This window comes from Amblyomma maculatum, chromosome 4 (assembly GCF_055883805.1).
Source record: "Amblyomma maculatum isolate TAMU_Amacu chromosome 4, ASM5588380v1, whole genome shotgun sequence".
Classification (NCBI taxonomy): domain Eukaryota; kingdom Metazoa; phylum Arthropoda; class Arachnida; order Ixodida; family Ixodidae; genus Amblyomma; species Amblyomma maculatum.
In genome coordinates, this window is record NC_139347.1 from 39,425,916 (window position 1) to 39,551,482 (window position 125,567).

Consider the following 125,567-nt stretch of genomic DNA (forward strand, 5'->3'; position numbering starts at 1 on the left):
AGCTGTTAGAAAACTTATCCAGCTACAGAGCACTACATGAGTTGTTCTAATGGTGCTGCTGTGAAAGCCAATACACATTTCACCTTTAAGCCTCTTTGTTAATAACAAGCATGTCAAGCCTATAAAACCTATACTGGAAGTGTTATGGGGGTGATGCTATGAGGGTGCTAATTGCGAGAAATTTTCTCTAGAGTCACAGTTCGAAAGCCATACAGAGCCTGTCACCAGTGTGTTGAAATTACAGAAGCCTCAGTGTGCTCAAGCGGAAACATGAGGTGCCACTGGCAGAAGCCCATACAGTAAAGAAATTAAAACTGGAAAATGCTTGCCATCATTGCCATTTATTGTGTCTGAAGGCTCAGGAATTTATATCAGCATAGGTTTAGGATCAAAAAAGATGTGCACTACGTCTAGGGCAGAAATGTGCTACTCAGTGATGTGAACTCCAATCTAATGGCGGGGCTTGAGCGCATCAAAGTGGGAGGATCCTTATTCATATCAAGTCAAAATATTCAAAAGTATACCAAAAGCAAGCACTTCATTAGTGTTAATCTGTTCCAAATTGTTTCTCAGGTCAGTTGTGCTTTTTAAGCATCTGTATTTACATTTCCTTGGCAGTCTGCTCTGTGTTGTCAGAGGTGTGTGCATAGTCAGCAAGCATTGTGCGTTGAATCAAATGGAACCAAATTGGGTATTTTTGGTGTGCCAGGAACAAGGCTCGCACTTATTAGAAGTGATTGACCCTAGAAACGTGCTCCACAACATAATTCGAATGCTCCAAAATGCTCAAGCCTGCTTCCACCCCTGAATCTAGTTCGCCATCAAAATTGAAAATCTACCCTAGGAGCTGTTTCCTGAGAGCTAAGTAATAAGTCCAACTTGACGCTGCTGAGTGAGCTTCAGACTCATTAATCCTTTGAGGGCCGAATTTTTTGAAAAAAAAAAAAAAAAAAAAACGTTCCCAGATGGTCAAATTACTTTATTTCGGATTTTTAAAGTTCAATATGAGTAAAGTCAAGGAAAAGTTGTAGAAAAATATTAGGAACCCTATTTTGGAGTCAAGGTTGCTCCACACTACAAACTCAGGAACCTCAGGAAGCCACAAGGAGAGCAGGAATACCTTGTGAGGGTTGATGATAAACAAGCTAACAGCAGCCCCAATAAAGATGGAAATCTGTTTCTGTGGCCCCTGCACCAGGAGTAGCCATAAAGATAAAAATCAAGTTTTGTGCCCCTTCATTGCGATCATGGGGAGGGGTGGCAACAGAAACCATGCAAGGGCCTTGCAGCAGACAGCCACAAGTAGCAGCTAGGAATCAGTTCTGTTTATCTGTTCACTGAAGGGCCCATGAAGATAGAAATCAGGTTTCAGCTGCAAAAATAAAATGCTTGCCACAGACAGGGCAACACACCCTGCAGCACAGAATCACTTCTGTTTATCTTGGCAAGAAGGCAGCCCAATAAATTGTAAGGGCTTCTTGTAAGCCCTAGGAGGTGGCAGCACCTCCCAGTGAGCATGCATCAGCTGTTTTCCTCCTGTATGGCAAAAAAAGTTCTGCAGTAGCCACCTCATGTGCCTGAACTTTGCTTGTTGCTGAAACCCAAGTGTAGGTTTCTGGCACCCTTGCAAATAGAAATAAAGCAGCAGGTATGCAAAGTGAGGACACAAAGTTGCTCAAGAGCGAGCTAAAGTTGAATGTACACTTTCATTGGGCCCCTGGTTATAGTTTCGGGCCGATATTTGCCTAATTTATCATCTGAGCTAAAATGTCAGCCCACAGAGCCTTCGGACTACATGCTACTGCGGTCATCAAAAAACGTCTGTGGTGTAATAATAATAATAAATAGGTACCAGGTTCGATCCCTGGTGCCACCAGGTACCCACCAGTTTTTCAATGGGTGCAAGATTTCCCCTGGCTTGGTGCTTCACTCTTCTGGGGTGAAAGGCTTGGGAAAGGGGCCATGGACCAAAAAGTTGTGCCAAAGGGCCACATATGGGCTTCTGCTGCACGAGGCGGACTTGTGGTTTTCCGATGGCGGAATGAATCACTCACCCATAGGTACAACTTGTGCAGATTGCCGAATTCGTAGTACGTCTTGGCGCGAGCTTGGCGCCTTTTTTGTTGAAATTTGAGATCACTCCTCTCTCAGCAATTATTTCTTTTTAATCGTCTCCTGGCAAAAAAAAAGTGAACTATACAGAAACCAAGACTGCAATTGTCATAATATCTTCCTAATTTAACTGTGCATTTCATCACATGGAAATTTGCATTTGGCAGTGCATCGAAAGCCATCGGTCGATTTCTTAAGGGGGAGATTCGAAATAGTATGCAGTCCCCAAGGTCAGCCTTCAGCAACAGCACCGGCACCCAAGCAGGCAAACCATGATGGTTAAAATTCTCGCTGTAGCTGCTACCGTAGACTCGGTGCCAGAATTGCCACCTGTGCTTACCGGCTTGGAAGCTTCATGGAATTAACTGAGGTGACACCCTGTCTTGTTTTGCAGCCAAAGCAAACTCTGAAAGTGCTGCTGCAGGTTCTGACAGCACGAATGACAGTGGCTTTGTTTTTAAAAAGCCAGAAGGAAGTGCAGTATCTCAGGGTGTCTCACGAGTGCCGGGAAAATTTGTGTTTGCGGCATCAGATCTCTGTTCTGCAACTGTGCACAAGGACACAAAGGGTACGCTTGAATGTTCAGGAACCTGAACATGCGTCTTGCTGGCGTAGCTTTGTTGAACTAGCAGTTGTACTGCTCGTTCACAACAAGAACAGAACGGATAACGCTAGCCGCTCAGGAAAGGGAGGCTGGTGACAGAGCTTTTGGATCATACCATTTGGGAAACTCCACTTCAAAAAGTGACCGGATTTAGTACGCATTTTTCGGGTGTCTATGAATTGTCATGCCATCTAGAAGCAGCCAATAAAAGCCTTCTGCTGTTGCCATCATTGATTTCTGGAAATCGTTCTTTTTCTTTCTTATTTTGCAGCTTAATTTCCCGTAGAGCTGTTATATCTTAAGAATTTTTGCTACTGCAACTCTTGAACATATTTTTATTGTCCTGGTGATAGTGCATTTATCAACAATCTGAAAGTTTGCAATTTAGACACAGTTTCCTTTAATGGCCGCAGGCGCCGCCACTATTCGTAAACACCCGAATTTTGACGAATCAAAGCCACCATTCTGTAATTCGTGGGCCTTATGGGAGGTTTCGCTACTGGTAATATTAAAAAGCTCTGGGCTGGTGAGGGGAAATTTGTCACTTTCTAGTAAAACTGGTCTAGGAATTTTGGGAGGACCATCGTTTTTCACAAGGAACATTTTGAAGCAGAGTTAAGAAGAAAAACGAAAAGTTTTTAAAATACTGTATTTTTCTCAGTGTTGCAGCCATCAAAGCACTTTGGTATAGAAGTCAGCAACGCGTTTCCTGCCTTTGATGCGTCTAGCTTATGTGGGAGATGAAATGAGGCAGGGATTAGAATGATGCATTAAAAATCGAATTATTTTGAGAAGGGTATTTGAAACTTTGCTAAAATGTGGGTTCGTAATGTTGAGCTTAGTGCTGAGGAAAGTGACCGACCTACAGTTGCGTAAGCAACACAGTCTAGCAGCCTGCCCAGCCGTGGTGGTTCAGCAGTTAAGGCGCTCGACAGCTGATCCTGAGGATGCTTTTGCATAATATATGCAACTTTTTGCATAATATGAAACTTTGCACAGCGTTGCTTTGGCATGTGAACCTTCCTCTTTTTTCTTCCTCATTAACCTGACAATAACGTTTCTGTTGCAGTGTGCATTTTCGAGTATGTTTCGTTAGTTAATGGCTATTTAAAGCTGTTCATCGAAATGGAGCCCTTCCTAGAAGTGTTTTCCCTGTCGAAGCTTGTATTCACACAGTGGGAATTGTTTTAAAGATTTCTTTTCACTCACTCTGTTTTAAAACTTCTATTTGAGTTTTAGTTAATGTTCTAGAGGTTATGTTTCATTGTGAGCTTATTTTGTGTTGTTTTTCATTTATTCAGGCTCGGATGAGGAGGAGTATGTACCACCAAAGGAGGAGATTACCCCAGTTGAAGAAAATGATGCGGTCTACACCAAAAGGTGTGTTGCAGTTTTTAATAGCCTTTATTTTCAGAATGCCTTTGAATTTCACTGCTTTCTTTCCCGCCAGGGTGTACAGCACTTTTTAGGCCAGTATGTACCAGAACATAATGCAATGATAATACTACACAAGGGTTGCTTTTGCCAGTGATAAACAGAAAAAAATTATTTTATGATTCGTTAATATTGAGTCGGTAATAGCGCAGGAAGTGGCATCATTTCACTCATGTTACCGGCAGTAAAGAAAAATTTTCATTGCTGTTGTATGGAAGCACTGTGCAGTGAAAGCTTGATTAGGCATTTTCTGTGGGAATGCAAGAAAGCTATGCGCAAAGTGGCAGTATGCTAGCTTAAATATATTCGCTGACCAGGTAAAGGATAATGCCTAATGTGTTTCGTTAAAGATGACACATGCAGAAGCATTTATTTATGTAGGATCACGTTACCTCGTGGCTACTAGCAAAGCCATACAAGCAGATTGCATCTGCACGGCGGATCTCATATACTTTATCAGGCCCATATTTTGGGCAAACAGGCTGATAGCACGTCTACAAAGTGTGAGCAGTTTAAAGGTTCTGCTTGGGCTACTTCAGCTTCCTTGTTGGCATTGCTTGCATTGGGTTAACTCAAACTAGCAGTGCGATTCCAGCTGACACCCATGTAAGTCCATGGTTTCAGACGATGGTTAATTTGGACATGGGCAGGCTCACTCCAATTAATTCTTGATGATGGGCTCTTCTAGCGCCTACGCATATATCCCTTGAGGGCGTCCACTTGCTACTCCCAGTACTGTGAAACTGCACAATTTCAGCGCACTGCGTGTTCTCCGCAACACATCAACATGTGGCTTTTGCGGTGAGGCATCCTCGAAACACTATGGAACCGTTTTGTAAAGAGGCACGACTGTTACTGCATCATGCTGCGAAAAGGGTAGCGGAGGATTTTAAGATTTTGGGGAACTGCTTCAACATTCCTCACAGTGTGCGCAACGCATACCACTTGACGAAACTGGGAAAAACCATCGTTCTCATTTGGGTTTCATCTCAGCTGCAAAGAACCATCATGCTGGTGTTCATCAGATAAAATAATCCTAATGCAAATGGTTTCAACATATTGATCTTCTTCGCAACAATATTTTTAGGCCCATTGGATAGTTTGAACATTTCCTCCAGTCCCTTGAGGCCAAATTAAAGTTTACAATATTTTCTCCTTTAAGTAGCAGTCAATCGTTATGAAGAGTCGGGTAACGAAACATGGGAATGAATCACGAGAATTGCAAGTTTTGCTACACTTTCTGCATTAAGCGTATTCTGCTTTTGTTGTCTGCTTGCAGCGTGTGCGTATATGGTTGGAAAAGAGTATAAATAGATTCTGTCTACTCATCGAACACTGAAAACACACCAAAGTTTTAAAAAGCATTTCGAATGACATTGCATGTTTGTCACATGGTTGGAAAAGAGAGTACAAATAGATTCTGTGTACGTATCAGACAGTGAAAGAATATACAAAGTCGTAAAAAGCACTACAGTCTAGGGATGCCACATTAATTTTAGGAGTGAAGTAATTTTTGTCAATAAACCGACATTTTTCTAGTCTCTTGAAGTTGCTGTGGGGGAATGAGGCTACACAACATGCGTCATTTATGGCGAGTGAACCTGCTAAATACGCGGGAAGAATGGAAAGTTAACTCCGAACGTTTTTTGCTCCGCCATATTGGCTTAGTGGTTAGGGCACTCGTCTGCTAATCACAAGGACATGTGTTTGATCCCAGCCGTGGCAACTGCTTTTTTTATGGAAACAAAACGCAAGGTACCTGCATGCTGTACAATGTCAGTGCACATTAATGAATCCCAGATTATTTGAACTTCCAGAGCTTTTCACTGCAGTGTTTTTCATAGCCAATGTTGCTTTGAGGTGTTAATACTACGGGTTTGCGAATATTGAAATTTTCGAATGCGAATATGAGCGGAAAATGCTTTCGAGCACCATATATCTGATCAGTGAAAAGGAACAGAAAATTTAAATTAACAAACATTGCTTGTCTTGCTTATTTCAAATTCACGTGGTACCTGAAAATAAAACTACAGTTGTACAGAAGCATATGCCCTACTGAAAATTCCAGTATACATTGTGTACATGATTCTGTATGCCGGTGTTTTTTGTAGACCTGTGTGAAACCGGGTGGAGCTATCATATTGGTGCTGAATATAGTGAACTCTCATTAATTTGGCCTTCAAGCAACCAGAAAAAAATGTCCACATTAACTGAAAGCTCGATTTATTGAATGGGCCTGAAAAAGTACTGATAACCATTTGCATCACAGTAATCTTATCTGATGAACACCTGCACAACGGGTGCAGGGAAGCTATGGTGAATTCGAAAATTCCGAATGCCAATTTTTCGATTATCAATACGAATTGAAGGGCCATTTTTTTAACCTACACCAGCTACACTAGTGTAGCAAAACACCTTTGCAGGTATCTGAGTTTTGCTACACTGGTTTGGCTTTAAAAAATCGCCCTTGATTGACAACCATTTCGAGTTTTATTCGAAATTCGCACGCCCCTAGTTAAAATATATAGATGAGCCAAAGTGAACCTTTCCTTTTTTTTTTTTTTTTTTGTTTGTTTTCTCTAAATTGTTGTGGAATTCCTCTTCAGGTGTAAGCTGTTCCAAAAGAAGGATGATAGCTACGCTGATTGAGGAGTTGGTATCCTTTACATCAAGCCTCAAAAGGATAAACACCAGCTGCTGATCAGGGCTGATACCAGACTTGGTGAGTACACAAGTGGCACAGAATCTGCTGTTGTTTCATATTGAATCACAGTCACCACCGTGTGCAGTACTGCTATACCCTTGCAGGCTCAAACTTGTACAGAGCCCTAATGCAGTGGAGTTACTTGTTCGGTTCAATTATGCGAATTGAGAATAAAGAACATGATATTTGATGGGAGATGCGTCACCCTTGGAATGCTTCAGAACGTACCTCGCATTTTATACAGAGCAGTGGTACCGTATACGGTAATTGACTGTTTTCTCCAAACTCTTCAAGACTGTTAAATGCTTTCCCCACAAGGCTTGTGTTGTGAGCTGCTATGCTCTAGGACAGTTTTTCTTGCCGTTGAACGGAAGGCTGCAGAGACAGAGCATTCTTAACTCTGGCATTCCACCAGATATTTCAGGTGCTTGATCCAGTCATCCCGGCCACCCGGCACATTACTCCATCCACAATACATTCATTCCATCATTAAAGCAGTCGATGCCATCCATGGAAGCTTCTTGCATAACCGCAAGTGCCTAGTAAATTCATTGTGATCAAGAAAATACCTCTTTTATTAAATATTGATATTAAAAGTCTGTAGTTATGTTACTAGATTTATGCCTTAAATAACAAGTATTAACAATATACTGCTATTGCAATATATGTGGTGTCGATATTAAATTAGTAACTGCAAGCGGGGAATGTCTTGTTCCATAGGTTCTGCACTATTGCTGGAAAAAGATTTCCCTGAGTACAGGAGATCTTGGTGTGTTGTAATGATCTTGGGGTCAAGCGCGCAGCATTCAAGTACAAAGAAGGTGGCTGTCGATGTGGAAAGAAAATGGTACAGGTTGTCTAGGGAGACAAGACACAAAGAATTGAGTGGAGTAGGGGAAAGCAAAGAAGGGCAAGCAGATGCAGGGCTGGGAAGCATTAAACGACCGGTAGCGACAGACATCTACTGCTATCATTTCAATTATCATTTACCATTTCAGTCAAGAAATGCTTTTTCTTTAAATTGTCCCCCTTATCTCCGGAATCAATTTGTTAGTTTTGAATAAAAAATTGTAATGTTTAATTTTTTTGCGGGCACATACAAAGCTTCTTAGGCCTTTCAGTAGGGTTACAAACTGTGATAACATTAGTATTTATGAAGTTAACTTGACAGGCACCATAAAATCATTCTGAATTTTAAAGATGTGCTTGATGCGGGCGGGCTCACTGTTTGTGAAATATTCATTTCACTCACTGGTTGTCATGGAAGAGCAGCCTACTTTTCTTAGGTGAAGGATGGTAAATTTGTCAAAAATGAAGAAATCAGTAGCCAAATTAAGGAAAGAAAAAAAAGTGCTAGTTCGTAACGTACACAGTTGTGTGCAGAATTTTAAAAGCTTAACTGAATTTGATGGACTCGAGTGAGGAGTGTGTTATGCTTGACCATGTGTCGACGTTTGTGTGTCTTGGTTAAGGGGGAGCTTTATATTTGTGTCAGGTCATATTTTGATTGAATGTGCTAGCTTAGGACTGTGTGCTGAATGGTGTGTTTAAGATCACTGAGGCACAGATCAAGGGATCAGTGATAAACGAGCATTAAAGTGCATGTATACAAACGAGGATCCGCGAAAGGATCCACAGGTGGGAGCCATTAACACTATTGTGTCATGCCTTTAAAGGCTGGGGTTAAGTGTCGTCTACACAAAGATATAGATTATATATCTGTCATATATCGGGTGCTATGCGAGGAGTTGCGCATGGGAGCCGTTAACACTGCTGCATCATACCCGTAACACTTTCACTGCCACTCCCCAAGGTAACTCGTGAGACCACACACGCACACAACCTGCGACTCCTGATATTACTCAGGTAAAAAGAAATATTAGAGGTATCTCACGCCGTTTATAGAGAGGCGACATGAACATATAGAACTTGATGGGTAAATTGCGAACAACAAATTGAGTGGATGAGTGGTCCGCGTCATCATTATCATCATCACCACACCATTTCGTTCTCATCTCGGCAGTGCAGCCATGGTCTAGAGCGCTGTAGCCGCGGCGAGTAAATATGCCAGGTGCGTCTGCGCCTTGACAGTTGACTGGCTCACATGCATGTGACAAAGATTAGGCAGCTCAGCTAAATAACTAGTCCAAATTAACTTGCTCCACCCTGCTTCAAAACTGCACCAGATCAGGTGCATCGACATTCTGTCATCAAATTTATCAGATCAAGGAGTTTTGGCGCATACTGGGTTATTAATAATATTGCCTGCAGGAGGAGGGGGGGGGGGGGGGGGGGGGGAATATGATCCAGTAAATTTGGTTAAAGTGAACATGAGAAGCACAGGAGGGCAGTGAGTGACATGCTATAAATAATGTGCACACGTAACAGGGCCTGCCAGAATCATAACGATGGCAGCATATCGGTGGTAGAATTATAATTCATCTCACACTGGGCCTAATACATATAACATTTTCATGAACTAGAGAAGCATAGAGCATAATCAATGTTTGTTTGCAAATAAAATTTAAAACAAGCCACTTGTGATTGGAGGGAATTAACAGTGAAAAAATATTTTGTGCACTTGTTGTAGACTCTTCTATCAGCCTTTTGAATTACTGGTGGTGAGAGAAGTGAGAGCAGCAAGTGAAAGCAGTCACCACAGACTATCTCGTGTCGTTAGGAAACTTGTCCAGCAGCAAAGAACTACATTGGTTCTTCTAATGGTTGTGCTGTGAAAACAAGCTTGTGCTTCACCATCGAGCCTCTTTGTTAATAAGAAGTGTGTTAAGCCTACGCAAGACAAGAGTAGAGCATTATGCATTACTTGAAGCATTATGGGGGTACTGCCACTGCTGTGCCAATCACTTGAAATGTTCTTAATAGTGCTGTATAGCCATGCGGGGTAAATCGCTAACATATTGAAGTGGAAGCCTAAGCTTCACTTAACCAACAACATTGAGGCGCCTCTGGCAGAAGCCTGTGAAGTGAAGAGTCTGAAGGAGGAAAAGGCTACCCTTGAGCGCTGTTTGTTCTCCCTTAAGGCACTAATGACCAGTGCCCAGGAGTTTATCAGCACAGGCATAGGATCAGAAAGGATACGCATAAGAGTGTGGAAATGTGCTGCTCATTACTCCAAGCTAGTGGTGGTGCTTGAGCGCACTAAAGTGGTAGACCACATTTGAGTTGGTCAAGTTAGAATAGTTGAAAGCTTTTATTCAAATTTAACACTCAGTTATGAAATTTATAAGCAAGCATTTTGCTTTCTACTTGTCCGTTTCAAATTGTTGCTCAGGTCACTTCTGTATGCATTACATGTTTTGGCTTCTTGTCTTGTGTCAGAGATGCAGTCATTAAAGCATCGAATGTCTAATGGAAAGACATTAAATGGGATATTTTGGCATGACAGGAATAGAAGAGTGCATTATTAAAGGCGTTTCACCGTAAAAACATGCTCCAAAACTCCCGTTTTATTGCTTGAAAGCTGTGACGAAATGGCCTTATTACTGTTTCCTGAGCTGCTCCAAAATGGTCGAGCTTGCTTCCACTTTTGAACTTGAAATCCACTGTAGTGCTACACATGGCCCAAGCATATACCATATACTTGTGGTTTTAAAAGTGTGCCTCACCTCATCTCTTCTACCCTCCCCTTTTAATCCCCCCATTCCCCTTTCCCAGTGCAGGGTAGCCAACCGGAATTATTTCTGGTTAACATCCCGGCCTTCCGCCCTCCCTTTCTCCTCCTCCCTTGGTAATCTTCAGCTTCATTTCTTGTAACTATTCGTAGTGATGACTTCCGTGTTTTGAGGCTTCAGCAACACCACCAGAAATTACAACAAAATACACCCCCCCCCCCCCCCCCCTCCCCCCCACACTTCATGTGACCTGTGGCACCTTGTCTCTGTTTGCTTACAGGTAACATCCTATTGAACATAATGCTGGCTCCCACACTACCAGTATCTCGTCTGGGCAAGAACAATGTGGCTCTGGTGTGCATACCAAACCCGCCTGTTAATTCTGAAGGGGACGCTTCAAGCCCAACCACAATGCTGCTTCGGGTGCGTACCGCAGAAGATGCGGATGAACTCAAGAGTGCCCTGGATCGTTACAAAGGCCAGGCGGCAAGCTGAGTGCAGCAGACCGAGTAGAACATTTTTTTTTAGACATACTGTTTCACCGGATATGGACAAAAATTCATGCCAGGTGGCTATCTGCCTGGTCCGTTACCTCACCATCGAAAGTATGTGCAGATGGCAAGTGCACTGTTGACTGCCATGCAAATAGCAAGTGCACCGTTCACTGGCTAATAAAGAAGGCCTGTGAAATTTGATAGGTGTGCTCAATGTGTCCGTTATTTATTTATTTTTACAACAGCACAGTTGTGACAGGTCTGAACACAATGTGCATACCTGCCAACTCTCCTGATTTGTCCAGGAGTCTCCCGAATTTGATTACATCTCCCGATTTAAGGACGCTACCTCAGATCTCCTGAAAAGTGGCTGCCACAGCCCAACATTTGTTTTTCTGATATTTTTTTGCACGCTATAGTTGTAATCCCATAACATCCTATAATATAACCATGCCGGAAAACAGCGCAGGAGCAGTTAGTCACCAGCATGCACCTTGAATCTAGGTAGCGGCCGCCAGCACCACCATGAATGTGAGCGACTGACGGGAGCTGGATTTTCCGTATTGGCTCGTCTCTGGCTGGCTCATGCATCTAGCAATCCAGTCGTTATATGATCTCAGGCGTGCTAGTACAGTGGCTGGAAAACTGTGGCGCCAGCAATGCGCTAGGCTTCAGTTGGCTTTCTGAGGTCGTTGAGTGATGAACGCCGAACTATTCTGCGTTTCCCATAGTTGGAATGATTGATGGCATTATCAAAAGCCACAAAGAATTTCGTTGTAAAAAAAAAAGTACTCGCAAGTATACTTGGAAGATTTTCTGACGATGCAACAACACAGAAATCAGTTCAAAATAAGCTACTAGGCCGCCACTCTCACTTCTTTCAGATGTCAGCCTCAATAATTTCCAAATTGCTGAATTAAAAGATGTGCCCCCCACCCCCGGCAGTCTCCCGAATGTTCATGTTACTAGGTTGGCAGGTATGAATGTAGGACCCGAAATTAAAATTTCTGTACCTAACACATTGATCACATTATGGTGCAACTGAGTGAAATGTGCTTCATCAGGAAACATGAGAGACATATATACAAGCCACACGTGGAGTTTATGATAATGGCCGAGAATTAATCGCTGCAGACATTGCATTTATGTCTCATGCCTCTCACATCATTACATTCGCAAAAGCAAGATCCCTTTTCACAGTTGCGCTTGCATGATTCGAGGGTCTTACCGATGCAAGGCATTGTAGGAAATTTCCTCGTGGTTCAAGTCTAGAAATTGATTGGTTGATTTGTGGGGTTTAACGTCCCAAAGCGACTCCAAGTCTAGAGATTGCTACTGATGTAGACACCAGCTGAGATCAGATTGTAAGTGCTGGCTAAGTTACATTTCAGCAGAGGCAGAATGCAAGGGTGCAGTTTATGCAATTGTTTGCAGTTGTTCTCATTACCATATTTGGAGACTTTAAGTTTCCATAATGCATTTAATTCCAAACTCCTGCTAGCACTCTCGCAGTTGGCCCGGAAAGCTAGCTCGTTCGTCAGCAGAATGGGCTTTTAATTTCTGCAAGTTAATCATGCAAGGTGAAATGTTTAGCGCAAGAGTTCCAAGCCAGAGCACTCGGGTTTTTTCAGACATAGTTACGTGTACTGGTAGCACCACCAAACCAGTAACCATAAAATGTAGCACTAGCACAAAGTCGGTTTTTTGAGGCCACCTTTACCTACATTGCAAAAGGTGAGCAACAATAAGCCTTTTCGTGTCCAAATGTGGTTGCCAATGCTTTCTTGATTAGTCTTGCAATGTGCCTACAACTTACCAGCTAACAGGTTCAGCTCCCAGTCACCGTTCACAAACCAGTGATTCTGCTTCCATATTTTTTCATTCTTGTCCCTGCACAGCTAAACTATCACTTGTCATAAAATAGAGCACAGAATTTTAATAAGCTCTTCAAGGTATGGTCTCATCACGGCACCTATGTGCCCCCATCTGCCCATTGTTTAGGATTCCACCAGAAGTCTTCCTTTCCCAGCTTGCTTGTGGTCACTATTTCCTCGCTGCTCTGCCACTTTGTGAAAAGCCTAAAAAGAAAAGAACCTGCCAGAGAGTACCATGAAGTTACGCATGCGTAACACATGCCAACTATGTTGCAACCGAACTGTAGGCACAGTGGGGTTACCAAACAAAAACTCTCAACTCTCTCTTTCAGCTATTTATTGTTGCATGGTAGAAAGGGCCAATCACATATGATGGCACAACGAGTGCAGGCCCTTCACCAACAAGCAGACTGCGGCGTGCATCTGCGTAAGGAGCCTCTTGAACTGGCCGAGGCTAGTCGCTCAGGGTCTCCTTGTCAAACATGTACTCTCCCAGACCAGGGCCAACACGCTTCAAGTTGGTCACATAGTCTGAGAGCTCCTTGATTGCCTTCACTTGTTCAGCCAGGTACTCGCTTTCCAGGAAGTCGCACAGCTGCACAACAGGAAATACAAGGGGGGCATTAAATGCGAGGTCCTCCACTGTTCATGTTCGCAACAAATTGATACATTTGCTGACAAGGCAGCTATGGTGGTTTTATTATAAGCAAAATTAAGGTGCCTGTTCCTCCACCAGTTAGACAAAACTCCACTGACTCCATCAAAACAATACTTCAAGATGTCTTAACTCAGAAGATGTGCACACAACACTTAGCTTTTTGATCCACATTTAAAAATGGATACATGTGCCACAAATCTAGCTTCAATGCCACGAAGTTGAAAATTCCTGCAATTGGGAAAGCTGTCATCTAACACTACTATCCGTAAGAGTGTAAGCACGTGTTATTTCTTGAAGCTGCAGCAAATGAAAACAATTTTACCCTTTTCCTGTCCAACACAGTGTCTAGCTCTTTACACAAATTTGAGGACAAGTTTATGCCAGATGGATGAATGCAGCAAAAGGGGATTTTTGAAACAGCATACCATCTAGTGCTGTTCAATGCACAATTAACTTGCCATATGTGCAATCATATTTTTCTTCCACTACATAGTTTATGTCAAGACTGAACCCAACAGAGTTGGTCTGCAGACATCCTTAGACTAGGTGAAAGCTCACCAGCCTAATTCTCGTACCAAAATTATTTTGATAAAAAAAAATACATATATATCTTTAGGTTCAGTTAATGAACACCAATCTAAGGTCAGCCTATAAAGTCATACTATTTCAAACATACTGCTTGGGTCTAGCCTTCTTGCCACCGTCACAAGCGTGACGCACCGCCCTGTGACACAACACAGATGCCACGACTCACCTGACCATCGTCGTGGTCAGTAGCCAGCTTGTGCAGGTCAAGCAGCGACTGGTTTACAGTCTTCTCCAGCTCCAGAGCAGCCTGCATGGCCTCAAGGCCAGTGCCCCACTCGTCCTGCGAAGGCTTCTGGATTGGCTGAAGCACAACGCGACCTCCACGCATGTTCTGGTACTTCATCAGCTTATCAGCATGCTCGCGCTCCTCCTCGCTGCTCTTCTTGAAGAACTTGTGAAATCCCGGCAGGGCCACATCGTCACGGTCGAAGTAGTAGGCCTAGGGAACAACACGAAGAAGTGAGACAAGCAAGATACGGCTTCACAGTAGCAAAAGCGCTATTGCACAGGGTAGACGTCAGCCTCTGCTAAGTGCCTTATTACAGTGTAGAGGGTGGCACAGCTGGCACTGTTTTGTCCACTTTAGCTGAGGTCATAAGCAGGTGCAGGTGAAAAGCTTGCATCACCTGCACTTTATTATTCGTTTTGCCAAAGAAGCTGCCAATGCCACGTGCCTTGTCAACATACCCTTAACAATTGAGTGCACAAAATAACAGATCTTGATAATGACAAGTGCATCAACCAAAATTAAATATGTTCAGTTGATAAGAGCTTCTTCGAACAAAACGTTTGATTCCAGAAACATGCGCACACTAATTTTATATTACTGGCCCTCTTCTTCATACAGAGAATAAAAGCTGTTTATCATGACAGATAATAGAGGATTGAGGGTCACCGGAGAAGGGGTAGGCAGCGAACGCGATGGTTAGATGGCATCCTCGAGGCGCTGCAGATGAAGTTATGCGATGTTAGGAAGATAGTGAGAGACCGGAAAGCGTGGCGTGATATGGTCCATAGGGTCACGAAGAGTCGGACACGACTGAACTGAATTGAATGGAGGGTGTTGAGCAATATTCCGACAATTGTTTTACAGCATAAACCATAGCAATACACAGTTCCATTGATTTGGGAAAGCCTACAAACAAGAAGAGTTTATACGCAAATTTCTGAGAGCCGTTTCCTACATAAATTAACCACAGCAAATTATTGCTACTTCGTACAGCCTTGTGTTCGACCACCAATAAATGAACTGACCTGAAGCAATCAGGCATACACTCAAACAGCTCTAAAAAACATATTTTATTAGTTATCCCAAAATGACTAGTTTGCCAAGCACTGGCGTTAGCCAAGCCGCACAATAGCCGTTCGGTAAACAAGTTTCACATGCGCTTACAAGCGAATAAACAGCCGTTCCAAAATTAATGAACGCGGTCAGCTACCCTATGGTCAGAATACAAAACTCGCGTAATAAAGCGGCAACGAAAGTATTGCCGCTTTCAATAAACACACGTTTCATGAACTTCACACTGTCAGTTTCGTGTTTGTCCCATATTTTATGGTTACGTACCAACTCGGCCATTTACAGGGACATAGCAGACGACACGGAACAAGATAACCAAGAAACCGATTGCTCACGAGTTGGGCAACGCTGCTAACGAATTTACTGCGCCGCGTGTGTTGACAAGCCGAGACTAGTCCGAATGATGGAGACTTTATTCCGAATCGAGGGTGATAAGCAAGGGGAACTAGAGGAGATTTCTACAAAGTAATCTGCGCCGTCTCTGGTTAACGGGGGGCGTTGACGCAGGCGCGAGCACATTTGATGCACGAGTTACCCAAGAACTGATGAGCGCATGTGACACTCGCGAGCAGTACACCATCCATGTCACGTGTACTGTACAAATTAAAAAGGTTACCTAAGTACAGCGAAGATGCGAGCATAAGTAAAACGCATACGCGTAAGCACCTGCATCCGTACCGCACGCCTGGCACCAAGCGAGAATGCACGAAAAGCTTAATCACCGATTTCTCAGCAAGTCGTGACGCAATCCGTACTTCACAACAGACGTTGAGGAGCGGAGCTCGCAAACAAAGAGGCGTTGGAATGTGCAGATGAGTTAAATGCTAGAGGAAAAATTTAGGCCGCGTTGCTTTACCATTGAAGTGTAGACGTAGCTCGCATAGAGTTCCATGTTGATCTGCTTGTTGATGCGGGCCTCGCAATCGATGTGGTAGTTTTGGCGGGGCTGAGTGGCGGCCATCTTCGTCGTCTTGTTCCCGTTCGGAATCTCAAACTTAATTGGTCTTCAAGAAAGATATAGGAAGGAGAGTTTGGAGAAGAGAGAAACAGTTTGGCGATGCTCGTTCAATCACTGTTGAAGCATAACATCGACCAAAACATGGCGGAAATGGCGGGGCGAGTGCTTTTATACCGTCTTGCCGCTGTTCTAGGAGCCGCTTGTCCCCCCTACTTTATTCTTAAAAAGTTTGCAGTGCTTGGTCTAAGACTAATTTTTGTAACTTTAGTGATTGTTGTTAGTAACAATAAACTTTATTTGCACAAGTTTAACGTGTTTTGACTTAGTATAACTGGTCACGTGATGATATTGCCATCCGTTCAGCTGGCCACAATGGATGTTGTGGTCATTTTTTCTCGTATTTTGTTTCTTTGCTACTGCACGTCAATAGTAGAACGCACTTCAGTATTCTGAGCGCCCTTCATGCAGTTTGGCTAACATTATATAGCAGATCAGTTTTCTAGCATCAGCTTTTACCTAAAATGAAAAACAACCCTTGTGGTAGTGTTTATTGAACAGTTTGCTGGCATTGCACGTGGCCTTTTCTATCAGTGGCACTAGATAGCCCATTGCACCGAGATTTTCATGTGTGGATAGGTACCTACAAGAACCGTCAAATAGCCCCCCCAACTGCCCACATCTAATGTCGTCACGTAAACCCAAAAATGGCGCAACCGCGCTGAGCAGCCATGCTTGTTCTGACACCACCATTTTATAATGCCCCGGTAGCCAAATATGTTTATGTATCATTGGGAGTCTCTTTGGGCTCCTTTGTCTTATTGAAGCCATTTAAATTCAACCGGAAAAATATAGATGTGAGAAGCTCACACACATCGATGCAAACGAAGCAGGCGTTTAGATGAGAAGGGGGCCAGGCTTACAGGTTTTTCTTTTTATTGTTCTGCACATATCATCCGCACAACCACAGCCTCCTGTAATATAGGAGGCTATGGCACAATCGACCTTCACAGTTAAAAATAGCCAGTCGATCGAGTGAACGGATACTTTACTTGCACTGAGTGTTTGTTAATGAACGAGAGCTGTGCGACCAAACAGAAAGAATCAGCTGATTCTTTCTGTTTGGTCGCAGAGCTCGTACGACCCTGGCGTGTATACAGAATGCCCCTAATGAAATGGAGTGATCGGCACAGTGTTAGGACTTGGCAAACGCCAGTTAAACCTTTCCTAGTTCGACGTTCCCTTGTTTGCCTGAGGGATAAGGAAGGGTAGCGGATGACGCAAAGTTTTTCCACTTCTTGCGCGACAAAACCCGCTGTCTCACCATTTAAGGGCATTTGGGATGGGTCTGAAACGTTCGCCTCAAGTCATTTAATTCTGACCGTACCAGAAGATATTTAAGGGTCGCGAGAGGGCTTTACACGAGGCGACCCCCCATAAGATTTTTTCGATAGAACCTCTCCCCCCGAGAGTGGTCCTGAGCCCCCCCCCCCCCCCCCCCCCCCCTTTTTTTTTTTTTTTCAACACACAGACACGCTTCCTTCCAGCCGCCCCTCCAAGAGTTCCCGTGAATCTACCTGGAAACCCCCCACTTTGAAGAGCGCGACGGCGACCGCATGGCAACGTGCGAGACGTATACGTATACGCCGGGTCCGGAAGTTCACGTTTCAGGCTACAAAACTACGCAGCTGCGTACGCAGCTGCAAATGCATTAGCGTGCCAATACGTGTATGCCAGCTAATGCTGGCAGGGGTCACGTGATTTCTGCAGAGGTGACTGCGTGCGAAATTAGCAAGGTGGTGTCCGCCACCCAGGAATTTTGCGGGACTAAAATTTATTTTGCCGAGCTTTTCCTTCAAACGTTTTCACCACCACCACCACCTTACGTAGCGTGCCTACCCAAAACCTAGTACCACCGCCCCACCCCCCCCCCCCTCCCTTCTCCCATTTCTATTATTACCCTGGTGCCGTCCCCGCCGATCTGACTTCTGGCCAATTAAATTATTATGCTATCACGGCCTTGTACGGACAGCGGCACAGCTTTTCCTGCCGCGATTCCTTATCTCGGGGGAGAGGGCAAAAAATTAGGCAGCTTCCTTATGGTATTGTTTCTGTATTGTTAACTACTATGCTATCGCAGCGCTACAGCTACATCAGATCTCTGTTGAGTTAGTTGTTGGGCTAGGTGGTATTCTAGATTTAAGGACATAGTTTTCAGCGCAAAGGCACGCGTCTGGTTGTATATAACTCGTGTGTGTCGGAAAATAAACAGTTGTTGGTTTGGTTGGTTGGTTAGTTGGGTTTAACGTCCCAAAGCAACTCAGGCTATGAGAGACGCCGTAGTGGAGGACTCCGGAAATTTCGACTACCTGGGGTTCTTTAACGTGCGCTGACATCGCACAGCACACGGGCGCCTTGCTTTTCGCCTCCATCGAAAAGCTGCCGCCGAGGCTGGGATTCGATCCCGCATCCTTGGGAACAGTGGTCGAGCGCCGTAACCACTGCGCCACCCCGGCGGGGGAATAAACAGTTGTGAGTCACGCTGTGTTCGTCTCTATAGTCTTCCTTCTTCTTCTTTCCTTTGGCCGCGTGCCTTTGCGCTGAAAACTCGGATCTCTGTACTATCCTGGCTTCAATGGGACGCATTCCTACAAGTCAGTATAGTCAAGCGCTGAATGTTAGTTGATGCAGGTTCATTCCACAGGAGTTCCGCCATTGCAGTTATCGGAAAACAGCGCGTGATGGCTGCCGTTCGAGCCAAATGTGTGACTCAGACGGCGCGAATGCACGTGTCGCGTGTCTCCGCCGAGACGCAACCACGCGGCAACAGCGCATCCTACTTGCCCGAAAAGCCCCTCAACGATCTTGCACGAGTTTGCAGCGCTCACGCGCACACTGTTGGGATCCGGACGACGCTGGGCCGTCAGCATTTTCTTTCCCACTTATGAAACGAGATCAGCGAAATTCTTACCATTATGAGCAACATTTGTCGACTACTTTACATGTCATCGAAATGAGCTAAATAGCATGCGTAACTTGATATGATTTTGAGAGAGAAAAAAAAAAGTTGCGCTCACTGACACACGACAGAAGGAACAAGACGGGACAACTGAGGGTCATACAGATCGACAGATTGGCTCTTCATTATTTTCGCTGCGCGTTCCCTGTAAGTTCAATCGAATAATGTGATTACATGAGCGAGTAAGCGATACAATGCGTTCAGCGTTGCTGGTCAGTCTTTATATATTCGAGGAGACGAAGACCTCTACTTGCAGCGGACACGAATGATGGATCGGGCGCTTATCCTGCGGATAAAGACAGGCTCAGCGAAAAGCACGCGCACATACCTCTTTATCTTTGTTGCTGCATGGTACTTCAGGCTCCACCCTGCAGGCGAGTGGATAAAAAAGAAAAAGAAATAAGAAGGAAGCCCTAAAACGCCGACTTAGGAAGCAATCAAGCGTCGAGGCAATTTAGGACGGCCGTAGTCGCTGCCGTCTCAACTTTCTTCTTTGTGTGTCAAATTTTCTCAAGTCGGGTGCGAAAATGCGACACAAAAGAAGAATGGGCATGTTTAGTGAATGTGAAGTCCAGGGCGCTAAATTTGTTCGGCACGAATGAAATTAGTTATGCGACAACAGCAGGTTGCTGCCGATGTAAACAACCGTGTGGTCGATTATCAGCGTAGTGAATTGTGAAGATTGTGCTGCCCGTAGTGCTTAAAATACGAATCCTCCGGGTTGAACTCTCGCAATGGCTGTCCTGAGAAATATATGTGAAGGAAATGCTTTCATTGCGGCCATGCCTCTTAAAAAATCACTCTACGCGTCAGTGATCAAGTCTCCCTATAGTGCACTGGGGGAAGCCCACGTAGTGCAAGAGTACAAATATGAAAGTCAGGGCAAGACGGTTCTTCTAAACCTATATACCGTCAGCCATGCAGCGCAGAGTGCCAGCACACGCGTATAACTCTCATCGTTCTGCGCCGATATATAGAACCTCACAGGTAAGCTGTCTATAACGGCTTCAACACGCAACACTCTTTACAAAGGAGGTGGTATCTCAGTATACGAAGCCGACATAATGTCATCAGAGAGAACTTATTTCGCGTGTCTTGTTTGGAATAACATGCTCGTTGCGGCTGCTCCAGTGTTTCTGAGCAGCCAACTCGACAGCATTGCAAACGGCAAGTTTAACCTTTCACAATGCCGATCGGGTTTAATTCATCTCTTGCGGTACTCTGTTAACTTGCAGTGCATATCTGAAAGAGACTGCATTTCCGTGTAGAACGGCAGTGTCATGTTGAATATTATTATAGTGTTCTGTAATATTATGTTCCATTCCTCGGCTGACTCAGTGTTGCCAAACGCATATAAATATTCGCTCAAGTGAACCCAGCGTACAGTACCCGGATATTTCTGTTTTTCTTTGTACTTTGTAAAATGTTCCGCTCATAGGTATGTAGAAACCTGAAGATACTTAAACTTGTTGAATATAATTAGTAGAACAATTAAGTCCCCAACTAATAATATATACTTATATCTATTAAGTTTATATTTTATTTAAATATACGTGTTTATCAAGTAGCAATAAAGTGGTAGCGTGCCTGTCCTGGGATCCAAGAATCGCGGGTTCGACTCCCATCTCAAATGAGCTGCTTGAGTTTGCAGCCCCTGCCAACTCATACATGCCACGTGGTCTCGTGACGTCATGCAATCCGTCGACCAATCACTGCTAGGCCATATGTCACCTGGCAACTATACTATACCACATGCCAGAGGCATGCCGTAGTGATTTCTCGCTCACAGTGCTAACGCTGGATTTTCTACAAAACGGGACCTTTGACACAACAGCATGCTGCTTCGTTACTGTGTTCTGTTAGCTTTAAAACGCCGCTCAAGTGCTCTTCATTGGAGCTAAAGGACACATAAGTATGTGTGGCGTGATGAAAAGTGCGTAGACCAACTCATTGTTGTGCTGCGACAGACACGATAACGACGTCGACTTCCGTCTCGGCATGTGACACCTCCCGTTGCAAGCAGTTCGCGCAAAACGAGCCCCGATAAGAGACTGAACGGTTACCTGCTGTCATGAAAGGCCGGCTCTTTGGCACAAACGGGTCAGAGTAGAACATAGGACTGTTTTGCAGCACGCTGATATCTAACCAGTTCCAGCGCACAATGAGGTTTGCCGTAGTGCGTCTGAGCGATAATGTTACCACCGAGTGTCTATATGAGGTTAAGTCTAGTCATCTTCGTTGCTCAGGTTCGAACTCATCTTTTTTTTTTTTTTTTCCCAAGCCGATGTCGCAATGTACGAGCAATAATTAACACCCTATTAAAGCGAACCTCTCTCTGTAAGTCAAGTGCAGTTGGCTTTATAGTATTTTCTTTTCCTTAACTGATAAATTGTTATTGACTCAGTGACATTGCGTTCTTGTGTTGAAACAGCTCATGACATCAAATATGCGCGGACACACTGTGCCTCTATTGTCAACCAGAAAATTATTTTATTGCTCACATTATGTGCTGCTGAAAAACAGAATGAGATCAGGCAATCCTTCTGGTTTATACCCTGCCGCCATTCGGCAGCCACAGATAAACACAAAATGTTTATCGTCACTTGCTGCAGCAGGGGATAAATGTTTAGGTAATTATGCCTTCATCAACTCCTGACTTTGCAAAGAGTACTGAGCATGCCTCGAAAGCTGGACGCGTGAAACAGATCTGGCAATGCATGAAAATGCAGCATATATATTTTCCCGGCAGTATCATAAAATACAATTCTCCATTGGAAAACGCATGGTGACCTTCATGGATGCTATGACTTGCACAACATGATGCAGCGGTATAGTTTCCTTATTTGGAAAGCCGATCGATTGATGGGTTGAAGAACTGAATGATCGACTTAGATTGGTTTATTGATTCATTTGTTTCCCTGAAAGAAGAGTTCCAACGCTGTCCTACTAGTCTATTCTTGCCACGCCGCAGTCTCTGAATCATTTCGATTTCAACTGATGGGTGCTGCAACCTTGAAAACGTTGAGCTACATTTAAAACCTCTTCCGTTGATATTCCTCCCAACGGTAAGGGATACTTTCGAATATCGAATCGAATAAATTTTTATTCTATTCGTTGAACAAATTAATGGAGCGTATTCAAATAATTCGGAACGAGACGAATCCGTTTGACAAGCTTTCTAAACGTTTTTGAATGGCTGGCTCGAAGATTTAATAGGTTATTTAGAACATTTTTCCGTACTGCTCCAACGCAGCGTAGCCTGCATACATGATGTTGCGATCGCTCTGAGCAGGAGCGCTGGCTGGCGTCCCGACGCTGTCCATTCGTGGGGCGCCATTATAATACCTTTATGTATGATCTTCAAGAGCGTGCGAAGCGACAAGGCTCAGCCAGGCCTAGCGAAACCTGCATTCATGCCCAAAATACAAGGCCATGCCTCAAACACTCGTTGCTGTCACGGACCCAGATTTGGCTTTGCAGTTTGTTCGTAGCCATTGTTTCTGTCATGGGGTTAATGTAGTAGAGTATTCGTGTCCCTAGAGGAGATCAGTGCTGCAATTTTATACAACTTCAACTCAATGGCTTAAATCGCCGCCGCTAGCTGTAGCACTTCACTGTTCCGAATAAATATTCGCTCTGTAAAGGTATTCACACAGCTAAAGAATGGTCTCACAAATATTCGATTCGTTTTCGATTCGGTTCTTTCTTTGTTCGATTTGTATTCGATTCGGTCATTAGCTACGTCATTTGCAATATATTTGGCTTCGAAAAAGTAAACACAGTCTTTACAATGGACAACCAGGCAGCCACAACACCGTATGCATTCACGTTTTCACGTGCCTTTAACATAGACGACCGATTGTTGTCCCTGCCTGATTAGATAAGCCGTTATAGCCGGAAGTCATTCGTATAGAGAGAACCCTCCTGTCATGCAGTGCTCGAAGATAGTATGTAAGTAGGTTGGGGGTTTCAACGTCACGTGTGTCGAAGAGAACTTTGTCGTTATAGCTGTCTAGCTCGCTGGACAGAACAATGGTGCTTACAAAGATATGTGTAGGGACCTGCGCTTGGCGACAGCTCAACCTTTATTTTTTCGAAAATATTCTACAAGGTCATAGTAAGGGAACAGACCTTGGGTTCATTCGTAGAAGCGCGGTTGTTCCACCCGCATGACAACCAGATGGCAACGCGTGACCGCCGGATGGCTGGATGCCAGTCTAAACGGGAAGTGGATGCTAAATAGGTTGACGCAGAAGCAGTTCAGCCTAATTAAGTTTACAACAGTCATAGCAACATGTTCATGCAGACGGAATTCAACGAGAGAAATGGGGTCATTATGTTACCACATCGCTATAATGTACTTTTTTAGATATCCCCAGTTGAATTCTGTATTCACTATATGTATACCAGCCGGGGTAATACGTATGTACAGGCTTTGTCAAAAGTATAGAGCGCGTTCTCTTATGACCGATGTAGTAGGGCCCCTTTAGATGCTGGAAGCATGGACGATTGCTGTTTTATGACGTCAGGAGCGCAATATAGTGAACTCACCTGGCATTCTTTTCTGCTGCTTTCTGTCGTCAGCTTGAGTGTGTGGACTTTTCTTTACTGTTCAGTAGTGAGAGTTGAATAAGATTAGAATAACAGAGCTTGTGCTATAAAGATGTCTTAGTATAGATATGGTTATTTAGCGTACTCAGTAGAACCGGAAACAAAAATAACCGATGGCGTGCATTCTTCTCATCTGTATCGATCGAGCTTGGCTTCAAACTCTTTGCTTTTCTGTTTTAATTCGCTGGCATTGCTGGTTGCGGTGTGCAATTTAAGCGATATCCCTTTGTGGTCTTCATGCGTGAAATATGCCGATACCCCCCCCCCCCCCTCTCCACACACACACACACACATACACGTACAAGCCTGAAAACTCCGTCTAAGCTGGCTCGAACCCATGGATTTCTTGTGGCCGTGTTACTTGAAGTATAGCGTTGAACCTATAGCTTGTGTGTTTTAGCGAGTGATACAAAGGCTTTATCACGTGATATGAAGGTGATATAAAAAGTGATTACGACGAGTATGCAGATAGTGATAAAGTGATATAAGAAGATTATGATATGAGGAGGTAATAGAGGAATTGTGAGTTGCCATGGCAGCGAAATATGCCTGATGAGATAGAGACATTACAAGCCAAGGTGAACGCGAATTAAAGCAACAAACGAAGAATAAGAATGCGGTGTAGCTGAGACAGTGGCGTGCGCTGGTGGTCAACAGTAGTTAATCGCAATGGCCTAGAAGATGTGTTTGCAATATGGTTTTAAAAAGAAGCCAAGCATTTGTTAGTGTGGTCAAATGATCGCTAGCGCATTCAAACCTTGCTCTTGGAGAGCATGACCTGACATCTTTTGTCTGATTTTTCTTTCCTTTATTTTGTTTTACCCCGTAGCCTTGTATTTATTGCGGCCGCGGAGTTCTTTCACTTTCTGCGTCGTGCAGGTGTGCTCTTCAAGTCTAGTGCCCTGCCAACAAGATGAAGCGTTACTCGCCTCTACTCTGAGGCCGATTCAATTTTTATACGCTGCTCTATATCTGGCTTGCGTGCCTTACGGTTTATAACCCTGCAGGCCATTTGTGTTCCATTCTTCGATCCCCATTCTTCGATCACCAATTAAGCGACTCTTCCGTGTGCCTTTGTCCTCGCTTTCTCCACGTATTCGCTAATGAGCCGCTCAAACCAGACCTCCTGCGATACACTTCACAGCTGTGATAGCCACGAGGAAACCGCGAGTTCTCGCTTGGTTAGCCGTCCTGTAGAGTGCTTACCCACCTGCAGCGGGGACGTCGACAGTAGGACACATGTCCCAAGCAAGGCCCATGAGACGAAGTATTATATTATTTTGCAACTTAACGGCGTATTTCACATTAGACCTGTTCAAGAAGCCCTATCAAGGCAAAAAGAGACAGGAAAGAAAAAAAAAAAAAGCCGATGACTTGCAGCGCAGATTGGTAGACTCGAGATCCGCATTCGCATACTTCTTCTTCCTCTTTTATTTGGCTCATGCTGGTCAGCGCTACACGAAATGAAAAAAAAAAATAATAATGAGCAGGCCTGAAGCAGCGGAGATAGATGAAATACTGAAGTGACGGCTGCACAATTCTATCTCTTCACGCATACACCCATCGACCTCGACCGTGTGCACCGCACCGCTTTCAGTCTATTCAGCTCGTACAAGTAGGAAGTCTAAGCGGCATAAGTCATTATAAGAGCTAGCGCAGCAATCGCTTTACTACACGCCGTTTGGCAATGACAGCTTGCACGGGAGAAAAAATGCAGTGGTCTTTATGCTGCGTTGAACGCGCTACACGATCTATTAAATCAGGCCTGTACTTCAGTCCAATATAAGATCAACTGTATTGAAAACGATTAGGCCGATGAGCAAAATCAGCCTTTAAAAATGCGCCTTTGCAGTGGTTAAATGCATTCATGTCTTAAAGTAGGACTATGCGCCTCGAGAAATTGTTGCTGTATTTCTACACTACACTTCTACAACGCCTTCAGAAAGAATTAACAGGTGGAAATAATTGGAAATAAGGTGGAAGGTGGAATAACAGGTGGAGATAATTATAAATGCGCTTCACTCAATGTCAATTCCCACAGCCTTCACAACTTTCAACGACAGACGGACAGCTAGTGCTTACACGTACTCCTCGTTCAATCGCTTCCTTCAGCGCACTACAATCTCTTTCTCTATGGCACTACTTCACCTCTCCCCTCTCCCCCCAAAGAAAAAAACAAGAGAGGCCGACTCTTCTTGCGCAACTTGGGCAAGCATATTGCCGTCGGAGTGGAGAACTGGAAGCAAGCAGGTCGATGGGAACGACCTTTAACGCGTGTGCGGCAGACCGGCGTGGCCACCGACGAGAAGCGTATTCTTGGCAGGATTGGCTGTTAACAACGCTGCGGTTGCGACAAGAATGCTGTTTGGAGAGAGCTTGCCGCGGTGGACGCCGTTCAAGGCGTGCTAGCTACATACCACAGCGCTCGCAGCTGCCTGTTGTGCGTAACGATGCCAGCGCTGTACAGCACTATAGCTGTACTGAGGGCCCGCCCGCGGCGAGCGACGCGTGGGAGCCCAGCTGTCTTTCTTTGCCTCGCGTCTGCGCACTTTGTGACCCCTGGTCCTGGTACCATCGAATGCGCATTTTATAGTCCATATCCGGAGCACCATGACACGAATGCAGGCTTACTGTTTTCCGTGCGCCATGCAGGTATATAGGCTGCGGGGTCACCTTTAACTTGTGATCAAGATTAAAATATATTCGGACTTTACAATGTGACAAAGAGACTTCAGGTTTTGTGAGGTTTGTCTAGGCTGAATGAGTTCGATGGTTGGATTGTGAGTAGTTAACATCAGCTACATCAATTCCCTAGAGTTACGCCCGACGTGTCCAAGTTAAATCATTAGAGATATGGACATCTAAGTATTCGCAGGAGTCAGAAAGGATAACATGGTTATTGTTAACGAGATAAGTATATAGAACCGCATAGTTATGCTAGCAGGGTAATGATAGCTGGAAAGTCTTACTCACATAGAGTGTCGTGAGTCATATGCCCCACCTTTCTAGTACTTTGCTAAGATAATCTTTGCAGGGTGGAAGCTCCTACGTGATTAGTTATTGGCGCGATATATGACGCAATCATAAGCGAAGAGGCGAACTTCATACGGAGTGCTATAAGGTAGGTCGTTAATATATATTAGGAAGAGAAGAGGACCAAGCACATTTCATTGCGGTAGCCCGGAGAGAAAGAGAGACGTCAAAAAGGAACTTGAGTTCGCGTAAACAAATTATTGGCAGTAAAACACGTTGTTGGGCTAGTTGGTGCATTGCATGAAGTAAGATTAACCGGCCAAGAAGACGCACACAGGAAAAATCGACACAGAAAGAAAGAGGCTGGAGAAAGAAAGAACCAGCCTCCTTCTTCCTGTGTCGATTTTTCCTGTGTGCGTCTTCTTGGCCGGTTAATCTTACTTCATGAAATTATTGGCAGTTACTGGCAGTTACTCAGGAATCATCGGACCTGTTCCAACACGAGTGTGTGGAAAATAAAAGAATAAAGTTAAGTATTAAGCGCTTATGGGAGACCTTATCAAATGCTTTTGCGTAGTCTAAAAACATGGTGTTACCAGGAATGTTCTGGTCGATGAAAGGATGAAAGTCTTGTAGGAAAAGAGCGAGCTTAGTGTTACATATGAACGCACTTTGCGAAAAGCATGTTTAATAGGATGGAAAAAATTAACCGATATAGGATTGAAAAAATTAACCGATAGAAAATTATCAACGCAGCATCAGCGACGCTCGATTGAGAAACATGTTACTCGATTTTGGAGCAGATGGAAGTGATGATAATAGGTCGATAACTGTTTAGAGATGTTCTGTTGCTTTTCTTAAATACAGGAATTGTTCTGCCAATCTTCCTTTCTGCTGGAACAAATTCAATGATAAGGTATTGTTGAAGTATGAGTGATAAGATTAACTGCATATGTGTTCAGTATTTTTATGAAACTTTGACATTAATACCGTCAACGCCAGCAGATTATGCATTTTATAATGAGTTAATAATGTTAACGATACCGCTGGGATTGAAGATTATTTCTGTATTGTGACAAGGTGCACCGGGAAGATTATGAAGAGGCTCATGGGTGAACATGGACCAAAATGCAGTGTTTAATGCATTAGTGACTCCAGAATCAGAAAGCCGCCGAGATCACAATAAGGTACATTATGATCTTGGAGGCTTGAGACAAATGCATTTCCGAAAGTAATTGGGGTATTTATGTACCATGGAAAGTAAGGTAACAGAATAAAACTTTCGATTTTCGAATAATACACCGGGGTCGTAGCTAGGCATTAGCGGCTAATTAGGATTTGTACCAGGTGAGCTAAAATTTAATAAGGCTAACACGGTGGGAAAGGCGCTTCTTGATATATTATTTAGTATTAAACTGATACGATTACACGTGTTCAGTTAGTGAAATTGTTGGAATGTTTAGCGTAGTTAGCCGGTGCGTCTACGATTTAAAAAAGAGCCAGTTAGATTCGGTCGAGCGAGACTGATAATTTGAAGCGAAGCTCTCAGAAATTGGATTATCCTTCAGTTATGGTGGAGTAACCGCCTCGATCATCTAATACTTCTTTTTTACTTTCTTATACGTTACCTATTAGTCGTTACATTAGCGAGACAGCAGCCAGCTGGCTCAACGTAAACCAACATGACGCTTCCAAACATGTGTCAGAATTGATCCACATGGTGGGGGTTGTGGATGTCGTTTACTAAAAATATAGGTGCCGCAATGAAGGCTTTGTCCGCTGCAGAAGCCGAGCAGTTCTGACCCACAGCCATGGTGTATAAGAGAGAGAAATAGCGAGTGAGTGAGAGAGTGAGAGATGAAGAGAATTGACGAAGGAAGCTTTATATGGGGATCGGCCTGATGTACGGCGGCCGATAGATATATATTGGTGATGGACGATAAAGTGGTTTATTTCACAAGGCGAATAAAAGCTTCATGCGAAGTCCATATTGCAAAACACAACACGTGAAGCTGCGCTGACGTGCAACTCATCCGCTGAATAAACAGAGGCGATTAGCTAACTATTTGTAATGATTCATATAATGCAATATTGTAACGGAGTTGGAGAATCCCCATGCAGGACAAGGAAGATGAGGCAAGGAGGTAGAAGAGAGAAAGAGAGAATTAACTTTTATGAAACATAATTGATACGAAAGAGTCCAGATTGTCTCTGGTCAGGGCCGCCTCCACTGCTCACGTATCGGGTGTGACATTAAACTTTCCGGTTTGTCCCAATTAAGACGTAACGTTGGGCTAGCTCCGCACAATGGACTTAAGTATATTTTGTAGGACTAAGTTTGTTTAAAATGTGGAGATTAGGAAGTGTGTTATGTGTTCCGCTCTGGTCCATAGCGTCCTATGAGTACAGTTGTTTGTGTGCCGGTGAGAAATGTCTTATTCCTAGCCAAATGCGTTCTATCCTATTACTATACGGTTCAATGAGAGGGTGGCGTATAGCAGGGGCATGCGCCCAATTTGTGAGCTTGCACTAGGCCATTCGCCACCTCATTTCCGTCAAGGCCCTCATGTCCCATGCATGTTATGCTGTGTGAGAATATTTAATAGTGTGCTTGCCCTTCCGCAAGGTCTTCCAGCAAGGCAGTCCTTGCAGACTTGTTGAGATCGAGTCCATCACTGCGTTCGATGACTCGATCCCTTCCTTTGGTCTTGAGTTTTGATGGTGATGGCTATGGCTAGTGACTCTGATTCCGAAGGAGTTCCTTAGCACATAGGTCGAAGCCCTCATAAATTGGCCTCTTCTGGTTGTGGCCGCAGCTGCCGTGAACCTTCGACCGACTGGCAGCGCCCGTGTTGCTTCTAGCTGGCTGTGCTTCTTTCACCTGCAGGCAACCAGGATGCAACCGTATTAATGTTTCTTGAAATGCTAAAAACGTAGCTTTTTGATGAAAACAATACATCTGAACTAAACATCAGTTGCTTTTGTTGGGCATGTGTTTCTTTGCTTGCTGCCTGTTCGGTACCGTAGGTGGCCCTGTGCCGGTCAGACGCAGTCAAAAGGCAAACATATTTCTCCAGAATGCCTTTTGCAGTTGAGGGCGCGTGTAATACTGCCGAAGAACCCCTTGCCGCCCAGCGCGCCACCCAGTTCAATAGTCTGGAAGCTGCCCGCATGTGCCAGACGATTCTCATGGACATTAACCTATCTAGCCTTCAAGGTCTCGTACTAAAAGCAAGCTACACCTTCTGGGTGGTCAAATTCATTCACAACCAATTTCCCACCCCGCAATATGCATCCTCCGTTCCATAAGCTAGGCCGCCGGCAGGCGCAAGCCAAATACAGCCGGGAGAAATGTGTCCAGTACCCTGGGGCCTAGTACGCAGACGCAGCAGTCATAGGCCATATATATGCGCTGGCGGCTGTGACCCACCAGCAAATGTATGATGGCCTCACCTCCTCGAAGACAATACGGAAACAGCGATAGAGGTGGGTGGCCGTTGCTTTGGCTGCCAACGCATGCCACCTGAGTATATTTAATCCCGGATTCCATGACGGACTATATCGCAGTTATAATTAAAAAACGACCACCACTGCCTGCTAGAATACCGCAAATGCCAGAATGCTTCGTAACTGCTGCACGATGTGGTTCATGAAAATTCACTTTAAGTGAATGCGGTGTTGCCTTAGAAACGTGCCGTAGAACGTTATACTGCGGTGTATATCGGTAATTATGAGCATGTTACTTACAGAAGTCGCAGTTACGCGGGTAGCGAAGTACGTTTCCGCTACATTTCTTCTGCGCTCTGCGCACATGCAGAGCCATCTTGCGGCAAGCACAGAAGAACCCCTCCTCGCAATGCTGCCCCGACACGTGGCGCGCCACTCGCCCCTGTTTCGTCGTGCACCCTCACGGGTTGTAGAATCAAGCGTCTTTCCTTTCTTTAGATCACTATCTTCGCTCAGCCGCTTCTCCCCTTCGGGCCGCGCGGGTACCGGTGCGAGGATGCCCCAATACCCTTGCGTTTAATAAGTTTTCTCGCTCTCTCCCCTTCCAACATCCAGCGTGCGTCACTCGAACAGTGGTGGCGACGCGGCTCCTCTTTCCGCTCACAGCGCGATTGCTAGTGCAGCGTCTGATGCCGGACGCCTCTGACGTGATCGCTGCGCCGTAGCGCTTCTGCTGGGAAAGCGTTCCAGTAGAGGAACACGGGAGCAAGGAACGTTTTAGTGTGCACAACACAGTGCAATAATGTAGATTGTGAGAAGCACTTGTTTGAACAAATAATTAGAAAAAAGTTGTACAGTGCACTTAGAAGTGTTGAGCATGAAAACTATGTATTTGTGTGACTCAAGAGCATACCGAGCGAATGAGTGGGCGGTGCGAACGAGGTGCAATAACGCTATCACGTTCCACTCTTGAAGGCGAAGATTAAGCGTCCTCCAAATTTTTCTTTATTAGAACCAGCGTGCCTGTCACTTCAGGACGGTGCGCTGGGCAGATTCGCACCGCTATGGAAACGAGCCATGCACACATGCATCTGTCTTCAAGTAAAACAAAAATGTTAATTCAACAGCGGAGAGTTCACGCATTGGTCATCCGTTTTAAATCTGACGTAGATCGTTTCTTACATAGAAATACCAGAGGGTCTAACTGTGGAATTTTAAATTGAAACAAACTTGCAGAATAGACTTGTTTTCGACCTGCTCGATTGATTGCTTGATTTATTTGGATGGCCTATCAGGTGGGGCTCCACGCAGTGCAGACCCGGCCTGCGTGGACCGTAGACACTCCGGGCTGATGAACAAAATAATGAATTCCCAAATATCTCTTTTACAAGCCCCGCCGGGGTGGTGCAGTGGTAAGACGCCCGACCACTGTGCCGGAGTTCCCGGGATCGAATCCCGGCCTCGGCGGCTGCGTTTCGATGGAGGCGAAACGAAGTGGCGTCCGTGTGCTGTGCGATGTCAGCGCACGTTAAAGATCCCCAGGTGGTCGAAATTACTCCGTAGCCCTCCACTACGGCCCCCCTTTCTCTCTATCCACTTTCACTCCCACCTTCATCCCTTCCCTTACGGCGCGGTTCAGGTGTCCACAGAGCAAGTGTGACAGATACTGCGCCTTTCCCTTCCTATGAACCAACCAACCATCTCTTTTACAAGAATCAACTTTATTGGTTTGTTGTTATCTTTTAGTGCGCATGCGCTGGAGATTCCACTCGGTCTCTTCTGTATTTCCGAATGCCTCTGTGACTATGAAAGAAGGGTGGCGCAGTGGTTACGGCACTCGACCACTGTTCCCAAGGACGCGGGATCGAATCCCGGCCTCGGCGGCCGCTTTTCGATGGAGGCGAAAAGCAAGGTGCCCGTGTGCTGTGCGATGTCAGTGCACGTTAAAGAACCCCAGGTGGTCGAAATTTCCGGAGTCTCTCTCATAGCCTGAGTCGCTTTGGGACGTTAAACCCCACAAACCAAACCAAACCAAACCAGACTAAACGTCATCGAGACTGCGTTTCGACCCCTTGGTGGCGCGAACTGATCATCTTTGCTGACCACCGCATTCGAAAACTACGACATGGCCGCAGCCGAACACCATTCGCTACACCGGGCTGCGTTTCGATGGAGGCGAAACGAAGAGGCGTCCGTGTGCTGTGCGATGTCAGAGCACGTTAAAGATCTCCAGGTGGTCGAAATTACTCCGTAGCCCTCCACTACGGCTCCCCTTTCTCTCTTTCCACTTTCACTCCCATCTTCCTCCCTTCCCTTACGGCGCAGTTGAGGTGTCCACAAAAACAAGTGAGACAGATACTGCGCCTTTCTCTTCCTGTGAACCAATTATTATTATTATTATTACTTTATCGCGGCGGGGCTCCGCCAGATATTCAGACCGTTTGCATCACTTGCCACACCACGGCCGGCCTATGGATAACCTGCTCTGGGGCTGCCTCAGATAGTCCCCCCGGCAACGCGCCCTCAACACCGCATGTGTTGCTGGGACCTCGGCCGACCTCTCTGCGGGTCTGGTCATGCATCGAGCTCGCTGTGCCCACCAAGTACGCCGAGAGCCTCTGGCGGGCTCTCCTGACGTTCATCTTGGACCTGACAGGAGCACTCCTTGCCTAGCGGCTCTGTGACGTTCATCATGTTGCTGTCAGTGGGAGAACGATGTCATGAACTGTATATTGTCACGTACAAGGTGATTGAGGATATCAAGGATATCAAGGGGTTAGCTCCGATACAACAGCGGTGAGCAGCACAGACGCAAAAACCCACAAGCGACACTTCGTCGTCCTTCACTCAGTCATGCGCCACCTGGCAACGCTAGGTGGCATTACTCCCCCTTCCGAAAAAAAAATGGAAAAAAAAAAAGTGAAGACGGGCGGCGAGAAAGGTGTGAAAGTAAGAGAGTGGTCACAGGAGGTGGCCGTGCGTTATCGTTGGTAGTACGGCTTCAGCCGCACAATGTGCACAATGTCCGAGCTGGGCTTTCGACGTTTTGAAAGTGCGGAGCCGTCTGGAATAACTTCATAACTGACATCACTCACACGACGCAACACTTTGTACGGCCCGAAGTAGCGGGAAAGGAGTTTCTCTGACAAGCCTGGACGGCGAACTGGTGTCCACACCCAGACTTGGTCCCCAGGTTTATAGCGAACCTGGCGGTGCCGGAGGTTGTAGCGGTGCGCGTCAGAGGTCTGCTGCCGCCCGATGTGCACACGGGCAAGCTGGCGGGCTTCCTCAGCGCGGATGGCATACTGCTGGGCACCTGGCGGAAGCTGGTCATCATCTGGGCACGGAAGCATGGAATCGAGCATGCTCTGAACTTCACGCCCGTACACAAGTCGAAATGGTGTGAAGCGCGTTGTTTCCTGTTGGGCTGTATTATACGCAAATGTGACGTACGGTAGCACCTCGTCCCAGGTCTTGTGCTGCACATCGACGTACATTGACAACATGTCCGCAATCGTCTTATTTAACCTTTCAGTGAGACCATTGCTCTGCGGATGGTACGCTGTGGTCTTGCGATGCGTCGTGTAACTCAACTCAAATATGTGGTCGATGAGCTGCGAAGTGAAAGCTGTGCCTCTGTCGGTAATGACGTAGGAAGGGGCGCCATGCCGCAAGACTATGTTATGCATGAAAAACTCGGCTACTTCAGAAGCTGTGGCATGAGGGATTGCCTTTGTCTCAGCGTATCGGGTCAGGTAGTCAGTAGCGACAACTATCCATTTGTTTCCCGCCTGCGACAAAGGGAAAGGGCCAAGGAGGTCCATGCCGATTTGGTCGAACGGAATACGTGGTGCTCTAATGGGCTTGAGAAATCCGGCAGGCTTCAGAGGCGGTGTTTTACGGCGCTGGCATTCGCGACAGCTTCTTACATAGCGTTTCACAGTTGCGGAGAGTCCTGGCCAGTAATACATGTTGCGGACTCGAGCAAGCGTCCGTGAGTAACCCAAATGACCAGACGTCGGTTCGTCGTGGCAAGCAAGTAGAATATCCGCACGGAGCTCGCATGGTACTACCAGAAGGTAAGCTCTGTCTTGGCTCTGGGAGTTTCTTTTATACAACACGCCTTGCTGCATACAGAATGAACCAATGTGCCGAGATAGGCGTCGAGGGAGCGGCGTATCACGCCCTTCCAGATAATCGATGAATGGAAGGATGTCTGGATCCGCTCTTTGTCGATCCCTGAGCTCAGATGCGCTGAGAGCTCCTAGAAAGCCGCTGTCGCCATCGGCTGCAGCATCGTCAGTGTCAACGGGGGCTCGTGACAGCGCGTCAGCGTCTTCGTGTTTGCGGCCTGACTTATAAACAATAGTTATGTCAAATTCCTGAAGTCGTAAACTCCAGCGTGCAAGTCGTCCCGATGGGTCTCGCAGATTTGCCAGCCAGCACAAACAATGATGGTCAGTGACGACTTTAAATGGTCGGCCGTAAAGATAGGGGCGAAACTTCATAGTGGCCCACACGACCGCCAGGCATTCCTTTTCCGAGGTAGAGTAGTTCGTTTCGGCGCGAGAGAGTGTGCGGCTAGCATAGGCTATTACTCGCTCAATCCCGTCTTGATGCTGAACAAGGACTGCACCAAGACCGATACTACTGGCGTCAGTGTGCACCTCTGTGTCAGCCGCTTCATCGAAGTGCGCCAGAACAGGGGATGTTTGAAGGCGCTCGCGAAGCAAAGAGAAGGCCGTCTGCTGCTCAGAGTTCCACACAAAGGCGGTGTCCTTCCTTGTGAGGCGCGTTAGAGGTTCCGCAATTTGAGAGAAGTCCGCAATGAACCGCCGATAATATGCGCACAGGCCGAGAAAGCGCTGAACAGCCCTCTTGTTAGCTGGAATGGGAAACCGTGCGACGGCAGCAGTCTTTTCGGGATCCGGGCGCACCCCATCGGCGCTCACAACATGGCCAAGGAACTTGAGTTCTGTATACCCGAAGTGGCATTTCTCGGGCTTCAGCGTGAGATCAGCAGAACGGAGCGCTTCCAGTACAGCTCGAAGGCGTTCGAGGTGTTGGTCAAATGTTTCGGAAAAAACAACTACGTCGTCCAAGTACACAAGACAGATCTGCCACTTGAGGCCAGTGAGGACGGTGTCCATCATCCTTTGGAATGTAGCTGGGGCGGAGCACAATCCAAATGGGAGTACTTTGAATTCATATAGGCCATCTGGAGTGACAAATGCGGTTTTTTCTCGGTCTCTTTCGTCTACTTCGATTTGCCAATAGCCGCTTTTCAAATCAATAGATGAAAAATACTTCGCACGTCGCAATCTGTCCAGTGAGTCGTCGATGCGCGGCAACGGGTATACATCTTTCTTTGTCACATTATTCAATTTCCGATAGTCGACGCAAAATCGAAGAGTGCCGTCTTTCTTCTTGACCAGGACTACTGGTGAAGACCACGGGCTTTGTGAAGGCTGTACAACACCATCATCCAGCATCTCCTGAACCTGCGTCTGGATCACTTCTCGTTCTTTGGCAGACACACGATAAGGCTGCTGTCGTATAGGGCGAGCGTCTTCATAAGTAATGATGCGATGTTGTGTGATGGGCGTTTGACGAACCTTCGAGGAAGAAGCAAAACAGTGCTTGAAGTCCAGCAACAGTAGCTCTAAGGCCCGCCGTTTCTCCTTCGACAAGTGGCAGTTAATGTCGATGTTGTCAAGAGATGGCTCATTAGTTTCGACTGCCGTGGATGTAAAACAGACCGGATCGTGCGTAACAGGGTCAGCGAAAGCGATAGCAGTTCCCGGAAACAAGTGCCGGTGCTCATTAGAAAAATTTGTGACAAGGAGTGCAGCCCGGCCATTGTGAAGCGACAATAAACTTCGAGCAGCGCAGATGCCTTGAGCAAGCAGGAGTGAATGGTTCGCTTCCGCTACAGCATCGCCGGCACGGAAATCGTCACAGGTAACTTCCACAAGAACACTGCTTCGCGGCGGCAGCGAGACGCTCTCGGCGGAAACGCGAAGTGCGGCATTGCAAGGACTGCTACTATCTCGTTCGGCAGATTGTCCCATCGAAATTGTGACGCGGCTATTTCGCAGGTCGATAACTGCTCCGTATTCTCGCAGAAAGTCAATGCCGAGGATAAGGTCACGGGAACAGTCACTCAAAACGACGCAACTAACGACGAACGTATATCTGTCAATCTGAATACGAGCCGTGCACATTCCCTTTGGGGTAACTATATGACCGCCGGCGGTTCGAAGGTACACACCTGGCCAAGCAGTGAGCACCTTCCTCAAAACAGTCGCCATGCGACCACTCAAAATCGAATAATCCGCACCGGTGTCCACTAATGCATTGACTGGAGTACGACCGTCTAAAATAACAGGAATGTCCAGAGAAACGCTTTTGGCTTCCCTAGGGGACGGTACCAGCAGCTCGCGGCCGGATCGAAGCGGCGACGACGGGAGGTCTTCAACGCAGCGACTACCAGCGGCCTCGCCCCCGAAGGTCGCTGTTTTCAGTTTTCCCGACCAGGGCTAGACGAGCGGCCTTGTCCCTCTCGCGAGGAACCTTGGGTGGACGTCAATGAGCGCCTTGGTGAAGGGGAGCGGGACTGACGCTGCGAACGAGATGAACGCTGTTCCGCCAGATACTCTTCAATAACTCGGGGTCGTTGACCAAACCGGGGAGGAGGCGCGTCGATGCGGAAGCCGTGAAGACCGAGGCGTCGATAAGGACAATCCCGGTAAAGATGGCCTGGTTCACCGCAGTGGAAGCAGAGTGGACGGCGGTCAGGCGTGCGCCAAATGTCGGCTTTGCGTCGGGGCAGGGGACGTTCGTCGAAGTACTGCACTGGTTGCACTGAGGGCAGCGAAACTGTAGGCGGCGCAGGAATGGGTGGTGGTGAAGGGGGAGCCTGACTCTGCAGAACTTCAGCATATGTGGGACGGTTTTCGGTCCCCGACAGCAATGGTGGGCTCGTAACTATAGGCGAAAGAGGGCTCTTGAGCGCCTGTCGTACCTCCTCTTGCACTATGGCAGAAATGGAAGCTGGCGATTGCTGCATGGGGTTCCAGAACTTTCTCAGTTCTTCGCGCACGACACTGCGAATCAGTTCACGCAAAGCATCAGGATGCCGCTCGGAAGATGCAAATGACTCCGCAGTTGTGCCAGTATGGAGGGGTCGGTTATAAGCCGCGGCACGTTGTTGGAGCACCCTTTCCATTGTGGTGGCCTCCGCAAGGAATCCATTTACAGTCGACGGTGGGTTGCGCACAAGGCCTGCGAACAGTTGCTCTTTCAAACCCTGCATCAAGTGCCTGACCTTTTTGTCCTCGGACATGGCGGGATCCGCTCGCCTGAAAAGGCGCATCATGTCCTCGACGTACGCTTGGACACTCTCATTGGGCATCTGGATGCGGAAGTGAATGGCACGTTCTGCATGTTCGCGACGATCCGCGCTAGTGTAGGCCTCGAGCAGTTGACGACGGAATTCCCGCCACGATGTTAACATTTGTTCTCGGTTCTCGAACCAGATCCGGGCGCCATCCTCAAGGCTGAAGTAGACGTTCCTTAGTTTGGCAGCATCGTCCCACTGGTTGAATGCAGCGACACGCTCAAACTGAAGGAACCAGTCCTCCACATCCTCAAAGAGGTCACCGTGAAAAGACTTCGGTACCCGAGGGGCCTGCAAGGTGTAGTTACAGGCCGGTGCGACGCCCGTTACCTGCTGAGCAGGAGCACTAGATGTCATGGCGGCGGGTGATGGCTGAAACTCCGGAGGCAGTCCCTGGAGCCGTCGACTGCAGCGATGCACGGGGGTGTCCAATGGCACAGGGCTGGCGCGACGTCTTTCAGATGGAGACTCTTGCATAGGTGATCTTACCCAGCAGCTCCACCAGAATGTCACGTACAAGGTGATTGAGGATATCAAGGATATCAAGGGGTTAGCTCCGATACAACAGCGGTGAGCAGCACAGACGCAAAAACCCACAAGCGACACTTCGTCGTCCTTCACTCAGTCATGCGCCACCTGGCAACGCTAGGTGGCAATATAGAGCACTTTCCTCCATCTCTTACCAGCCCCACTCCACCCATTCCTTCAACTGCATCATCCGTAGACACATGAATGATTTTAACACAAAAATTGTAGAGAGGATAAAGCAATACAGTGTCAAATCTTATCCTCATGCCACTGTCCTACGCATGAGCGAGAAAAAGGGACACGGTGCAAAGTGTAATAGTTGCATTAATCACGAATAAGCCATCCTCAAACATCATCAAGCAGAAAATTGAACGTTTATTCATATCTGAATGCACTGGAATATTTGTAATGAATGTGCTAACACCTGCATGAAGGAGACCAGGGCGTTTATACTATCCTCTTTTGCTTCGTTAAGATGCCCACCCATGCTATATGGAATATGTGCCTTGATAATTCTCATGCGTCTACATCTAGAAGAAATGACAGAATGGCGACCTTCACGAAAACCCCGTCTACGCAAGGTTACACTGACGATCTACAGCACGACGGTGGCATTTTTGTGGAAGAACCCTTTGGGAGCAGGCGGGTACTGCGGAAGCGCAGGCGCCGCTCTTTGAAGTCCTGCACCGGCATATACAAGAGTCTGCGGCGATAACAGGCTGCCACGATGCGTCGGTGCAGCTCCTTATCTCGAGGACCGCACGGAGTGACAGCGGCGAATGCAGAGCTGACGGTTTTGTGTACTGTTTCATGTCTTCGAGTGCTGCCCCTTTGAAACGGATACACTCGAGAGCTGCTTGCGCGGTTCTAGAACGTCGGAGTGCTCCTTGCTGTGTGCGGCGCGTTCTGAGAGCGGTTCTTGTTGCTGTTGGTTGAAAGTGTTTATTTCCATGCATGAAAGTTAAGAATGATTCTGTGAACGGCTGGAAGAGGTAAAATTATAGCAAGACGCATCCAAAAGGGCGCGATTTACTGCGTACATTAAGTGCCGCTAATTTCGGCGTTACTGTTATTTCTTTTTCAGATTTGATTTGTAATGGCGAGGATTCGATATATTGAGTCGCTGGGCCGCGTGCCATCGACGGCATTATTCCAAAATATGTACAGGTCCAATTGTAGAACGGACTGGTCGGAGTTTTAGTTGACGCGAGTCATTTCCTGTAACATTTGAGCGTCAGTTCCCAGTGCACCGAGCCCTTTTTTTCAGAAGACAGAGCCATGACAGAGGGATTGTGAAGTTACTCTGAATGCCTGTGAATGCATCTCTAACCCACTAAAAAATGTCTTCTGAGTATAAGCACTTTTTATGAGCGGAAAATATTTTCACTGTTGTCTACATATATATTGTCCCTTGTTGATGTCAAAGATGATGCGGAGGGTAGAGGAACGTATAGTAGAAAAAGCTCTTTGGGCTTACCGTGCTGAGCTCTCTGCATACGTTTCAGCCCTGCCAATAAACGCCTCAGTACGCGCTGCGTGCTGAGTTCGTAACAGCTTGCTTGGGCGGAGGCACTGGTTTTACAAATACGGGCCCCTTTGGCTTCGACGGAGCCGCAGACTGTTGGGATTGCCACCACTTTTGTTGGATGTGCCTCACCAACGCCTTTCAAGCAGCATTCGCAGATAGCCACTGGCAGCATCACCGCGAACCACGCTCCTTTACTGGCAAGTCCGACGAATACGTCGATCACTGACCTACTCAAACTGCAGCTCACCTGGCCGTTTCAATATCAGTGCTGTCACAGCTGTATGACCATATCTATGCGCGAGGTTACCGCAGCGGCGTACAGACCTCGCCTCCAAACCGCCCTGTGAGCAGGAGCATCTGTATACTCGGTAAATTTGTTTCTATTTCTTTCGCGATATCTGCTCTCCAACGCCGGTGTAACGGCCGCTTGAAGGATGAAGGTTGAAGTAGACGGCTAACTGCAATTCTACGCATTTAGTGCACCTTCCAGGACTTAAGAGATACGCGGCAAAAAGAAAATACAGTTTCTTAAAGTTCATGTCTCAGAGCTAGGCGGCATGTGATAACGCTCATCACATACAAGGACTGGATGTAAAAAGAAACACTATAGTGTCGATGGACGCCCTGCAATAAAAAAAAAATTGAAGACACTTAAGCTTCGCCTTTAAGGATATGAAGCAGTATCGTTAATGGCTACCGCTTGAGACTCCACTTTGGTTATACTCGGCTAATCTCAAATACCTTAATTTGTGCCTCTGTTATCTCTCACGCATTCATTAGCATACATTTGTAAACGACGCAGTTATGTGAAAGCCCACCTGAAGAACACTTTGGACGCGCCTGCACAGCCTAAAGGCGACTGTCGCATATATTGTCTCATTGATCAGCGACTTTTCGCAGGCCACTAGATCACTGCTCGATTTTCCAGCTTTGTGACTTCTTGTTATCGTAAAACGGTAAGCAATCAGTGCCGCAGCTGAAGTGAACAGAAGTTGGTTTCACATCTGGCTTCTTGTTGCGAGGGAATAGTAAAGATTGACAAGTCTCGTTTCGAACGAGACCGCGGGTCGCCCTTGAATGTGTAAAGATCGGTCGCACTGAGCGGCTCCCTGGTCGCATGCGACAGTCGATCGCACGCGCTTCGCGACTCGCAAGTATATATATATATATATATATATATATATATATATATATATATATATATATATATATATATATATATATATATATATATATATATATATATATATATATATATATATATATATATATATATATATATATATATATATATATATACATATAGCATATCTTACTCATCGCCCGAGGGTCTTGATAGATTCGATTCCAATCTCCAGCCCCCACCCACCTGAAAGTATATAAGTCCGAGTTGGCAGCTCCTGATGTGACGTCACTCAACTCGCTGATAAATTAGTACGCAGTCATGCCTTCTGTCAAATACCACCTGCCAGAGCCATACCATGAATTTTTCCTTACAACGCTGTCAAGCCAGATTTCCTGTAGAATTCGGCCTTTATAGCTGTCGCGTTAAGTGTGGTACGGTACGGTACGGTATGGACTAGGGTGTTTAACGTCCCAAAACGACATGGGTTTCAAATTTCGACCACCTGAGATTCTTCAACGTGCTGACATCGCTCAGTACCCGGGCCCCTTGCATGGGTTTCGCTTCCGTCGAAACTAGACCATCCCGGCTAAGAAGAGTCGCCGGGAGCTCAACAGCGGTGTGATATGGTATGGTGTTTTATGATGTAATATGCTTAACATCCCTAAACAAGACATCGACTTCTTAACGTGCGCCATAACATAGCACAGCAAACGTGCCTTTTTTCATTTTGCCTCCGTCGGAATGCTGCCGCCGTTGACAGGATTCGATCTCGTGGCACTGGGACAAGCATTATATAGCATCAAAACCACCGAGTTAGACACATTGTCAACTATCGATTGGTATTGGATGTGATGTTTTCTTCTTTGAAAGATCGAGCGACGAACAGCGCCTCTCGATTTTCTTGCGCGCTTACGTATGGTAGTCTAACGCTATTCGCCGTAAATCGATGCGAGATGTGCGTACGAAATTTCATTCTCTTTCATGCACAGGCGGGATCGATACGTTCGGTCAGCCGCCGCACAATGCATTGTTTGCACCATAACCTGCTTGTGCTAACCGCGAAAACATCATCACATAGCCTGTGGTAACGAGAGCACCGAGCTAGCCTAGTTGGCGCGTTACAATGCTCAAGGAAATATTCTCAAGGACACCAAAATGTTACGGGGAAGTACACAGAGGTAACTGCAACACTTCGCCGCCAGGGACACTGCCAGAATCAACCTAGCCTATAGCTTCAGCGTCGTCGTTGTTCAATACACTGCACCAACACGTCTTCGCCGTCTAGATTCTGCATACCGTAACAGCATTACATTATTTCGATGGCACTAATTGACTGGCGCCGATAGCTGCCCCATACTGCGTACGCACAAATTGACGACTGGAAATGAACGGGTCGAAATCGCTGCGCTAAATGTAATAATCATCGCCTGAGCTTGCACCTTATTCAAGCCTCCTAAGCGACTGCATCCCACAGGATATGACGTACGTGTTAGACACCGATTAAAAAAAAAAAAAGCTTGCTAGCACTGCGGGCTCTACACAAGAAGCGCAGGCGCAAAGTACAAGTCGCCAACATGGCCGTGGCTGAACTCCCGAGCCACACCCTACTCCGTTAAAAGTCCACAAAGTCCTCCCAAGAAAATTCGCTGTCAGTCGATTCGGTCAATCCTGTACACCATACGCATGTTCGCCGTGTAATTTAACCCTAGCTTGCATATCAGCCAAAAGTATTGCGCGATTAACCGCGCACATCTCCTTGGCCGACATGCCCATTTACGGCTCACAGCCCGTAACCAGGCGCGAACGTTGCACCATCGGGCTGCAAGTGCCTGCACGCAGCGAACAAACAACTTCCTCCACGCTTCCTGCATGGAAAGAACCCATCTCAGCTGCGTTCGCCCCAAGAGGGACGGCTGCCTCAGAGTCACGCGACTCGGCGTGGCAGCGAGTCTGCATGGCTGTTGGAATGCGTCAGCTGAGCCGAGCCGCGACTACTGCACCTACACCGGCGTCCCGCCCTATAGTTCGTGTTACGGTGGACGCGCGATCTTATTTCTCGCGGAGACGGTCGACAAAGGCCGTACGAGGCCTGGCATCACGAGTCGGCAGGGCAGATTCCAGTCAGTTCACAGAGCCGACGAAGTACAGGTAGTCAGCCCTTGGTTCTCGTTTTTCTTTTTTTTTCTTTTCATTCAATCTCGTCTGTGTCAGGAATTCGCGAAACAGGTGCACAAGGGTATCGTTTACTGCGAAAAAAAAAAATAGAAGAGTTCAACGCTGCTGAACCGAATATTGAGCGAAAGCAATAGCTGCGGGTGACCGAGCATTCTTCTTCTTCTTTTTCTTCTCCAGCCCACACATAAAGCCCAGCCTTAACCAAGCCGTATGAATGTGCCTTAGTGGCCTAGAGGGGCTGATTCTAACATAAGCGTCCCATGTGAAACGAGAGACCCAAGTTGGCAGCTCCTGCCAGCTTGGGGTCGTCTACGGGGGTCGTCTAAAGGTCAAAGGTCAATGGTGGTCACCGCCGGGCCACGCTGACGGCTCAAACTGTGAACAGTACTGCTTTCGCAATAAAAATCAGACAGTACGCGGCACCTTACTACACAGCATCTCACCTACCGGTGCGGAGTGGGTATGCAAGGGACTATATGGCACCATAACCACCAAATACATAACAGAATAGCAGTTGGGAGACCCGGCTGTCTAGACCAGGCCTGAATGATCGGCGTATGATCAGCTCGGACTCGGTAGATGGCTCGGGTCCACGGCTCTCTCACTGTGGCAGCGGATGAACGTTAACGTGCCTTATTAAGGGTTGGCAAGAAGATCTATTTAAATAATTCAGATTACGAAAAGGAAATCGCGAAGTACCTGCCCCATGACAACAGCCGCCTGCACAGCGGGACAGAGGTGAATTTCATAGCGAGCACAGTAGTAATAGTAAGCTACTTTATTCGTAAAGACAGTGAACGGAGCATTAGTGCAGTGCCCCGAAGACTACAGCCGCCTGCAGAGCTCAGTTCATCAGCCGAATTGTCTGGGATGGGATTACTGGTCAGTTCGGATTTGGGCAGATGAGTTCGGTGGGAGGGGAGGGAGTGAGTACACTAGCGCTCGAATGGGGCTCTGTGGAGAGGAGGGAAGCGAAGTTATTGTAGAGCAGGTACAGAGTTGCACATTTCACTCTAGTCATTGGCCTCGAGATAGAGAAGAGTCGCCACCTTGCGGCGCAGCGGCGAACCCTACTCAGTGTGGATGCGTGTTCGCGTCGCGTGTCAGCCCGCTTTTTTTTTTTAGCTGTTCCTGTGCGGTTTTGCTTACCTATCTGCCTCTAGCAAAATAAATGTGAACAATGCTCCATTAAAAGAACAAAATGCTTGTCCATATCGTGTACGTCATCCTAGATAAGGATTTCGTCAGTCGCGGTCTTCGGCGCTTGAGATTCTAAAACGATGTGGTGCTGTCGTTGGGCGCTGTGTCAAAGCAATACAGGCCGCTGCCGTAAATCCAACTTAACGCAAACGCTCAGAAATCGCATATTTCTGTTTCTGTTTGGAATACCGCAGCTGCTGGAACATGCGACCGCAGACTGCTCCATTGCAGAATGCAGGAGGCTACTCTGTGCCTTCTGTACGCACGATAGAGTTGTCTGAGTACCCATTTTTCTGTTGTTGTTTTTTTTGCTGTTAAACCTTTGTCGCGGTGTCTCAGTGGTAGGGCGCTCGCCTGCTGATTTCGAGAACGGGAGGTTCAATGACAGCCATTTCGAAAGGCGCTCTCCTCTGATGTGGGATTTGACTGCACGTTAAATAATCCCACGTGGCCAACGACACCGAAGCCCGCAACTACATCATCCGTCATGTCGCTTTGGTGCGTTAAACCCCGGGCCATATGCATTCCTCTTTTTTTTTTTTTTTTTTGCTGTTGAAGGCTTCTGCGCATCCGTAACAAGGGCACAGTGAGCAAATTTCGCTTTACAGAAATGTTTGAACGTTATATTTTCCCATTACCTAATTGTTACACCAAATAAATTATTAAATTAAATTAATTATTAAAGGATAATTAGAATCCCTTTTCGTCTAAGTGCTGTCTCCGAGCAAACTCGTTCTTTCTGACAAAGGGAGTAAAATAGCTTCATACGGTCTTAACTATCGGTGTTTAGTTCGGAAATAGATACATCTTTATAGTCGCATGATAATAAGGAATTGTTTTATATTGTTTTATAATCCGTATAATCCGGAATTGTTTTATATCCGTCACCTGTTTTGGAAGTAACTCTAATATTTTGCTTCACATAGGATTGAGTCACTGTTTAATAATACCAGTGATAAAGAAACCTTCAGCCTTCAAAATTCCTTGTCAGAACATGATAGCGCCCATGCGCAGTTTTTGACGATGTCTTCGCAGCGACCGATTCGTATACCTTGCACTTTAACGTTACTGAAAATTAATCGCTGATATACTCCTAAATTTTGTCAAGTGTATAAAGGCTCCTTACATGGTGAAATTTATTGGCATTGTAGAATATAATTACACTATTAATTTACCATTTATCAACATCACACGCATAATTAGAAATCCCTTATACTGTCCTCGGTTTCAGGAAACCATTGTCACTGGCTCAGTGCTAGATTATCAGATTTTCTGACTTTGGCCGCAAGAAGCATCCGCCTCGTTGTGTGCTCGGCAAACACTCAGACCCCGCCATGGTGGCGCAGTGGTTACGGCGCTCGACTACTGTGCCCAAGGACGTGGGATCGAATCCCGACCTCGGCGGCCGCTTTTTAATGGAGGCGAAAAGCAAGGCGCCCGTGTGCTGTGCGATGTCAGTGCACGTTAAAGAACCCCAGGTGGTCGAAAATTCCGGTGTCCTCCACTCCGGCGTCTACTCATATCCGGAGTCGCTTCGGGTCCTTCCAGCCGTAAACTTGGAAGCATTGGCCGATCCACCCTATCGGAGCGACTGTGGCGCCACCTCTAGATCGATCTCACGGCGAATAGCCGGATACGCATTCAAACCATGCAGCCATAAGTATCATGCTCCTGGTAAAGCATCTGCTTCAACAGCATTTCATTTGCTCCGCAGCCCACCGTTTGAGAGCTGCAGAGAAGCATGATCAAAAATTATGGCAACGCACTATACTTATACTGCTCGCGTGTCATCCGTTGAGGCAGCAACGCACTACATCAGGTCGCGGGGGTTCGGGTGATCGCCCATGCCGGTGTCACTTTGCCAAGACAATAAAGCAAATATGAAGCGCCAACATTCCTAATTACACATACACTATTATAGCAATACAATCGCAACATGCCACTTTAGGTGAAAGACCCCATGCTATATGTGTAAAGCCTCGCTTGTTCCCAAACTGTTCAAGCATATTTTGTGTGGTCTGGTCGGTAGCTTATCTGGCTCGCAATTTTAGGGTCGCGGGTTAGAATTCGTCCTAAAGTTGTTAATTTTTTTTTGCGTAATTAATTACCACCTGAGACATGCGACGACCTCTATTTTGCATTAAGCGTCACGTTATAATCACTTTTATTGCACTCATGACGTCACACTAACGTTTGCATTGTGTGGTGTCCCGCGGAGGTCATGTGGCTCTGATGTCATGAAGCTCTCGACCAATCAGGAGTTTTCGCTCATCGCCGACTTCACCGACGTTGGGTCTGGACGCGGGATCTTTTAACGCTCTCATGTACTCGGCACAGATGGCCAACTCACGCAACAGGCTACGCATGAGACGATTCGCCATATTACAAGTATATTGGAGGTCCAGTGTGTACACGCAGTATGAATACCCCCCCCCCCTACACACACACACACACACACACACACACACACACACACACACACACACACACACACACACACACACACACACACACACACACACACACACACACACACACACACACACACACACACACACACACACACACACACACACACACACACACACACACACACACACACACACACACACACACACACACACACACACACACACACACACACACACACACACACACACACACACACACACACACACACACACACACACACACACACACACACACACACACACACACACACACACACACACACACACACACACACACACACACACACACACACACACACACACACACACACACACACACACACACACACACACACACACACACACACACACACACACACACACACACACACACACACACACACACACACACACACACACACACACACACACACACACACACACACACACACACACACACACACACACACACACACACACACACACACACACACACACACACACACACACACACACACACACACACACACACACACACACACACACACACACACACACACACACACACACACACACACACACACACACACACACACACACACACACACACACACACACACACACACACACACACACACACACACACACACACACACACACACACACACACACACACACACACACACACACACACACACACACACACACACACACACACACACACACACACACACACACACACACACACACACACACACACACACACACACACACACACACACACACACACACACACACACACACACACACACACACACACACACACACACACACACACACACACACACACACACACACACACACACACACACACACACACACACACACACACACACACACACAGTCTCAGAGCTTTTTGCAGGAGAAGTGCCTTTTTGTTTTAAAAGGCCGCGAGGGAGGGGGAGACGGTAAGGAACCACCAAGAAGCCATTATGTGACAGATACTGCGCCTTTCCCTTCCTGTGAACCAATTATTACTATTATTGCGCCTTAAACTGCTAAGATCAAATACAAATTTTGGTATTGGTATCAGTTACATTTAAGTGGGACCAAAATTACCCACGGATCTATCGTGGTCAAGTGTAAATGGCTCGCGTGATTATAGATACTATACTGGCCTCCCTTTTGACGCCGTGCATACTTATGAGCTTTATGATGTGTGATTTATGGGGCAGGTTTAGGGGCTTCTGATATGGAGTGGTTGAAATTTTGTCAGAAGAGGTGCAAGGTGACGACAAAATCTGACGCCATTGAAGGGTGATAAATACACCCTACTTACTGTAGCGGCGAAGCTTTTCTGCCACATCTAGCCATAATCTCACACCAAAACTTAACTGCTCGCGATAAGCCGTACAAATCTCTTGAATTCAGAAAAAGGAATGATCCAGCTACGTATTTTAAGCCCACTAATTAACTTTTTAATTACTACACTTGGATGATTGCTACGTCCCAATGGTAAGTTCGAAGCCGTGAACAAGGCGATGCCACAGCAGTTTTTGAAACTAAGAAAAACTCATTTTCTAAAGCCCTGCAGCGTCACAAAATCCGGTTCTTTTTTTCCCCTCTTATAAAACCTAAACAGACCGCAAGAGACACGCAGGAAGCCCGGTACATAAACGACACATGGTGGCAACGTGATGCAGGGACAACATCGCCAAATGCAGCGTGTCGTCACCTTCCTGGATATCTTGATCTCCCTCTCTCACCTTCGCTAGCTTGCTCACTCACTCAGCCTTACTTATCAAGTATTTATTCTGCTGGTACAGAAGCCACTAGGTAGGGGTGGTGGTGGTGAAAACGTTTATTTCATATTGGTAGGTTTGACACGGAGCCTTAAGGGCTTCGGGCTTATAATACTGGGTGGAGGCCCTAGTCAGGGACCCCATTGGCGGTTGCCGCCGCCCGCGCACGCCGCGTTAAGGCCCTTTGGGCCTGTAGGTCGCAGCAGCCGAGCAGGGTCGCCTCCCAGTCCTCCCGGGAAGGGTTAGGGATGGGGGGAAGGGATGGGTTTTGTTGGCAGGCCCATACCATGTGGTAGGTGTCAGCCACCTCCCCACAGTACTGGCACTGTCCAGTGAATTGTGAGTCAATATGTTCAAGTACTGCCGGGCACAGCATTGTGTTAGTGAAGAGGCGCAGGAGCAGCCTCTCGTTCGCTTTTCCTAACTCATTGCAGGGGTTAGGGTATTTGCGATGCGAGTTTTGATAAAAATTTACAATATCTTTGAATGTGTAGGCCGGATTGGAATCGATGTCCTCAGCCGATTCGAGTCCCGAGGAAACTGCCCGGAGGAACATTCAACATAAACAGTTCACAGAGGAGAGGCTCCGCATCCCAGAACTCTGGAGACGCGCCCTCAGAGTGCGGCCTCTCCCTGCCAACATGTCACGAGAAGACCATAATGGGCGGCGCCTGGCGCGGGTGGAAGCCTTGGCCCGCCATTATGGCAACAAATCAGGTGTGTTCTACGTGGATGCCTCGGGCCCCCACCCGGGGGGTTGGTACACGGCCGCTGTCGTTCACAACGGGAACACAGTCGATGGCCTTACATTCAAGGCCAAATCTATAACACACGCTGAAGAGGTAGCCATTGCACTCGCCGCCTCAGACCACACTTCTAAATATATCATCACCGACTCACGAGGGGCTTGCCGGAACGTCGCCCAAGGGTGGACCACCCGCTTAGCTTATAGAATATTTCAAAATTGCTGTCGGGACACGGACCCCGCGTGCCGATATCTCGTCTGGGCTCCTAGCCACCAGGGTCTTGCAGGGAACGAGGCAGCTGACGCAGCCGCCACTAGGGAAGCAATGCTGAATTGCAGTGAAAAGTTTGAGCTATAAATAAGTGAACACAAGAAGTTGTAGACACCAGAAACTTTATATCACGTTTTCACTAGTATGTGTCCACCAGATTCGCCCGGCAGGAATGGTTTTCTTTCTCCTCTCCCCCTGACCAGCCAGTGCCCTCCGCAGCACGCAGTCAACTTGAGTTTACGCTGTTGAACATTAATACGAAGAACTCCGGCTGGAGTCATCACGCCGCACCCGGCGCTCGGTCTTGGTCGAGGCAACGCTGCGATAAGGCCATGCTAGAAGAGGCGCTGCAGTTGAACACCTTGGCGAAGTCGGCGATGTTCCTCAAAGGGACGTTACACAGGTCCCTTGGCGAAGGCCTGTGGAGCAAAAAGAAGTTGCTTGCAGACGTATTGGAGCGCAACGTGGTGGCACCCGATATAAAACGGGAAAAACGGGTCACCTTTGCGTGTTGCTTACTACATTGTGAACACGCAAAACTCTCACAGGCGCTGACAGGATGTGATCAGCCCATCCGCGACCAGTCCACTGTGTGAATGATATCACAAGTCTGCTTATCCGTGTTGTTGCGACACCACAAGGAGGGAGACGGAGACGAAATCAAACAGAACAATGCTCACTATCAACTGATAAAAATTATTGGGACATGCAATACATAGAAATAATGAGAGAACTGTACAAAAGGAACAAAAAGCACATTACATGCGCAGTCCAGATGATTATAAAACCTAGTGACAAAAAAAAAAAAATGCACCTGGAGCATCCTAACGATTCAAATCTTATCTCAATTTCACAAGGAAAGTGCATTTTTCATGATAGTTGAACTGTGCGTCAAGTAACAACGATAGCGCATTCATGCAGTTATCAGCTTATTTTATTATTCTAATAGCTTCCATACCCTTTCGGGCTGTCTCGTCTCTGTGCCTGCACAGAATGCGCGTTTTTTCGAAATGTGGTGTGCACTTGTGACTGTTAACATGCTTGGTCAAGTGTATATGTCCCCGAACAGCAATCAAGCGACCAGCATGTTCAAGGAGGCGCACGTTTAGATCTCTGTCTGTCTCTATACTGCAAGCCACAACGGTACAGGCCTCAACCAACTATCATCATCCTACGGCAACCTCGGGCGAAGCCTTCCGCACCACAGGTGGTGGGTTTTTGGGGAGCGGGCTTTTCTCATAAAATCTGGCTTACTCCGCCCCCCCCCCCCCCTCCCCAGGTCCCCAGGGCGGGGTCACAGTGCCAGGACGCGGCGACTGCGCCACCCAGGTGGGTCAAAGCCTGACTCGAGCAGAGCTTCTAACATCTATCTTCTATTCATCCCGAGTTCACTTCGGAAATGACCATTTCCCCCATGGGGTGTCCACAGTCTTCCAAGAACTTCATTACAAGGTGGCGTTTTCTCGTTCGGGGTGGAACCACAGTTCTTTCCTGATCTTGCCCTTCACCTCGAGGAGGCATGGCGTCTTTGCGCTGAGGGCTGCGTGGCACCTTGAATGTCACACTTAGTAATTCATCTCGGCGAGTGCCAAGACAAACTTTTTCCTTGCTTCGCTAGGCAGCAGGTTTGGGTGCCTTATCGTGCGTATGGGATGCCTGGCAATTGGTACTGTTTAGGCGGTCTAGGAGCGAGGTGTGGAAGCGAGGTGTGGATGACACATTCTTAAAAGATATGTTTTGCGCTTTCCCGCATTTCATTTCATGTGAACCAATTATATAAGAAAAATTATGAAAAGAACGCGGATTGAAAAGGCGGTGTTTAGAGGCTATCGCCGCAACGCTCACAGCTTTTGCTTATCACTACAGATTCAAGCCATGTTTAAACGCCACAATTTTTTTTTTATAAACTAGGCTTCGGAGAAAGGAAGGCGCATTATACTTTTGGATGGACACCTACGCTTATTCAGGTGAAGGTCACACCACCTTTTTAGAGGTCAAGTGGGCGGACGTTTTGGGGAAAGGAAGTCACCACTTTTTCCTTGAAGGTCAATGGCTAGCCACACTGACATTGTGTGCTGTTTTATAGGAAACGAGATACAGTATGTCACATTTTTCTCCGTGCACACCTTAACTGCAGTGCAACAGATTTGTCCTGCTCCTTTAAGGTCAAATGGAAGCCCACACTGACTCTGACCCTAGGTGGAGTGAATTTGTTTTCATTTCAATCCCTGTATTTTAGCCAGCTAGACTGAATACGCGACACACTTTTGTAAACAAAGTACTAGTGGATATCCTCTGATGGTGATGCATTATTGAATATTTTTAACGTGTTATTGATAAGAAGGTTCGAGGAAAGGTTCCTGGATGGTTATAAGTGTATTCTTGTTACTCTGGCTGCTAATCGCGCATATCAATGAATTTACCAGGCTAAGGGAACCTGGTAAGAACAAGTAGCAAAGGAAGCTTTTTCTTCACCGAAAAATAATTTGAAGCACTATAGTGTTTTACGGCACCTTGAAGTGTGCTGCAAATGTTTTCGATGACTTCCCTCTTGTTGGATTTGAAATATACGTACGGGAGACGAAATAGCCGCACAAGTACGAAAGTAACTTTTAATTCATTGCCAACATGCAAACACCGCATATATACCTTTCCAAGAATTCGAAACATATATGCTCGAAGCATACATTGAGGTGTAGTATTTTTCTCACGTATCGAAATTGCTCGCAGTATAGTCTCGGATATTGTACATTGACAAATTTTAATAATATATTTCGAATACTGAGATAGAAATTTGACGAACGTATACTTTCAATATATTTTGAGCGCATTCATGAATATAGTACGTTTAAGATACATTAAAAACCTGCATCTCGCTGCATATTTCAAACGTATTACTTTGTGGTAAGGGACGTTATGTGCTCTTTGTTCCTTTGGTTTTGTTTTCTTCTTATTGTCCCAATAAATTTTGTCGGTTGCTAATCGCCCTTGTGTCGCAACAATGTGAATCCGTGCCAACTCACTAAATTATATACCCTTTTGCAAGCCTACTTACATTAATAAATTGAACAAATCTGACTGCTGGTAGTCCATTCTTTCTATGGTGCACTTTTTTATGTGAACCAATGAACCGGTTCACAGTAGTTGACAATGCTTCCATGTTTTAAGAAGGCCCACGACTTTTCCAAGTTTGATTGCTTAATAAGTTCTGGTCAAACCATTTAAGGTCATTCACTGCAACTTTCTGTCAACGACTGCTGCGCCAAAGAACATATCAAACTGCCCTATTTATTCTTTTACAAGTCACTCTCCAGATTCACCGGTCGACCAATACGCAAGTTACAGCTAAGGCAAGGTGCAAACTCAGCTGGAAAGTAGAAAGGAGAACTATGCCAGGTCACCAATGACACTACTGCACCATGTCTTGCCTTCCGAGGGGCGCATTTATTATTGACACTTCCAGAGGACAGTCAGGGAAAGGGGGAGGAGAGGGGGGTGGCGGTGCTACTTGATCAATAAATTTATAGGGCTTTCTTTGTCGAAAACCTTGCTCGATCCGTTTAATGATTTTTCTACAAAGAAATTACAGCTCAATAATGGCAGCGTTTGGGCGAGTTGGTTAGACATGTTAAACCTCGTGTGTCTGTCTCTTTCTGTTGTCCGTTGTTTTTATGCGCTTTCCAGGTTTAAAATTACAGCTGAAAGTGGTCCCCTCCCCCATCCCTTCCCCTGCACATCCTTAAATCCGCCACTGCTGTGTTCTGTAGCAACTTATTAATCCTTAAGAATACAGCAGTTGCTACCGCAGTTAATGTTGTTGTTGTTGTGTTGGGTTTAGTGGCGCATAAGCAACTCAGGCTATCATGCGCCAACTTCAAGGTTAAGAGTGTTGCATGCGCAAGGACTTCACGTGCCGCTTCTTATAGAAAGCGACGCAAAATATGCTTCGAAAAGAACAAAAAGAGGTTAAAATATTCTTATCAGGCCTTCAGTCCGTCGACCATGCGAGAAAAGCTGACATTTTCGCTCAGCTGGCCGGCTAGTGGGCAGCCATTCTTCGATGCAATTTGGCGAGCCGTCGTCTGTATGAATCACCCGATTTCGATATCGTCAAAAAGTGTAACAGATGCAATAGCGCCTCTCCGAACGCAGACCGTCTCACTAGAGAGTGGCCTCGGGCAAGCTCCGTCTACATTTGCCACACGCTTTTGCACTCCGTGGACAAGGGTGAAGTCAGTGGTCTTCCGATTTCTAAATCATGATTGGTGCTTCGATATCCGTTAGGGTCTCTGTCTGTGCCATATACGGCTCAAAATCAGAGCCGCGATAAAACGCATCCTTTGGCGGTAAACAAGAGAGAGATAGGTCGCCCACGCAACATGCCTTTGTTCAACCGCCCTATCTGCCCGAACTTCCCTCAGAACAAAAGCATGTAGCAGCGCTTCCAGCTGCGCGAAGCGACAGCTGTAGAAGGCGGAAGTTCTGCACAAATAACATCCGCCCAGACAGAATTCCTATGGAACGCCGGGATAGCATGTCGCATATTATACGAGCAGAGCTTCGGCGCTTTGCATCGCGTTGCCAACCAGCGTGTTGTTTCCTAACGCTTACGCGGAAGCACTGTACTTAGCAACGCATAGTTATTAATAGCCGGGGTGCGGATGGGTGGCGCAAGTGCTTTATACTGCTGGTCAGCTATTTCGCAATCATTTGCAAGACCGCACCCACGTTACGCTGCCGTCTTTCGCTTTCACAACTGCCTCGTGGCAAGTACTGACGTGTCTATTCGCTGTTTCCACGACATTATAAAAAGTTATCTGCGAAAGTGCGGAACAGTATGCAGATAAACTGCCCTGAAAGCATTATCACACTTTGGAATTATCCAGCCTCCCGTGCGGCAGGTGCACCTCCATTACGTTCCGTAAAGTTGTTAGTTAAAATGGAGCAGGTATTTACGTGCCGTTATAGCCATAACTTCACCCATGTATACGAACCAACTCTAGCGATACTTACGGAATTAACATTGGGGCAGCATCAAGACTTAAAAGCATGGAAATGCCCTGCGGCGATAAGTATGAAAAAGAAATAAATCTAAGGCACAAAGAATTCGGACATTGGTCTCTAAAAATGTGTCAACTATATAGACTTTCCATTTTTAAGTAACAATTGGTTAGGCTTTTGCCACGAATTGAAATGCGTACGATCGCGGTATCCAGCGCTGATGATAGTTGAAGATCGCCCCGACGCGGCAGCCCGCCGACCTTCCCACGGGAGGCTTGAATCCTAAAGTTGCTTACTAATACTACTGCACTGATAACGGTGTATTTCAATTGACGCCAGTGAGATTTTAAATAAGTCGCTGTCATAGCAAGAGCGATTTAAGCTCTTGAATGAGACAGACGGCGAAATGGCACAAATAGAAAATACCTTTCACGGGCACTTATGGAAGTCTATGGCGGTGCGGTGCTCAAGCCTCAAACTCACAAGCAAGAAATTGCTAGACGTTTCCGCAACTTTCTTGTAAACGACTTCTGGTGATTCTGTGGCCTTCTATCAATGTATGTGTACTCTATGGCAGGCAACTAAATGTGTTATACTCGAAACCACAAGAAATAAAAAAGTCACAGGGAATAGCAGTTTGGAAGTGACTGCAGTGAACCTTCTGAAAGAAGACTGGCTACATAAGTACATCAGTCACACTTAGCTTCTGTGTGAATTAAGGACTGCCGATTATGAGGTTGAGGTGGAAAATTCAGTTCTGTTTTACGTGGTTTAGCTTAGAATGTACATTTATGGGTCTGGTCATTTGGGGTATAATTACTTTGCCTGAACTACTGGCCCCTCAAAGAGTAAGACTAAACACTTCTCTTGAGGGTTGCTACATTTAGTCTCGGTTACTATTTTATGCGTAATGTGTGGGAACGTAAACAATACGTCCATATGACGAAAAATTTTCTGGAAAAGGTGGTGGCGTGCACGTGCCTCTCGGGCCGTTCCTCCATGGCACATAGGAAGAAGCAGTACGCAACGAAGAATAGCCTGTCGGCGTCGCCCTCGAAAGGCAAGCCGGCGGAAAATTCACCGATCCGGTCTTCCACCCGGCGAGCGCGGAACATGTCCCACGAAAGACGAACGGACAGCGCGGTACGCCACAGTTCCTCGGAGCCCGGCAGGCCGAGGCAGCGGGTGGTGTTCCGGAACGACTCCTTGCTCTTGTAGGACCACCAACTCGAGATGATGCGCCGGCCCACGCGATTGAAGAACGCTCCTTCCGGACCCACAACTCTGCATCGCCGCCAGAATTAGAGTGAAAAAAAAAAAATTAATCGTTCTCAGCTTGGTTAAACCGATAATCCATTTGAAAGAGCGTCGGTAAAGGTGAAACCAAAGGACAGTCACTTCCACCATGATGGACGATGTACACCAAGGTGACTCTGTATGGGCAGAGGGTGTATTATGATATATACATAGCTTGCCTATTGGTAGAGTGTTGCCGTGCTGTTTCGCCAAGGACACCCTCAAGGTCAGGCGTCGCACAAGATTCGGGATCAGGTTTGGCCGAGTGATGTATAGTGAACTAAAATACACACAGGGCAAACTGCCCCGCCTGGACAAAGAAGGGGCATATCCACGAAGCACCCTGTTAATGAAGAATGCCTTCTGAAAGCTGCAGACGAGGAGCTTTGTGCAAGTCCGTTGTTTGTTCTTTCTATAATGTCTCAAGTAGGAAAGATATGGCATGGAAACGTAAATTGTAAATTTGTCTATACGCGATGCGCAAAACGCCGACAACGCCGCCTGTCGCCAAAGCCGCAAATCGTAGGCGGGCTCAGTCGGGCGCTGTTCATGTCAGCGTCTATGCGCGCGAGTCGTGTTTTCGTCTTTGGTCGTGGCTCAATCAACCTTTAGCAATGTCCGGGAAGAATTGCTGCGCAGTTTGTTTTACGAGCAGACATAAAACCTTGCCAGGAACACGTTTGTATCAGTTTCCAGTGATGCTTCACGAGAACGACGGCGGCCGTGAATCGTGGTTTTTCGACGCAGAAAGCAAGCTATCGCACCGAATGACATTTGTTCAGGTTAATGTCATTTTTTCGACGCGCTGCTACACGACCAAAGATAATGCTATTTCAAAAGTATGGTAACTGCAATTGACATGCAAATGTTGGTTTGCCTTCAATATGTTGCGATAGGTGACTGCGCTGTAAACGAAAGCAGCCTTTAAATTGACATTCATGTCTTGCATGCCTTGTAACCAGCCTGTTGATTAGGACTATCAATTACGAAGTTAGCGGCAGTGTCGGCGGCGTCTGTTTACAAAAGGGCACTGAAGGTGCGCACGTCTGCGCTCGACTGCGAAAAGCGTACGAGTTTCAACATCGCGTACACTTTGCGCACTGAAGCAAGTGTCCAGAGCAACACGTAAAATAAGCGGTATCTAGTGTACTGTCCTAGGCCGCTTTTATAGAGCCTTCGAGTATCGCCATACGACAGCCCCGTTGACTGCCGCACGTTTTCGCCAGATTGTTCGCTCGGCGTATTAAGGCTCGTCGAAAAATGCCCGAGCTTGGCCTCATCAAGAAAGCATATGACAAATTCGTAACGCTTGCCACATCGTATACGGCGAGCTTATCGCAACGACGCTGCCCGCAAAAGCGGCCGACGACGGCGATAGGCCATGTGCTGGGCCCTAGTCGTCGCTATGCCTAAACGATTTCGCATCAAAGCCGTAGCTGGAAGCGCTTTGGAAATAGTAAATTTATTATTCATAAAACTGCCTTATAGTATCAGTTCAATTGTCTCCCAAATTTTCTTACAGCAAACGGAAGGTGTAACTTCGGCGACGCCTTAGCAGCGGAGCTTGAGAACGAAATCGGATGAGCAGAAAATTACTCGTATTACCAGTTCTCACTTCTTCCAAAATTTCGTTACATAACAGCGATCGTCAGTAAAGATAATATTTTTATTCCCTCTTCAGGTTAAGCGCTTATTATTCAAGATCAACAGAGCATGCTTTTCTGAAGGTGGCGAAAGAAGTTCGCCGTGTCGATGACTCGGCGCCGACGGACCGTGGCAGCATGCAGGAGCGACCTGTTCCGTCCGCGCTGGGTGCGGTGGATACGAGTTGGCTGGCAGCGATGGGTGCCAGTTTTTTTTTTCTTTTTTTTTTTTACGATGATATTTGGCATATTTCACATATATGACTAGCTGCACAATTATAGGAGCACAGTAATATTTAATGCAGGTGGCACGTTTGTAGTTTATTTTGGGTGTATCCTCTCCCCGAGTGCCTGGTGTCGACATAACACATTTCCTCGTTGATCGCATTCGGATGAGTAGACCTCAAACTCATTCGATGCCTAATGTCGTTTTCATCGAATGTCATTATATTTTCTCATGTAGCAGCAAACAAATATAATTTTGAACGAGCGTCATTCGATGGAAAAGGCATTAAATGTGCCGTGTAGCAGGCCTGATCAGTGATACTATTTTTGAGTGTTTTCTGCTTGTCACTGCACCTTCCGTGAACACTTCTTGTTTAAACTTGGTTGCCTCCGCTGCTAGGAATATACAATACGCATTAGATTTATGAACCGCTTAGCCAGACAATCTTTAGCATACACTGACATCGCACAGCACACGGTTGCATTTTGCGTTTCGCCTCCAGTTAAACGCGGGCGGCGTGGTCAACTTCCGTACCGATAACTCGATCTTCCTCAGTAGCCGGAGCCGCTGCGGCAGGTTATTGAACAGACATTTTCCAATATGCGTTTTGAAACATGCCATGCAATTACTTTGAAGAACAGAGCCAGAGTTCCTGTTGGCTGGCAAGATTACGAAAACATAACATGTCGGTGCGCTTGATATTCAGTCCAAAGGTTCTAGAGCTTGTTATAAAGCGCGCTGTAATTCTGCAGTTGGGCGTGATGGTGATACAAATGAAATGAAGATGATACTACAATAATAACATAGGATATGAACTTTAAATCTAATATGCTCTTGGCTAACCTGTGATGCAGCTTTTCAGATATTGCCTCTGCTGATATCTCACTCACCCATGAAATTATCTACCCGATCTGCCTTTTTGACGACGGAATAGATGAAATCCATCGTGTACAGGCAGCGGTAAAGCGCAACCATGAAAAATTTGAACTCTTGCTACAGGAGCCCAATATGCGCTATTTTTCTGATGCTCAGAATGCTGGTTTGCAAGCTCGCTTGCTTTTCCTGTGCTCGCACCGGTACGAAACCGCTCGCAGTTTCGACGCTGCCTAGTTTGTTGTAGCAATTTATTGCATGTAAACGAAGCAAGCGTGTACGATGAAGCAAAGAAAGAACATTGGTTCATAGGTCAAGGAATGAACGAATTAACGCGGCGTTGTAAGGAAAGTGGGGCACTCAAAATGAGCTCCACTTCGTACGCAATCTTGTTGACGCCAGCCTGCAGGAGACACTTGATGCATATATGGAGGCGATGTAGTTTCAGACGGCTTTGATAACGAACACATGTCCACCATGATAAAGGGCGATCCCCTTGTGCACTGTCACCGCGGGAGTGCCCGCGAGACGCGCACAAACGGCAGATCGCACGCGCGCACCACGGCCACGCTTGCCGTACTTGCCGCATGAGGCCCGCCTCGGGTTCCGACGGCCGCCGCTACGCGGCTTTCAGTGGCGCCCCTATAGGCGCTGCGCATGGCGTATAGTAAAAAAGTCGTATCGGTCACACTTTCTTCATGGATATCTGAACCCAGCAGGGAGGGAGGAAGGTGGCAGTGAAAGCGGAAAGAGAGAAAGAAGTGCCGTAGTGGAACGGGGCTACAGAGTAATTTTTGTAGAAGAACGGCAGATTGGGCGAGTTGGTGGCTATACATAACGCGAAGTAATCCAAACAGCGCAGAGGACAGAACAAGGAGCAATTAAACGAGACAAACACGGCGCTGTTCAGCTCCTTGTTCTGTCCTCTGCGCTGTTCGGATTACTTCCCGTTAGAGTAATTTTGACTACCTGGGGATCTTTAACGAGCACTGAAATTGAACATAGCACACGGACGCCTCTCCGGACGCCTCCATACCTTCACTTGCGCAAGCATGATAAAGACATTCTGGAGGTTACTCTCTGCAAGATGATCAAGAGGCTCCTTGCACTGGGGGTGGTGAACGCCTATCGGGAGCTATACGCGAGGCGCATCTCACTAATCAATACACGCGCCCTGGCCAGATCGTGTCCGGTCCTGGACCGGCTACGTATACAACATAACCATGGAGAGGCGTCCTCCGTGTTCGACCCCTTCCTACCAAAATGGACAGAGAAGACCACAACGGATGGGACCTGCGCGTGACGCCGCCAATATGGCTTCAAACACACTGTTTTCTATGTGGACGTTGAGGGCCCGCACTATTCCAGCGGAGAATGGTGCACGGCAGCAGTCGTTCATGAAATACAGGTTGACGGCCTCACTTTTTCGGTGGAGGCGAAAAGCAAGGCGCCCGTGTGCTGTGCGATGTCAGTGCACGTTAAAGAACCCCAGGTGGTCTAAATTTCCGTAGTCCTCCACTACGGCGTCTCTCATAGCCTGAGTTGCTTTGGGACGTTAAACCCCACAAACCAAACCAAACCATCACTTTTAATGGAGGTAACAATCATCCTGGCTGCCTCCATCTAAATTCATCTTATCGGACTCCGAGGGGTCTGTCGGAATCATATCCTCTCTTTTCAAGGCATCTCTGCTTATTACCGGGACTCGTATCGTCAGCACACGGCTGCTAACATGCTGTTAGCGCCGCTGCCCAACCTGAGTGCCGCGTCGATGAAGGCTCGGCCGAGACCTGCGAAGCGGACGGCCGCCGGGAAGTTCTCGTGGAAGAGTAGCGGCGTCAGCGCTCCCAACGGCACGGCCACCGTGTTGCGCTGCAGTTTGACCAGCGGCTCGGCTAGCCGCTGCTGGACCAAATACAGCATGGCGTCCTTTTCGGCAGCTGTGACAGGCCGCGTCACCGCATCCAAAAGAAAAGGCGCTGAGAGGGCGCGCAGCGCCAGTACATTGAGCAGAAACGGCGTCGCCCGGCGCGGCTCCCACATGGACGAGTTGCTGAGCATCGGCGTCAGCGACCGCGTGGACGCGAAGTCACCTGCATACGAGATAACTCACTCACTAGCTCTAGGGACAACCTCAGAGATCCGCAAGGGGAAATGTCAGAAGCTTTCAGGCTACATTCACGCCGAATTTATGTTTGCTTCCTTAGGCACCGCGTCCACTGATATGGAAAGCGGCGCGTGAACGACAGACATAATGTGAAAAACCGTTTAACGCTATGTGATTATTTTAAAGGGCCACTGACCAGGGTATGAAATTTTAAACAAACAAGCCCAATGCATCGATCAGGTATCTGAGGTACCCTCTGCCAAGTATTACAGCGATGCGAGCGCCGAAAAACAACAAAAACACAAATCAAACCTCTCTCATGCGCCCCTTCGGAAGGTCGGCTTCCTCGTTCTCGCTGGCTCGGCGAGCCAAAACCGGCTAGGAGGTGTTGGTTGAACCTTGCATATGATGTACCATCAGAGACGGCGTCCATTGGTCCGTATTCTTACACCGTGGGTCCGTCTCTGACTGGCGAGTGAAAGGTGGGCGTAGACTACTAATTGTGTCTGTAGCGGTCTCGCTGTGCGCTTTAGGTAGGTTTTGGGGAAAAGGACCTCAAGGAATGGTGGACACCTGTACCTAACCAGGTCATGGTCATGTTTTTTTTCGTAGGTTATTAAAGGCGCCTTATCTTTCAGACTTGAGTGAAGTAAAGGAGGTGGGAGTGAAAGCTAAAATAGTGAAAGAGGTCCCGTAGTGGAGGGTTGCGGAGTAATTTCGACCGCCTGGTGGCCTTTAACGTACGTTGACATCTCACAATACAGGGCTACCTTTCTGTTTAGTTGGGTTTTGTGGAAACGAATGTACACCTGCCAATATTTATAGTCCTTAAATAAAAACTTATTATTTTAGCTATTATTTTAGCGCCACATGGTAGGCTCGATCCCTATATTTTTTGTAGATGCAACGCCGTCTGGTGGAGTCGTAGAACCTAGAGATCTGCCGCGAAAGGGCCCCGTAACCGGTTTAAACAAATGTTTAAAATATCGCACGATAAAACAGCCGGACAGAGGTGCAATCGCGATATTGTCCACCTAATTCAAACTATTAAACCGTGTACAATCTTACTGAGCGATGATAAACCGTGCTTAACAGAGCTTTCGCTCGCATAACTATAGGTTCAATCATTCTTAAACATCCCCCATTTATTTAGGTTAATTGTATCACACGTGACTGATGAGCATAGCGCACTGTTAAGATGATTTTCTTCGTTTTTCTTTCGAACTTCGGAAGTCTTTACCAACATTTGCGTACGTGCGAGCTGTCACAATTTTAAAACAACGGAGAAAATTCGAGCCTGAACTCAAGAAAGATATCTGCTACAGTATAAAAATACGTGTTGCCTAAGCATTTGCCTCTTGAGAATGCCATTCCAATTGTTTTCTCGCAGAAATTGAGTCAGGCACGTCTGACAATGCTTAGTGCAGTACCAGGCAGAGTGACGTTTAGTCCCTCGAGTTTTTTCCGGGCTTCGGCGAAAGTACTATTGTCGAAGCTGACGAGATCACTCAAGCGCGCTGGCAGTTCGTCCTTGATTAGGTTCACCATGTCCCTTGCATCCAAGGTGTCTGACTTTGCAAACGTGGCTTTCGCTTGCTTTCTCATCATCAGAGCGGCGTTGAGAGCGATCGGGTTGGCAGACCTGCAAAGCGCCGCGCGCTGTTAGGAATAAGATCACTACGAGACTCGCTGCAGCTACTTTTATGGTTTTCTGAAGGAAAGGCAAATTCAGCAAACAGCTATAAAACTGGTTATGGTGCGTGCGGACATTGTAATATTTCTGCTTTGTGCATCAGAGTAAGCTTTAGGATCTCATGATCCGTTTTTAACGTAACACGTCGGGATAGTTGGTACGTATCCTATCTCGAAAATGGCGAAGAAAAGATAAAGACGGCCGATTTCGCGTGCTAAAGCCAAATGTGAATTATATGCGAAACTTCAGCTTTCACTTCGGCTTCTGGTCGTAATATTTGTTAGCATACAGTCGTAATTCTGTGAAAGACCCTTGGACATAGATATGAATCCCCCTTTAACCAAGCTGTCATTGGAACCCACTGGAATCCTTGCCAGTGGGTTCCAAGTTGGTTACTTGGATCCCAGTGGGTTCGAGTCCGATATGTGAAAAGTGTTGCGCGCCAGCAATTTAGCAGGTCCTGCCACGGCCGGCATCAGGCAGACATAGATGGACGGATAGATGAATAGACAGACAGAAAGAGACATCGGCAAGAACGGTGAAAGAGGCTTTTGTGATAATGCGCTAAATCAAAGACGAAGCAATAAGCTTCAAGACGCTAAAACAAACTAGAGTCCCTATAGCTTTCATTGCGAAAGCAATACTAATCTAGGTTTCGAGCCTTCAGCGTAGCGCGGCTGGTAGCCGCTGTGACGTCACACCCCACGTGACACTAGGGTGAGAGCTGGGCTACCAACTCAAGCGGTCGGCAGGAGCTGCCAACTTGGGTCTCTTGTTTCACATGGGACGGTTATGTCAGAGTCGGCCTGTTAGGACCCTGGCATTCACGTTACCCCTATAGGCCACTAAGGCACGTTCATACGGCTTGGTTATAGCGGGGCTTTATATGTGGGCTGAGGAAGAAGAAAAAGAGAAGAAGAAGAACGCTCAGTCACCCGCAGCTAATGCTTTCTCTCAATATTTGGTTCAGCAGCGATGGACCATTGTAATTTTTTTAAATATGTGATTCTTTTTCAGCTATTACTATCACATCACACCAAGGATATATAGGACAGAGCAACTTGCAGTGACACACGTGAATATTTCTTCGAATTCGGCGACCGATGAGTTTAGCTTTCCAGTGAGGTCAACGACCTCAACAGGAGAGACCACAAGGCAGTTGTAAGAGCTACACGGAAGGAACAGGCAAGCTCTGGAATCGAGGGTCAGAACGGGACAGATAACAAGGCCCTGCATGAGTCGCATGTATGTTCACGTAGGCACGCACCACAGCAGCTGGTGGCAGTGGCTGATCCTCTGGTCGGGCGGCAACCAAATGGCGGGTGGGTCTGCGTGCGCGGCCCAGTGCGGGTCGTGCGCGTCGAAGCCAAACATGGACAGAGCCCGGTAGCCGAGGTAGAGGAAGCCTCGAGGTATCGACTCCAACAGGAGCCCGAGAACCTCGAAGATCACATCCCTGAATGCCACGTGCGCCCTGGGCGTCCCAAGGTACCTGGACATGGTGCCTGTCCACTGCCAGGCCTTCAGCACGCCGTTCAGGGACGCCGCCGCAGTCTCCACGGTCATCAAAAGGAACCTGACGATCGCCGTCGAAAGCGGCCGTCACCATATTTAACAACCGTAACTTTGCATTCAGCGAAGGACTGTAGGTGTAGGACTATAACTAATTGAGATATCAGAGAGACTTTATTAAAATAAGTATATTAAGTTTTCAGCATATCCTGCGATTGGTTGAGCAAGGCAAGGGTATGCAGATAACAACTTTATTGATTCATGAGAGAATCAAATGACAGGGAGGAAGAAAGAGGAAGCAGGACGATGATGGGCCATCAGACCACTCTAAGTGGTCGGGCACGTTTGGACCTCGGTGATACCACGGGTCCATCGAACTGTTCGAAATTGTATCTGCGGCTACGAGCTGAGCCTCCCATCCATGTTGTTATACTTGCTAATGGGGACTTGGGTTCGTTCGGGGAATTCAGAAATATGTGACATCTCTGGTACTAGGGCATAAGTTACAGTGAGCAGAGGTTTCACTCCGAGCTATAATGAATGGAAGGCAATGAGTCGTGGATGTGAGCGTTTGTAGTCTTCCTCACAAAACCCGGTTGCTTTTAGGAAGAGATTTATGCGGTGGAGGGCACTTAGGTGGGAGCTTCTATAAAACAAAGTCAGGTCGTGGTAACTGATAAGTCGATTATTTCCACTGCGAGACGAGTGCAGTCCACTCTCAGCCCAGTTAAGGAGTTCTCGTCTTTGGGTCTTATCAGCCGTACTGCCTTGGTGTTCGCTCTGTGCAGGGACCCAGAAAAGATTGGTGAGGATATATTGAGACGGGGAGTTCCAAGAGTTTAGCAGCCGGGAGTCAATTTTGTTATTGGCATGATTAGCAAGGCAAGCTGATCATCCAGCTGTGAACACGAGAATCCAGACACTCCATGAGTGAGTTGTAAGGAAGGGGACGTAGGACAACAGGACAGGCGAGGAGGCAATGCTCTGGAATGACATATACGAACGGAGACGAAAATGGAAAAGTTGAGGTGTAATGAGATTGTTTGTTTCAATCCTAAGAAGCGTTTAGACAACTTTTAGATGTGAATGGGGGCGAGGTGCCTGCTGGTATAAAGTTAGCAGGTGTTCGTAGTATTTCTTAATTGTGTATTCGTGGGCCATCGCCTAATCCCACGTCAGAGGGCTTGACAAAATGATCACAGGCACCCGCGAGGATGCCAATATCGCGGGCTGTCAGCTCATTTCCTGTGATCCCTGGATGTAAAGGGACCCACCGTATGGTGAATAAGGACAGAGACAGAGGTGTCATCTAGTTCTGCTTTTAAGCCAGAAGGAATCGGATGGCGCTGGAACAAGCGAATAGCCACCACATGGTCAATATGAATGGTGTAAGAAGTGCGAGCAAGATCAGAGAGGGACATGATGACATTAATGATAGGCATATTTCTAAAGTAGGGATGGGAGGATTGCTGTATGAGCCACGTGTATGTAGGTCTGGCTGCCAAGGTACAGAGTGAGGGCTGTTGTTGATCGCCGGCAAAATATTTATAATCTGATATTGCGTGATTTCAATACATGGGTGAGCTCATAAAAGTTTTTCTTAGTGCGAGTGCGTACGGACTGGCTTGTTTTTCTTGCAACCCGGCTTGGTGTTTAACAACATGCCTAAACAGGTAATTAGTGAAAAGGTACACCCTTTGTCAGAAGTTTAGAGCCCAGGGGGTCTACTTCTGAGCGATACTATGTGGCTCGTAATGCATTCCCAGGTTTCCAAATTTGCTGAAGGCAAGAAGATTTTTCGTCTTACCCTCTCCAATGTCTAGGACTTCCACGATTGTTAAAAAAGTCATAATCTACGTCTTAAAAGCAAACCCATTGGGCTCAAAGCTTTCGACAAAGGCTGTACATGTTGATTGCCAAATTAACATTAATTTGGTGAGACATTTTGTAGATATGAGTGCCTAGAATTTTGCACGAAGAAACTCGCGGAAATTGATATACGTGACTCCCGCACGTTTCCCGCCAAACGATAAAGCAGTTCCAAGGGTCGTGAAAGGGTCCATAAACGTGCTCTGCATGCTCTGTTTTTCTAGCTTTCATATTGTGAATGGCTGCTATGCTCGTTTTCACTTTTCTGTGGCTATGCAGGAAAGTGAAGGGTTTTCGCCTCCTGAACGAAGACCTAAACGCAAGCGTCATTGTTAAGTGTCAGTGACACAGTATGGTGACCAAAGCCATTTTTTTTTTTTGTGCTCAGCCACAGAAAGGTGATCGGAGTATACTATAATAGTATAGCGACAAGCTAATGGCGTCAGTGGCCATCAGCCATACAGAGAAATTTCGCAACGCCTTAGCGCACATAGTGTCTCCACGTGTAACCACATCATTATGTGTAGCGCACATGTGTAATGACATGAAACGAACTGATAGCGTGTTTCCTGCTTTAAAATGTAACGTATGGCGCACAACGCAAACTTGCACATGCTGTACACATGCCTCTCTTTCCAAGGAATAGCAAGCATATATTCGTCCACCGAATCGTTGGACAAATACGTGCAAGCCGTCGCAAGCAAATGTACACAGCTTCCTCACCACCCTATCATGACCGATCCCCCTCCAAGAAAAAATAAATACGCGAAAAACAATTAACCGTTAATTATCAATACTTCCGGAGCATTACAGAGCAAAGAGGGATGAGATGACGAAGCATCAGCTGTGGAGGGAGGTTTTCGTGCCACACACGAAGTCCACTAAAAATATTTCAAATAACGTCGCCGACGTTGATGCGTGAACATTGAAGATATCGTAATTATTCCGACCGCTGAAAACTCTTTAAATGCATCGTGTTGCTGCAGCCGCTTACATTTATTGGGATATGAAGTGATAGCTCGACCGACTAACGCTAAACTGATTGCCCAGTGTTCTCATTTCGTGACTGTTCACTATTAAATTCGCCTCAAGAAACGAACTCCATCCGCTAAGAGGTTCAGCCCAGGCCCGATTTGCACTCCTAATTGGGTCATATATCTTATGTGACGTCTCATTTTCTTTTTTTTTTAATTTTGATGCACATTTTGTTTTTATTTAGTCCTATGTATGCAAAGCATAGCTTTTTGTTTTCGGTTAAAACCGAATTCCGAAAACTGAATTCGGCGATGCTTATCGTCTTTTTTTTATGCGTAAATTTAATATTTCATTTGGTGTCAGTTGGCTTCCTTCGTATGTACAGTGCTCTGCCACTTCATCGAACCGTTTTGAAAAATTTTCCCGCCTCAACCGAGGGCTCGTTAGCGGTGAAACCACGAAGAAAGCTTGCGCATTGTTGGTTTTTTATTACGTAGTCAGTTTGACAATAGTCTGCGATCAGAACCGTCGGCGACGAGATTGAAGGAGTTCATTTATTCACGAGGATGACCTGAGGCCTAGAGGGGAAGGGGGTGGGTTAGGTGAGGTTGAGGGCGCCAGACTCCGGCATGAAGTCTAGCAGGGCACTAAGCTTGCGCTTGGCGTTGATATTGGGGGCTGTCCAGTCTTCGCAAGTCTGAATGTGGTGAGCACATGTATAGCGGGCGCGGAGGCCAGCCGTGCCAGGACAGGTCCAGACCAAGTGCTGCAGGTCAACGGAGTCAGCAGGGCAGTTGGGGCAGCTGATCTTGGTTCGGCGCCATTGACTCAGGATGTCCGGTGTGTACGCTGCACCGGCTCGCGCCTTGTCAGTTAGACCTTGGGCAGGACGAGAGAGGCCGGAAGGGATCGGAGGAGTAATATAGGGGACAAGGTCCCGCAACAAACCCCTCCGCTCATGTTTAATACGCCATCTAGCGTCGCTACAAAAACACCAGATGGCGACACCACTGACTTTTTACAAAGGGACTAGCTAACATTATCATCATCAACCGGAAACTCCCCGTGTGCGTCTTTCGCTTTCTCAATCTCGTCGCATGCGCGGCCAAACCCAGTAAACATCACTGTCAGATTTACAACGTAGCAAAACAGACAGCAATGCGCAAGGTTTGTGCGCGTTTTCACCGGCTGAGGCGGAATTTCGTTTAAAAACGGTTTCCATAAAGTTGCAGAACACTGTATAAGGTATGCTACATGTGGCTCATTCCTGATGTAAGGGGCGTGTGGATTACCCTTGTCTTGCCACGCATACCTCCCACAAACTTCCTGGGGCAGGCTGCAGCGGTCTAGACGTGCCAAATGCTTCCGCTGTGCTTATCGTCGATCACTGCAGGAGGGCGGCCAAAAGGCACGTTCAAACTCCCCTCTCCCGCTATGGTTCTCTTATTAGCAGCACCCTTATTAGGCATGAACCGGTCCTGGCGAATGGTTTAAGAAGAAGAGAACCACAGAGACGAGCGCTGTGTCCGTGTGGTTCCCTTTTTTCACCTGTTTTACGTCGTACTATCAGCTGTTACCAACTCGCCCAGGTATTTCGAGAAGAAATTACATTACATTAAAAACATGTCCTTGCCATGCGCTTGTTGGCCAGTTTGACATCCGTACAAATGCACGCAATCGAACTGCGAGCCCGAGCTCTACTATCGTCGCAGGACTGCGTTTCGCACCTTCCTCCTGACTTGGCATTGATGGAATGGATGGCGCGTTCCAAGCGGACGACCTCGTGGGCGGCGTCTGCCATTCCGCCGAACATGGCGAGCGTCTGGGTGGCGTAGTGCTCCTGCGCCGACTCGTCTTCGAACCAGTGAGGCAGCAGGGCCGGCGAGTCGAGCACCGTGCGCAGAGCGTGCCTAACGTCACTCTCCACGACGTCGCTCTCCACGTACAGGAACGTCCACGCCCCAACGCGGTACTCGAAGTCCAACTACGTGAGGCACACACCGAAAGAAGGAGGAGGAGGAAACGCTTTGTTAAAGCTAAATCCTTAATAGGCTGTGTTGTGTCACCAAAAACTGAGGCCAAAATTACTCCGGCTTAGCTCGGCTGAGCCCGGTTATAGAGCTGCAGTCGACGCTATCGTTCTTCGCTGGTCTCCGCCGCGGCAGCTTGAAACGTTTACGTTTCCTACCTCTAGTGAAATCTTCGAGACCTCTACCGCCGAGTCGCTACAGGGCCCCTCGATGACCGAGGGAACGGAAAGCGCCTGCTAAAATATGGGGATATCACGCAGCATTGTAGATTGGATCGTGGACTGATATCCCCGCTAGACCAGAAATTAAACAACAGACAAGCAGTCGCGTTCGAGAGCGCACCTTGACGATGAGGTCGAACAAGTCCTCGGTCGACAGATCAGGTGCAGAGACGGGCCATCCGGTGAGTCCCAAGTGGTGGTGCATCGCATGCAAGATGTCCATGGAGCGGACGGATCCCGTGCTGCGGTAGCGCAGACAGTCGTCGCGCATCTTGCCCAGGCCACGGAACACAGACTCGTCCGAGAGCGTCCGCGCCATGACCGCGTCAAACTCGCTCTCCTGTTCTCAAATGCATCGTTGCGCGCTCTTATTACGCATGGTTCATCGCCGGCGGCGCTGAATTCAAGCCGCAAAAGCAAAACGACGTATGTAGTAGGAAATGAGATAGCTTCTGTTTCTTATTACGCGTTCTCAAAACACGTTTTAAAAATTCGCCGTTGGCGGTATAAGGCACGAGCTGCCACTGAGGAAGCGTGGAGTGCACCTGCTTCTGGATCTGTTCGTGGATTATGACAGCAGTAGTGTCTGCTGCTAACACGTGTGCATATGTCCGAACGGCTAATACAACACATTTACCCAGCATTCCGACATCATTTCCCAGTCAGCCCACAGTCATGCATCTCCACTTACGGCGTCCTTCCGCAGCAGCCGCACGCCATGTCGCTCTGCGGCATCAAACATGTACCATATAAAATTCTAGGGAGCACTTTGAACAAATAAACTGTGAGGAGGCGAAAGCATCTGTTGCGCGGTGGTCCGAAGCCCTCCACTATCGGCACCTCTCTATCTCTCTTTTTCACTCCCACCTTCCTCATTTTCCTTACGGCTCGGTGGTGGTGGTGAAAAACGTTTTCTTTGGTGAAGCCGCGAAATATTTGTTACAAAGGCTGGCCCGGCTCCTGATCACGGATGGTGGCCGGTAAGCTGTGCTTGATGGCAACTGCTTCAGCCCAGTCTCGAGTAGCCTCCTTTGTGAGGCCGGTTCTGAGCTGGAGACCACGATCTTACAACCCTCGTTGTACGTAAGGCCCCATTTGGCCAGTGGTTAAAACTATGGGCTTATGAACATATGTTCATAAGTCGGGGTTGCCCGAATGGGCTGGTACCCAGACAAGCTCTATGGGTCAGGATGGTTGTGAGAGGCAGTATGATCTAACCCAGGGCTAAATTTTGTATGGCAGTTTTAGAACCGCTAAGGATAAGGGAAGCAGTGGAAGAGACTACCGCGATGGCTATAACGGATTCTTTCACTTCTACGGATGTTCGGGCAATTATAGAGCCTTATGTGATGCGTTCGAAGCGGCTGGATACCGCGCATATCGCATTAGCTGAGCGGTGTGGATATTTTGCGGCGTCCACGTAAACCTTGTCGGGTTCGTTCGCATGTGCTCTGTGTAGGGCAAGTGCTCTCGCCTCTCGTCTGGCCTGGCTAAGAAGGGGGTGCATGTTTTAAGGAAGTGTGTGAACAGTGAGGTGATCGCGGACTGTCTTTGGAACTGCACAAGTTCCTACTGAAAGCTGAGCTGATTTATTTAGAGGAAGGGAAAGGCGCGGTAACTGTCTCACTTGTTTGTCTGTGGACACCTCAACCGCGCCGTAAGGGAAGGGAGGAAGGTGGGAGTGAAAGTGGAAAGAGAGAAAGAGGGTACCTAATGGCCTAAGTTGGAGAGAGGAGAGAATATGCCGACAGTTGGGGTAGTGGAGAGCCGTCGGTGGGCTTCCATCAGTTCGCTGAGGGTGTTTAGGTAAGCCTAGGGTTAAAATACGTTTCTCATGTGCCCGGCGTGGCTGTCAGGATGATGGACAGCTATAGTGGGACAGGACGCCGGACGTACGAGGCGACAAGGCTTTTGCCTTAATACCATTATTTTGTAGGCCTGGACTCTTAGGAACTATAGACAGCCGACTCGTATCTAGGCTTCCACGCTTTTCGCGTTTCGATGGAGGCGAAACGAAGTGGCGTCCGTGTGCTGTGCGATGTCAGCGCACGTCAAAGATCCCCAGGTGGTCGAAATTACTCCGTAGCCCTTCACTAAGGCTCCTCTTTCTCTCTTTCCACTTTCACTCACACCTTCTTTCCTTCCTTCCTTCCCTTACGGCGCGGTTCAGGTGTCCACAGAGCAAGTGTGGCAGATACTGTGCCTTTCCCTTCCTGTGAACCAATTATTATATTGCCACCTAGCGTTGCCAGGTGTGTACAACGAAGTGTCGCTTGCGTGTTTTGCGTCTGTGCTGCTCACCGCTGTTGTATCGGAGCTAACCCCTTGCTATTCTTGATATCCTCAATCACCTTGTACGTGACATTCTGGTGGAGGTGCGGGGTAAGATCACCTATGCAAGAGTCTCCATCTGAAAGACGTCGCGCCAGCCCTGTGCCATTGGACACCCCCATGCATCGCTCCAGTCGACGGCTCCAGGGACTGTCTCCGGAGTTTCAGTCATCACCCGCCGCCATGACATCTAGTGCTTCTGCTCAGCAGGTAACGGGCGTCGCACCGGCCTGCAACTACACCTTGCAGGCCCCTCGGGTACCGAAGTCTTTCCATGGTGACCTCTTTGAGGATGTGGAGGACTGGTTCCTTCAGTTCGAACGTGTCGCTGCTTTTAACCAGTGGGACGATACTGCCAAACTAAGGAACGTCTACTTCATCCTTGAGGATGGCGCCCGGATCTGGTTCGAGAACCGAGAGCAAACGTTAACATCGTAGCGGGAATTCCGTCGTCAACTGCTCGAGGCCTACACTAGCGCGGATCGTAGCGAACATGCAGAACGTGTCATTCACTCTCGCATCCAGATGCCGAATGAGAGTGTCCAAGCGTACGTCGAGGACATGACGCGTCTCTTCAGGCGAGCCGATCCCGCCATGTCCGAGGACAAAAAGGTCAGGCACTTGATGCAGGGTTTGAAAGAGCAACTGTTCGCAGGTCTTGTGCGCAACCCACCGTCGACACAACCTGCCGCGGCACAACTGCGGAGTCATTTGCATCTTCCGAGCGGCATCCTGATGCTTTGCATGAACTAATTCGCAGTGTCGTGCGCGAAGAACTGAGAAAGTTCTGGAACCCCCTGCAGCAATCGCCGGCTTCCGTTTCTGCTATAGTGCAGGAGGAGGTACGACAGGCGCTCAAGAGCCCTCTTTCGCCTATAGTTACGAGCCCGCCATTGCTGTCGGGGACCGAAAATCGTCCCAAATATGCGGAAGTTCTGCAGAGTCAGGCTCCCCCTTCACCGCCACCCATTCCCGCGCCGCCTACAGTACCGCTGCCCTCGGTGCAACCAGTGCAGTACTTCGACGAACGTCCCCTGCCCCGACGCAAAGCCGACATTTGGCGCACGCCTGACCGCCGTCTACTCTGCTTCCACTGCGGTGAACCAGGCCATCTCTACCGGGATTGTCCTTATCGACGCCCCGGTCTTCACGGCTTCCGCATCGACTCGCCTCCTCCCCGGTTTGGTCAACGACCCCGAGTTATTGAAGAGTACCTGGCGGAACAGCGTTCATCTCGTTCGCAGCGTCAGTCCCGCTCCCCTTCACCAAGGCGCTCATCGACGTCCACCCAAGGTTCCTCGCGAGAGGGGCAAGGTCGCTCGTCTAGCCCTGCTCGGGAAAACTGAAAACAGCAACCTTCGGGGGCGAGGCCGCTGGTAGTCGCTGCGTTGAAGACCTCCCGTCGTCGCGTTTGATGAACCTTCGAGGAAGAAGCAAAACAGTGCTTGAAGTCCAGCAACAATATTATGAGGATGTTTTTTTATTGTCTGGGTTGTGTTTGTTTTTCTTCGAATAGAACAGCGAAAGGATAGTCGGGAGGTGACGCGAAGCCAGGGGTGTGTCTTACAACAGCAAAAGGTATACGCTTCGCGCCTATAGGCCGGCGACGACGGTGCATCTTGTGCCGTAGGGATGTGGGGGACGTTGCCTATACGATAAATTTGAAAATAAACAGCGCGTCCTTACACTGACCACCTCGTTAACAATATCTGCGCTATACCTGCAGCAGCACCCTGGCCTTGCGGTCCTCCAGGGTGGCAGGGCAGACGTAGGCGAAGAAGTCGTCGCAGGGGTGTCGGCGTGTGCTGACGGAGCTGGCCAGAGCGCGGTCAAGCCGCAGGCAGGCTGGCTGGCTGCACTGCGTGTCCGGCACGGCCTGGTACACGAAGGACACGACGAGAGCGAGCAACACGAAGCTGCACACCCACACGGCAAGCCCCAGCAGCAGGGACCAGTTGTCGCCCACGAACATCTCGATGGCGTTGCCCGTAGACTCCCCCTCACCACCGCGCCATATGAGGCCCATGTCACCAGCGAGTGAGGCCGTCAGCGAGTAGCGGCCGCAAGCGGTCAGCTGCCGGCCGCGAAGGAGGGCCGCGCTGGAGGTGCCTTGCGGCACTGGGTTCACCAAGTCCGTCGAGCGCATCGTCGCCCCGGGGTCGACCAACGAGCGCTTGCGCGATCGGAGCGGGGTGGGAACCATACGGCTCAACGGGGTTGCGAAAGACATCGAGTGGCTCAGTTGCCTGCCCGTTGCGCGCAGCGGTTTCTTGTTGTTCTCTCGCAGGCTTGACGGTTTAGGCGGAGAGCATGGGCATCTTCTTCTAATGAACTATGATTAGTTTGCGTTTAGGGCCTTGGCAGTGGCACGATCGAGCGAAACACTAAACGGCAATTCGGAGGGTTTTCTTCAGCATTTTGAATTCATAATCAAACCATTTTCCTTAGTGTCCGCCTTCCAGTTGAAAAAAGGAAACTTTTCAAAATATCAAGTTGAAACGTTTTAAAAGAGCAAAAACCAGGAAACCGAAATGTTTTGACCAGCCTGTGACGTCACGACAGGCCAGCGTATTACGGTCCCGTATACCACCATAAAACATAATCTAACGTATACGCGTCGATTAGCTAATCTGGCGACTGTAAGTTACAGCTGCGATCCGCATCTGTTTGAAAGCATGCAACGTCAGGCTTCTGCCGTGAAGCAGCTACGGCGGTGCATCCAGTGATGTCATGTACCAAGGGTTGCCAGTAGAAATCTCCTCTGTTTAGCCACGAAATGGGAAATTATAAGATTCATTTGCGTCTCAAAAATTCTGAGTTCTGCGAATTTTTGTATAACTGACCAGTAAAACTGAAGAGAGCGTGCAGTGAAAATTTCAGCAAAATTCAAGTTTCAGAAAACGCCGGTGCGTGCACGCTGTGAAGCAGTAAATTAAAATACACGACCATTCTCTGATGCACGCGCCCTGCCGGGTGGTGTAGTAATGATTCCCGACTACTGTGCTGGAGTACCTACTAGACGCTGGGTTCGATCCCGACCGCCGGCGGCTGCGTTTCGATAGAGGCGAAACGAAAAGGCGTCCGTGTGCTGTGCGATGTCAGTGCACGTTAAGGATCCCCTGATGGTTAAAATTACTCCGGAGCAAACAAAACATCAACTTCTTTCCGACATGACTAATATTTGCGAATATTCATGTACTGTAGTCATGAGTTGTGTTACAGTAGAGAAGCTGTCCACTACGGCACCATTTTTCACTCTTTCCACTTTCACTCCCACATTTCTCCCTTCCCTTACTGTGCGGTTCAGGTGTCATCAAAACAAGTGTGACAGATACTGCGCCCTTCCTTTCCTGTGAATCAGGTTGTTGCGTTGCGTCTGCTCCAGTAGCGGACCAACGGGTAGCGAAAAGCCGAGTCAGACGTCGGGCTGCATGCACCTGAACATTGGGCGGTGGTCACCCAAGCAGAGACTGGCCGAGAGTTAGAACTTAACGAAGGTTTATTTACATGGTGAATCTGAGAAAGTACACACCAAAGAGCATTCGTGCTCTCGTTTTAGAGCGCAGCTCTTTGGCGTCCGTTCCTGGGTTTCGCGTCGGCGTCGGCCTCGTAACCAGCTCCGCCCCCCTTTCATCCCCCCAGCGCGAGCAGCGACCGACTGATACCGCTGGATGCCGCTGACGCCGCTAGAGAGTCAAGATAACGTGACTGCATTCTGATTTAAACTGATTTATTTATAGGAAGGGAAAGGCGCGGTAACTGTCTCACTTGTTTTTCTGTGGACTGATTTATTTATAGGAAGGGAAAGGCGCGGTAACTGTCTCACTTGTTTTTCTGTGGACACCGCAACCGCGCCGTAAGGGAAGAGAGAAAGATGGGAGTGAAAGTGGAAAGAGAGAAAGAGGAGCCGTAGTGGAGGGTTACGGAGTAATTTCGACCACCTGGGGATCTTTAACGTGCGCTGACATCGCACAGCACACGACGCCTCTTCGTTTCGCCTCCATCGAAACGCAGCCGCCGTGGTCGGGTTCGAACCCGGGTACTCCGGCACAGTAGTCGGGCGTCTTACCACTGCGCCACCCCGGTGGACACCGCAACCGCGCCGTAAGGGAAGGGAGGAAGATGGGAGTGAAAGTGGAAAGAGAGAAAGAGGAGCCGTAGTGGAGGGCTACGGAGTAATTTTGACCACCTAGGGATCTTTAACGTGCGCTGACATCGCACAACACACGGACACCTCTTCGTTTCGCCTCCATTGAAACGCAGCCGCCGAGGTCGGCTGCGTTTCGATGGAGGCGAAACGAAGAGAACACCGTCGCCGCCATGCAGAAAGAGGAGGGGAGGGTCCCCCCCCCTGTTCCTGTGTGGCGGATAGGGTGCTCTTCAGTTGCCGACGCGCCGGTTATTTCACGTAGGCCCCGGCACGTCGACGAATACGTGACCACCTTCCCACGGCTAGACCTGGTTCTTGGCGCTGCGGAAGCGAAGGTGTCATATTGTTTGCGTCGGCATCGGCGGCGTTGTCCCTGAAACCAACTCCGCAGCTGGGGTTGACTCACTATCGGCGTCAGCAGCATCAGGCAGTCGCTGCTATCTCTTCCCTCCTCCCTTTATCGCGTTGTCCGCTTGCTGCGCGCGCTTCTGCCCCCATCGTTTGCCGCTGGGTGTACACGCCGCCCCCCTCCCCCCTCTTCCTGCGAGTCTCCGGTTGTCAAAGCGCCGGCTCGAACTTAATTCCTTTCTTCGCTCCTCCTCCAATGCAACCCCTGTGCGGTGGCAATCAGAGAGCCAGATCGGTGGCGGCGGATCTGTATATGTGCGCCGCCCGAGCCGACACCGATGTTAGTAGTGGGGGACTTTAATGTTGACATAAAGACAAACAGGAATTTCTTCACACTTATGCGGGAGAACATCCCGTTCCTCTCGCTCGTAACGCGTCCCACGGCTGTGACAACCTCGCGAGGCACTTGTATAGATCTCGTCTTTGAGAATCAAGCATTGGTGTACCAAGTCGAACATATATCAGTCTATTTCTCCGACCACAAAGCTTCCTTCATGACTGTCAAGAACTGTTAGTGGAGTCTTTGTTAAAGAAATGCGTGTGAAAAAAAAAAAAAAAAAAGATACTGTGATAGCGCATACATGTTTGCTCGATTTCTTTGCCTCAATCTATCGAAAAGGTGAAACAGCTTATTTGCTGCGCTCAAATTTCGCATTAGGAAGTAACGTAATCGTCGGTAATTTTTTAACAACTTTTTTTGTCCCCAAGTACCTAGTTGGGGAATTTTCTATTTGGTCGAAGCCCAATCACATTTGAGTTCCTGATATACTGACATTCGGGAACCGCCCACTAGAAACGTCCTCCCAGCGCACTCTTTCCACTTTAGCGGCACGATGGCGACTCCGCCGGGGGAAATCAGGCATGGGGGTCCCAAGGAGGCTTGCTGGCTGTCCAAGGTCGGAACCACGCGCCACCCACGCGGACCCCTCGCGCGGGAGCACTCCGCGGGAAAGGAATGCGGTAACCGCTCTTCTCCACGGGGGTGAAGATGACCCGCTCTCTCTCCTCGGTGCTAACACGCAGGCGCCGCGGCTCTCTGTTTCCAAACACAGCCGCGCCCGCTCTTCGGCGAATTCGTTAGCGCCTCTGTGCACAGTCCTCCGGACACAAATTGGGGCAACTGCTGCCGTCGCTTCCGACATGCGACACTGCGTTGCTGCGTCCTGGGTGGTTCTGGTCCGCGAACTCCGAGGTGGTCGCGTGCAATCTTCTTAGAAAAACGGACGCCCATTTCGACACGTGCACCGTCTCGTTACTCGGGAAGTTCGAAACGTAACAAGGTATTATTATTATTGGATACACGCAGAGAAAAGGTGGTCAAATTTGGGCCTGTATTGTCCCATGTTTGTAAGACATATACTGGAAGATGTCATTATGAAAGCTCTCCTTGGTTTGGCGGACAAACAATTCTTAATTTCCAACTGAAAAAAGTTCCGAGAGCACTGCAGAATCTGCACTAGATAAATGCGGAAGCCTGAGCGTTGCTGCTGAGCACGGTATATCGCGTGCCAATTGTACAGCTTTTGCTAGAAAGGCAGGGATCGTGCCGCACAGTGGAAATTTTGTTTCCTTGGCGCGCGTTCGTTGCAGTGCTATATATAATTATCATTGATTTACAGGAAAGGAACGGCGCAGTATCTAGCTGTCACAGACAGGCAGAAAAAATTTCGGATTTTGGATTGCAAAACATTTATTTCGGCGCTCAAGCAGGTCTAAGGAGAGACGTACTAGATGGCCGCTAGTCAATAGCTGGCGGCGACCTTATTAGCCCTCTCGAGGACCCGTAGTTGCACCTTCGGGTCCGAGGCAGCGGAGGTGGCTCAGCTACAGAGCCAGTAAAAAGTGGCTCCGCTACAGAGCCAGTAGCAGGCCCGTGCATTTTCTTTTCCTTCTTCCTACAGCCACAACCGTCCAAACGCACTTGCTGGAGAAAGTGACAGATACCACGCCTTTTCTTTCCTGTAAACCAATTATAGTTATATGTAGCACTGCAACGAACGCCGATAAGAGGCAAACGATGAGAGGCAAATTATAGGAGAGAAAAAGTAGGCTTTAAAGAACGTAATTTTTTTCTTTTTTTCTCCTCTGTCCGCACGAGGCAGCCAGCGGAGGTGGCTCAGCTGCGGAGCCGGTATGGATGGATGGAAAAACTTTATTTTCGTCAGAGAGCATGTATGGATGGTTCCGTGTTAGATGGCCATCAACCCATGACTGACGGCGACCTGGGTGGCCCACTCCACGGCCCTGGTCTGGACGACCGGGTCTGAGCTGGCCAACACGGCCTCCCACTGCTCGAGGGAAGGATCACGCATAATATCCGCCGGTGGCGGTGCTATGCTACAGCTCCATAATATGTGGTCATAGGTTGCCAATTCCTGACACCATTTGCACTCCGGCTGAATGTCCGGGTAGATTTTGCTCAACACGTATGGGTTGAAGAAACATCTAGTCTGCAATCGTCGCCAGACGCATTCCTGCGCCTTCACCAATTGCTTGTCCGGGGGTGGGTAAATCCTCCGCTCAAGTTTGAAATGATTAGTGATGTCATGAAAGGATACCAGCCCATCTCTCGTGGACCTTCTCGGAACGTCCGGCTCACCTACTCGGCTGACGAAACCTCGAGCATTCATGTGAGCCGTCTCGTTCCCAGGATTCCCAGAGTGTGCTGGTACCCAGACAATTTCCGCCTCCGTAGTCCCTCGCCCCGTGGCCCGATTCAGCAATCGCGCCGCTGTGACAGATATTCTGCCCCTCGCCAAATTTCGGATGGCTGTTTTGGAATCGCTGAAGATCAAGTCAGCATTACTACTAGTAATAGCTAGTGCTATCGCCGCTTCCTCTGCAGTTTCTGGGGAGCGGGTTTTGACTGATCCGGAGGCGATCAAGCGTCCCCGCCCGTCCACCACCGCAATTGCAAATGCGTCCTTGTCCCTATACTCGGCGACATCTACATAGACTGCCCCGTTGTACTTCCCGTACTTAACATGTAAAGCTTTGGCTCTTGCCTTCCTGCGGTCCTCGTAATGTATTGGATGCATGTTCTTGGGCAAAGGTTTTATGTACAAGCCCTTGTGCATTTCCCGCCTAATCTGAATTTTAGTGTCACCAGCTGGAGCATCAACTCCAATGCCGATCCTTTCCAATATGTCCCTTCCTGCTTTTGTTTTTGAAAGCCTACCGAGCTGCATCACCAAGTGCGCCTCCCGTAGTTCTTCTAGAGTGTTGTGCACCCCTAATCCCAGCAGCCTTTCGGTAGACGCATTGTGAGGCAACCCAAGGGCCGCTTTATATGCCTGCCTAATCATAGCCTCCACCTTGCCTTTTTCCGTCGCGTCCAACTTCAAATAAGGCGTCGCATACACTATTCTACTGAGCACAAACGCCTGAACCAGCTTACATAAGTCCTTTTCCTTAACACCTCTCTTACGATTAGCGATTCTCCTGATTAGCCTCACGGTAGCATTGACCGTATTTTTAAGCCTTTTCAAGGACTCGCTATTTTTCCTGTTAGTCTGCAGATACATACCCAGGATCCTGATCGTTTGAACCTCAGCGACCGGTACGCCCCCCACTTTGACCTCTAAAGGCGGTGGCGGCACATAGTGCCTCGCATGTATCCCTGGCTTGTCCCTCAGCACAAAAAGCTCGGACTTGGGCTGAGAGCACGAGAGTCTTGCTTCCCCTGCTAGCTCCTCAACAATATCCACCGCGTGCTGTAGAGTTTCTTCCAAATGTGCTTCACTGCTTCTTGTTACCCAGAGTAATGTCATCCGCATAAAATGTATGTTTAAGTCCCGATATCCCTTGCAGCCTGGGTGGTATCTTGATCAATGCGAGATTAAATAGGAACGGCGATAATACCGACCCTTGCGGTGTCCCCCTGCCACCCAATGGGAAGGGATCCGATTTCATTTCTCCGACTATAATCTCCGCAGTCCTACCCTCCAGTACCCTCCTGCTACCCTCCGGTAGCAGACCTGTGCATTTCGCTTTGTTATTGTTGTAGGAAGAAGGAAAAGAACATGCACGGGCTTGCTTCTGGCTCTGTAGCTGAGCCACCTCCGCTGCCTCGTGCAGACAGAAGAAAGTAGAGAAAAAAAAAAGAAGAGGGAGAGAAAGACGCGCGCCGCAATAGCCGTCGTCCACCACCTAAGCGGTGGCGGGTGCAATGACGGCCTACAACAGGTAAAAATATGGTGACTGGCTAGCGAAAGCAACATTGGACATGAACGAGGGGTTCCGCGTGGCGGGAGGCAGAGCCGTTGCCAAGCAACCACCGCAGCTGGCGGACGCCGCTCGGTCCCTGCGGCATCTGGTAATCAAGAAGCAACCGGAATAAGATGTCTCGTCTTATTCGCACCAACGCCACGCAGCATCAGTATATACAGCATGTCAACCCGGTAATCGCATAGGCGGCGGCAATCGCCTTGGCCATCGTTCACGCGGTCTTTAGACACCAGAGCACTACAATTCTTACCGACTGTCAAAAAGCCTGCCGCCTTTTCCTCGCCGACCACATTTCGTCGCGCGTTGCACACCTTCATACCATCAGCAATACCATGCATGCAAGCAATCCCCCTAAACACCGAATCACCTAGGGGCTCCGGGGCACACTGGACTTGAAGGAAACGAAGTAGCAGACAGATCAGCTCGAGGACACACAAACCGAGCGACCGGGTTTCTTTCATCCCCCCCCCCCCCCCTAACTCCCACGTATGGTGAAAGACTCACTACACTACGACTGCAGCGCAGAAAATTCCCTCCATCACACCGCCTATACTTAAAGGAGGCAAGAGACTGGCGCCGCCTCCAGACCAACACGTACGCTACATCGCCTACACCTCATGTTCCCGACCGAGTATTTAGACTCGTGTCCGTGGTGTGATGACACCCCTACTATATTTACCACGTCACCGCGGGATGTATAGGGACACAAACCTTCGCACATCACAACATATCTCTGAGGACCAGTGGGAGAACTGTCTGCCTAGCTCCGACCTGGCGGTTCAGCTAGGACTGATTCGCCAGGCCGACGCAAGGCAACTTTCCTTGGCGTCTTGTACAGAGGAAGCTACCCATGATCAACTCCTCATCGCCTTTTCTGCACCTCAATAAATGTTTTAGAGCGCAGCTCTTTGGCGGCCGTTCCTGGGTTTCGCGGCGGCGTCGGCCTCGTAACCAGTTCCGCCCCCCTTTCAGCCCCCCCGTTCGAGCCGGCGCTTTGGCCACCGGAGCCTCGCAGGAGGAGGGGGGGGGGGGGGGAGTACACTCAGCGGCGAATGATGGGGGCAGGAGCGCGCGCAGCTACCGGAGCACACGAGGAAAAAAAAAGGGGGGTCGCCGGAGGCAGCGCTAGCAGCGACTGACTGACGTCGCTAGCTAGTCAACACAACGTGCTGCGTAGAACACCGCGTCAGCGAGTCGCTGCTATCTATTCGTTGCGCAACGTTCATATGGACCCACGCGCTGCCTCCCGCAACATAGCCGTCTCATAGATGGGTTGGTGTTTACTGGGTATGGACCCACGCGCTGCCTCCCGCAACCCCCCGATAACTCAATTGCTCTCTTCATTTCTCGGACCACAAAGCTTCTTTGATGACAGCCAAGAACTGTTAGTGGAGTGTTTCTTGAAGGAATACGTGTGAAAAATTAAAAAAAAAAAAGAAGTATGTAATTGTGCTTATGTGCCTTGCTCGAAATCCTTGCCTCTTTTTTTTCTCTATTTGTTCACGGGAAAGGAAAGGCGCAGTATTTGTTACATTTGCTCTGTGAACACCTGAACCGCGCCGTAAGGGAAGGGAGGAAGGTGGGAGTGAAAGTGGAAAGACAGAAAGGGGAGCCGTAGTGGAGGGCTACGGAGTAATTTCGGCCCCCTGGGGATCTTTAACGTGCCCTGACATCGCACAGCACACGGACGCCTCTTCGTTTTGCCTCAATTTATCGAAAAGATGAAACAGCTGATGAGCTGCGCTCAAATTTCGCATTAGGAAGTAACATAATCGTGGGCATTTTTTCAATCAATCAATTAATCAATCAATCAGTCAAGTGTTCGTGGAGAATTGTGTCAGATACTGCGCTTTTCTTTCCTGTAAACCAATTTGAAACGCAGCTGATGCCTGCTGTACTGCGTCTGCTTCTATATGCTGTGGAAAGGGGCTTCCTATTCGCCGCCTTCGGCAAGCAGGCCGGGGAAGACGGGAAGTCGTGCTCCCACGGATTAGAGGCTGGCAGGTAGCCCTTGGCTTGTTGCGGACTCTTCCGCCAGATGGAAGATGCGTCGCTGGATCGCAGGGTCCGCGCTTCGCAGCGGGGTTTCCCAGGCTTCTCTACTTATATTCTGTCCCATCCCTGGGGATTATGGGCACTCCCAAATTATGTGGTCGAGGGTCCCCCTTGCCCCATTGTTTGCACTGATTATTGTCCCTAAACGCCCAGACCGGGTTCGTGAAGGTATTAGGTTGTAGCCGCCTCCACGCGATAGCTTCTATTATTTAGGCTAACATCTGGCGGGGGTACCAGTCTCCGTCCCAATTTATAATATATTTACCCGTAATTTTGCAGACGTTCGTTGTATGCCCATTGTGCGGGGCTCCATGGCTACCCGGAAGTAGAGCTCGGGCTAGCTCGTGAGCAGCCTTTTTCATCAGGGACGGCAGCGTGCGCGGGTGTCAAAATTAACTGAATTTTTCTATTCAGCGTTCTTTGAGCGAGGATTCTGCCTGCCTCCGGCGATATCCTCCCCTTTCCTAAAATTTGGATGCTGCACTATCGCAACTTCCTCCGCAGCGCGTTGCACAATCAGAAGCGCGCTGTGGAATGCTTCTCCCAGCTAAAGCGCGGAATCCTCGCAGTTCAAATTTCGCACAGAAATGGCATTTTGTCGTTAGTGGCTAGGGTACTTGCCTGATTCAATCAAAATAAGTCGGATGTTCTTACCGTATGCGGCGGCGGCGAAGCTAAAGAAACCATCGCCCCAACGCTAACGCCAGAGGCGACATCTTGTGCTGTTTCCCTCAACTCTTGTCACAACAAAACAATCCGTCCCCTCTAGGCCTCAGGTCATCCTCATGAATAAAGGTTTATGAATGAAGAGGCGACGTAAGGTTGTCGCACAAGGTGGCACCACTGCAGTATCTGTCACACTTGCTCTGTGGACACCTGAACCACGCTGTAATGGAAAGAAGGTGGGAGAGAAAGTGGAAAAAGAGAAAGAAGAGCCGTGGTGGATGATTACGGAGTAATTGCAACCCCACGGGAATCTTTAACATGCATTCACATCGCACAGCACACGGATGTCTCTCCGTTTCGCCTCAACGGCCACATTGGCACATATCTTTTGGGGATGTAGGGGAAAACCACCCCCTCATACTTTACTGCCAGCTCCCTCCGAGGAGAGCTGAGACCAACTTCTACGTGCTCAGACAAGAAGACGCAGCTGGCGCTTATCTCGTGGGCCCAGAGCGTCGCCCCCCTCTGGGGGCCACGTCAGGCCGACATGCCTTAATAATTACTATTTTGCCAATAAAAGTTGTTTCTCTCTCTCTCCATCGAAACGCAGCCGCCGCCAGAGCGTAAAAACAGCCGTATAGCAGCAGCAAAGAGAATGAGTGTAAGAAGGCGAGGAGAGCAGCGGAGATGCCCGAACAGAGTCAAACGGCGATGCCAGACTGCCGAGTGTAATAGACTGAGCATAGCCGCCGAGATGAGGCCTATGGAAGAGTTAAGTCAACGGGAGCCAGCAGAAAGGGATCTGAAGGCACGTCGTGCTACTGACCACACCTTTCAATTTTCCGAAAATGCACCTGCGACCCGGACATTTTAAGCAGACTTTGTGAACACCCCGTTTGGATACGTGCAGTGTGTGTGAGACTGTGGCACCCAATGGACTTGACACCGGCGAATAATCCAATGTTGAAACTGCATTTGGAGACTGTGCAAAATCGAAACTCTACGTACAAAATTGAGACAGTCACATGCTACTTCACAGATCATCGGGTAGTCTTCGTCTCTGCCAAGCAAAATTAATAAAGATGAGTATACCCAATGTCTCTTATTGCTAAACATACATGACCACCACCAAGCTCAGCCAGGGAAACGTATACCTCTTAAGCCACTGCCAATTTTTTTTTGTCTAGGAAGGAGTGAGGGTAAGGTGGGGTAGAGCTGCGGGAGGCTCTGTAGTCCTCGGTCTGCTCACACCATCGCTCCTGTTGCGTGGCGTTCTTCGGCACGTGTTCGTTGCAGTGCTCAATCAAGTGTGGGATTGGAGGTACGATGTCGCTCCTATTGCGCGGCGTTCCGCCACCTTTTTACGACATCACGTTGCGTTAAGATATGCCATGACATCACTGGTGGCGGCATTTTTTTTTCTTACATCACGTCGCCATCCTCTCTCATGATGTCACGCGTTACTAGGAGGCGCCAAGACGTCACTGGCGGCGTCCCCATGGCAATGTGACATCACCACGAGTGCACCCTTTTGATGTTTTTGGCAAATGTTTTATTAATCATTTTTCAATTCATGTTAATTATTCAATTTTTAATCTGTTCCAACCCTTCGTCTTGTTTGTGCGTCTTTTGCCGCAATTTTGACTTCCGCTCTGATGTGACGTCATTACTGGTCGTGCACATCCGCGCTATTTCGATATCGACTTTTTCTCCTTTAATTAACTAGTCATTTCATATTGACGAAATTTGGTATTTAGCAAGACTGTTCCCCTTCTATCTCATACAATCATTCTGCTTCTTCTAAGTCTTCACTGAACGACGCAAAAGTGGCAAGCAATTCATTGTATTATGACATCGCCCCCCTCCATTTGCATTCCTCACCCTTTCCTTCCCTTCCCAGCATGGAGTAGGGTGCCAAGGTCACATTATCATCGGCTAATTTCTCCATCTTCCTTGTTATTAAACTACTTCCTCTCTCTCTCTCTCTCTTTGACGCATATGTTTATCACACTGAGACAAACACTACTTATGAGTGCATAGAGCAGCTCAAAATTTTCTTTTTCCTATCCCAATCGGCACAGTGGCCCAGTTGTCAACAAAGTCCCATCTACATTCCATACAAAGGCATAGAATACTAGAGCACAAGAACCTATATATAGTTCACGAATTTTCAGAGAAGTGAGAGAGGACACTGCTAAAGAATTATTCAGTTTGATCATAACACTTTATTAATTTTTTCAGTATAAGAAAGCACCTTGTGCCTACTACTTATAAACGACTATACAATCGCTAATGGGTAGATATGTGACATACATGAACACAAATAAAAGACTATGAGTCTTTTCGGGCAATCACAACAAGCCTGAAGGACACAGAAAGCAAAACACAGGAACATGTCAATGGTGAGGCATGGCCGTAGAGCATTGCGTTGGTAAAAACAAACAGACTAGAATGAGAAGGAATAGTGAATTTGGAAATGAAGCACACTAACTGCTGTGCATGTATATGGCTGTATTAACCAGCAGACACTTTTGAGCAGCAGTCAAGCCTGTGTGCTCAAGTAAGTGCATGTTTTCACTTTTGGAACCTGGAACTTCATGCCTTTCAAACGCAAGTACTACAATATTTTCACGTTCTTTTTCTAAAATTTATGGAATGTAGAAAAGATGAAGAGACTTAACAAAACAGTGTGCCAATTAAACTACGTTGCTTGCAGCTGCTTTGGCAGCAGAAATCGCAAGTGACACACCAACGGCTGCTACTTTAATAAGCAACATCAATTGCTCATGCCATTTATTCTGGACAGAATGGAGTTCATCCAGCACTTTTGGACATCAAAGCCTACTTTCATTTGTTACAGAGCTTTTACAGTGGATGGGTTGCTGATATTTCCACAACAGTTGCCCAAACTATCGCATGTTCTTCAACGTTCATGGTGTTACATAAAAAGCAACATCTCACAGGCAGGCATCACTACTGCTTCTATATAATGAGCAAAATGAGAGTTAGAAAAATGGCGATGAAAAAAAAAAAATACCCATAAATATTTTCACCCCTGCTTGAATATAATAAATGTACAAGTACATAAAACCAAACATGTGCGCTGTTTGAGATGAAAAAAAAAAAAAAAGAAATTTGTGCCGCAAAATGTGTAAACATCAGAAATAATAGTTTTTGAGCAAAATAATATAAGAATGCTCTGTTACACCAGAGTAGTATTAAGACTGGTCAAAAGTAATGGAACCTGAGTCAAGAAACAATATGTGGCATTGTGGAAAGAAGACATGCATATGCGGGTTGTCCCAAGTGAGTGCTCAGATGAACACAAAACGAAATGAAACCTCTAGGTGAACGAAACCGATGTTTGCTATAAGTATACATGTAGCATGTGTTCCCCAGTCATGGGTGCTTCACAGTCCTCTACCAATTTCATAGAAATCCTTACTTTACTTTTGAATATTTCATTTACTATCTCAGATATGAATAAGGAAGCACTGAGAAACACCACGAATAAATAATTTTTCTAAAAAGCAAGAAAGGCTCCACTTATTTTTAGTCAATAAAGAAACCACAAGAAATACAGAAAACATTTGTGTCCACATGCGACTGCTGTGACTGACTGTAAGTCTCAACTACGCACAACAGGAGAAGAGTTGCCTTATGTCCACACTGCCCTTCCAGACTGGGTGTTTGCCCAATTGCTCATCGTTTTTCCAGATATTGAACCAAAAGCAGTCAGGCTGAGCTCTTCCGCTCATTCTGTGATGTGTCAACAGCCTTGAGCACTAATCACTCTACCAGTTCAAGCCCACAAACGCTGTCGGAGACCGCACACAAAAGCTAAGACCATGATAAGAGCAACCAAGCCAGATAGGAGAATAGGCACTTGAGACTCTGGCTGTTATGGTACAAGGATAAATTATTAAACAATATTAAGCACGAAATATATTTAGCTCCTATTGTCAGTGCATTACAGGTGATTCTGGCATCAGAATGAAAGAGCATGAAGGCGAACCTAAACAAATTTTGCCGAAACTTCCAGTCACCCTCTGGTGCCTATGTGCTTCACTGCTGCCGGAGCAGCACACGCGCCAACAACAGCCGTGCAGCCTGCTGCAGCATTAAATTGAAAGAAATACGCATGCTGCAGCAGCCATGCTTGCCCAAGTGATTGCTGTGGCAGCAGATACCCCTCCACCAATATGTCACTGCCATATGACATGCAGGTCATAGGAGCTTATGCAAATGATCAAGTGCTAATGTACTAGTTAATATGCAATAAGTGTGATCATAACAGCAACAATGCTACTAAAGAATAGGTGTAGGTTCATATGTAACAAAGCACAAGGAGGAAAGAACTATAAAAAGCCGCCAGACTTGAAACAATTTCAGTTCTTTATGTGCTTATGGATGTATGCTAACTGCACCATCTGTGCTGCTGGACTTGGGCATATAGACTGATAACCAACGGCAGAAGAGAAGAAATGCAGTGATGTAGAGAAGGAAGAGCCAATTCTTGTGTTTCCAGCCTAGGTGTGTAAAATGATGAGGCAGCTATACCAGGTCCTTCTACCACTCCAGCAGGTTGGTCGCTAATGTCAATTAGCTCTTGCTGAGAATTTTCATTCTGATTTTGCTATTTTTAATTTGTTCACACTGTGCTGCAAAAACTTGTTTTTGAGGAAAAGGAAGTTGCAGGATATTCTCCTCAGACCAGCTCAGAAGTTCGGATAGTTGGGGTCAATTGAAATAAATTTTTGTGGCCTAGGCGACCCCATGAATGCATAAAAAGTTTTTCATTCGTAGGTCCAGCAGTTCTTAATGAGTGAATCTTCTCCATGGTCTCAGCTACAGCCCTCTGTGCCTTCAGAAACATGCAAATCTTTTTTTCTGATTCATCTTTAGTCAAATACTTGCACAGCACACTATGTATACGAATCAAAGTTGCAAATCTCTGTAAATCATGAGAAACTTGGGCACTATAGAACTGCTAGGAACAGTATTTTGGTTGAAACAGAGCAAGCCCAACTTCTGAGGCTGCTCAAACTGCGCTTTTTTTCTATCACAGTTTACGAAAAATGGATTTTGTGAGAACACAGTTCGTACCCTTTGATTTCAAGTACCACACAGGCCACAGGACTGAAGCGTTACTTAAAAATTTCGGAAAACAGGAATGTGAACTATAATGTATGTGGAGTCAGACAATGATGTTGCTATCTTACTCAATCTTTGCTGACACCTCAACCGTCCCATGACAGAAGGAAGAAACATGCACCAAAAAAGAGGAGATGGCAACGAATTTCTGCTTCATCAAAGTGAAGGTATTGGAGTTCAATATTCTGCATTCTGTCTCCACGCGCCAAAAAGGAGGCCGAGAGCAGTGTCAACTAAGAAAAGTGGCTGATGGCTCCTCAAGACTTGAATTCGGCTACCACTACCTATCAGACTCACTGGAAAGTGGTATGCCTTTCTTACAATGCACCTCAGCTTACATCTGCACTTGTAGATGAGATCTAATGTATTTTTTCTTATGTAGCCTCTATTTTGACAAGTTAAACACAAATGTGCGAGACGTGTCTTTACCAAAACTATGTATTCAAGTGTTTCTCATGGCACCCTAATATATTCTGATTGCATCTCAAATGTTAAATCAAAGAAACAGTCAACAAGTTAATTTCTGTTCACTGGAAAATTAAACTAACATAACAAAAAATTTTGTGATGAGGATATGTTGCATAATCAGACAGTCTATTTAAATTGCAGAGGACCTGACAATTTTCTTTTTTTTCCTTCATATGAGCATTCAGTCGGGACAACCTGCTGATCCAGTAGTGCACATGTAAAGCAAAAGTATCTAGCAAAGTACTCGAAAATGGAGATGTTATAAGTACATAAAATACTGTTGGGTCAACTAATAAAGTGATATGACAAAAAGAAATGCATCAGATAGGATCAAAGAGTGGAAAGGAAAGAAAAGAGGCATCATAAATTTATGCCACGACAATAGATGTAATAAGCATAACCTCTTGATTGTTCTCAATAAATAAGAGCGCAAGTGGAATCTGCAATTGGCAAAGATGCAAAAATGCACTCCGAGTGCCACAAACAATGTACAAAGCTGACAAACGACAAAAACGACTACAACAAACCAAACGTTGCTTAACCAGGATATCTCCAAGCCAATCTTATTGGCACAGCAAAAAATAAAATAAACAGCAATGCAAAGGTTAGGAGAGCTAAGGAACAGACATGATGGCCCTGCACATATTCAGGCAGACACTTCTTTCACCGCTGCTCTTAGTACTACTCCACGCATGCACCGGTAATGATGACTTGCTTCTTAAACTAAGCCAAAAGGATGTGTGGCATGTACAATGAGCAAATACTGTTCTAAGACAAGATCCAGTTCATGTGTAAAAACAGCAATGCCTAGCCAAAGCCCACTGCCCTCTCCACTGTGTCATGCACAGAGCAAGTCTTCCAATAAAATGATGGCAATGCATCGTATGTACAGGCTAAAAGAATATTCCCTACAATTAGCACACTCTCCTGACCATGTGACGTCAGTGCAGCGAACTACCTTTTCCCAAAGCAGCCAACGACCGACATGAACTCTCTACACGTACAAATGATGCAAATCTTCGCAGCAAAATGCTTGCTTTGGCACCTGTACAATCCTCTCTACACGTGAAAATGGTGCCATGAATAAACCATGTAACACATGCACAGTAAGAACACAAAGAACACTTCGATACATTCGATACAGAGGCAGCCATTTTGTGTACCGACCTATATCAGCCCATCTCTCGTTTGCTACTCAGGCCACCTGCAATGTAGTGGCAAGGATTGCACTGCAACCTACAGCATTGAAATAAACCATCAACAATGTAGGCTGCATCAAACTGCTCTGCCTAACTAGTATCTTAGACTTAAAATTTATGGCCACAAAAATGCGCATATAGTTTTCCTAGCAGGCACTAGCAACTGGCATATATGGATACAGCATGTATTTTGGCACAACAAAAAGCACAGCACAGGCAACAGCAAGCAAAAGTCACAAAGTGAAATAATTTGACCCCCCCCCCCCCCCCTCGCCCTCTACACCTCCTTTCTTTCCTGCATAGTGCTCCAAAGAGCCAGCAATGATTTGGACACAATGCTTTCCTGAGATGCACTAAAGGTAATCCCTGCCAACCCATTTTTACCCGCAAACAAGCCCGCTGCTTTATAAAGTAGTATAGCGTACTAAAGTTGAAGACGCAGCAAACACATCTGGCGCACTATACACTGGCAGTCCAATTTATATCATTTTTTCGAATAATTACAATCCGAAACTGTGATGCTTTTAATAAAAATATTCCTTCTTAATACATCATACCAATGAACTCCACAATTTAAATGCTATGTTAATCAACGAGTGCTACTATATGTCAGACTAAATAGAATGGTTTGAAACCTTCTTTCCATATTCACTAACCACGAACTGAAACATTTTGTTCTCAAGTCCAAGAATGAGTTGTTGCTAAATTTTTCTTTGGCGGTCAGTTCTTTTTCATCTTCATGTCCATTTGCGACCAGATGGATTACTGCCAAACTCTTGATTCCAAGAAACGCAGTAAGTGTAGCACATCAGTGCAATTGTCATGAAACAACTGGGTAGGACAATGCAGCAGCACAGACAGTAGCACAAAGCTTTATTGCCTTGCATTAATGCGCAAGTATGCACTTGTCTGAGTCATCTACAAAGCACAGGCACATTGTTCCACAGTGTGGCTAGACTAGAGCACTGTAAGGGCCGAAAGCCCAGGCCCAGCCCGGCATGTGAGAAATGTATGTGACCCTCGGTTCCAATTCAGGCCAATCCAATCCGTGGTTGCAGCAACGCTGCTTTCCTCCTGGTCTGTTTCAGTCCATCAGCTCACTGAAATCTTTCTCGCTAAACCAGGTAACATTCCACTTTACTTTACGTCACAGGCCGGTTCAAGTGGGGTACTGAGTAGAGCACGCGCTCCTCTCGGGACGTTTCACGCTATGAGATGACTATGCTCTTCTTTTTCTCCCCAGCTCAGCCGGTCGCGAAAAGAAAATAATTACTGTGGCGGCTGAAGATTCTTGAGGATGTGCGCGGCATGCTTGCAAGTGTGGACGACAGAAGCCAACGACTCAATTTGTGGAAGTGGGGAAAGCAGCCTTTGATCCCCCCCCCCTATTTTTTTCATGCAGGCCACTTGGGCCTTTGTTCATGTTTCTTGTCCCTGGTGCATTTGTCTTTCACGAAAGCTAGTGTGCTGCCAGGGATTAAACACAGTGAGCGAAGAGAGGTTCTGGGGAAGTTTCTCTGCTTCATTTCAGAAGCACCCATATGGGTGCCTGGTCACCCCGTTAAACTCTATGGGCCATACAACGCATTTGTCATGAACTCCCACTTGCAGCTGCATGGTGTCGTAGCCAGCGGCTCCCTGCTGACTCACTGGTTATTAATTGAGAAGTAGAATTCGCAGGGGGTTCGTTTGACAACAGTGGTGAGAGTGTTTTGTTGCTTTTTTTTCCTGTTTTTCACAGCTTCTTGCATTTTGCCTTCCCTTAGGAACCTAGTTGGGGAGTTTGCCCACGTTTCTTTTATAGTATCTGTTGTCTCTACAATATGAAAACACTGCAGAGTCCAATTCGTAGTTACAACAAAATGCGCTTTCGGAACTATGTGCTACACGGGATTCAGCCGGGGCCCTGCTGAACGAGGACCTGCCATCCCTATTTAAAGAAAAGCACTAAAAGAGACATGCTTCAAGTCAGCTTTGTGAAGAGAATCTCGAGGAGAGCAATTGGGAAGCGTTGAGAGGGAAGCATCTACCGAAATGAATAGCCGTACCACATATGTAGAAGCTGTCACGTACAGTTGTACTAATTAATCTTGAAGGTGAACGTGAGGCATAGAAGTAAAAACAACATTGAAGTGGGCAAAGGACAGGAAGAACTTAGAAAAAAAAAGAAGACGAGAAATGGGTATGTCACAAAAAAAGAAAAAAAAAGATATGAAGATCAAGACAACCGCGTGACATTGTAAAGAGGGGTTAGAAGAATGCTGGCAAAAGTTATATTTGGAAAACATTTCTTCAAGTTGTTAATACGACCATGTTGGCACCAGTGAGACAGGTGCAATGCAGTGCTTTCCTGACGTACACCTCCAGCAAGACTGAAAGCTCGCACCTAAGCCGGCATAACTGCAAGACAACAAGTTTTGAACTTGTGTGAACCTCACTTTCTTTTTTGTGCGCTAAGATATCCAGAATTCCAGTGAGTATTAAAAAGAAAGCCTGCAATGGCTTGCGTGGCTTTATGCACCAAGGATCCATCAGCCATATGATTTTGTTCACGGAAAAGCTTCACTAAGCTCTGAAACGAATTGATAAACATGGTGCCCATTACAGAAATGTTCCTGCCAGTGACTTGTTTCCACATTCAACAACTGCATTCAAAAAAGCCGCTGAAGTAGCCATTGCAATGTGAGCCAACATGGAGACTTCCATTGAAGCCGCAATGAAGGAAAATTGGTGTGCAGTCACAACAGACACGTGGACAGATGACTTTAAATGCCTACACTACTGCAACAGTCTTTATAGGCGAATGGGTGCTGCAGGACAAAAGTTATGTTTGCCTGCGATTTTCTGAAGAAAAGGAAGAAAGGTGAAAACATATGGACAGAAACTGCGCACAGATTGTGAAGGAACCCTTTGTTGCCTGATGCAGCTGTGCGGTGATGGGCCTCAAAAAGTAGGCCTGTGCAGTGCTCTAGGCTAGACAACTTGGTAATTTTCTTCTGTCCTTTGGAGCACCAACCTTCAGCACATGATGTGCAAGCTTCCAAAACACAAGGAGCACAGAACAAGGAGTGCAGACTTCTAAGTTATAAGCCAGTGCTCTATGTGCTTATGTAAGTATAAGAACTGTAAGACCGCTTTCTTGTGCTTTTGTCTTGTGTTGCTGTGCTGTTCTACTGTCAGGCGACCACCAACTTTCCCAACAGTAAGTTTTGCCCCGCTTCATTTCTAGCGTACTATTTCACTATTGAGGCCACGTTAAAATCAGCAATGAACACCCATCTGTGTTTAAATTGAAAAAATAGAAGGCTTCAAGACAATTACCAGCACTCACTAAAAACAACAAGCAAAGTTACATGGGACATGTTCACCTAAGTCAGAACTCGTCATGGAGAGCATCTGATCTCCTAAGTACACTGAAATAAGGACTAAAATCATAGGAACTATAATGAGCATAATATTACTGGTAAAAAAAACAAACAAACCCTGCAGGAGCATAAGCATGTCTACGGTGCCTGTAAAACAACAAGTAAAAGGAGGACATGCCTGACAAATGTGCAATGTAATAGCAGTGCAAATACAGTCCTCCTGTGGCACCAATAACCTGCTTCCCTGTCCAGGCCAAGTCGAGTACAACCATGATCAATACAACTTGTAGTGTATGAGACGTACCTGGATCTAAATCTGCCAAAAAATGTGTGCCCGAAGGTGTATAAAAATAATAAAAGCTTATCTGAACATTACTTGAAGAGGGTGCCCTGTCAAACTGATACCCCTTTGGTGCTACTCAACACATAGTACACTATTACTAAACAAGGAGAAGGAAAAGAAAAGTACTCTCCGATTGATATCTATCATCAGGTTTCAGTGTGTTATCACACTGATCATGACTGTCCATTTGTGGCTTGTGTCGTGCGTTTTCTGCACAAGGGCAATGACATCCTAGTTTCAGTTATTGTTCTCAGTCGTAGACACTGTAAAATGCAAAGAAAAGTGGTCCACCAAAATGGAAAAAGAAAGGTACTGATACAATCACTAGAAAGTCGGTTAGACGTACAACTACATTACTAGCGGGCAGCATTCAACACTTGTTAAACCATCATGAAAGCCCAAACATTTGATGTTCCCAACTACTTTCATCCTTCTCTCGCTTATGCCAACAGCCAGACCATTCACCATCAGAAAGCACTATCTGCTTCTTATAAAAAACAGTACCACAGTAGCACTATCAGCATGCAGGGATGTCACATTTCAAGGCAATTTTCGTTTCAGCATGTTTTTAGAGCCAATCCTTCCTTACAATGTTACGGTAAAAGCAACACTTGCTCATTAATGGACTGGTACAGCAACTCTGAAATACATACCTTGTGCGCTTAAATGTATTCTATGAACCCTGCTGGATAAGCTAGCCTGCTGAATAGCAGATATGGCCAAGGAAAGCCTGTCACAGCTCCAGCCATAGTGACAACCTGAGCCACAGCAACAAAATTATTCATGTCTTTTACATCATGCAGTGTTATCTTGACTGACACAGCAGCAAAATAAAAAGAAACCATCATAAAACAGAGGTGTGCGTTAAGTTAAAACTTTCTTTGCAAATAAATATCACTGCGGAGCATGCTGCCTCAAGAACTGTTCTCATGAAACCTATAAGTTTGATTCTCTATGACCCTTAAAGGCCGCAGTTAGCCTTATGATCAGGGTATTATGCTTTAACCCATTACATAGCAATTAATAATTAATTATGCAGATTTTTACTTTGATCATTTCTGGTTTCAAGCGTGAACAGTCAGGAGGATGCCATGGATGGACTGGTATCCAAGCTGACCTAACAAAGGCAGGTCCTATCGCACACCAGAGTCCCTAGCCAAATGCCACAGAAGCTTGCACACGTCCCGTCTATGAGTTAACCCTGTTTGATATATTGCAGTAACGATCATGATGAGAAGTGCTTCCCTTTAGACAGCATATTTCAAATTATATTAAAATTTATTCGAAGTTTTGTTTGCCAGTAATACCCAGTGGACGGTATCGATGCACATAGAGAAAAACGGACAAAAAAAGAAGTTCTGACTTTAAGATTTCGTTAGCAGAAAGACTGCCCATATCAAATACTTCTCCTTTTTCTTTCAGGTATTGCCAGTAAACTTTACAGATCTGCTATATACCCAGAACCTACATTATTAAGGAAAGCAGCTACAGCAGCTGTGGATTTAAATCCTACACTTAGCTGAATGTAAGTGCTACATGTTTATTGATATGTATTAGTACATGAAGCAGCTACAGAACACTCTAGCTTGAAGAAAGACATGTTACATGAAAAAAAAAAAAAAGAGAAAGATTACTTTTCAACTAACAATGCTAGTTTCAGGCTTGGCGCTGGAATGTGGGCTTTGTACATGGCATTGAGTTATTCGCTAATTATGCCCAATAAAATGAAAAACTTTTTTTTTTTTTAGTCACAACCTAGGAAACTGGTGTGCATTTGGCATTCATTGCCTTGTTACCTTCTAGTGGCCTATGTTGCCCATAATTCAATAATTAAGAGATTTCAAAAGGTGTGGTCTACTGCCGAGTGTAATGGCTTTATGATAAGCAATGAAGATGACGAAAGGGGTAAATAGAACTGTTTGTTTTTCAAAGCAACACTGTTGTCATAGCACACAGCGCTCACACGTATATATACATTCACACACTCCAAAGAAGCTGCCATGACACGAAAAGGACCATACAGCACACATATACCAACTGGGCTAGTTGGGTAAGGGCACCCAAGAATGAACCAATCATATAGTATATATAAAAAAAAGGAATCACCATCTTCATATAATCTATAATGCATGGTGCTACTTCTTCAGCTCCTTTAAAAGTGAGGCCTCTTCATGAATACCTACATGCCCTAGTTGTGCTATGTGAGCAGATGGCTGAATTCACTAGCTGCCACAGTGATGGAACCACCAACCCGCACCGATATGCCGATTTACTGAAGAGACCTTTTGATTTGTTTCATTAACTTTCATGTTGAATGATTCTCATGAAGTAATAAGCTGCTGTGTGCTTTAAAATCTATAAGCAATTTTTTATATGTTATGACATACGACCAGACCATTCCTTCAACTGTAAAGCCAAGGTTAAAATTAAAATGCTCCAACACACACTGCCAAGAAAGTTATTTGTCTGTCGAAAACATGAGGCAGATGCTCTCAGAGGTCTTTGAACACCACGTCCGTCACACTTGTGAACGTTGGTAAACATCATCAAGCAAAACAAAAGAAAACAATAAAAGGAACATCACCACAGCGCAGTACAAGTTATGATGTGGTGCCATAAATGCAACTTCTTAAAAGCTCGAACAAATCTCGGTAATTTCAGAGACTACGCTGCCTAACAACTGCTGAAATTGACCATTGGTGACACTTGAAACGCACGATCCTTACTCTCTGGCGTGCCCTTACCAAACAAAGCCAGCAGCTTCCGATAAGAGATGGCCAGCGGCGCCAACTTGTGGCGACCAGCCATTGGAAAGACATTGGGAGGCACCTGGCCATGGCACAGCAGCAGCAGGCAGGCAATCACCTGCGCCGACGGCGGTCAGGGGCAGCAGAAAAGGTGCGGCCGTAGCGCAGTGAGAGATCCCTGGCAAACTCGCTCTTCAGTAGGGAGAGGCACTTGCGGTACTGGCTGCTCGACCGGAAGCGGGCAATGTCTAGAGACGGTGCATGCGGCATGTGCACCATGAAACCATTGGGCAGCACCACAAACTCGTAGCCCTGGGCATGCAGCTCCATGATGTGCGACACCTGCAGCAGCAGCAGCAGCAGCTAAGTGTGAGCAGCACAGAGGCAGACAAGCATGCCGCTAAAATGTCGAGGAAGAAACGGCTTCCTCTTTGCACAGCTGCATGGTGAGCATAAATAAAATAATAACAACACACTAGAGTCTGGTACTGGTGGAGGTGCATCCACTGACGCCAAATGAGCAAAAGGTTCATTGGTGCTCTAAGAAAAGAGTGACTAAAGCAGCTGGAGCACACTTCCATAATATAGCCCTCAAAACTCCACTGCACATGTAGTCCGCCCTCTCATGAATGTTGGAATCAGTGCAGCGTGTTGGCTGAAACACTCACTGCAATTTCCCAGTCTAGCACATCCAAACAACACTATGCATCTGCTTGTCACCCTGGCATTAACTGCTCTACAGCTTATCAGATTCAGCATTTTTTTGTAGACTGTACAATGTTGCAAGTGCTCCTTTGCCAAAAAAATTTCTCCCGAGTTGTGGCTCGAGCACACACAGCAAGAACCATGATTAAGTATTCCCCTACCTTGTATGTTGCACTAACGCTTGTCTGCCGAAATACTATTTGTATACGTAGATATCCATAAATTAAATCACATTAAGTCTGTAAAGATAGTAACGTGCACTTCTATTTGAATTAATGAGGGTGCTATATCTATCAGCTTACAATTATCTAAAAAATGGTCTAGGGTTCTAGATATCTTATTTTTAAATTCTGACGAAAGGGGGGTAGACGAAGTAGCATGCGGGCTATGAGGGATGCCATAATGGCGCATTCCACAGGCATTTTTGCATTTTGTCTCCATAGAAACAGAGTCGCCGTGGTCAACCTGCAACCTTGCGACCAGCAGCAAGACCACTAGCCACCACAGAAGGTGCGGATGGATCTATAAATTGAAACTTTCTTTGAAACCAAAGTTTGGATTTCCTAATGTGCTTCGTATGCTACAGTTAGCAACCAGCAAAGGCATGGCGAAACATACTTCACTTATATACTTCTTTAATATTTAAAAGAGGAAAAGGAACTGACACATCTAATACTAAAGAAGGACCAAATGGCACACCCAAGGGCAGTCCTATTTGTCTCCAATGAGAGCAGCAACAAATGCAAAACTACTGAGCAAAAAACAAAAAAAGGTTCGCACCTTGTTCCAGCCAAAGCCAACAAAGCGCTTGTCGTATTCAGGCACATCTCGCTTGACGACCACATAGGGCTCAAAGTTGGGCTCCCAGTTCACCACATAAGGTGTTGTGGCTGTTCGCCACTTGGCATAGTTGGTTGGCGCATGGCCCTTCTGCCACACGTGGTACCTACAATTTTGTGATGACAATGTCAGGCTCAGTAAGCAGAGTCACACACACTGAACATTTACAAGCAGAGAGGGAAGGCTTGCCTGAATGTGAAGAGTGTCCCCATGTCCAACATGGAAAGAAGTTCGGCCTTGGTCTTTGGAAAACTCAGCCGGTACCTCTGAGTCTCAAATGCAGGCACTATTAACGCCTACATGAACAAAGAAGAGCAATAACAGCACTTTGTAGTCCACAAATTACTGAAACTATGTATTTTACACAGAAGCAGAGTAAAACCCTGTTGAAACACTCTAAAAACATGTAAAAAAAAAAAAAAATTGGTACCCAGGAAAACATATAGGGGTAAATAGTGCTTTTTTTTCAAATCACATTGAATACAAATAGTGTAGCTTGCTGCTGATTCAAGTACAAATAGCATAGCTAAAAGATTGATTGAATATGAATCGGATAGTGGGAACCAAATCAAATACAAATGAAATATCTTAACGCATATTCGCTACTTTGGCAAATGTTCTTCTTAGAGTAATCATGTGAAATAATGAAGCACTAGTAGTTGTGCTACAGTACAGCAATACACTAAAATCTTGTTAATTTGACCCTCATTAATTTGGACATTTCGATAATTCGAACTAGAAGCGTGGTCCGGCCGACACCCAAGTAACTGTATGGCGCTGGACGCTCGTTGATTCAGACATGGGTGGGCCTCGCTCCGGTTGATTCGGAAGAGCAATCGTTTCGCGGTGCGATGAGTGCAGCCAACAATCACCGAAATAGGCCACCCCACACCTCAATTGTATGGAATGGTGGTGCTAGCGTAGTTTATGAGCGTTATGGCAGGCACGATGATGATCGAAAGTTGCCCTCCAAAATAAAACTCAGTTGCATAGTTTCGGTTTCACTGTCCTTAACTTCACGTCATCCAGCGGCACAATTTCTGAGACCATATCGTTCAGTACGAATTATGGACTCCCGGACGCCGTCAAGGGCTCTCTGAAAAGCTACTCCACCACTACTTTGGTGTATATAAGGTGTTTCGGCGTTGCAGTGTCATTACCTACTATGCTGTTCCCTGAGAACAAAGGTCCGTATTGTGTCACTGCTATCTAGCTGAGACTGCAGATTGCTGTCATCAGCTTTATGGTAGTCTATGTACTCTGCTCATTATGTTAAAACATGAACTTCTGTTGCCAATGACTACCCACCGCTTTGGGGCATGGGGCAATGCTGCGTGCTAATGGTGACAAGAAGTTGATGCAAATAAAGCGTCTGCGAACATGCGTGACCGCCATTTCGTCGGGCACTTTAGTGCTAGCCCAGTTCCTTTGTCTCTAGTGCTTATTACAAAATTAAACATATCACCATCAAGTTGTCAGCACTAGAAAGGTACCTTTTGCTGTTAATGAAACAGGCTAAACTATAGCACCACATCTCAGTCCGTAAGACACTGGCTATAAAGTAACTAAAGTGATAGCCCAAACATAACACACAGGAAGGAAACCCCTTTCCTTTCCTTTCTGCTTTGTTCGACCCTTTCCTGTCCTTCTGCAATGTTTGACCCCTGTACTGGCTGTATTTCAGCTGGACAAGCACTTGGCTACCTCACCTTTCTTGAAGACTCAAGGCCCAAGGCAAACACAGACCGCTTCAGGTACTCGTACAGGCCGTGCATGGGCAGGAAATCAATGTCCGTTAGGAATACAAACGGCGTGTTCACTTGCTGCAGGGCGACGTTACGCAGCATGTTCACTGGGTAAAAAGTCTGCAACAAGAGGCCAACATGAGCTCCCCACGTCACGAAATGCTTGTCCCAGCAAGAAGACATTATTGGAGCTGATCTACCTATCATGGCCAGCTGCTATAATTTCCAGTAGAAAATTCACTGAATACACACATTTAGAAGTAAATTTTAATAATTTGCAGTGTTGACTACTACAGGTGAAAACTATAGGCTTTTTCTTTTTTTTCCAATTTCTTGTCAAAACGTCTTGCCATGTCACTAGATTTTCTTTTTCTATGCTCAAACTTTTATTCACTTGCATTGCCACTGCATGGATGACTGAATCTATATATGCTTAATGGCAGCTACTGACATCTTGACTTTGAAAAATATTGTTCCCCTAAACTTGTTTTAAACCAGACAAATAACGAATGTGGTCAATCCTAAGCATCCAACTTAGAGGTGTGCACAGGTCGAGATTCTGAGCCAGAGCCCTGCCAGGACACCATGCTACGGGCTCGAGCCAGGCCCGGCCCGACCATATGTCCAGACTTAAGGCCCAGCCCGGGCCCTTCCCAGCTCGACTTGCTATAATTGTAGCTGAAGCGATGATGCAGAAAGAAATAATTCCAGAATGATGAGTTTATTTAGGACCTTGAAATGCTGATCTCTCACATTTAAGATGAGAAATTTGTAGAACATACAGAGGCACAACACATACACAAAATTATGATTATGAGCATATATGCAAAAGCAAGCTTGAGGCCTTTATGCCGCTCCAGGTTCATGAATCTGGTAGCGCTAAAGTTTTTTCCGGTGGTCTAACTTGTGGCTGGGATGACTAGTGTTCTTAGCCAGAAGAGCAAGTTTTATGTACGCAGCTTCTCTGCTCCTCTAAATGCGCACTAGCTCTAAATCTGAGCAAGGGCTTAATTCTGGGACCAAGCATTTGATGAGCTCGTCTCGCTCACCGCATTCTTTTCATGCTGTTGGCAAGGTGCGCCGCAACTGCACTATCTGAGCTGGGCTCAGACAAGGTAACTTTAGCACCGTGAATGCTTTGACTGTAGGTGTCATGCCTGCTGCCACTGAGGATATGTCTAGGCCAGGAGCATGCCACAACAGAGGCATGCGAGAGGTGAGACCACGGCATAAATCTCAGAACAGATAATAAAGCGTCTCTATTAACTGCGAGGGGTGGTGGACAGGCAGATTAAGTCGGGAGAGAACTCAGATGCTCTTGCATTGGGAGGACACAAAGTTAATTTCGTGCATTGCAGACACCTACTGCACCATGCCCATAATCGTGCTTTCAAAAAAGTTGCGCGTACTCAGGATCGGTGTATTCGGCCCTGCTCGGTCCACTCAAGACAAATACCTGACCCGGCCCAGCCTGGCCGGGCCAGGCCCAAGTTCGAGGCTGAGAGCTTGAGCGCAGCCCGAGCCCGTGCACACCTCTAATCCAATTTCTGTAATGCATGTGCTACTGCTATGAGTTTAGCAATGCAGGCATGGAAATAGTGAACCATTGATAGAAAAACAGCCACGATACTTCCGATAAGCACTGCGCATTTTACGGGAATAACAATATTGCCATGTTCCTGCAAGTACAAGTGGGCCCTGCAGACCAGGAGTAGACGGTCTAGGAACAGTTTTTTTTTTTGCCAGATTTTCTAGAGACCAAGGTATTAACATAATTTCACTCTAAATATGCACAGCTACTATAAACATAAACTTTATGAGAATGCTGAAAAAAAACTATAGTGTGATGCAACTTACCCCATCTTTGTAGACAATATGATAGCCAATGTTTTTGCGACTTTGCAATATTTCCGAGCTAAGGGTGTAGCTCAGGAACTGCTGAACTTCAGAGTCAGACATATACAATGCCAAACTTATCGGACCTGCAAACAGAGTTTGGTTCTTTTGGTCAGCTGAATGATGCTGAATAAAAAGACCAATTACTTTCTTGTGTATTATGTTGTGTTGGGTTTTATGGCACATAAAAAGTTAAGGGCCATCTTGCACCAAGGCCTAAAAATGTGAGACAAATCCACAAACTCAATTTCATACATAGGATGAATAGGGGTGCTGCCATGAAGTGGAATATTTTTTCTTTAGTTTTTTCACTAATGTGCATGAGTATAAAATGTGGTTTACAGTGAATGTGTCTTCATAGTTTTTATAAAGAAGTATGTCCTGTTTTCTCGGCAAGAAGTTATGCCCATGATGTGTGGTAACAACATAAGACAGCGTAAAATTGGTACTTCGATAAAACCCTCCTGGTGTGCGTGCGATTTTCATTCTCCCAAGATGTGCTTTCTAAAGTTAGGTTTGTTTACTTCGTTTCGCATGCGTCCTGTCATTTATCCTTCAATTTAAAGCATCTTAACTTCATGTAGTCTTTATGAGGCATATGTAACTTTCCTGATTTCATTACTCCCAGCAGAATCTATTAATACGTTCTTATGCTGTGACATTTTCTATGCAGTGTACAATACTCCAACTGCATTACTTGACTATCGTGCTTTGAGAAGCACAGTGAACCAGAATAGTTATGCTACTTTTATGCCACAATTTATTATTTTGCCCACAGCTACACACACAGCATAGCATTCAGTAGTAAAACTTTGCACATAATTTGGCAGTTATCTTGTCCCCTTTCTCTATGTTACTGATTCTGAGCCAGCTGCTCTTTCAGAGCTAGGTAATACTCAGAGTTTGTTTTTACAAAACTGAGCTACAGGGGTCCTGCAACATAATTTGAGTGCATTGTTTTGCTTGTTTGTTGCAATTGTTGAGTTATGGCGATGTTATTACCACTGGTCGTAAAACACAGATTTCAATATTTAAATTTAATATTTTATTTCGCTCGAGAAGCAAAATCATTGTACTGATGATGTTGGCACACACTGGTAGTTCTTTGCAGTGGATATGATGTGAACAGGCGCGTGTTTGACGATTGAATAAATAGCAAATGCACTGAAAATTGTGTCCCTTAAGAAAAATTTATGTCGCATTGTTGTATTCTATATTAAGTCAGCGAGTCCAACATGTTTGCTTTACACAAAGGTACTGCAAAGCAAATGACTCAAAAACACCAACAGAGGTGCTGGTTACTACTTTTCATCACAGACTTTCACTGCTTTCATGGACAGCTGTGGCTATGCTGCCAATGAAAACATGCTTGGATCAATTTCAGCAATTTGGATGAACCTCATTTCCATTTATCATAAGGATGTAGCGAAACTGATTTGAAACATGACCAAATATCAAAAGGGGACGTCTGCTTTGCTGCAGTATCACAACCACATGCTGGCTTCAAGAACCCCAAACCTGGGAAGCTAGGTTCATGTTTCTTGGTTTATACCCGGGAAGCTCAGTGCATGCGTATGACCAATGTGGCTTTGTGCTTTATCAATGGGATGCAGGCTCATCGGAACATTTCCTGCCTGCCCTGGCGAGGGCAAACACTTGTTCATAACCTTGCTAGTGAGTTACGCACACTAGATCTCAACCGAGTGCTTCGAAGAAGTTTCTACTTGCCATTTGCCAACAGACATAATGACATTTGTGTCAGCATATGCTACATTCCTCTGCTCTCGTGAGCACAGCCCACTGTCATTGGCCTGCGATCTAACGGACTTGCAATCAGGTGGTCAGAAGCAGGGAACACTATTTTTCCTCTTTACAATTCCACAAGCATCACTTTGAGAGTGATGCTTGTGCAGTGCCATGCAAGTTGAGGAACCTCTAACTTACCTTCCCAGTGTTTACACACTGCTTCCACCATTTGAAGCCTGTCCATAGATAACTGGGCAACCAATGTGACATCATTTCCTTCTGGAGACTGGAATTTAAATAAAATAGAATAAATAATGTTTCCTTGATACACATTTCTACTATGAAACAGAACAAGTTTACTAGTCCTGGTGCTCCTTGTATTTGGTACTCAGAGGGAACAATGTTAATTGGCAAAGGATTTGTATTCTCTTAAAAAACATAGTTTAAAACGTCCCACTCTTCAGTAGTGTACACAGTAGCTTCTAATTAAATGTCCTTTTGGATGTCTGAATATTGCGTAACTAGTGAATGAAACTCCAGTTTGTACTAGTCACTGGGGTGAATATTACCTTTCCTTGCCTTTTTTTTTGCAAACAGAACCAAAACGCAAAATTTAGCAATAATATGGCAAAGCATCTAGTAACATTCTTTTTATGCCATTTTCTCAGAAGTACCTTTTTAGATCAGTTAGTGAATATGAAAGATTGTCACAGAAGGTAACTTGTTTTGGTTTCGTTACCTGACATCATAACAGAAAGCTGACGTGCACAAAGCTTTAAATTACACCATACTGTCATAATCTGAAACCAGTTAATTCCCATTTTCTTTCCCTCCATACACTCAAGACAGAAATATGAGGCAGGGACTGTATATACTCACAGGCTCATAATCATATTCAATATAGTACAGGTGGGTCCGATGTTGGGCGACCCTTGCTCTCCTAAAGTCATAGCAGGGGTCGTCCTCATCTAACAAATTCAGCTGTAAAAGGACATATGTTAAGGAGTCAGTTTCATATGAGAGTTACCTCTCGCTGTATATGCTTGTAACTTTGTTTGGATTCCCTAATAAACTTTCAACTTCAACTTCAACCTGCACTTCAGACATTTTCATTAACGAATGCTTTGAAAACAATAACAAAAAAGCAAGCTTTAAATGATCACGAACGATATGAGAATATCAATTTATAAGAAACGTTGCTTCACACTATCCTAATCGTGCTTGTCTTCAAACCGTCAAAGTAAATTTAACAAAAATTAATAATGCTGAAGTGCCTCTGCTTTATCGATATCAAGCAAGACTATTTCTAAATTCAAGACAGCCTAGCACGCCAACTGATGCCCATAAGCCCAGAGTTTATTTCTGGTCTCAGAATACCCCCATGTTTTAGGCAGAACCATCTATTTCGATTGGACATCTCATCTTGGCATAACAATAGTCAAGACTGAAAATAAAGAAATTTTATCCTCCCACAAAACCACCAACAGATACAAAGCGTGGGCCTGGCTGAACAGAAACCTTTTACTTTTTATAAAAGCTTGACAGCAAGCCATTAATTTTTACTGCCATTAGGCAACCAACATACTCATCGTTAGGCTAGCAAAAACTGTTCCCTTAACCAGTTTGTTTCTCTATCATGTAACAATAAGCAAAACTTCAGACTACTAGGTCAAGAGCCCGAATCCTAGGCAGCAAAAACCATTTTAAGCAACAATGACATGCAGAAAAACATATGAGCAGCACAAAAAAAATGAGGGGAGGAGCAACAAGACCTGCGTTGGTCAGTTGTTCCTCTCCTGGTCGTTTTGTACTCCTCAAATAAAAAGAATGTGCAGTCTATAAAGGCATGGAAGGCTGACATGATTACTTACAGCATCCTGCACGTGAGAGGCATGCACACCAGCTGAGGAGGAAGTGGTGCCGTTGCAGCCGATAAGCTCGCGTCGTAGCAGGTTGCCATCATATTCGAGGAACGTAAGGTAGAGGTTGCGGAAAAACTCTACGTGCTTGTTCTTCACCTTGAGCTTCTTGGGCGAGTTCCAGTGGATGATCTTCAGCTCCTGTACCTCTGAGTAGCAGAGCTGCACGCCACATGGCAAGCAAAGCTTCCTCTCAGTAAGTTCACTGAATTCTAAGCTAAGATAAATGTTGAATCAGAATTCCCCATAATGATGAGCATCTTCTGACAAAAAATTTAGCATGTGGACTAGAATTCATTTTTTGTTCATGCAACTGGTCACAGCCTTTGTATTGAAGCATCCTGTTAACATTCATAGAACAATAGCTTAGTTTAGGACCATATAAAAAACAAACTGTAAACCATTAGATTACATTGAACAATGACTATGGTTATTGGTGCATGTAAGGTGGCTGACAGAGACAAAGCCTCATACCACACGTAGCAAGAAGACGCAAAAGACACAATTACAGGAAAATGTGCATACCAGCTCAATGCTAATATACTGTACCCCCCCCCCCCCCCCCCTCCTTACCCCCGTTGTTTTTCATATCACGAGCGCTCGTTAACCCATGTCTGGTTGGTTGAAAAACATACTATACAGCCACAATTTGTCGAAATTTCGAACATAGTAACCATGAAATCGTGTTATCCTGGGACATAATAACTGGGAGAGAAGTCGTGCAACTCTATGGTAGATTTTCTACCGCCCGCGATTTTGAGCGTATGAAACGGGAAATCGTATGAACCGGGAACGTATCAAAGAGGTTCTACTAAAATGGCTGATAACTCATGTACAAAAACCCTTCATCACTCCACCAATGCACAAGAACTAATACTAAACAACACACAGATGAGACAAGTTGCATTCTTTACACCTCAGTTGGCTGCTGTCAATTTCCGGCAGGTGCATATATATGTACCCATAAATATACATGTACTAGTACCTATGTCTAATATGCCATATGCTTTGTGTAATGGCCTTCACAGCCAAATGTAATACCCCGAAAGGGGTCTTTAAGGTAATAAAATGAAAAATGAAAAATGAAAATTGCAAAGTTAGCGTTATGAAGTTTAATCAGGCCATATAAAGTTTAATCAGGCCATATATATAAAGGCATTTGCTACGGCAGTAATCTTTTTCCACTTGCATACGCATTGACAAATACGCAAGAACAAAATTTTAAGCTTGTGGCTCTCCTCAAATTTTCAATAATGCTGAATTACTTCCAACACAAAAAGTGCTAAGGATGGAAAATGGAATGAAACAGGCTCAGACTCAAAAATGCTGATCAACAAAAACTTGACCAAAGAGCGCAATGTGAATGTCACCACATATCTGACCGACAAAACAGCTGGTAATGTTAATTATTTATATGTTGCGAACTTGTTACTGCATCTCTTTTTAGCTCTCTCAAGCTAAACTGCCTATCCTGTGCTTGAAAGAGCTAGTTAAGAAGCATAGTTTAACAACACTTTCCACTTAAAACACACGAGCTAAGAATTCCACCCCCCATGACTGCTTTAAAAAAGATATACATAAATATATACTTGCCTCGCTTAGCGTATTATCACTCAGCTGCACGTTCCATTGGCACGGCAGGCGAAATAGGAGGTCCGTGTGCTGCTTGAGCATAGCATTAAAGATGTCCTACGGGAAAGAGAAAAGCGAGCAGTTTCTCAAGGACAGTGACATAAGTAGTGAAACATGGAGTGAAATTCTGGGCACGGGAACTGCACCATCTGAATACTGCTTTTTCACCTTTCTGACTTCACAATGCTTCTAAGATGTGCGAACAAACTGTGACAAAAGCACAACTTAGGATTTGAAACAGAAGCTAAAGCATGCTTATGAATATGTGCGATAAATGTCACAAGAAAATAAAACAGAGGACACAACAAGGAGCACAATTGACATGAGTGAAAGCAGTGAGAGCAGAGAAAGATAAAGTAAATAAATGCTGATGATTTTGTCTTGTCATACCTGCCAGCCTGGCGAGATAAAAATTCGGGACATTTTATTTGTACCAGGTTAGGCTTAAAGGGAGACCGCATTCTGCATTCAAGCCAGATGCAAGTTACTGCCGATAAATATCCAGCACTACACCACGAATGCTGCCAACTAGGAATGACCACCACACCACCGCCGATGAAAATTGGTGGGGCGCACCACGCCAGCTACAGCTACAGCTACTTTGGCTCTGGCTCGAGTTGGCCTTGATCAGCTGCTTAGCCCATGATGCGAGTGTGTCCATTGATGCTGACACTGGTGTTTATGATGTGGCTGCAGATTTCTCTGTGCCAAATTTGCTAAAACCATCTTTGCACAGGCAGAGGCCACTTATTGGGAGATTTAGGGCAGTGGTCATGCAATCAGACCGCTCAGTTAAAAATCAGGATTGTACTGGACGAATCGGGAGTGTTGGCAGGTGGCAGGTACGCTTTGCATGCATGAAGCTGGAAATTTATGTGTGTAAGGTAAACAAACTCAGGCTTGAATTAAACCACAACTTAGTTCAGGCAACACATACACAGGTAAATTACTGAAGCAAATAACATTAATTCATCACAAGCTTATTCAATAAAGAGTTTCTTGCAATACTGAAATGACCTACATAGCCACCTTTATGAACAAACTGAAACTGGCAACAGTAGGATGGGTACATGACCAGCTACAATTTGCAAACTACCAACAGGTTATGTATGGCTAACACTCACTTGATCCGCCAGTGAAGTAAACCACATGCTGATGAGCTCCTTCTCGGCGATCAGCTTCCACATTTGCATCCAGTTACGTTCACGTAGCTTTTGCAGTCGGAGCAGAATGACACCCGTATTGAAGCCTCGGCCCTATATACCACACGTCCCACGCAAAGCTCAATTATTTTTCCGCAACACAAAACACGCACACACCAACACAAAATAAAGAGTCTGAGTAACAAATATCATAGACATTTTCCACTGATTGTAATGGTGCAGTGGACTGCAAATTTTGGCAACAGACAGTACATTTCAGTTCATAGAGAAGAAATGCAAGGTTTGGTTTAAGGCGACCCAGACTAAGGGGACGCTGTAGCGGAAGGCTTCAGAATTTTGGCCACCTGAGATCCTTTAATGTATACTGACACTGCTGAGTACAGGGGTGTCTTGCCTTCTGCCGCGATTGAAAAGCAGCCACTTCATGTCATCATGATCATCGGTCAAGAACCCTAACCACCGAGTCACAATAGTAGGGCAGAAGAAATGCAAGGATTGGTAGGAGCATAAGTTTACTTAAAGAACTGAATAATGAATGTGGTTTAGTAAATGTCAACCTTCCACAGGCAGTTAAGCACCTGATTCAGTTAAAAAGTTGGGGCCAAGCTTAATTTTTAAAACTTTGATTTTTACCTCAAGCATTGCCACCCTATAGCGCCAGTTTTGCTGAAAAGATTGCCTGATGCTCAAATACATGTTCAACAGCCAATCAACAAGTAATTCCATCAGGACTGATGCTTCTCTTTACTGTTAAAGACACAATTTTTTACTACAGATGATTCAGGAGTAAAAATTTGAATTGTGAGCAGTTTAATGTGACAATTTTTTTTTTGCAACTGAAAATTATGGGACCTCCATATCATCAGATGAACCACATGTTCAAACTATGCAAGTCTGTATTATTGGGAATCCATTCAGGGTTCTCTCCAAGGTGGGCAGCAGTGGTTTTACTGCCCACCCCTCAGGCCGACCGCCAACCTCTTCAATCACCTCCTGGCCACTGCTGACAACTTTCTTTGACTGTGGTGTGGATAAACATGCTGTTTCATACTCTGCAGCAGTGTGCACCACTGGCCCATTAGATTTATTTTGAAATGACATCACATCGTTCTTATGCTTACTCACATTTTTATCTCGCATTCACATGCTTCTTTAGCTGCTGAAAAATGCTGTGATGCAAGTGGTTTTCTGTAATTTTTTTAAAGCCATTTGATAAGGCAAACTTTTGGATAATTCGTACATTTTTCTTGAAGGCTGAAGTAACTGAATTTTGCTGTGTAGGCAATGTGGCTACCACTTTCTTCTTTTACTAACTTTCATTATTGCTTAAGTTTTTGTAAGTCTGCATTTTATTTTCGTGTAATATTACCACTACTGCAGCAGCTGCTTGTCTGGCATATTACGTTTTCAAAATTTCCTGTTTTTCGCCATAGTACGAGCCATTGAAAGCCCCATATTTGGAAAAGTACAACGTAAACCTCATGCACTCTAGTGCTAGCGGGTCACTGGTACATATAGACAAAGCCAATAAATGATTTGGAGTTGTGCCATGTGCTGCAAAATGAGTATGAAAAAAACAAACTGCACAACCATCTTTGCTGTCATTTTTTTTCCTCACGGAATTTGCTGTGCTGTCACTACGTAATTATTCAGTCTATACAGCCACTCCCCTACCCCCTGCGGTCCGCAAATGTCCACCTCTCAAAATTTTCTGGGGAGAGACCTGAGCCCATTGTATCAGGTGAGCTGAAGTAAAAAGGAGATTATTGCATACTCTGAGGGAATCCTTTTTGAGTAAACCACTCAACGGGCAGTAGCATTTTATTGCTTACTTTGAAAACAAGCAATAAAAGCTGAAGACATGTACTTACAAGTGCAGGCCATGGCCGATGATTTTTCCATAATTTCCCTAAGTACCAGTCACTCTGATTCTCTACGAGGCCAATAGCCTAGAAAAAAGGGTGACATATACATGAAGCTACAATATTAGATGCACAGTGAGCAATTACAAAGGAAGGAAGCCAGACCAGCTACATGCACAACAAGTATATCCCCTAAAGTCCAATGTTTGCCCGAGCACTGCACTGAAGAGCAGTCTTTACAATCCAATGCATGCAAAAATACGGAAATAGATGCAAAAAGTTCACAAAGAAAGCACGCAGTACAACCATGAATAGCAACTAAAGGAGAATAGACTGCTGCAGAGGTTCAAGCTTTATGTGACATGGTGCATTGAAACTGAAGGCAGGACTTACTTGAAAAGGTTTGGTTTGTGGGGTTTAATGTCCCAAAGCGACTCGGGCTATGAGAGACGCCGTAGTGGAGGACTCCGGAAATTTCGACCACCTGGGGTTTTTTAACGTGCACTGACATCGCACAGGACACGGGCGCTTTGCTTTTCGCCTCCATCAAAATCCCGGCCTCGGCGGCCGCTTTTCGATAGAGGCGAAAAGCACGGCGCCTGTGTCCTGTGCAATGTCAGTGCACGTTAAACAACCCCAGGTGGTCGAAATTTCCGGAGTCCTCCACTACAGCGTCTCTCATAGCCGGAGTCGCTTTGGGACGTTAAACCCCACAAACCAAACCTTTTCAAGTAAGTCCTGCCTTCAGTTTCAATGTACCATGTCACATAATCCAGGCACTAGTGTTCGTAAACAAAGCCCTTGTTACCCTTACCTGCTTGGAAGTGAATTTGTGAAATATTCTCCACAGCTCAGCAATATCTGATGCAAAAGTGATGTCCGTGTCCAGTACTATCACCTGCAATTTAAAAAAGAAGAAAGAGAGAGACAGCGTAACTATTGCAGCACTAAGAGTGCTGCACATGAGCACATTACTGTGTACTAGCCTTGTTTAATCTCAATGAACTAAGGATGAATATACTATAGCATACTGCACAGAAAAAAGCAGGGATTTCCATGGTCCAAGTATGGAGATTTTCGGTTGTGGCATGAAACATTACAGCACCACTCTTGGAAGATTTATTTGGAAGGCCACCAGCACTTGCCTTGTCAAGGGTATCAGGGAGAGCCTTGGGTAGCACCAGCTTCATAAGCCCATAGACGCCAGAGTAGTGCTTGTTTGGTATCCACGACACTTCTCCTTGAAGGTTGTCCGCCAGGTAAAAGCTTACCTCCACTGCAGAAGAAATTTACATACAAATACAGCATGAAGAGCATTTTTTTTTTTTTTTGTTCTAGCATACCAAACATTCCAAATCGCCTCAAATAATAATTATCTGACACAAGTTGAACCTGTGGTTTAGTTCAACACTCAAATGATTGTAACCTGCATTCACAAATAGTTCAACAAGCTGAACTGCCTGCTAGCCACGTATGCTATTTTTTCAGGTCATGATTTGAATGCCTAGCCAAAAACAAGAAGAGGAATAGGGTGGATGCATGTCTGGCTCTCGGCAAAACAGTTTCGGTGTCAGTGAAGAGAAAGCCATTTCCCATTTCCCCCACATAAACAGCCTACATTTGAAAAGTGGCAAAAAACAAATTTATTCGCGAGCTACTAAGCTGACCTGTGCCTCCACAAGTTAAAATTAGCAATCCAATGCAATGTCTACTGTTTTAGAGGTCACTAAGGGGAATGTAAAAGTTAGCCTGCATTGATTGGTTACCACGTTTTAATAACAAAGTACTTTCAGTGAAAATGGAGCTCTTGCAAGCTAGAAAAGGAAATACCGATGTCATTGCCAAAAGAGGTTTCCACAAGAAAACTCATGGAGTTCACCATTACCTTGTTGTTATCATCAATGTCATGAGTCACAATGAACAAAAGGAAAAAGTATTAAATTTTTTACTTCATGGCAATAAATGTGTCCTTCTGCTGCTGAATGAGCGCCAGCAGAATCATAGAAAGACAAATAATTGAGCAGTATGCAAAACAAAAAAAAAAAAAAAAAAGGATGCATTTACGGTACCAAAGTCAGTATGTAGCATTCTGAAAAAAAAAAAAAGGCCATGCAAACAAACCTGCTGGCATGTTCCAGGTTCGGAAGAGAGTCTGGAGCACCAAGTGGGCCACAGCATCGGAGACAAAGTGGAAGTGGAGTGGGTTCTTGCGGTAAAAGAGGATGCTCTTGACCAGCGTGACCACCGAACGAGAGGCGTTATAGCCTGCGCATACGATGGCCACCTGGAGCACTTCACACTTGGGCACCTCGGGAAGCTGGTTTCCACTGCCAGAGGCCGAGGAACAGGGCAGCAGGTTGACGTCGGAGCCATTGTGTCCCTCACGCTGCATCAGCTGCATCAGCTGCTGCCGCGACAGGCTGCAACAAGGATTTCATCTCATCAGGCTTGCTGCTTCCTGAAAGCTACACGCTGCAGGGATTCCACTTAACCCTTTACTTCCTGCGCCCATCTAAATTGCTCAATTTGAATGACAGCGCAAAATGCCCCATTATGACCAATTTATGCTACTTCGGAACGAGTAATTCCATTCCATACGGTGCAAAAGAATTCTACTTCACTTTCGCAATTAATTTTTTTGGACAGTCAGATGAGAGTATCTATAAACTTTGAAAGAAACCTGTCAACACAGAGCAATGGTGACAGGCATGGTGCACAAGGTGGTGTCCTGGTCTGGCACTGATCCTGCTCAGCAATTTCAGCGTTCTTGCAATTTCGCGGCACTGATACTTGACTTTGTAGTTAAACTGTGAATGTAGGTCGATTCGTCTTGCTCAGTTTGGACAGGGAGGAATGCTTCAACCAGCCCAAACTACTGACAGGTGCCTGTCTGCAACTTCCTTTTCTGCCATCTCCAGGCATGTTCAAAAGAATTCCACAACACCAGCAGTGCATCGGACACAGCTTTTTGCAAGAAGGCACAAGGAAAACATTCGGTGGTGGCACTGCACCGTGAAATATCCCTAAGCAGAGAGTGTGAGCAATTGATGGTAATAAAGTTTAGCATGGAAGGTTCTGCTACTTTGAATACTGGTTTCTGAAATAGTAACACACAAAAGATATATTCAAGAAGAGGATACGTCGGGTTGGTTGGTTCATGCTGAACACATGCGCTGTGTCTGTCTCGTCTACAGATATATTCCAGATTTCTTATTCTGCTATTTTCTGACCATGGATATAGGTACTCAGTAGTTTTGTGAAGGTCTCTCCAATTTTGCCAGTCAAAGATGTTTTTCTCTTGTAAGCAATATACATTGCTTTTTTCTTCATGTCATTAAAAAAAAAGACCACAGTACTAATAGCAACACTATGATGCACTGCAAAAAAAAAAAAAAAATTTAAATCTATTAGAGAAATAAAATTTTACCCACACTACTCTGAAACTGCCCGTTTTTCCGCTACAAGCAAAGAGTTCGGATTGTTTGAGCGAAAAATTACAAGTTCCTGCTTTTGCTTTTGGCCTTTCATAAAATCCCCCCCTTTTTTTTTTTTACCTATTTCCTATTTGGTTCCCGTAATGGTGCTGAAACAAAATGTTCCAAACCTGAGTTGTCTTCGTAGCAGCTGATTCTGCTGCTCAATTTCTCGGACCCGGTCAGCAAGAACTGCCTCCCTCTTGGTGAATCCTAGCAGGTTGTCCTCAGATGCTGCAGCAACACAAAGAAAAAAAGAGGACTGGATGCTGTAGAGCAGAAATGATAGGTAGCTTCTCTCTATTTTTCCAGAGGGGACAGTGCCCCTCAGCCCTACAACTGTCTGCACTCAAATATCTGAAAAACTCTTCAATTCTAGGACATCAGTAATGCAAAACATGGTGGGGATGAGTCTGTTGGTTTTGCAGCTAGTTGTAAAGCATTTCGTTTCAGCAACCTTAGTCAACTGTGCACCAGCAGAGGCCATTGACTAATTGACTTCTATTCATAAGCATGTTTAAAAGAACAATCAAACTCTTCTCTTGCTGTCGATCAGTCACGTGTACATCATTAAAAGCTTTCCCATTCATGTTTAGGTTTTATATGCATTAAAGATGTACAAACCTGAACAGATCAAAATAAGAAAAATATATAAAAATAAAATTACACAAACACATAAGCAAAGTAACAAATAAATAAGCTAACCAATTAAATAAAAAGAAGTTATGGATTCCCTCTCTGCAACCGAAAGCCAGTAAAGCAGAATAACAATAAAAGAATAAGCCGACGCTGAGGCAGCAATCGATCATGAAGCGTTAGCTATAAAAATATTTTTTTTTTGTTGTTGCATAAACTGATTTGGCAATGCTGTAACCAACTTTGTTTATATCCAGATCCCATTCTGTATATCGACTTCACTATATCCAGTGTACTCCTTCGCTATGTTTGAAATGAATGGTGTGAGCCAAATTTAGGCAGCAATATGTGTACATTGCAAAATGACAAATTGTTTGACACCATCTGGGACGTCCTGCAACAAAAGACTACCTGCAATGGCTGCTTACATTCCCTTGGGGAGCATGGTTTAGGGGAGCAAACTTCGCCGGTTTTTAATCCCCCATGTAGACTAGGCTCTGACTAAACTAGAAATTTTATGCTTTGTGACACGCCGAATCGCTTGACACCACCCTGAGTCTTCAACGTCAGACGGGTGGCCCACAAATTTAATAGAGATGGTGGTACTGAGAGGTCCAGCCTCGATGTACATCATAATAGCCTATGAAATGAAACTATTAGGTCTGAAATGCGGTACTTGAGAACTGCCACTACGCATCCATTGGTGCTATGCAACTGTCATGTAGTCAGGTGGTATGGTTTCATTTTGGTCATGTGGTATAATACCACCTTGATCACGTGGTATACATATACATGTTGTTGTTATGCGACGACCATGCTAGGTTGCCATTTTGAAACTATGGCTCAGGTCACCTTGAGAAACATAACTAGTAGGGCTCATGCTCTAAAAGCAATTCGGTCTTTTGCGCAAGCTGAAGTAGGTCAATGTAGGCTAACTCTGAGCATTAAAACACAGTATGTGAATAAATCTCAAGCAATGTGCCCTGGATGCAGCCTCTTCAACAAAGCTGCGTTCCAAAACTTCTTCTCGGCATGTGCACTATGCCAATGGCAACACCATGTACCTCAAATAGAGCTCTAATATTGCTAACACTGTGGAGCATCAGTTCAGTGCTGTGCGCTGCAACCTTACAATGATGTCACAAAAAAAAGGCTTTGAAATTGTTAATGACATAATAGAGTGCTCTCCTAATAGCAGTGCCAAAATATACAAATCTAGGTACTGGAGATCACATACAGCTAAACAGTTACAAGGCATATGAATCTCTCTTCTACCTGTAAAAGAAGTAAAGGCAAGTGTTTACATGCTTTGTAATGGCACAGTGTGTTAGTGCTGGGTTCAGGCTTGATGGAGAGTGCATCAAGTGAGCTGCAACCTTATTCCTGAATGCAGTGTAGCATAATGGTAAGCCAGCAGCTGCCATGAGCAAAGGATTTAGACGCACCTTGGTCTCTCCCATCCAGGTACAGCAGCAGCAAGGCGGGCACACCCACAACAGCCACCACCAGGGTCAGCAGAGCTGCCTGGCGGTGCCTGCGCATGACCACCCTTGGGGCCCTAGCTCTGAGGCCAGCTGCCCGGCAACAGTGGGCAGTGCACACCCCTCCACAACATGGCCGCCATGGCCTAGGTCATCGCCAAGGAACCTAGAGTGTCGTGCTGCATGTACACAACCAAGTACAAATGTCAATAGAGAGCGCAAACAAGCATGCATCGATCACAGGTGTCAATTTTTCTTTAACCTGAAAGGACTGCTTCAAGACTAACTGAACTGCCAACCATGCATTGCAATGAAACTCTGTAATGGAAACTGAGAGATGTGGGTCAGTCTCCCGGGCAGCCTAAAGTTCAGCCCAGGTAACCAACTGCTCATCAAGCATATCAATGGCCATGCTAGGCAAAGCTGTAGATCATGGGACATGAAGCTTTGCATCATTTGTGAGACTTTACCATCTGTGTGAAGCAATTTTTAACAAAACTGGGACTGCAAAACATGAGCCTTTCCAATCTTTAGAGGCGCAGAGAACAATAACTGTAAAAAATTCAGGAACTTTACAGAGCTTATCAGTGGAAGCAAGAACAGAATTTCCTGTTTTGCACGTAATTACTACCACTGTCATGGTGTTGAGAAAAGACAAATTTGGTTCTGTTTCTTCTTTCTTTATCTTTTACGTAAGGCAAGAACCATTAACCTCTATTACCTTGGGATATGACCCCCTAAAGACAGCTTACCATTGTTTTTGGCACGACTTTCTATATTTGTAGAAACACTGCTAAGGATTCACAACATCTTAGCTAGCCTGCCCGGGCTTTCACTTATAAAGCCAATATGTCCTTGTTATGGTACTTCAATTTTAAGACGTGCAAGGTTTGCTTATACTGACTAAAAGCCCATTTACAAGTCGTAAGTCACAGAAGTTGCAAGACCATTTTGATTGAAAATCAACAGTTACAAATGGTTGTTTTGGTCGGAAAGTTAGAGTTGCAAGGCAGTTGCATGTTGCTTGATTTTCCAGCCTTGCAAATCCCAGTAACAAACGGCTCAACCAAGTGCTGGCATCTCGGAAGTAACAAAAGCTTATTTCATATCTGGCTTCTCACTGCCAGCAACTGTGAAGACCCAAGGCAGTGACAACATGAGAAATAAACGTGCTTGAACCTAACGAAGGACACAACAGCTAGAATCTCCAGGTAGGCAAACCACGTCACCTTTATTAGCATGAACATTGATACTGTCAAGCCGCTCCCTGGTCACAAGCAACAGTAAGTTGCAGGCTCTTCACGAGTTGCAAATGTGAACAAGCCCCGAGGCACCTACATCAAAACACGGGATGATCAGACATCTAGCGCAACTACGCTGCGACATCAGCTGGATTTACCCATTGAAGCTTTTACTCAAACATATGCTGTTATCCTAAGCCGAGGCTTCACGGACATGGCAATTTTTCTGAAAGGGTGAAGGCGGGCGAAGGTGGTCCAAGAGTGGCAGTGGGCAGATGGGCTTAATTGCCATGAGCATATTACAATTACCATAAATGTATTACACAACTTGAAAATTAAGACTACTTTTTTTCAGTTATCAGCCAAGTTTTCAGCAGCCAATCAAGCAGCATACTGGTAACAGAGTTGAGTCGCAGCTTACCAAAAAATGCTGGGATTTCATGAGCTATGCTGAGTGGCTACAGACCTGTTTAGTTGGCTGCATCCAAACAGTTGCATTAGTACTGTTACGTCAGCACGCATCTATCTTTGAAGTATCCTTGAGTCAGTGGTATGTTACCAGTCATATATCAATAACTGACTTTACTATTAATGTCACAACGAAACTTGGCCTTCAAGAATGATCACATTTCACAGATCAATAAAAAGATTAATTTGATTGGGTGATCTTACATCGTCTCAACAAAATTAATTAGTATCGAAATGTAAGCATGTTCCTTTTACATGAGAGCAAAAGACATTTTACACAATGAACTACTTGAATACCAAAACTGCAGTATAAGTTCATAGGAGATATCACAATTCCTTCCACCATGAAACCTCTGCTGCCACCAACTCTTCCTTCCAGCCATATTTAAACAGTTAATGCTAATTGACTAATCAGTTCCTACCCACTGCTATTCACAGATGGAAACAAGTCGAAGTATGACTAACGAGTGCAACTGTACAAAGAGTAATGCAGTTTGTTTGTGATGACTTCATCCACTAACCACATGGCTATTTCTGGTCATCAACCTTCTATAGCCGGATACAACTAAGTCAACAGTAACCGTCACACATAATTCCTCTCTGACAGAAAGCAGTTCGTTGTTAAAACTTTTCTTGCTGCCTATAATAAAAAGCTAATTATGAGACGAAATTATAGGCTCGAGGATTTTGATGCCTCTGGCTTGATTTTAGTCTAATATCAAAACTGAATTTCATTTACTGTCCTGTGGAGTGATACACACGTCACATACCACAGTCCATTATTACTAACAGTTGCTTTTTTTTTGTGTTGTATCCTGATGTAGTTATTTTGATATCCTTATTTCCTTCCTGCAAGACTTTTTTAGTATATTGTTGTTATACTATGGTTATGTCAAGTGCAATTATACTGTCTACAGTAAACTGATCATATATAAGTACACTCTACAGCTTTGGTTTTTGACCCCCCCCCCCCCCCCCTCCTCCTACTTAAGAATATATATTATGATGATAGTAATTATAATGCAGTTGCCACACAGGAACTGCAAACAGAACTTTATGCTTTTCATTCATTTCTTAATTTAGTTGTAACTAGCAGCTGACATGTTAAAACTGAAAGCAAGCCTTCTTGTACCGAACTTCATAAAGGGACACTGTAGCATAGGCAAGTTAAATTTTGAAGTAGCGCCATGAAGAAAAAAAAGATGCCATGAATGGCCACACCTTTCAGACCAATGAGTTTTTTTTTTTTCAAATTCAGTGTTTGGGGACATCTTGCAGCAACCCTGATGTAGCCATCTGCTGGAGTCGAAGGAAGTATACATTCATATCTCTGTTCTCACCCCTTAACCTTTTCTCTTGCACACTATCACTTCCTGGGATTACCACTTGCTGACACTGTTAAACCAACATTTTATTGTATTTGGAGAAAGCATTCAATGCTGCCTAAATAATTCACAGTACATTTATGATTTCCCACAGCTGCTTTCTTTGCCCTGCTAGGAACACCCATGTATGACTGCCATTAAGTAACTGACTAGTCCCGAAATCTGTGAACACATTTTATTTATTGCTCTTTTTTTCTTGCTCCCTCGCTTTCAATTCAGAGAGAACATGACTGGTACTAGCGAAATGAAATTCATGCTACTAAATTTAAGATTAAAAATGTCTGCTTTCTCTCTATCCTTCTCAATGAAGAAAAAGGTAACAAACACACTAGTCATTAATGGTGAGTATGGAAAATTCATCCCACACAATGACAGTGCAAACAAACACTACAAAGGAAAAGATGGCATAGTGCTGACTTGGAGTTTATTTCCTGCTGATGTGTTAATCAATCAGATAATATATCAGGACAGTGATAACAGTATTTTCATTCACTGGTCACCACCTTCACTGCATCCAAATTCATAGCATGAAGAGAGGTACTTATATAGTCACGTGTAAGTCAACTGTTCCTTATCTAATGTCTAACCTTGTACTGGCTGTCACACATCCATCCTTCCTGAGTGGATAAGGCAATGCGAATTCATTTTCACTTTATTACCTTAGAGACCCCCAATTCTGGGGTATTACATAAGGGGTGGGTACAGATATAAACATATTATTGGTTAAATATGGCAGTTATACAGTTCCCACCAGTGCACGACCTTATCAGTTTATTATTTGCCATGCAAAGCAAGTTACTTTGCATATCACGGTTAGATGCTACTAGACTGTTTATAAATATCTGCAATATAACATGGTGGTGATCCTGTGCTGTTTAGGATTTCTCACGAAGGTGCACTCCTATTGACCAGAATATTCCAAGTTTCATGTCACACTTACACAAAGCACAGCCAATTCCCTCGGCCGTTCTGACTCTAACGAACACTGAGTGCACTTGGTAATGTCATTGCTGTGTTTTCTGTCCTCAGATGGCAGAAGGTTCGCCAACACTATACGAGTTTTACACCGACCTGTCTGTTAAATGTTGACACTGACATCCTTGAATTTTGTCACTGCCACATGACATCATAATTACAGATGCAACTGCTCAATTGCCAGCAAAGCAAAACAACCCATGTCTTAAGTAGAGCTCAGAATAACTGACATAGATGAGCAGTGGAACCATCTACAACTAGTACACCACTGTCAGCTAGATGTTGGTAACTCAGACTTGATTACATTCCACTTCTGAGCAAGGTAGACCAACAGCTAAGACATTATAAATCCAAGCTGTTGTTCTCACCAGTAAGCAGTAGATAAGACATTGTGAGCTGCTCAGGAGGAAGCACAAGCTTACAAAATATTTAAAGTTATGTCAACCGGTTGACAAAGTTTTTATTTCATGAATTATGTAGTTGTTTTGTAACCTTCGTCTTTGCTACACTGTTTGTGTGTGCCTTTGTTCGACAGAGGTAAAAGCCCACATATACAATATATCTTTGCAAGTCTGTAACAAACTTTCAGTTGACTGATCGATAACTCGATTTCTCGAAGTGTTCCCTTTTAGACCCTGGAAATTCTGAGCTGCCAAAGTCGGCACGAGAAACATTAAGTCACTGTGCGTTGAGCATCAGTTTTATAGTTCCGTTTCCTTTCACCCCAGCTGTTCAATGTCGCACAAAATAGCAAATGTATTTTCATAAGGTAAAAAACGGCATTCATCATTTTACATCAGTCATCTGTCCCCAACGGTGACCAAAATGTCGCACAGCGGCACTTTAGCAAATTTCACCTGCCCTACTCGCATCCAGGGAGCAGTCACCGCCCTATCAACAGCACGGCTTCAGAATTTTAGCGCCGAATGCCTAAGGTTGACAGAGAAGTTGAATTACCGCTGTCCATGTAATCCATGGATATGTCGACTAAACATCGTTCGTCATGAGATGATAAATATTGATAATGCAGGCTGGTTGGCACACCATCTGTTGTTACAGTTGCAAACACGTGCCACATGCCCTTACCAAAATATAAGCGGGACGAATCATTAAGACGATAACTGGTGGGCTTAAGTGAAACAATATCAAATATGAGAATTAAAATACAATCTTGATTTTTTACCGGCGATATCGAACACAAAGACTGGTGAGCTGGTACGCTTCGACGATTCCGGTATTGCACTCGTGCATGCAACTACCTTGTACGTACTACTTTGCATATTGACGCTATCTTATCGCTGAAACAGAACGACATGGAAACACACGGAAACACACACTGGCGCGTGTAGAACAACACAGGCTGCATAGAACCGTGTGTGCGCGCGCGCCCACGCACAGCTGAGGACGAGATCAAAGTGCGCTCCCTTCCGCGCCTGCAGCCGCACGAAAACACTTGCACGCTCGGACGCTCGCAGAGGGGTTCCGTCGCGCGCGTACATACGTTTGCAACCCACTCGAGGTGCCAGGAATGTGCTTCTTCGAATATATTAAGCCTAAGCAGATCGAGTGAATCGTGCGCAAGAGAGGCGGGTTACAAATACCTGCAGCTTTGAACGAAGCAGTGGGAGCGGTCGTTGGCTGGGCTTCACGCGGCGCGAGTCATGTCGGCACTGCCATGATCTCCGGCACTCGGCATGACATCACCACACACACTTCCGAAGGAGAGTGAAACAACGAAAATAACGGGACCTCCGAAATTGTTCCAATCAGCAGGCGGACCTAAACACGGTCACTCGGCAAAATGTAAAAGCGAAATCCGAACGGAAGTAGTCCGATCCCACTGTGTGGGCGGAGGGGTTGCTGGCCCGTTCGACAGGCTGAGAGGGACCGACCAGACTACTTGGCGCGAGTTTCAAACGGCTAGACGAGATTTAAATGAATCTCTAGGCATATGGAAACCAAGGAACTCTGGCCAGTGGAGATGGTAGGATACAGGCCGGGATTAAGTGCACATGATGTCATGCTCAGATTAATACTCCTGTCACACGGACAGTTTCGATCCTCATTGAACTCGATCTGCATTGAACTCAATGCAGATCGAGGTTGTCACACGGCAACTTTCAAGTGGAATCGAGCTCGAGCCTGCTTGACTTCAAGCTGCTTCCTCAATCGATCTCGAGATTTCAAGCACACTCGAAAGCAGTCGTCGACGCCCTCGTAGCGCACATGAGGAAAATGTCTCAATGCTCATTGAAAATGCCCGTGTAGCATATGGGATGCTTCAATCCTTCTTGAAAACCTCAATGCAGATCGAGTTTAATGAGGATCGAAAGTGACCGTGTGACAGAGGTATAATAAGCACGACATCATGGACGCTCCCGAGGACGATGCATTATATAGAGCCATCCTGGGACTTGATCTCCCTAAGGCATTTGATAATGTTGAGCACAGAGCGGTTCTTGAAGGCCTCAACTCGGCTGGAGTGGGAAGCAAGTATGTCAAAGATCTCCTCACCGGCAGGAAAAATGAAATTAGCTTCGTGGGACTTAGGTCCGAGCCCATCAGTACAGAGGACAGAGGAACGCCCCAAGGATCTGTCCTCTCCCCGGTACTCTTCAATTTTGCAATGAAAGATCTCTCGCCCCATCTTAATAAGATAGAAGGCATCAAACAAAGCATCTATGCAGACGATATAACAATCTGGACCGATGGAGGCTCCAGCGCCGATATGTATCGCATAGGCTGCAGGAAGCGGCGCATATAGTTGAAAACTTCGCCCTAGATAAAGGACTATCTTGCTCTCCTCACAAATCTCAACTGTTCTCAATGTGCAGCAAAACACAACTAACCAGAGAATCCCACCTACCGCACCTACACAAACCAGTGGGGGTATACGTGGGAGGGAGCAAAGTACCTAGAGTCAGCACAATTAAGATCCTGGGGTATTTCCTACAGCAGAATAGGAAAAACACCACCACCCTGAAAAGGCTTCAGGCGTATGTCGACCAGGTAACGGGGATATTCAGGCGAATCTCTCTCAAGAACAAAGGCCTCAGAGAACACTGCCTAATAAAACTGCGTCTTGCCTTTGTAATCAGCAGGATAGCTTATGCCACCCCCTTTTTCAATCTCAATCCTGGTGAAGTAGAGAAGTTGGAGAAAATGATCAGAACGTCATTCAAAAGGGCTTTAGGCATCCCCCCAAACTCGTCGACAGAGAAGCTTCTAGCTATGGGAATGCATAATACGAGAAGAGATTGCTAAAGCGGTCAGGGAGGCCCAGATTTGGCGGCTCAACTCCACTGTAGTGGGCCGAAAAATACTGCAAGAACTACAGCTTCAGTCAGGTGAGCCACCCTATGTCGCTGAACTTCTGAAGCTTGAGACGCGGAAACTATTCAAAATTGCACCGATCCCTAAGAATATGCACCCGATTCATGACAAGGAACGAAGACAGCATAGAGCAAAATTTATTCAAAGCAAACTAATAAACGACCCTCCTGAGGAATCAGCCTATTGCGATGCTGCCTGCGGGCTGGAAGGAGCCGAGGTCATAGCAGTGGTATAGATAGGAACCACTCCCAGAAAGTAATTGCATCCATTAATACGCGTAACGCTTTAATAGCTGAAGAGGCTGCGATAGCGCTAGCATATACAGGCATTAAAGCCAAAACTATCCTTTCAGATAATAAGGCGGCTGTTAGGAACTTCGGCAAAGGTCTAATTTCCAAGCAGGCGGCCAGTCTACCGAGAGAGCACCCGCTAAACCGGGAGGTTTCAGTCATCTGGGTTCCAGCTCACGATTGTCTACCAGGCAATGAGACTGCTCATCGCCTGGTAGACCCTGAGTTACCAGGCGAGTTAACAGTTACTGAGTTAACAGCTCTGAGAGAAGCAATTATATATATTCTACAACAACGCCCTGCAGCATGGGTTATCTTCAGCGATTGTCGCGCTGCACTACAATTGCTTAAATCATCAAGAATTGAGGAAGAGCTCGTCATTGACATAAATAAGCTACACACAGATATATGACCTGAGTCACAGCATTGTGCTACAGTGGTTACCTGCTCACTGCGGCATCGCGGGCAACGACCTCGCAGACGCCGCTGCAAAAGAACTAAAAGATTCCACAAGGACAATTTCAATACCATTCTCACGAAGAGATGCAGCAAGACTTGTAACAACTGAATCATGGCGATTGCAACGCTCTCTGTGGTGTGACCCGAACAATCAATATCGACCTGTACACCGAATAGATCCCACTTGCGTCTTTCGAATTCCTCACAAATTGAACAGGTGGCATCGAAACTGTCTACACAGAATCCGCTTAAATGTGTCATACACAAACTATTTCCTACATAAAATAGGCATAGCGAGCAGGCCTCTGTGCTCTACATGTGATGTGTGTGAGAATTTTGAACATTTGATAACCTCCTGTCAACGGTTTACTGCACATCGCAGGACACTGCGCAATAATTTAAGCTTACCTAAAGACACAACCTTGCGCCTTGAACATGTCCTGGGTCCATGGTGCGACGGATCGTCTGCTGCGCGAGCTACCAAGGCCTTACTAACTTTTCTGAAGGACACAGGGTTGATTAATACCCTTTAAAACTCATCTGTGTGTGATTATGTGCGTGTGAAAGTTAACTTTTCTTAAGGACACAGGGTTGATCAATACCCTTTAAAACTCATCTGTGTGTGCTTATGTGCGTGTGAAAGTGTGCGACACCGATTCTCTTTTTTTCTCATTTATTTCCCCTTCCCCTCCCACACTCTGTCACCCTCATCCCTCAACCCTCATCAGGAGTAGCATGCTAGGCTTACCACCAGGCAGACATCTCCTGTTGCCATTAAAATATACCTCTCTCTCTCATCGCCTCGCTCGAGATGTATACACCCGAGCGGCCATAGAGAATCCGCTACCCGGAGACAAAGACCCCCTCATCACCTACAAGGAGCTCTTTGAGACTCCCAGACTAAACAGAAGGATCTATCCACCACCAGATAGAGGTCTCTAATACCCCCAGAATGCAGGAACTGGCGCAAAATTCAAGCCAATCGTTTCTTTCCTCATGTTACTCTACATAATGAGTTGACAGGTGACCCAGAGGCTTGCAATCTCTGCAACGTACCTCCGAGTCAAAATCATCTAATCTGGCAATGCCCCGATTCTCTGGGAGCTAAAGAAACTGATCCCCTTGATCAAATTAGCTGGGAGTCCTACATCCGCTGCCCATATGCGGATGAACAAAAGATCGTCCTACGCCTGGCGGAGGAGGCTTACTCCAAGACCTCTGCGACCACGGCGCAGGAGAGCCGGCAAGGAGACCCTCCCCCTGGCTGAGCCCCTGCCCCGAGGTCCATGTCGGTGTAAATAAAGTCTTCTCTCTCTCTCTCTTGCCTTGCTTGTACACGGCCGCTTTTCGATGGAGACGAAAAGGCAAGGCCACCCGTGTGCTGTTCGATGTCAGTGCACTTTAAAGAACCACAGGCGGTCGAAAGCCCCATGTAACTCACCCCTCCCACACTCTAACATTTACCCTTGACCTTTGACCTTGACAACGACCTCGACCCTTCACAATGACCTTTGACCTTTAGCTTGGCTGTGGTTCAAGACCTAGGATACACACGGCGATCTGGGAAACACACGGCAAAACCCGGCTTTACATGCGTAGTGAAGCTATCGCTTCAAAAGGCCTAAAATGTGATTTCCGCGCGTCGGCTTGGTCACGATTTGCGTCAAAGCGAAAGAGGTGCATATATTTAGCATTTCTGGCGTTGATATGCTATCATTACTTGAAACAAACCCGATTGTGATCAATAAATTTCGGGTAGGTTAAAATCTTCTCTTATATCTATATTATCGTCGTCAACAGCTTTACACGGTTTTTACAAAGTGGCTTAAAAGTTCCAGATGTACTTCCCGGTGGTCGATAAAATGAATATACAGCCACAGATTTACTATTGTACCTATCTGTATGAAACCACAAAGCCTCGCATGCTCCAACATCGATATCAAGTTTCTGTGAAAAACTGTTTAATTAACCAAGATAAAAACACCGCCAACATTTGTATCGTGCCCTTCTTATAACAGCAATAATTACTTGGAAACACTGTACGTGGCGAGACAGAGCTACACAGGGTTGAAAATTGCCACCAGAAATTTGCTCTTTGCAAGCAACGTACACGTGCGCTTTTCTTTATTC

General features: G+C 46.1%; 3 protein-coding genes and 1 pseudogene across 7 annotated transcripts in view; 1 reads left to right on the forward strand and 3 right to left on the reverse strand.

Annotated features, from left to right (window-relative positions):
• LOC146190779 (nuclear pore complex protein Nup50-like) overlaps positions 1–11,183 on the forward strand; it is a 19,021-nt pseudogene extending 7,838 nt beyond the window's left edge. Inside the window, exons 6-8 of the transcript XR_014706580.1 lie at positions 4,018–4,096; positions 6,757–6,872; positions 10,767–11,183. The product of XR_014706580.1 is annotated as a nuclear pore complex protein Nup50-like (transcript). The remainder of the gene's footprint in view (positions 1–4,017; positions 4,097–6,756; positions 6,873–10,766) is intronic.
• A 1,991-nt stretch (positions 11,184–13,174) lies between these two features.
• LOC146190780 (soma ferritin-like) lies at positions 13,175–16,514 on the reverse strand. The gene is made up of 3 exons (XM_084601164.1): positions 16,257–16,514; positions 14,267–14,539; positions 13,175–13,449 (listed from the first exon to the last, which is right to left on the reverse strand). The coding sequence occupies exons 1-3, from the start codon at positions 16,359–16,361 to the stop codon at positions 13,309–13,311; spliced, it is 519 nt and encodes a 172-aa protein (XP_084457290.1). The 5' UTR covers positions 16,362–16,514; the 3' UTR covers positions 13,175–13,308.
• A 33,395-nt stretch (positions 16,515–49,909) lies between these two features.
• On the reverse strand, positions 49,910–69,394 carry LOC146190781 (uncharacterized). The gene is made up of 7 exons (XM_084600234.1): positions 69,197–69,394; positions 68,552–68,808; positions 63,736–64,044; positions 62,206–62,417; positions 60,425–60,761; positions 55,564–55,914; positions 49,910–50,048 (listed from the first exon to the last, which is right to left on the reverse strand). Exons 1-7 carry the CDS (start codon positions 69,392–69,394, stop codon positions 49,910–49,912), a joined length of 1,803 nt encoding a protein of 600 aa, XP_084456360.1.
• Positions 69,395–85,114: 15,720 nt separating this feature from the next.
• On the reverse strand, positions 85,115–121,225 carry LOC146190782 (xylosyl- and glucuronyltransferase LARGE2s-like). 4 transcript variants are annotated; one of them, XR_014706581.1, is made up of 18 exons: positions 120,957–121,224; positions 115,251–115,465; positions 113,301–113,403; positions 111,818–112,116; positions 110,842–110,972; positions 110,511–110,594; positions 109,706–109,783; positions 107,796–107,927; positions 106,633–106,728; positions 104,992–105,201; positions 104,000–104,101; positions 103,319–103,406; positions 101,336–101,460; positions 99,443–99,598; positions 97,923–98,029; positions 97,674–97,839; positions 96,186–96,530; positions 85,115–93,704 (listed from the first exon to the last, which is right to left on the reverse strand). XR_014706581.1 is itself a non-coding variant. In XM_084601165.1 (18 exons), the coding sequence occupies exons 2-18, from the start codon at positions 115,345–115,347 to the stop codon at positions 93,692–93,694; spliced, it is 2,211 nt and encodes a 736-aa protein (XP_084457291.1). In that variant the 5' UTR covers positions 115,348–115,465; positions 120,957–121,225; the 3' UTR covers positions 85,115–93,691. The 4 variants fall into 4 exon arrangements, 3 of the variants coding, with proteins under 3 accessions (XP_084457291.1, XP_084457293.1, XP_084457292.1); XM_084601165.1 differs by having other exon boundaries at positions 96,307–96,530; positions 120,957–121,225; XM_084601167.1 differs by having other exon boundaries at positions 96,271–96,530; positions 120,957–121,225.
• Positions 121,226–125,567: the final 4,342 nt, after the last annotated feature.

What these genes read in the sequence shown, in the direction of transcription:
- LOC146190780 (XM_084601164.1), bottom strand. Translation starts at nt 16,361, where the DNA reads ATGGCCGCCACTCAGCCCCGCCAAAACTACCACATCGATTGCGAGGCC. An exon ending in GCTACGTCTACACTTCAATG is followed by an intron (nt 14,540 to 16,256) that starts GTAAAGCAACGC and finishes GTTGTTCCCTAG; the next exon opens with GCCTACTACTTCGACCGTGA. An exon ending in CTGACCACGACGATGGTCAG is followed by an intron (nt 13,450 to 14,266) that starts GTGAGTCGTGGC and finishes CCTGTTGTGCAG; the next exon opens with CTGTGCGACTTCCTGGAAAG.
- LOC146190781 (XM_084600234.1), bottom strand. Translation starts at nt 69,394, where the DNA reads ATGGCGCGGACGCTCTCGGACGAGTCTGTGTTCCGTGGCCTGGGCAAG. An exon ending in TGTTCGACCTCATCGTCAAG is followed by an intron (nt 68,809 to 69,196) that starts GTGCGCTCTCGA and finishes TGCCTCACGTAG; the next exon opens with TTGGACTTCGAGTACCGCGT. An exon ending in CACTGCCACCAGCTGCTGTG is followed by an intron (nt 62,418 to 63,735) that starts GTGCGTGCCTAC and finishes GGCGCTTTGCAG; the next exon opens with GTCTGCCAACCCGATCGCTC.
- LOC146190782 (XM_084601165.1), bottom strand. Translation starts at nt 115,347, where the DNA reads ATGCGCAGGCACCGCCAGGCAGCTCTGCTGACCCTGGTGGTGGCTGTT. An exon ending in GTGATAATACGCTAAGCGAG is followed by an intron (nt 105,202 to 106,632) that starts GCAAGTATATAT and finishes TGTGGCGTGCAG; the next exon opens with CTCTGCTACTCAGAGGTACA. An exon ending in TTGAATATGATTATGAGCCT is followed by an intron (nt 103,407 to 103,999) that starts GTGAGTATATAC and finishes TTTAAATTCCAG; the next exon opens with TCTCCAGAAGGAAATGATGT.